The sequence below is a fragment of the Podarcis filfolensis genome (assembly GCF_964270895.1).
Source record: "Podarcis filfolensis genome assembly, chromosome: 1".
NCBI lineage: Eukaryota > Metazoa > Chordata > Lepidosauria > Squamata > Lacertidae > Podarcis > Podarcis filfolensis.
Window position 1 is genome coordinate 5366713 of NC_139604.1, and position 122158 is coordinate 5488870.

General features: G+C 44.8%; 3 protein-coding genes and 1 long non-coding RNA gene across 14 annotated transcripts; 3 read left to right on the top strand and 1 right to left on the bottom strand.

Moving 5' to 3' along the window:
- Positions 1 to 970: 970 nt before the first annotated feature.
- Positions 971 to 11653, top strand: LOC310769324 (uncharacterized protein). 3 transcript variants are annotated; one of them, XM_083628404.1, is made up of 7 exons: positions 971 to 1641; positions 2679 to 2833; positions 3990 to 4165; positions 4873 to 4999; positions 7907 to 9805; positions 11084 to 11192; positions 11382 to 11653. In XM_083628404.1, exons 2-7 carry the CDS (start codon positions 2692 to 2694, stop codon positions 11491 to 11493), a joined length of 2565 nt encoding a protein of 854 aa, XP_083484530.1. In that variant the 5' UTR covers positions 971 to 1641; positions 2679 to 2691; the 3' UTR covers positions 11494 to 11653. The 3 variants fall into 3 exon arrangements, with proteins under 3 accessions (XP_083484530.1, XP_083484531.1, XP_083484532.1); XM_083628405.1 differs by having other exon boundaries at positions 4873 to 4996; XM_083628406.1 differs by lacking the exons at positions 971 to 1641; positions 3990 to 4165 and having other exon boundaries at positions 2705 to 2833.
- Positions 11654 to 11946: 293 nt separating this feature from the next.
- Positions 11947 to 31858, bottom strand: IDH1 (isocitrate dehydrogenase (NADP(+)) 1). The gene is made up of 9 exons (XM_083571146.1): positions 31546 to 31858; positions 25789 to 25916; positions 21133 to 21424; positions 20585 to 20690; positions 18060 to 18237; positions 16847 to 16998; positions 14809 to 14949; positions 13426 to 13588; positions 11947 to 12760 (listed from the first exon to the last, which is right to left on the bottom strand). The coding sequence occupies exons 2-9, from the start codon at positions 25908 to 25910 to the stop codon at positions 12667 to 12669; spliced, it is 1248 nt and encodes a 415-aa protein (XP_083427272.1). The 5' UTR covers positions 25911 to 25916; positions 31546 to 31858; the 3' UTR covers positions 11947 to 12666.
- On the top strand, positions 14862 to 16840 carry LOC310743480. Of its 2 annotated transcripts, none has more exons than XR_014539045.1 (3): positions 14862 to 14999; positions 15375 to 15960; positions 16159 to 16840. It is a non-coding gene; the product is annotated as an uncharacterized lncRNA (long non-coding RNA). The 2 variants fall into 2 exon arrangements; XR_014539046.1 differs by having other exon boundaries at positions 15375 to 15957; positions 16147 to 16840.
- Positions 31859 to 34934: 3076 nt separating the features above from the next.
- PIKFYVE (phosphoinositide kinase, FYVE-type zinc finger containing) lies at positions 34935 to 115793 on the top strand. Of its 8 annotated transcripts, XM_083625836.1 has the most exons (45): positions 35039 to 35173; positions 35584 to 35744; positions 40463 to 40639; positions 41375 to 41556; positions 44096 to 44281; positions 54501 to 54616; positions 55794 to 55965; positions 56846 to 57053; positions 59551 to 59640; positions 61633 to 61768; positions 64726 to 64883; positions 67468 to 67579; positions 67808 to 67855; positions 73294 to 73441; positions 73888 to 74055; positions 76476 to 76538; positions 78490 to 78619; positions 79045 to 79225; positions 80398 to 80472; positions 81060 to 81167; positions 82799 to 82939; positions 83790 to 83916; positions 84804 to 85981; positions 87044 to 87144; positions 88901 to 88972; positions 89816 to 89987; positions 91584 to 91762; positions 92197 to 92310; positions 93471 to 93579; positions 94752 to 94906; positions 95805 to 95895; positions 97812 to 97872; positions 99291 to 99446; positions 99986 to 100106; positions 101111 to 101206; positions 102893 to 102976; positions 103873 to 103964; positions 105197 to 105361; positions 105789 to 105848; positions 107795 to 107971; positions 108883 to 108986; positions 109265 to 109393; positions 111184 to 111445; positions 111902 to 111976; positions 113611 to 115793. In XM_083625836.1, the coding sequence occupies exons 4-45, from the start codon at positions 41385 to 41387 to the stop codon at positions 113724 to 113726; spliced, it is 6408 nt and encodes a 2135-aa protein (XP_083481962.1). In that variant the 5' UTR covers positions 35039 to 35173; positions 35584 to 35744; positions 40463 to 40639; positions 41375 to 41384; the 3' UTR covers positions 113727 to 115793. The 8 variants fall into 8 exon arrangements, with proteins under 8 accessions (XP_083481964.1, XP_083481966.1, XP_083481968.1 ...); XM_083625835.1 differs by lacking the exon at positions 35584 to 35744 and having other exon boundaries at positions 34981 to 35173; XM_083625837.1 differs by lacking the exon at positions 35584 to 35744 and having other exon boundaries at positions 34981 to 35173; positions 105239 to 105361.
- The last annotated feature ends 6365 nt before the right edge of the window (positions 115794 to 122158 follow it).

The window sequence follows — 122158 nt, forward strand, 5'->3', positions numbered from 1 at the left end:
GGCGATCAAAGTCCCGGCAGGGGACATCAGGACCGGGGGCAAGATGGTGGGGTGGGAGCAGGAATGGGAGTCCAAAAGCCAGGAGTCAGAAAGCCAAGAGTCTGAGGGTCAGAGAGCCAGGAGCCAAGAAGCCAAGGGTCCGAGGGTCAGGAAGCAAGGAGTCAAGGGTCTGAGGATCAAAGCAGCAGGGAGTCAAGAAGCCGAGGTTCAAGGATCAGGAAGCGTGTTGCTGTGGCAGAGCTGAAGGGAAATGCTGACCTTATCTCTCTTCCCAGCTCTTGCCACCAGGTGCTGTGAGTTACCAATCGGCCTCACCTGTGAGGCCGCACCTCGCCTTTCCAGAACAAACTTAGGAAGGCCTGTCCTGCAGAGTCCGATTGGCCACAGAGCCTGGCTCCTGCATGCACCCCTGACAACGAAGACCAATTGCGATTTTTGTGCGTGTGAATGCAGGTGCAAAAACTTGTTGAAATATGTGACAGCTGCTACAAACTGACTAAAGCTGCACTCTCTCCATCAAACAGTGGGATTTGATCAAAGGTGCATGGGATTGCGCCTTTAGAACATGAGCTGCTGCAGAAGTCCGCAGTGCTATTCAGAGTAAACGTGGGGCAATTCGCACGGGGGAGCACCCCCCGTTTTCCTGCCAGGGATCTTGGCACACCTTTTGTCGATCTGAACTACTAGGCTGCCCAGCCCTGAAGCCACCTGCATCTCTGCTGGGTTTGGCCCAGTGCTTTTTTTCTGGGGGGATGCAGGGGTATCCCTAAACATTTTGCGAATCTAAGTTTGGTCTCATTGAGGGGCAGTATTTCAACATGAGTAGGAAAATGAGAGGACCCCAAACATTTTTTTTTAGAAAAAAAGCACTGGTTTGCCCCAAGACATTTTGGCACCTGAGGTAAACCACAAAATGGCATTCTGTTGGTCCTCGCCAGGGGCGAGCGAAGAAGATCAGGAACAGGTCTGCTGCCCCTGTGAATGCTGCCGCCTCATCTCGCCTCGCCTCACTGGCAGGCCGGCCCTCATCTCCGGGCAGGAGCTGCGCGGGTTTCCATGGCGACGCGGCCCGCTCACCTCGAGGGAGTTAGGCCTCGCCCTTCCCTCACATGCGGGAGGAGGCAAGCCGGCCTAAGGGCTGCCGGAGGAACAGAGCGGCCGCGGAGAGCGGCTCTTAAGAGCGCACAAACAACAACAACAACAACAACAACACGTTTTTATTTATTTTGTTCCTTTTAAAATTTAGGACAGGAAACGCCTCAGCCCCTCAAGGAATTCTGGGCGCTGTAGTTCGTGGAAGGTGAAGGGGGCGGAGTCAACGCAGCGGCTGACGGAAGGGCCAATCCCGTCGCTCGGAGAGGATCACATGATAAAGTCCAAACCCAAACGCGGTTTTTGCTTATAGCGTTGCGCGCAGAATGTTGCAGAGGAATTAGAAGAAAGGACAGGCGGGAGAAAGAGCGAGGGCGGGCTTTCTTTATCCAGGGCATTAAGGGGCTCGGGAACCCTAGCGCATCTTTGTTGCTGTTGTTGTTTTCTTTCACAATGAAGTTCTAACTACAGTCCCGCTTTTCGGAGGAGGCTTGGAGGATTGAACTGGGTTGCCTGAGGGAGGGGTATTTCATTTTTTGAATGAAAGTGGTAAGTATGTTTTCCTTGTAATTTAATGGTTATGATTCGGGGGCGGGGAGGGATGTATATATCTGCATGTACAACACCGCCACCTTAGCCTTAAGTCCTTTGCTTCCTCAGCCACGTTTCTTTTGCTTAATTCTGTTTAAAAATGCACTTATTATTTATTAAACGTATGGGGTCACCCGGAGACCCCGAAGGGCAGTTCACGACAGAAAAATACAGGATGAGGATACAAAACACATAAAACAGAAACCCCCCTCGCACAAACACATTTCAAAAGCCGAATGCCTGGTCGAAGGGAAACCTGTCACATAAAGATATGTGGTTTGGGAGCTGCACGGTCACGGGAAAAAACAATGCTGTCCAGGGTTGTAAAGAGAATAATTGGGTGCACTCTTCCCACCTTGGATCAAATCTGTGCTTCCAGGTACCGTAAGAAAGCTGCAGAGATAGCGCAGCATAGTGCGCACCCCAGAAATGATCTCTTTCAGCTTCTGCCTTCTGGAAGAAGGTACAGGGTTATAAAGACTAGGACTAGCCGCCTGAGAAACAGTTTCTATCCAAATGCGATTTTGGTTTTTAACGCAGTGTAAGGAGTCTCTATGGGAGTGTATTGTATTTTTAAAACGGGGTATCAGAGTTTTTAGGGGGCTAACCAGGCTGGGATAGCAGGCTTGTTGGTTTTGAATGTCTTATGTAGATTCCCCCCCCCCCCCATTTCGTTGTTCCGCATGGGACAATGACAATAAAGATTATCGTATTGTGTTGTAACTTGTTTCACAGTAAGCATATACACTGGGCTGCACAAGTATTCTGTCTCGGCAGTGGTTTGCAAATGCGTGAACAAATCGCTTGATTTCTCTACACTTCAGTCTGGTCTATGCAATGCAACAATGTAGTAGAGCAGAGGAAGTCCCTTCAGACTCCAAACGGGCCTGGAGTATAAGTCAGTGCAAACATAAAAGCAATATAATGATGGTAGAGTATTTTGCAAATATAAAGGATGATAATGGCAGACTTTTCTTTTTCTGAACAACTGGCAGGATTGCCTGAAAAATGTCACTTCAGGCACTTGAAGAAACATCCATTTCCTTCACAAGTGAAGTCAGGGAACGGATGAAGGAAAAGAAAAATGGTGCATTGAAGACTGCAAAGCTGAATGCTTCTCTTGCATCAAAGATCAAAACAAAAACAATAAGTAAGTGGCAGTATTTAAAAATAATTTGTTATGCTTGAGCTCTGGCGCTTCACTGGAGACCTTGACTATTCTATTGGGGTGAGTTAAAAGACAAGAGTTGCTGACCTTTTACAGCCTAAGTGAATGTGACTAAAGTGGTCATCAAACTCATGCATACATACTGCACTTACACACAGAATCATAGAAATGTAGAGAGTCATCTAGTCCAACCCCCTGCAATGAGGGAATCTCAGCTAAAGCATCCATGGTAGATGGCAATCCAAATCCTGCTGAAAAAACCTCCAACAGGTTGGCGCTCTCTCTCTCTCTCTCTCTCACACACACAGGCACACACTCATCCCTGTCAGCAATTGGCTGAGGCGAGTGGTTTAAATCCATCACATGGCTGGGCTATGGGGCGATTTCCCCATCACAGAGCTGAGCTTACATGCTGAAAAGGTTTAATCTTCAACCGCAAGCACAGCCAATATAGGGCATTATCAGAACAAAAGCCTTTTAGGACCTATTTCCCCCCACCTGTTCCGCACAGCAAAACCACAGATGGTGCAGCTTGAGTTGGTTATACAGATGGAGTGCTGTATATTTGCATGAGTCTGGTTCAGGGAACGCCAGCCTTGATGCTGGTGCATATCCCTGCAATGTGGAGAAACACTAGGTTTCTGTAAATGGAGGGAGGAGGAGAGAAGAAGATAACCCTGGTGTTAGCAGGATTGGGGAAGATTTGACCACTCAAGAAAAATGGCACAGGAAGTGATTTATAAGTATCACCACTGGCCTTTGCTGTGTTTTCAGTCCCAGTGAAGTGGCATTTGACAGTTCTTTGGCATTTTTGTCTTCTTTGAAAAAGATGTATGATTTATGGCTCAGGTCTTATGACTCTAAACAGCAGCATAATCATAGTGATTGAAACTGCATTTGTTCAACCTTGCCAAGCCACTGCTGATTGCCCAGGGAGAGACCAGTAAGAATTTGCTTCATAATATACAGCTGTGGTGGGGTACACAGGTTTCCTATGTTGATTGGAGCTTACCTACCAATTTTGGCTGCCGACTTCTGTTGTTCTTGTCTTGATAAGGCAAAATTTTGGAAAGGTTTGGCCAGTAAAGCTAACAAAACCCACCCGTTTTCCTCTCTCTCCCTCTTTTGAAAAATACAGATAACTCCTCTATAATTAAGTTCTCCCTAAAACAGAACAACAAAGCGTTGGCTTTAGCTCTCAATGGTGCAAAGGGAGCTAGTCAAAGACTAACTGCTGAAAAGATGCTACTGCAAAAAGAAGTGGAGTCGTGTCACTTTGAAAATGCTTCACTGCGCCAAAAGCTCTTCTCTGTGGTACAGTATTTGCAGCCATGTTATTTGTCTCTGTGGTAACTGGAACCTTTTCTTCAATGGTGCTTAAACCAGGGGTGAAACTAGGCTTTATTTTACCCGGGTCAAAGACCCAGTTTGGCGTTCGCGCACACATGGACACCCACCCATTAGCGTTTTAGAAGGGTGTAACGAGGAATTGGGTGTCTTGAGTCACAGAAGGCTGGATTAGGGAACCTTGGTCAAGGGGATACACACATTGACATGGCATATCCTACAAATGCTTGATAAAGTCCATGAGAACCAAAGTCATAAGAAACAAGAGAGGCAACTGTAGAGAAACAAATTTTGTTAAATTTTGGAAGCTCTTGTTACTAATTTATGGATTAAGATTCATGGATTAATTAATAGATTATACATACTTTACAACACAGAGATAAAATCATATTTAAAACTATAAAGGAACCCATGGGGAAATTATTAGGAATGTTGTTTATGTTAATTTGTATACTGCCCCTCTTCCAAAGATCTCAGGGCAGTTCACAGCATTAAAATTCAAAATGAAAACACAGAATGCATAATGAAAACAAGAACATTATTCTAACTGCTTCTTTGAAAATACTGTAAAGAGTCTTTAACCTAAGCTTTCCAATGCTTATTAGGCCTGGTTTGCTTGTTTTTTATTTAAACTCGATAGGTTTTAAAATGTTAACCTTTTTGTTTGTATGCAGAACAAATCTATTCACGAACTGCACCAATATATGAACAGCCACTTGCAAATAGCAATCAAGCTGAGCAGACCTCAGGATGAAGAGGATGGCACTGCATTGGCACCTGATCGGGACACGCCTTTTGGTGGTATAATAGAGCTTTTATCATATAATAACTTCTACTTTGGCTGTATGCGGCAGATATCTGGCAGGCAACCCCAATAACCTTCAAACATCTCTTGAAAACCTTTTTATATGCTGACAAATCTATTTGTTGATTTTCTTTTTAGGTGAGCCACTCATTCTTGTGATGATTCTACATTGTTGTACGATTTTTATTTTGTGCACCTCCTTGATATATTATGTGAGTGGGCGGTATATAAATATTTCCATAAATGAAACATAGCACCCTCTGTATGAGCGAGAGACACATGTTAACTGGAAAGCCATATGCTTGGGACGGCCACATCTGTGGTCTTGGGAGTAAGCCTACTCAGTGGGATTTACTTCTGAATAACCATGTATAAGATCAGGCTGCACATTTTATTCATTGCCTGAGCTTATGTGGTGCTGAGGTTGTCTCTTCTAACTGCAGATGTGGTACAGAATCATTTGAGGACTATTTCCAGTTACTCCTGGCTCAACCTGACACTGGAACTGCCTGTATTCTGTACTTTGCAGTGCAAGATGGGAATCTGCGTCTTACTTATGTATTTATTTACTGTGCTGTTGGGTGTTGACAGTATACCAGTCAGGAACGCACAATTCTGTTCCTTTTCAGTACTGGGCAATAGGTTCAGTGTGCATCATGCTTAATTATTCTCTTACAATCCTGTGAGCATTTGGGGGAAGAAATAAGAGCCAAATCTCTATAACCTTGTCTTTAGGGTTTGTTTAGTCCCAAGTGGTGGTCCTTAAGTTAAAGTCAGTTGTGGGCTGTGGATAAGGAATGGCAAGCAGATTTGGCCAAGACTGTATCGTGGAGGTCTGGATGGAACCCACCTATTGCATCAGACTGTGAGTGTTACACTCAGTGTAGGCAACATTAAAAGGCATACCGTATTTTTCGCTCTATAGGACGCACTTTTTCCCCTTCAAAAATGAAGGGGAAATGTGTGTGCGTCCTATGGAGCGAAGATGCCATAGCCCTGCGACCCTCTCCCGGCTGGAGAGGTGACGCGCGCCTATGGCAGGAGCCTCCATAGCCGCGCGTCACCTCTCCACCCGGGAGAGCGTGCGTGGGGCTAAAGCAGCCCCCCGTGACCCTCTCCCGGCTGGAGAGGTGACGCGCGCCCATGGCAGGAGCCTCCATAGGTGCGCGTCACCTCTCCACCCGGGAGAGCGTGCGCGGGGCTAAAGCAACCCCCCGCGACCCTCTCCCGGCTGGAGAGGTGACGCGCGCCCATGGCAGGAACCTCCATAGGCGCACGTCACCTCTCCACCCGGGAGAGCGCGCGCGGGGCTAAAGAAGCCATAGCCCCGCGACCCTCTCCCAGCTGGAGAAGTGACGCGTGACTATGGCAGCAGCCTCTCCGCTGCGCCTTTCCGCTGCTCCCTGACCTGCTCTTTGGGGCTGGTGGTGGGCTTCCCCCCGCCAGCCCCAAAGCGCAGGTGGAAAGGAACCTGAAGCCTGGAGAGCGAGAGGGGTCGGTGCGCACCAACCCCTCTCGCTCTCCAGGCTTCCAAGGTAGCCGCCTGAACGCACCTTAAACGGCACCTTGTTTTAGAGCGGGAAAACAAGAGGGGGAAAATTCTCCCACTCTCTGCGCAGCGTCTCCTGCCACTTCGCTGAAGGGGCGCTGGGCAGAGAGTGGAATAATTTTTTTCCCTTGTTCTCCCCCCTCTAAAACAAGGTGCGTCCTATTGTCCGGTGCGTCCTATGGTGCGAAAAATACGGTAGCTTTGCCTGTCTTCAGTACCAAATACCATTTTTCCTAAGCAGGCAATTTTTTTTTTTTTTTCTGATGAGGGCTGTGTTCCCATGAGGGAATTACATGTCAGCTGGCAGAAGAGCTGAGTGGGGACAGAGTGGAAAGTAGGCAGGGCTGCTTCCCCCTTTTTCTGCTGCCACCTTCCTTCTTCTCACTCCCCCTTCATGCAATGGGAGCCACAGCTTGTTTTGCCTGAGGTTTGATCAGATTGCTTGCAGTGGGTTTTTAGAGTTAGGTCTAGAATTGTATAAAATAATGCCTTGCTGTTTAATGTGTGCTTTAAAGAACAGCAAAGACTTCGTGCCCAATTTAAGTGCCACTTGATGGTTGCCACCAAAAAGCTTTTGTAATTACAGAATAGGCATAGACGTCAACACACACACACACACAGAAACAATTTTATGCACGCTTATGTGGGTTAGAAAGCTGGCTTGTTGAAGCTAACTAGATTCACCACTAACTGGAGCCAGTGTGGTGTAGTGGTTAGGAGCGATAGACTCGTAATCTGGGGAACCGGGTTCGTGTCTCCACTCCTCCACATGCAGCTGCTGGGTGACCTTGGGCTAGTCACACTTCTCTGAAGTCTCTCAGCCCCACTCACCTCACAGAGTGTTTGTTCTGGGGGAGGAGGGAAAAGGAGAATGTTAGCCGCTTTGAGACACCTTCGGGTAGTGATAAAGCGGGATATCAAATCCAAACTCCTCCTCTTCTAACTACAATTTCCGGTTCAGACAACATGGGACGCCACAATTAACTGAAAATGGAAACAAATTCTTCTGAACTCCTTGGTTGTGCGAGGGAAATGAAAAATGCATGAGTCCAGGAAGTGGCTAGGCTCATTTGCATACTAAACATTGCCATTGTTTAGTATAATGTCTGAATATTAATTGTGGGGCATGGCACACAATGTGAAGGGGGGGAGGGTTGTGGCTTTAAAGCTCTATTTTTGGGCTTCCTGGAAGCATCTGCCTGGTCTCTGTTGGAAGTGAGATGGACCTTTGGTTAGACTGAGAACTACTTTTCTTGTTCTCTTACCGCACAAACTTAATGGAATGTTCATGGATTCTTTTTTTTAAAAAGCAAGTATGTGTTCACCTACTAAATTCAGCTATTTGTCATTGTAGGAAACCTTTTGAGAACACAACAATGTCCCAGGAGCGGCTTGCTGTCCGTCCCGAGTAACAGTTCACCTCTGCAGCACTGTGAGGTGACTACGAGACCACTCAGTGGTAGCGTGTTGTTATCAGGTGGTCACGTGACTCAGAGGAGGAAACGCAGAACAAGCTCATCAGCTGCAACTGGAGGTGATTCTCAAAAGAAGTCCTCAGAGATGCTTCAGTGGACAAAGGGATCGGAGCAGGTTGTTAAAGAGTATTTTGAAGTCGGTCAGGTTGGTGAGCTTTTGGCACCAGACACCAATAATAAAAGCTATGAGACGATCAAAGCCAATGAAACCACAGCTGTAAAAAAAGTGAGTATGGGGAATGTGCACAGGAGCTCTTCTGCTGTCAGGCAGTCGAAAGGACATTTGGTTAATTATAACAGTGGAATAAGGAATACTTTTGTGGTAGTACCATACAAAACCTCTGAATCGAACAGTAGCACGATGACAATTCCGGAGCCTGCATGTCACACTGAAGAGTCAAGTCAAGTCGATTCTCTGGAAGAAAGACCACCACTGAACAGCTGCGGTCAGAAGGAGGCGGATAGTACCCAGCACCGTGAGAAAGGCAGAGGTTGCAGATTGACATATGTAGTGCACCAGACTATTCCAAAGCAGGTAGATGACTGCAACACTTTGACTCAGGAAATTGAAAAAAGAACATTCTTGGAAAAAATGAAGAATTCAGAAAGTCAGTTCCAAAATCCAGATACTATCTCATTAAGCAATAAACTACAAGATAAAAAGAGCCATGCCTGCAATGTGAAACATACTTCCCAGTGTTCTGATAAAACCAGGGATTGCAGAAGGACCTATGTAGTGGACCAGACTTCTCTAAGCAATGTAGATGACTGCAACGCTTTGACTCAGGAAACAAAAAAAAGAACATTCTTGGGAAAAATGAAGAATTCAGAAAGTCAGTTCCAAAATCCAGATACCATCTCATTAAGCAATGTGAAACATACTTCCCAGTGTTCTGATAAAACCAGGACTTGTAGAAGGACCTCTGTGTTAGAGCTAGGTCCTTTAGATTATCAGAACAATTCTGCTCCCCTTGCACATGAAGGAAATGCACCCTTGGAAAACTTAGAGGATCGAGGAATTGTGTTCCGAAGTCCGGAGTTTAGTTTGTTAAGCAACAAGGCACCACTGCATGCTCTTGGTACAAAACAGTTGGTTGGTTTCCAAAAGCAGATTCCTGGTGAAGAAGCAACACTGGATCTGAATGTGAAGCATAAAAAACCCAAGACGACGACCCAGGAAATTTGTTTACAACAGGAGATCAGTGAGATGGAGCTACAGAGCTTCAATGTTGATGTGCAGCCACAAGAAACCAAGGCTAAAGAAGGGCACAAACACAAAACAGTTAAAGCGGGCAAGGATAATGCAGGGAAAGAACACGGGGAAACAGACACGGGTCTGAGTGCTCAAACAGCCAATAAAAGGAAGAGGAAGAATTTGAGTTTCACTTCTCAATCAACAAGTCAAGCAGATGCAACCCCTGTTTTCTCTCTAGGGAATGTGCATTCCGCATTTCGAGGTTCAGGTTCCAGGACTCAGCAAGATTCTTTCTATAAGGATCTTCCTAAGGCTTCGCCTCAGGCTGATTCTGTGGCTGTATGTCCCAAAACTCCCGAGTCTTCTACAGTTGGTCTTTCTAAGAACACCTTACCTTGTTCTTGTAGTTCTGTTCAGTCACGTTATGCACTTCAAGATCAAGTGAGCCCAGAAAGAAACTCGTCTCTGCCCAAAGTCTCAACAGCCTTAAAAAACGATTCAAAGCAAGTGGCTTCTGGCAGATGTGAGAAAAAGACAGCACATGCAATTCCTGAAACCTTGCAAAACACAGCACAAGGAAAAGGTGAGTGATGAAAAGGGGCTGTTGATGTTCAATAGGTGAATTGCTGTGGGGGGGGGGCATGAAGCCCTCCATCTAAATCTCGGCATTTATCTCTTTCTGGGTGCAAATCTGTGCACTCCTATTGGGTTTGCCTGATTTGCGCTAATCTGCAGATCTGGTTTTCTCTCCCAACCAGCCCAGAGCTTTTATTGCTCTGCACCTAAAATGAAAGCTAGACTGCAGTATAGTGGCAGCTCACTGTGAGAAAGCTCAGGAAAGCAAAAGGCCTATGGTCGGATAGAAGTTTGCCCCATACATGTGCTAGACGTTTGCCAATGCAAAAAGTGAAGAAACAGATGGTTTTTTACTTGTTTTCTTCACCGTGATTGGAGGGGGATGGGAGTCCAGCTAAGAAACACAATAGCTGTTTTGTGCTCCCTTACAATATCCATAAATTGCCCAAAGCAAAGAATCAAAGATGCGAGCAAAGGATAGTATGCTGGTTTTATCTCCTGCTTCTTAACCTTGTGTGAATTATTATTAGGTATTAAGGGCATGTCCACAAAGGAACTTCCTTTGCTGCTGTGCTTCTGATTTAGTGGAAGAAGAGAAGTATAGGAAGTAATATTTATGTTAAAGAGGTGCCCTGAAATCCAGAGATGTTTTGCACAAGTTGCATGTGTGCTGCATGTGTGAATCTCTGAATGATACCTTGTCTGGGAAATAAACCTGCACCTTTGGGAACAGGAAAACATTAGTAACCACTTGCTGTTGGAAACCATGTGGAATTTAAACTACTGCTTTTGAAATAAAACCCAATTTGGTAGCCAATTGAATTCTCAATTGACTCTGGATATTCAGAGTTTAGATACGCAGGTGGCGCTGTGGTCTAAACCACTGAGCCTCTTGGGCTTGCCGATCAGAAGGTCAGCGGTTCGAATTCCTGTGACGGGGTGAGCTCCCGTTGCTCTGTCCCTGCTCCTGCCAACCTCGCAGTTTGAAAGCACGTCAAATTGAAAGTAGATAAATAGGTACCGCTCCGGCGGGAAGGTAAAGTATTCCGTTGCACCAGAAGCAGCTTAGTCATGCTGGCCACATGACCTGGAAAAACTGTCTGCAGACAAACGCCGGCTCCCTCGGCCTGTAAAGTGAGATATGCGCCGCAACCCCAGAGTCGTCTGCGACTGAACTTAACGGTCAGGGGTCCTTTACCTTTACTCTGAGTTTATTTATTTTTAATAGGTTTAACAGGGAGTCTCAGTGTAGCTTAAGCAGTGATCAATTCCTGACTCTTCACAGAGCACAAGGTCCTGCAAGATTCAACCAATTCTGTACCTCTGGAATCACCTCCAACACGGCCAAGAAGACGGACAAAAGAAGTTTGCTATGTGCTGCCCAAGATTAACACGTTAGTATTCTGTTTGATGCCGAGTGCCCTTTTATAAGAGAGGGAGTCGAAATACAGATCATGGGAATCCTGTGCTGTCTGTGGCCTGAAACCTTGACTGTCTTGCTGGGGGTGCTGTTTTCCGAAACATAAAAATCAAAAACAGTCTGTGCAACAAATTATATTGCTTCTCTCTCTTCTCTGCTGCAGCAAACTGAGGAGCGGTGACCCATTTACATTTTCTATCTACCCCGGGTCCCCTGTGTACAACACTAAAAGAAAGAGGTTGCCCAGAGGATCTGGAAAGTCCAAGGCAACTTAAAAAGACGAAATCGACCCTGTTGTGAATTCACGGTTTTTAGTAGGAAACAAGTTTGTTACTGTTTAAAAAAACTTTGGGGTCTCCAGTATTCCCCCTTACCTAGTCTATTTTGTTCTGGTATTTGCATTTCAGAAATAAAACATTTCCACCTGACGTTCAATTGGATGTTTGAAAGCCTGTCAAGAACTCCAGGAATGTAGAACGTTTAACATTTTATTGAGTTGTAGATCATCTTATTCCAAACAATATATGACTATTAGCTTGCATGAAAGTGTCGAAAGCTGAGTTCCAGGTAAGACATGATCCCATTTAAATGCTGCTTAGGCCATGCACTAGATCTGCAAGTTACCCAGCTATCCTACACCTGTTCCAAGTGCAAGGATTATTTTGTAAATTGAACTACAGTTTACCAGTTGTCTCCTTACAATTCATAAACAAGATGACACATAGGGATGGATATTAGTAGTTTATTTATGCCAAATATCCCCCATAAAAAGAATAGGAGCCATGGATGGGACAATGTTTAATGAGAATAAAAGAGAATGTTCAAATGGTTGAAAATAGTCTGAGAAACTGCACCATTAACCTATCTGAAAGGAAATAAAATACACCTGGCCTAAACACAGGAGTAAATCATTCCTGCACTTCAACTTGGGTACGATACATAAGAAAAGGACTGCATTTGTTTAAGTCTTTACTCACAACTCTAACATTAGTAGAATCCTCTTACAATCCTGCCAACGTGAGGCTTTACAGTGCACTTCTAACCATGTCTGTTCAGAAGCAAAGCCTACTGAACTCATTGGGGCTTACTCTCAGGCAACAGAGGTTAGGAATGCAGCCTTTGTCCAATTTCACTAGGTTTTTAAATCTTGCAGTGCTTTACATACTCCAGTAAGGGCCCAACAGCTAGCTAGAAAACAAAACCTATTTTATTATTTAAATCATTCACTGTAGAGCTCATCTCCACCCCCAGTAAGGTTTTGGTTGGCAAGAAGGCTAACAGCTTAATTCACAGAGGCAGCATCTAGCCTGCCCTGTGTGCCTTTTTACAAAAAACAAAATCTGACAATGTAGACATATTTTTTCCCCCAAGTGCTATACTACACAACAGTGCGATTCATTCATGTAGCAGGTGACCTTCTTTCCGGAGCGATTCTTGAGGCCTGCTCCTTAAAGTCTTGGCTGGGAAGAGAGCTTTGCCTTTAGGTTTTCAGCAAGTTTATCCATGAAGTCAAATGTGTTCAAGTAGTCAGAGCGCGTCACACTGAGATGAAGAAAGAAAACCGTAAATGTTATAGTAGTATGAGATTTAAAATTGATCTTAAACATTAGCTAGTTTTGCAGGTTTGTGTCAGTCAGGAGCAGCATGGCACAAAGTTTGGCTGTTCTATACACGCACAAGAAATGTTCTGACAATGTTTTATGCCATCTGATTTTTTCTCATTCTTGGGTGGGGTGAATCCTCGATCCACTCCTTTCCACCCCTCAATCTAGTATCTCAAGGCTTCCTTTTCTTTGGTTAAGGAGAAAAAATGTGGGGGGTCATTCCTTTCTCAAAAACCTACATTTATAGGCATGAGAATGTATTTTAGATGCATGTTCCCTAACCTTGGGCCTGTGTGGCAACTTTAGCATGAAATGCAGAATAAGAGCTTTCACAATTTGGCAGAAGAAGGATTAGCTGCTACGACCCTGGCAAAGAATGACTTAAAACACTGCAGTCATATTTTACTGGAAACCCGAGTAGTTCTGCTTTCAGTTCTTGTAATTGCCCGTCTTTGGGATGCAATTCAGGTCTATGCTGCAATGAACACCATACAAGCAGTTTAGGGTTTTTTTTAAATGTACAAATTCTAGCTTTATGTAGTAACAAAATTCCTTTTCAAAAGAAGATAAATCGAGTTTTCCTAATGGGCTGAGTTTACTCACTTGGGTAACCCTTTGATACAAGCAGCCAGATCTTTTGTCATAAAGCCAGCTTCAATGGTCTCTATGCAAACATCCTCCAAGGCAGAAGCAAAGTTCTTAAGGTCTGTGTTGTTATCCAACTTTGCTCTGTGAGCCAGACCTCTAGTCCAGGCAAAGATGGACGCTGAGAAAGGTCAAAAGGAGAGAGAGGGGGGGAAAAGATGAATTGTGCCAATGGTTCCACTTCTGAAATTATGACCATCTCTATTACCACATTACTCCCTCTTGCACCATGAGCACCTAACAATCTAATTTTGTTTTCAACGGGTGGTTGCACTCCTTGGACTGAATTATCCAAACTTCCCCTGTGAAGTGTTTTCCTCTGGAGTCTCTTAGCAAGAGACACACAGCTATAATGCAACCCATCTGCATCTCCCCATATGGGAATCTCGTTGCTCAAAGGGTGTCAAGATTTCCAATTTCTGCTTCACAGTGTTTTCCCATTAAGAGAATGACGACAAAGACATCCAAGTAGTAGAAGTTAAATGCTTTCCTGCCACACATTTCTTCTTGCACCTCTCACCTGGCACACGCGTTTCCTGAGACGCTATGGAACCATTACTGTATTATAAATGCGGAATGACAGACTACGTGAATCCTGGAAACAGTTTGGGTTTCTGCCTTTATTCATTTTGAATTCCACACACAGCAATATTTTCATCTATGCTGTGCAAACTACACCGCACGCACCCCACATGATTATTTTGCTATCTGACATGTCTGCAGAATCCATTCCCTCCTATCTGCTGCTGTTCCACCTGCAGAATGACTCTTAATAGAGGTGTCCGCTAGGGTAAAAGAAGGGGAGGTGATTCTTGCCAGTCCCTTTTTTGAACCTCACCCCCAAAATTTGTCCCAGACTGCTGGGGGTTCTCCACGTCAGCACAGGAAGATGCCTCCACTGGATCAAAAGCCATTCTGCAAGTGAAACAGCAGCACTAGATTTCATGTTGTACACGGGGTAGAATTTCACTAACTTGTCCTGCCCGTGCAAGGATAACTGCTACCACAACAGGATCCTGCCTCCACGCCTTTTCTGAAATCTGCTCTGGAGGCTTGGAGAAATTGATTCAAAACAGATGGGGGGGGGCACAGGTGGGAGGAGAGGGAGGAGGGACTTTCTTTGCACTAGCAGTAATCCTTGCAGTGAAGGGACCCTGAAATGGTGCTGCAGGAGACAGAACCCGCTGTTCCTACAGCCATAATATTCCATACCAGTAGATACAGCTTAGCAAAATAAGCACAAGAACTAAACCAGACTTCTATTCTTGGGAATAAGCTGTGGCAAAACTTGCTTCATGCACATTTTCTAGGTGTAGCCAAGACAGCTGGTGGCAAACTTACCAATCGGGTTAGTAGAGGTTTCTTGACCTTTCTGGTACAAGCGATAATGACGGGTGACTGTGCCGTGAGCAGCTTCAGCTTCAACAGTTTTGCCATCTGGGCATATCAGGACACTAGTCATCATCCCCAAGGAGCCATAACCTGGGCACGAGAATAAACTGAGAACTTCAGTTTTTTGCATGGCGTACCAGGCGGGACGCGGGTGGTGCTGTGGGTAAAACCTCAGCGCCTAGGGCTTGCCGATCGCATGGTCGGCGGTTCGAATCCCAGCGGCGGGGTGAGCTCCCGTCTTTCGGTCCCAGCTCCTGCCCACCTAGCAGTTCGAAAGCACCCTTAAGTGCAAGTAGATAAATAGGTACCGCTTTATAGCGGGAAGGTAAACTGCGTTTCCATGTGCTGCGCTGGTGCTGGATCACCAGAGCAGCTTTGTCACGCTGGCCACGTGACCCCGAAGTGTCTCTGGACAGCGCTGGCCCCCGGCCTCTTAAGTGAGATGGGCGCATAACCCTAGAGTCGGACATGACTGGCCCGTACGGGCAGGGGTACCTTTACCTTTACCTTACCAGGCGGGGCAAATAAATCAACCTGGTATGTCTCAACAGCCTTCATACATACAGAAGGTAATTTTCAATCTAGTAATTTGGAAGAAAATATGCAAGTGGTTTCCAATTCTGTCAGAAATGAAGGACAAATGTGAGGAAATAACAAGACAACAATTAAGGAAAGTGAGTTAAGTATATGCTTAGGTGGACTTGACTTGCATTTGCCTGGAATTCACAAAGTGTTTTCCACTGGTGAAATTGAAGAAGGCAATAAAATTCTGACTACAGGATCATGGTGGCCTAAAGGCATGTGATCAAATGCTATGCAGAAGCCACTGCCCTTAGGAGTCCTGTAAATTGCTGAGCCATGTGGGACAATTGTCAGGGCCAACAGCATCGCGTCTGCCATTAGGCTACATAGTAATTTTATGACAATTCACCTTAAGGCTAATTGCGAACACCCACCACTTGTCTTTCAAGCAAGGCTAGCTCCTTAACAATTAGAATTTGCTGCTAACTCTTCCTCTCAGCCCTATCATCTCCATTCCTTCAGAAAGTTTCCTGCCTCCCAAGCACGTAAGTGTGGCAAGACCAGTTTTGCTTCCCAGTGGTGTAGCGTGGGTTGTCAGCACCCGGGGCAAGGCAAGTAATTTGCGCCCCCTAACCCGTGGATTTGCGCCCCCTAACCCGTGGATTTGCGCCCCCTAACCCATGGATTTGCCCTAACCCCAGATGTTGCGCCCGGTGCGGCCCGCCCCCCCTGCACCCCCCACGCTACGCCACTGTTGCTTCCCAGTACTCAAGAAAGCAGCATACATTTCCCTTGCTGTTACAGGCCACACACAATACCTGGGTAAGAGCAACATAGCCATAAAACGTTATGACTGCTACCAGTGCAAAGAAACCGCAAAACTTGCTTTGAGCCACTGATGAAAGGCAGAGAACATGTCTCCTTTCTGGTGGCCCCTTGCCATTCTCGGAAACCATGTATTGCTGATACAGGAATATTTATCGGAAATAGGTGTTCCTTATATCAACATGATGTACAATAATTTGCAACTCCCTGCTGGCCGATCCATTGTACACATTCATGTTTGATGTAGAAAGGTTTGTTGGAATGAAATATTGTTACATAGCTGAGTGGGTACCATCATCTGTACAAGGGAACAACCTTGTTTTGTATACCACAGGGAATTTAGTTGCTTTCCCCTTCTGAGACAAATCTGGTGCCATGTGAAAGGTTGCACATTTTGCCACCAGGAACTGTAGTCTTTGTAGGTTTTTCAGAAGCATCTAACTGCCCACTGTTGGAGACAAAATGCTGAGCCAGGACGCCCCTTGGCCTGCTCCAACAGGGCTATTCTGATGTCCCAACAATCATTAAGTCATTCCTCACACACACAGCCAACCCACGTCTTGCCAAAGATAAAGAATTTAATCTCAAGCGATCAAAATGGCACCCTGCAGAAGTGCTACAAGAGAGGGGTGGATCATACCTTGGGCAACCGAGTCAGACTGCACATCCCCATCATAGTTCTTGCAGGCCCAGATAAATCCTCCCTCGGATTTTAGCGCTTGGGCCACCATGTCATCAATCAGCCGATGCTCATACCATATCTTTTTGGCCTCAAACTGTGACTTGTACTCCCTGGGAGGAAAAGGAAAGTAGAATCACGGTGAAAATTGCAGGTCCAGTATATAAAACCCATGAGAGAAGGGAAAGCAGCTTACACCTTGCGTAAAGGATTGTGGGAATGTGGTGGGGAAGGGGAGGAAACCTGCCTGAGTTTCCATGCTAATGGAACCTTATGATGTTTCTGGCTTGCTTTACATGAGGGCAGATTTTAGTCAGAATATGAGAAGCTTCATGAAGATAAGGGAAGTCCAATAATGGATCCAAGTACTTAAAAGATGGTGTGGGGAACCTTTGCTCCTCCAGATGAGCTACAAGCTTCCATGATCCTTGGCCACTGGCCATGCTTTCTGGGGCTGATGGGAGTTGGTGGGCTGCCCTTTGCTGGTGGTCTTTACTTAAAGCTGGGGATGCTACCTGAACTTCCTGCAGGGGACTGAACTAAATGGTCAGCAAGGACCCCTGCAACTAGGATTCTGTAGCTCCTCAATCCCTCATCTTCTTCTACAGAGCAATCAGCAGCAAAGTTGCGGACTACCAATTCCTTCTGGTGTGGTCAATGTAGTGGCAAGGAGCCAAGGTCCACAGAACAGAGAGAGAGAGAGAGCTCTGCCCAGGCATCGCTTCCTGTTCACAGTGTAGAAGTGGCAGATCTAGAGTCCTCTGCCTGTGTTTCAGCCTGGAAGAATGAGGTTGTTCTTGGGATCTTGGGCTAGGGTGCAAGGCAGCCAATGAACCTTAGGGGACTGAATTTTATGTCTGGGCCTCCAGTGTCTCTCTTGTCAGATTTTTATTTTCATATGAAATATGAAAATCAGTTCTTCATTTACTCAGGTTCATGGCTTTCCTCCACCTCATGTTTCTGTAGGAGTTAACAGAAAGAGGTTTTGCAAAACGAATGACTAACTGGTTCAGCTTCCAGTGGCATTAAGAAATAAGAGAAAAAATGTGAGATTTTGAGGAAGACCTTTTTGACCAAAGACTCAAAGATCAGCTACCGTGACTAATAAGAAACGATACAGTTCTTTAAACAACGATACACCTGCAAGATGAATATATAACAAAATATTGATTACTTCTCATAGATCTCCTGAAAGATGTCCTTAAAACGCCCATCATATCGCTTCAAAATGGTGTTTTTGGTGCTCATGTACAGAGGCCATGCTTTAGACAGCGCCATCTGGAAAGAACTGTGGGCAAAGTCCGCAATGGACTGGTCAAGGTTGAACATTCCCAGAGCCACACCTCCACAGTCTATACCACAGAAGAGAGAAAGAGGAAAGTAAAAAAAAGGAGTCAGGTAGAACAGAAACATCTGCTTTTGAGCAGCATGGTATTTTTATAGTGCGTACCACTCCTCTCTCTGACACCCCCCCCCAATATTTTTATATACTTTCATTTTAAGAAAACAGCAAACCACTCTGACAACTTTTTAAATGGAGAATATAAAAATATTTTTAATAAATATTATGAATTTTCAACTCGCTTAAGTGGTTTTTTAAAAATCTTTACTCCTTTTTCCCATTAAAATTTAAAAAATTAAAACAGGACTCTAAATCGGTCTTTTCAGAAACTGGGATGCCTTCTGGTGATAATTTCATACCTGAACATTTTAACGCAAGACGACTAAAGTAATGACTGATAATGAAACATTACTCTGTGACACGACAATTGACCTCCTTGGAATGATTCTGCGGGGCTTAGAACACGCATTGATGCGTGCAGTGTAATGCAACAGTAATTAATGGTTAAGGAGGGTTTTGAGCAAGGCTGCCTTAGTTCAAATCTCAGCACTGGATGGCCTTAGGCAAGTCGCTATTCTATTACACCCCAGTCTGACATACAGAAATAAGTATTAAATAAGTGAATAAACAGGGTTATTGTAAGGATTGTTTTGCAATTTCCCAGGCTTTCTTTCTCTCTCTCTCTTTTTTAATGCCTGGAGTACCACTGAGGAGTTGCAAAGTATGAATTTACACTGGGCGGGGACGAAGGACAAAAACCTCAGTGTGTCTGAACGGATTCCACCCAGTCTCCGCTTGTCACAGTCTGCGAGCTGGCACACAGCCTACAACTGTTCATTCATGGCCATGGCTCAATGGAGAGAAAGCGTACAGGGAAAATTCCCAGAACGTTTAAGGACTGTACTGCAGCCACCAATTATTTTTGTACGGCCTGATGCGTGGCACATATGTGCAGTTCAATGCAGCATTCATTACATCATTACATCTCTACATCAATGAACACAACCATATACTAAACATACAGGTCTAGTACACAGCTTAAATGAATGGAGCCTCTCATTTATACAGAAGGCTGGGAAATCAACTGCTTCTCCATGCAAACACAGCCGCCTAGCAACTTTCCCAAGTTCCACTAAAGGAGTTAAGAAGGCAGAAGCAGCATTCCTTTCCCCCTTTAAGAGTAGTAAAGAACCTGATCGTAACTTTGTGGGACATGTGAGCACAAACCTCTCCAGTGCCTTCAGACAGCAATCACCAAACACTCATTTAATGCTTATGGATAGTATGCATTTGCAAAGCACTTTGAGTATTCAGAGTGTTCTGTAGATATTGTCCAAGTGATTTATGGAACCATGATGAGAGGGCGGTAAGTGACTTGGGCCAAGTCTACATTCTGCAGGCTCTCTCCTTTCCTGTGCAGATTCCATTCCTTTCAGCCTCTTCTTAGACTCTTAGGAGTTTCTTGGTTCCAACATGTACATGGAACCAAGATGGAAAGTGCTTTATTGCATCCCTTCCGCAACATTCTTCCAATTCAATCTCTCAAGACTCGTGGGCAATCCAGGCAGCAATTCCCATCCTTCCGCAAACATACATTTCAAGAACTCTGCATCTGCGATTGCTAGAATCAATCCCTCCCCTTGTAGTCCTTTCATCCTACCTACACACATCAAAGCTAGAATTACCCCAAACTACATTATTGCCTTGCGCAGAATGAAGCAAGACATTGAAACACACGTAAATCACAAGTTTTGCAACCACCGACGCCAGTTTCACAACTGTTTGAGCAACACCAAAGCAACTTTGGGTTCCTGGGCTGTGCCCTTGCCTCTGGCAGAAAAGAACAGGCCTGTATGTAACAGGAACAATGGTGACAGGTGACAGAACAACATGTACAGAACAGAAATGCTGTTGTTGTTTTTCATACTTCATGTGCTCCTTGATCTAATATCATGGAAAGACCACAATGAGCAGGGGAATTTGGAAGGGAGACCCTGCCTCACTACTAAGATCGCCAGCCTATAGCTATATAGGGTGTGATTCAACTAAATGTTACTCAGAGTGGACCCACTGTAGTTAATGAACATGACTAGGTTATGTCCATTAACTTCAGTGGGTCTAGCGAGGAACACTTAGTTGACTATCACCATAGTTACTAGTTCCTCTGCATTCTGCTCCCACATTGGCAACTTGGGATGGAGGGCAACTGGGGCTAGGTTTGGTCCATGGTTCCCCAGTTGTGGATCCCTGGTTGAAGGTCTGGCTCAATCCATTATTCAGGCTACAATCCTAACTCTACTTGACATGCCTCCCCAATTCTCCACATTCAAATATCCTTTATATAATCCAACACTTACTTTCAAAGTTATGGACCAAATAAGTTATGGGTTTGCCTCCATCCTTCGGTGTGTAGGTCATCTCTACCTTTCCAGGGCCAGAAACGACAAAGTCTGTGGCTCTGTACTGCAGAAGAAGAAACAAAATGGCCGCTTAGGTAAGGGATGAGCAACATGCAACTGGCCAGTACCCCCTCCTTACCAGAATTATATACCATGTAAGTGTCATGGTATATAAGTGTCATGTAAGTTTCTATTATTCTCCCTTTGCAGGGAAGAAAGAAGGGGAAAATAGTACTTCCTTTAAATGATTTCCAGACCAAGGCAAACAGCCACAGCTGTAGCTTGTAGATTTCAACACAGCTCAATCTATTTTAATCATTAACAAGAATTGCAGTTCAGTTCAAAAATCTGTAAGAGACATGCTTTGTGATGATTCATCGATGGCCCTGCAGCTGCATTTTGCTCTCTCTTGCATGCATTCCCCAACCATACAAAATCTCTGATGTTTGAGAGGGTGCGCTCAACAGTAAAAGCCATAAATGCCAAACGCTGCGTGAAGGACTCACTTGGTCTCCAAAAGCATGACGGCCAATGATGATGGGCTTTACCCAGCCAGATACTAGTCGGGGGATGTTTTTGCAGATAATGGCTTCCCTGAAGACTGTGCCCCCAAGAATGTTTCGGATCGTTCCATTTGGCGATTTCCACATCTGCTTCAGCTTGAATTCCTCTACCCTTTTCTCATCCGGAGTGATAGTAGCGCACTTGATTCCTACGTTGTATTTCTTGATAGCTTCGGCAGCTTCCACGGTGACCTTGTCATCGGTTGCATCGCGGTTCTCTATGCCCAGATCATAGCTGCAAGCAAGTCCCCAAAACACAGTCATTTGTTAAGTGCCTTACAGACCCATCCAAGGCCTTACTAAACATGCGCATCGTAGTTCAGGGTGGAAAACATGCTCAAAAAGAAAAGAGATAGGAAATGGCACAAACCGAGTAAAATGACCATCTTCTGCAGGTGTGGAGAACTGCTGGCCCTCCAGATGTTGCTGAACCACAACTCCCATCATCCCTGCAATTGCTTGCTGAGGCTGATGGGAGTCCCCATGAAAGAAGGAGCTACTTCATATACAAGTGGATAATTTCATGAAGTTAGCACTTGGAGGAATGAGCAAAAGCCGCTCGGACAGCAAAGGTGATGCTCTCCTTCCAATAAAAACAAATGAATGAAAATGCGTCTGGACTCAGATGTGTGGGATTGTACAGCCATGCTATCAGATAGCTATTCTGCTTTGGCAGTGTCAGCACAAGCAAAGCAGTACATCTGGTTAGGCAGGTATCCGGAACAAAAAGCAAAGTGCAAGAGAAGTAGGGGAAAGGTTAACGACTCAACGGTTTAATGTACAACTGGTGGATGCGCTGAAAAGATTTTGCTGTACTTTTCTCCATGGTACTCTTGCCAATAGCTCTGGCATTGTGTGGTGGGGTAGTACATCTGGTGGGGGACACATGGTGCTCCTTCCGGGGTAGTTTGTCCACCTTTGGCCCCCAACCTGCACTCAGTTCTGCACTGTGGCTCCTAGAAGCTGTCAGCATGTGACAGCAGCCACACCCGGGAACGGCTTTGACTGAGGGGAGCTGATGGGTCTCAAGCCCTTAGTGAGTTAGGGACTTGCCCTGCATGCAAAGACTGGCTCCAGAGGGTTGCGCAGACGAGAGCAAGAGTGGGTCCAATGGTCAGGAAGGCAGTTTCCGCACATGCTGTAGAGCAGGCATCCCCAACCTGCGGACCTCCAGATGTTTTGGCCTACAACTCCCATGATCCCCAGCTAACAGGGCCAGTGGTCAGGGATGATGGGAACTGTAGTCCCAAAACATCTGGAGGGCCGAAGGTTGGAGATGCCTGTTGCAGAGGGAAGTGAGGAGCAGATGGGGCTCATCAGCTTAGGAATGTAGCCCATTGAGGAGAAGGAAAACTTTGATCCTAAACCTCTGCTGCCTTTGTGGTGTAGTGGTTAAGAGCGGCAGTCTCATAATCCGGTGAACCGGGTTCATGTCTCCGTTCCTCCACATGCAGCTGCTGGGTGACATTGGGCCAGTCACACTTCTCTGAAGTCTCTCAGCCTCACTCACCTCACAGAGTGTTTGTTGTGAGGGAGGAAGGAAAAGGAGATTGTTAGCCGCTTTGAGACTCCTTAAGGGGAGTGAAAGGCGGGATATCAAATCCAAACTCCTCCTCCTCCTCTTATGAGATCTTTGGGAGAAGAAAAGGTAAACCCTACACAAAACAGGAACGGAGTCCCTAAGACGATTGGAGGGCACTTTGTGTGCCTCCTTCCAGCAGCTCCTGCAGCCAAGCTGGTGCTAAACGTATTGCTCTGCTTTCCTTTGGACCACATCGGAGAGGCTGAGGGGGGGGGGTCTTGTCATCTGGGCAGCCCAGGACCTCCACGCACACTGCCCAAGCTTGTGCCAAAGGGAGGTCACTTGGTGCTGGTAAGGCAGCAGTTTAATTCCAACAACAATGTGTGGAATAGCAGGTTGACTTATTTTCTCAACACTGTAAATGCCCACCGCAGGCCCATGTGGTTTAAAGGCTGAAGAAAGTGGGGATGAGTCATTGTGGCTACAGTTTTGTTGCTAGCAGGTGATGCCCAGGTGATGACAGCGGGGGTGGGGTTCTTCTGAATAGCCATAACATTGGTAGCCAGCAGAGCTCTTCAGAAGCAGAAAAATGGGTGAAAGTGCTGCTGTGGGGTTGGGGTGGATTAGTTCACTGAGCAGATCAAACAGAAACCTGAAGCTGCCTATTGCATTGCTACTCTCCCCAGACTCCACTGTAGAATTCCCATGCCCTTAATAAGCTGCAGGAGAGAGACAGAACACCGACAGGAAAATTGGCTTCCAGGTGGAGAGATCAAAACTAGAAACAGAATTGTTGGAACCCAATACTAAGAATCTGTCAAGAATGTATAACTTGCTGTTGAAATGGAATACACAGGATGAGATGGTTAAATCAGTTATGATTAAATGGGCACAAGACATTGGTCATGACATTATGTTTGCTGACTGGGAACAGTTATGGACTACCGGTATAAAGTTTACGGCATGTAATGCCTTAAGAGAGAACATTATGAAAATGATTTATAGGTGGTACATGACCCCAGTCAAGCTTGCAAAAATCTATCATACGCCCAATAATAAATGTTGGAAATGTAATGAAACTGAAGGTACTTTCTACCACCTTTGGTGGACGTGCCCAAGGATCAAGGCCTTCTGGGAAATGACTTATAATGAAATTAAGAAGGTACTTAAGTGTACCTTTCATAAGAAACCAGAGGCCTTTCTCCTGGGCATGGTGGGCCAATTGGTGACAAGGAAAGATAGGACGTTCTTTATGTATGCTACAACAGCAGCAAGAGTTCTTTTAGCAAAGTATTGGAAGACGCAAGAACTACCCACGCTGGAAGAGTGGCAGACGAAGGTGATAGACTATATGGGACTGGCTGAGATGACTGGCAGAATCCGCGACCAAGGGAAAGAGACGGTGGAAGAAGATTGGAAGAAATTTAAAGTTTATCTTAAGAACTGTTGTAAAATTAATGAGTGCTAAAATGTCATGGGTAATGTAAAACAGAATTGCAGTGATAAATAATTGGGTAAGAGGAAAAAGATTAGAAACTGAATTACAAGTACTGAAATCAGGGGTTGCTGGGAAAGTTTAAAAAAGGGATGCAGAAAAGGGAGGTATGGGGAAGTCGTGGAAACAAGGTTCAAGAAAAAGAGGTTAAGAAATTATACGTGTTTATATGTTTGTTTGTTTATGTGTTGTTAGTTGTATTGTGTTATATTATATGTTGGAAAATCAATAAAAATTTATTAAAAAAAAAAAAAGGAGAGAGACAGAACACCAAAACATGGGTCTTTCTTTAGCACAGAGACGTTCGTGGAAAAGAACTGCAAACCTCTCACCCTGCTGCCACTTGTGGCAGGCTTTTGTGCCAATTGGCACAGGAGCAATGCAAGAAAAGAAAAGAAAAGTACCGTATTGTTTGCTCTATAAGACACACCCAACCATAAGACGCACCTAGTTTTTAGAGGAGGAAAACAAGAAAAACAATATTCTGAATCAAATGTTGTTGAAGAAAGCAATGCAAAGCCTCTTCAGCACAGTGGGATGAACGCCCCCGCTGCCCTGAAGAGGCTTCACGCGGCTATCCCAGAAGCCAGAACAGCAAGAAGGATCACTGCACAGCAAGAAGGATCACTGTACTCTTGCTGTTCTGGCTTCAGCGATAGCTGCGCAGCCTGCATTCGCTCCATAAGATGCATACACATTTCCCCTTACTTTTTAGGAGGGGAAAAGTGCATCTTATAGAGGGGGAAATACGGTAGTGGCAACTCAGTTTGCCTAGTTAATTCACAGAGACACGGGCCCAGCATGAAAACTATTAAACTGGTAGGTGCATGAAAAAATCCTGGGCTGTGTGACCAGAGGACAGAGCAAGGAACACTTGTCAGGTTCCTATTTTCAAGCTTCCCTGGACCCCGAGGTTTTTGTTTTAAAGAGAAGTTTGGCCAACAGAAGCATGTAACCTCTAGTTCTAAGCGAGTTTGCACTGGCCACTTACAAGAACTTACAAGCCAAAATCCCCCACTCTTTTAATACAGTGGCACCTCGGTTTAAGAACAGCCCTGTTTACGAACTATTCAGTTTACAAACTCCACAAAACTGGAAGTAGTGTCCTGGTTTGCAAACTTTACCTCGGTCTAAGAACGGAATCTGAACGGTGGAAGGGCACCGGCGGCGGGAGGCCTCATTAGGGAAAGCGCACCTCAGTTTAAGAACGGTTTCGGTTTAGGAATGGACTTCTGGAACGGATTAAGTTCGTAAACCGAGGTACCACTGTAATAATAATTTTATTATTTATATCCCACCTATCTGGCAAAGGGTACCCATTTGAGAACCAGCATTAAGTGTGAACACACAGTCACGAATTACTTAACAGAATTTGCCTCTATTAGACAATTACTTATAATCAAGGCACACCATTTCAGAGTGGATATTAATCTTGGGGTCAGCAAAAGTAACACAGTCCCCAAGAGAGAAAGAAAATATCAAGCAAGACTCTCCCAAATACAAGAGATAAACAGTCGACAAACACACACGTATAAACTGGAAATTTCCCCACAATACAGAGAACCTGTGGAAATCCAGTTACCTGTGGAGATCTAGATCCACGTAGGGAAAGATCAGCTTTTCCTTAATCAGATCCCAGATCACACGGGTCATTTCGTCTCCTTGCATCTCCACAACAGATCCGCCATTGATTTTTTTAGACATTGTGAGCTAATGGGGAGGGGAAAAACAGAAACACTAAATACAGATTATGGTGACATCCGTTGATCAAATTGATCTGCTAGTTGGCAACAGAGACATTACGAAGGGGATGTTCATGTCTGGAATGATCCCAGATTCAGATTTTGGGGGCAAGAAAGGTAAGTTATGCACACCAATGACATTCATGCTCCATTCTGATTTTTTTTTTATAATTTCTGTAGTTTCTTGGAGCATAGAATGGAGTTTACTTTTCCCTTGGATCTACATAAGCTGCAATAGCTGGACTATCTCTGAGCATTGCTAAGGGATTCTCCTGTGTGTATAAACCACTCCCGAGAATATTGAATCGGACATTTCCACTGTCTGCAACCAAAATAGCACCCATCTTTCCCCCCCTCTTGCATCAAGGGAGAATGGACAGCAGCAATCCAGGAGAAGGCAGAGGAGTATTCAAGGCCAGACTAGTTCAGCCACAACAGGCGGGGGGAAATCTAGACGTTTCCAGACCAGTATAGTTGTTTCCCATTGGCTGCGTTGCTTTGGAATGCCAAGGTTACATGGCTCCTGTCCTCCAGACATTCCTAGAATTGCATGGGATGAAGGCACAGGGAATTTCCTCTGGTAAAGGTACACACTAGACAAGAGCACAAAGTCTGCATATTCTATGGGGTTTCCAGTCCCGTGTCTCCTGGAATTGTGGACGGGCCACGGCAGGTTTTGGCAAGCTTCCTTCGAAGCCATGCCATCTAAGTCACAGTGGCTTGAAACGTCTCGGTTTAAATAATCATATAGTGCCTAAGATTTGCAAGGTGCCTTATATGAGAGCTCACAGATCTTGGCCGCTTTGATGCCTGCGCACGCAGCCTAAGGCTCCAAGATATGCCTTTTAGATAGCAGAAGTTGCCATGTGTGACACGGGAGCACAAACAGGATCTCTTCATGCAAGCGAATGACCCCCGCGAGTTAAGAGGCCTGCTGAAACGAACTGGCCGAATGTGATCTCTTTGCAAAATTGTATGTTGCTTGGGAGACTGCAGTGGCAAAGCACAGATTTTTCTTCTTCTTCCCCTGCACACCTTTGATTGGTAAGAGGAAGTTACTTTTCTGAAAGCGAGAGAGCCAGGCATTCAAGTACGGTAAATATGAGGAAAAATTGCAGCTTCTACTTGGCCCTTGATCCCTGTAAACAAAAGCACTGTTCTAAAACAATCCATGGCTTACTTATAATCCCCACGGGTATTTACTGGTTATGAAAGAGCAATGACTTGGCCATTTTTGCTTTAAAATATTTCCCATTTATCCTATGCTTTTGTTTAATGCAAAAAAATTACCTTTACCTACAAAATTGCCTTGCTCTACATGTGCCCACTCAAACGCTTTGATCGGCGGAATTGGCACCATTACAGGTGTCACATGATACCATTCCGGATTTGTAAGACCTCAGTTGTTTAGTGTGGCAGTGCCTGAACTTTGGAACGCCCTGCCTCTTGAGATCAAGCAGGCACCTTCACTGTACCCTTTCTGGAGCCTGCTAAAAATATTCCTGTTTAGGCCAGCTTACCCAGATGCTTTCGGACGCGGGTGGCACTGTGGGTTAAACCATAGAGCCTATGACTTGCCGATCAGAAGGTTGGCGGTTCGAATCCCCGCAGCGGGGTGAGCTCCCGTTGCTCAGTCCCTGCTCCTGCCAACCTAGCAGTTTGAAAGCACATCAAAGTGCAAGTAGATAAATAGGTACTGCTCCAGCGGGAAGGTAAACGGCGTTTCCGTGCGCTGCTCTGGTTCGCCTGAAGCGGCTTAGTCCTGCTGGCCACATGACCCAGAAGCTGTAAGCCGGCTCCCTCGGCCAATAAAGCGAGATGAGCGCCGCAACCCCAGAGTTGGTCACGACTGGACCTAATGGTCAGGGGTCCCTTTACCTTTACCCAGATGCTTAGAAAGCTGAGGTAATTTTAATCTGTTTAGCATTTTAACTTTAGTATGTCTTATAGTAGGTTTGTAATTTTTTTGTATGATTTTACTGTTTTATGTTTTGTAAACCCCTTGAGGATTTTGTTTTACAATCAAGCAGTGTACAAATTTTATGAAATAAAATATAAATAATATAAAAACAGAGCTTTAGGCTGCACGTTTTTATAAGTTACCATTCACTCAGTGTGCATGCAAGTGTTCTTTATTGTAATTATTATTAATTGAATTTATATACCACCCTATAACCAGAGGTCTCAGGGCAGTTCACAGAATAAAATCAAAATATAAAACTACAAAATAAAAATAAAAACCACAACCCAGTAACACCCCCCCACAACAACCACATTTTAAAAGGGCGTAGGATGTCAATCAAATTAACCAAAGGCCTGGTTAAAAAGGAACGTTTTTTCCTGGTGCCTAACGGTATAAAATGAAGGCACCCTGGAGAAGTTTCCTGCTTGTACGACCAGGATTATTCATTCACAATTACATTTCACAATGTTTCATTGAATTACTTTCATCATCACAGGTGTTGCACACACAGAGTTATGCAACAATTCATTATACAGCACAGCACAGCTAAACCACTGATCACAGTGACCGATTACTGCCGAGTAAACCGCTGCCATTATGGTAGGAAACCGATGGGGCTGGGAACAAATTCGACTCTTACCTTTGTACGGTAGGCTAAATCCTTCACAATCACACGTCCCTCTCTACACTCCATGCGAGTAAGCAAGAAGCATTAACAGAATTTGAGGATATATTCTAGCCAGGCAAAAGCACCCCCAAGGAGGGTGCAAAGCAGGTGTGGCCTGGGAAGAGTCCAAGGGCAGATACATAGGCTTAGAGGGCCACCTTTGCCCCCAGAACCAGAGTTCCCCACCCCTGGTTTAGCATTATGTGCGAGCCAGACCCTTATGGCAAACTTCACCTCTGATAGAAGCGATAGTTAGTGTGGGGCATTGGGAAAAGATCTTAATGTGTGGGGCAGGCTGATACAGGTGGAGACTCCTGCAAGCATGTGACCTCTGCACAAAAAGTGTACTATTATTATTATTATTACCATCATCATCAACACTGTCCATCATCATCATCTATTTATTTACTGCGCTTTTTCAGAAGATCCCACATTACGGAACATCAATGATAAAAACATAATTAAAAAAACATACTGACAAGACAGCCAATAATACTACAATTCTGCCTTGCCAGGAATCCCAGCAACACACCTCCTCAGGCACCATAATTCCAAGCATTTTGCTAGTTTAGGAATAGCATACCTTTCTCCCAGATTGTTCACACACCCTGGAATGTGTGCGTGCGCAGCAATGGAAAAAGGAGGGCTTTAAGGGAAGTATTGACATCAGTACTCATAATTTAAAGGGAGGTCTTTCGGATTGCAGATTAAACATCTGTATGAACATGACCTCAGTAGGTGAGTCTTACTATAAAATAATACTGGGCCCAACTAATACCTGGGTGCAAGGAACACATTTGGAAAGAAGTCTCGAGTTCAGAAATAAACATACTCTATCCAGCACTGAAGGGACGCGGGTGGCGCTGTGGGTTAAACCACAGAGCCTAGGACTTGCTGAACAGAAGGTCGGCGGTTCAAATCCCCGTGACGGGGTGAGCTCCCATTGCTCGGTCCCTGCTCCTGCCAACCTAGCAGTTCGAAAGCACCTCAAAGTGCAAGTAGATAAACAGGTACCGCTCCGGCGGGAAGGTAAACGGTGTTTCCGTGAGCTACTCTGGTTCGCCAGAAGCGGCTTAGTCATGCTGGCCACATGACCCGGAAGCTGTACGCCGGCTCCCTCGGCCAATAAAGCGGGATGAGCACCACAACCCCAGAGTTGGTCACGACTGGACCTAATGGTCAGGGGTCCCTTTACCTTTACCTATCCAGCACAAGAAGGGGACGACAGAGGACGAGGTGGTTGGACAGTGTTCTCAAAGCTATCAACATGAGTTTGACCAAACTGCAGGAGGCAGTGGAATATAGGAGTGCCTGACGTGCTCTGGTCCATGGGGTCACAAAGAGTTGGACACGACTAAACGACTAAACAACAAATCCAGCATAGTGCAAAGATAAGGAACCTGGGGTGTCTCCAGATATTCTTGAACCTCAACACCCATCAGCCACAGTCAGGAAGAGCAATAGCCAGGGATGATGGGAGTTGTAGTCCAACAACATCTGGAGGGCCACAGGTTTATGTCTTGGGATTTGCATTGGGAGGCCCAGCTGGAAATCAGAGGTGGATTTAGGGGAGCATGACTGGCTCAGCTGCACTGGGTGCAGAGCCTTGAGGGTACCGCAACTATGATGTAGACTGGAAAGCAAGAGGCAGGTGCTGAATTTTGGCATTGCACAGGCAGCCACTGAAATTTGAGACCCCAAATCCCTGCTCTGTCATGAAGCTCACTTGGAGTGATTGTCACTGAGTTAACTGGAGGAAAGGCAGGATATAAATATAAATAATGCTTGCAGTCTTACACTGTTTGCCATGTGGCGTTTTCAATTTCTACTTACTTTTTGTTTTTGTTTTACTCACTATAACTGACAGATTACATACGATTATGAAAACTGGAATGAAACATTTAAATTGTAAAAGAATGCATTTGCAGTGCATTGTGCAGCACTGCAAAAATCATACAGCAGAAATGCTATTATTATTTGTACCCCACCCATCTGACTGGGTTGCCCACCCCCGCGGGCAGCTTCCAACATATATAAAAAAAGTAATAAGCAAATCTAATCCCCATTTCAAAACAGTACGCGCCCTACTTTCTGTGCTACACTTCCTTTAAGTGGAAGAGCAGTTTGAAAGTGGAGATTGTGCAAAACTGGCTTAAGATACAGATAAGGTATCGCAGATAAATATAACCGATTATGTAAAAAGAAGAAGAAACAAACATTGCATTGCTAAGCAAAAGGCATTTTCAATTGGAAGAGGCGCCTGGGTGCCTTGGCAAGATCTTAAACACATTATAGTCAAGCAGACTGTTTGGAACACCAACTCTGTCAAGGGCACAGTTCAGACAGAAGGCTGCTGAAATGCTAACATAGAACTAGGATCCTCCGTGTTCAGATTGTGTAATTTAGCTGTCCAATAGATTAGTACCGGGATTTCATTGACTTGATGGGAACACAGGCATGCAATCTAAAGTTGTGCCATTGGGGTCAATTAATCTGGAATAATGAACCACCCACTGGTTCTTCTGCTGCCATACTAACACCATGCAGGGCACCACCCTATGCAGAAAACCTGGACTGAACTGAAAAGAGGTGGGGGAGCCGATCTTTTAGCCATACATCTGCAGGGACAAGACACTGTGTACGTTACTACAGCATGCTATAAAGGAACCGATCCCCAATCGATCAGATGCAAGCCCAGCTTCGTAACAAGGGGGTGTCAACGGCCTTCCCTGTCATTTTGATGTCTCCAATTTGTTTGGCAGTGAAGCGCGGGCAAAGAGATAAAAAAGAAAGATGCGGTGAAGGAAGACGCTACGCATCTATGGGCGTGTGTGGCATTTCTGTCTGTCTAGTTTTAGTTGCAGGGTGGTTTGCAACAGAAAATGAAGACCCACCCCATAGTGCATGCCAATGAAGAGAGAGAGAGAAGACCCGCAGACAAAAGAAGTTGGGATCCAGCAGACTCACCTCTCTCTCGGCTTAGATGCAAGTCACTGAAGTTCTCCGGTGGTCTTGGAGTCGAAGTCAATGCAGATTTCACCGCTGAGCTCTGCGCCGGCGTCCCCTCCGCAACCACTGCTCGCTGCTGCCGTTTCCCAGGGCGCTTGCAAGCTGATGCCCGTGGCTGATTTTAAAAGAAGGGCTGCTGGGGCCACGCCTCCTCCCTCGGCGGCCCTCCGTCGCCTTAGTCCCGCCTGTGCCGCCGCATTCCCCCATTGAGAGGAGAAGGGAGGATCCCGCCTCGCCAATGCGCGCTTCCCACGCAGCTTGCAAGGAAACGCGCCCAGAGAAAGGGAAGGGCGGCCTCGGGGGGCGATCTGCCAATGGGGAGGGCAAGGAAGCAAAAATGCAGAGCAGGGAAGAGGAGGAAGTTGACGATCCCCAAGAACGAGAACCTCTCGCTGCTGGGAATCTGGGAGAAGGAAGGCTTATATATTTTGCAAAATATAACGCATCTCTGAGCGCCCAGGCGCGCAGCGCAACCGCCAATCTGATCCTGGGCACCAGGCTGCGCGGTGGCACTGCGGTCCCCAAGTTGGGAACAATCTGAATGTGAGGATCCTGAGATCTAAGGGGCAGTGCCTAGATATGGGCAGAGAATGGCACCTGGCTGGTAGGAAGGGGGCAAAGGCTTTCAAGGCAATGAAAAACAAGAACGCCCAAGCCCTGACCTGTCACAGCCAGAGATGTTGCTGTTTTCTCCGAAAATCCAAGAAAGCCGAGATATTTCAGGCCACACCTTGAGACAAGCATGGTTACAGTTCCTTGCATGGAAGAATTCATGGCAACTCTAGTATATGAAAATCAAGATTCTTCTCTGATGGTCACACTAAACTGGCGGTTGGAGTGTAAAGGATGTGTGCAAAACTAGCTTTTTATATATTTGAGAAGATTATCATGTACCACTGCTTTTTACCTGTCAAAAACTGAAGGAGGTACTTCTATTTCCTCACAGCTTGGACAATGATTTTATGGGGTAGAGAGCTGAAGGCGAAATAAATGTCTTATCCAAGGCCGTCCACTGACGTTATTTGATGTCTCGGCTCCAAGCCGAACGTGCTGTCACTGGGCAAACAGTCAGTGTCCCACTGTGGGGAGTTGGGTAGGTCAAAAAATTACACAAGTAATTCTGAGAGCTGCATCTGAGCTTGTGGCGTTCAAAATCAGATCAGAATGGCATGTTGCTCAATATGTACATTGACGCACACACGGCTCTTTTCTGCTTTTCTGTCTCAAATTAACAATATTCTTAATTTACATACATTGAGAATGAGGAACCACCCCATTCATGGAAGAAAAGAAACTCTGCACATGCGCAGGGGCACACAATTCAAGTGGTCAGAATACTTGCGAGTATAATGTGGCAACTCTACTTAGGATGTCTCTTATATATTTATGTAGAGAGTTTTTTTTGTTTAAGTGACTGAAATTTGCATCAGCTTGGTTAACTCCCAGTTCTGATCCAGATCTCACTGAAATCTGAGGCATGCCGTTTCTGACTTCAGATGGATGAAATCGTTCCCCACACCCACAGTATAATCCTTCCTGGTTTGGTCAAAGCAAAAAGTCCTAACCTGGCATACGATTATCCTCTCCCCCCCGCCCCCAGCATTGGACATTCTTGTGTGTACGTGTGAGCTTTCTATCCTCCAAATGTTGTTGAAATTTGTCTGTCTCTGGATACAATGAAGGAGTGCCCCTTTAGGGGTGAAGTCAAACTGCTGGAAGGTTGTAGCACCTGCTGGGACTGTAGAGACCGATACAGGAGAGACATGTTTTGTTGCAGCTGGGGCAGATGAAGGCATCTGGCTGTGCTGCTGCAGATGCAACAGGGCGTTTCTTCCCTCTGTGGTCATTCCTCCTCCGGTCACTGCTATGGATGCACCACCTGACACTCTGTCTCCAGGCACTGCGGTCATCGGCAAGGCGTTCCCAGCCTTCACACGTTTGCAGAAATCCTCGTAACGCAGTTGGGTCTGCCAACAGGCCTGGTGCCCCCCCCCCAGTGCACGTCCTTGGGGATCCTGCCATCTTATGTCCCGTGGCCATGACCAAGCGGGTGTAGACATAATAATAATAATAATAATTTATTTATACCCCACCCATCTGGCTGGATTTCCCCAGCCACTCTAGGCGGCTTCCAACAAAACACTAAAATGCAGTAACCGATTAAACATTAAAAGCTTCCCTAAACAGGGCTGCCTTCAGATGTCTTCTGAAAGTTTGGTAGTTATTTTTCTCTTTGACATCTGGTGGGAGGGCGTTCCACAGGGCGGGCGCCACAACCGAGAAGGCCCTCTGCCTGGTTCCCTGTAACTTGGCTTTTCGCAGCGAGGGAACCGCCAGAAGGCCCTCGGCGCTGGACCTCAGTGTCTGGGTAGAACGATGGGGGTGGAGACGCTCCTTCAGATATACTGGACTGAGGCCGTTTAGGGATTTAAAGGTCAGCACCAACACTTTGAATTGTGCTCAGAAACGTACTGGGAGCCAGTGTAGGTCTTTCAAGACCGGTGTAATGTGGTCTCTGTGGTCGCTCCCAGTCATCAGTCTAGCTGCCGCATTCTGGATTAGTTGTAGTTTCCGGGTCACCTTCAAAGGTAGCCCCACATAGAGCGCATTGCAGTAGTCTAAGCAGGAGATAACTAGAGCATGCACCACTCTGGCAAGACAGTCTGCGGGCAGGTAGGGTCTCAGCCTGCGTACCAGATGGAGCTGGTACACAGCTGCCCTGGACACGGATTTAACCTGTGCCTCCATGGACAGCTGTGAGTCCAAAATGACTCCCAGGCTGCGCACCTGGTCCTTCAGGGGCACAGTTAGCCCATTCAGGACCAGGGAGCCCCCCACACCCGCCCGCCCCCTGTCCCCCCAAAACAGTACTTCTGTCTTGTCAGGATCCAGCCTCAGTCTGTTAGTCGCTGAGACAGGAGTGCGAAATGGGATGGGGGAAACCAAGTGTCGAGATCTCTGCTGCGTTGCAAGGGGCTGGACTGGATGACCCACGGGATCCCTTCCCACCCATGACCCCCCCCCCCTGCCACTGAAGAACTCTGTCCCATAGCTGTCAACTTTTCCATTTTCTTGCAAGGAATCCTATTCGGAATAAGGGAATTTCCTTTTTAAAAAGGAAAACGTTGACAGATATGCTCTGCCCATCGAAGCAACTGCACTCGAACCGACGGCCTGGGTGGACGACGACGATCGCGGGGCTCGTTTGCTCGCGCCTGCGCCGCTCGCCGCATTTTGCGTCGATTGCGTTGCCTGCGGCGGCGCCGGCGCCGGCTCCTCCTCCTCCTGGCTCCGTCTCTCGGGGGTCGATTGCGTTGCCTGCGCCGGCGGCAGCTCCTCCTCCTCTTGCCCGTGGCCGGCCCAGGAGCGGAGACCGGAAGTTCATGCCAAGGCGGAAGCGCGTCCAAGTCGAGTCAGGTGCTGCCTTTGCCTCCCGCGTCCCCTCTGTCGCCGTTGTTGTTGTCGTCCCACTGGCGGTGTTGGTGTCGCCTCCCGAGTGGGAAGCGCAGCCTGCTAAGGGAGGAGGCAGGCAGGCGGCAGGGGCTGCCTGGCTGGGAGACAGGGAAGGGGAGAGCGGCAAGGGCAGGTAAGATGCTCGCCGCCGCCAGCCTCATTAAATAGCATTAATGAGTATTAATAGTATTAATATCCTTCATCTTCCCGGCGTCTGGAGGTCTGGAGGGCGTTCCGTTTCTGAGCCAAGGCCAGGCTGCCAGTTTGCCCTCCTGCCTTGCCTGCCTGGAGGCAAGGAAGCAAAGAAACCTCCCTTGTCAACCGTTTTCTAAAGCGGGGTTTGCTCGCTTTTAAAGTATGCAGATGGCTTATTTTGTATGTGTGAATACTTTCTTTTTTTGTTTTTTGGAGGGGGGAACATTTTGATTCTCACAATGTAGCTTTTCTTGGGGGGGGGGGGGATAGGGTTTGATAGAACACCAAACTAAGGCTAAGAAAGGAAACGAATGAACCCAACGGCTTGTTTTTACTTGTTTTATGCAGCCTACATGCGCAACTTGGGTGTGTAGGACGTGGTGTTCGAATCCTGGCACCTCTGCCTGGCTCCTCCGGAGGGGAAAGTTGCAGTGTGTGTGGTAGTGATGTACCTTGCTGCCTCGTGAAAATGAAGAAGGCAGGGGGCTGCCCAACACTCCTGCGTTAAGGTGAACAGGTGCAAAGGAAGAGAGGGCTGTGATAACCTTTGAGTACTGAGTAGTACCGGGAATTTTTGGTTATCATGTGGGATCCTTCCCCCTTGTAATGAGCTGCACCTGGCATTCCCCCTTCTGCACAACTATTAAAGGTGCAGGAACACACTTTTGTCACGCTTTTTATACAGAAAGTGCTGTGCAAATGACTATCTTGTACCTCTGGTAGTATATCATTTATGGGTGGGGAACTGATGCTGAGAGATGACTTGTACAAGATCACCTAGTAGGTTGATGGATGATTGGGAGAGGATCTGAGTCCAGATCCAACACTCATTAACTTAACCACAATGACTACAGCACATTTTGTAGTGCTTTCCATGGCAAGGGGGCACTCGGTTATAAAACTTGGGGTGGCCAGTATGAGAACTCCACCCTTTAAAGCTGAAAGTAGGGCAGCAATTTCAGGAAAACTCTTGCTTTGGTTAAAAAAGAAAGAAAAAGAGGTGTTGCTCCTCATATATTGATATAGGTGTCATGGGTGCCAGCAGAAAATGTCTGGGCAGTAAGAAAAAGAGGTGTTGGTACTTTGTACTATTGAGTACTGCCACAAAAAGAGCCCCAAGGTAGAATAATTGTTGGAACCTGTCTTCAAGAGAGTAGCTGGTCTTAAGATGCAAGCCTGGAATAGTTTGTGTAGAGAAGTGTAAAATATGCATGCCGTTTTTCTCCTTTGAAAAAATATATCCAAGTGACCCACTAGTAGGACAAACTGTAGCAGGAAAGGAGGAAGTGGCTGTTGCTTGAATCAAAACCTGCTACAATCTTTGCTTTGTTGAGCTTGTAAAAAAATATATTCTCATGACTATATTGGACAGCATCAATTGCTTGGATTAACGATGAATGGAATCTTTATTTTTAAGGTTGCTGAGAGTGTGATGAAATATTAATTATCACCCTGTTGTGTTTGTGTGTGAGAGAGGTGGAGAGAATATTACTTTGGTATATGTGTTGGAAATCCCCTTCCATCTGGATCAACAGGATTTATCCAGTGAATGTCTTTAAATTTGCTAGGAATTGTTCTGTGTTACAACTTTATTTTATGGTGTGTGTTTACCTCTGTGTTAAAGCCTAACATGCCAGCAATGATTAGCAACATGCGGGAGTTTATTGGGAGGTACAGTATAGCCTACCCTTCGGTTTCTAGAGACAGATGTCAGCTATCTCAAGTTAAGTATGTTGAATAGCTCTAAACATCTAATAGATATTGATTAATATCTTGAAGTGGTCTTGAATTAAACTAAGAATTAAATTAAAATCCAGACAAAAATGGAATCCCCTTCTCCCCTTGCTTGAGTAGCGCACATACTTTTTCATTCCTAGTAAAGCAGTTACTGCAGTTTAATTGAATGCTTGAAGCTTGCATTTTGAACTATTGACCAGAGCAACCATAAATCTCATTAATCCTTTCAGCTTTGATAAGCTATTGTTGAGGGTAATGAGAGATTAACACTTAACTTTTAACCGGGGTCTCTCTGCAATTTACTTAATTGTCATATAACTTCTTTATGATGACCTGCATTTGCTGAAATTGCCACATCTGCATAACAGCATAACAAAGCACCAGTGGCAGAGATCACAGATAAGAATGCCATTTTCTACTTTCTGAAATAGTCGTAGTTGGCATTCCCCCCCCCCCCCCTAGTCAAATGTCAACCTACACCTTTCTTTTCCTGGAGTTTAAATGTCAACCTATTCTTGTTAAGGCAGATTTCTAAACAGTTGGTTTCTGTGCTGGATGCAGAGGAAAGATGAAGCATTCCATCCCTCCTCTGCCAACTCTCTTGCTTGCCATATGAAGTTACTTGTTACCTATGGCTAACGAGCTAGTTCTTAAATGTAGGACTGAATTAGTGTGTATAGAAAGATGGTCTAGCATTTATTTAATACTCTGGCTTTTGAAGCTTGAGATGTATATTTTTAAGACCAATTTTATTTCTGTGATTGTAAGTTGTTTTAAGCCGTTATTAATATTGTGTTTTAATTGTTGTGTAACCTTCCCTGGTACCTTAAGGGTGAAGGGCAAGTAATTAATAATAATTAATAATTGCAAGGCTTTGTTGAGCTGACTTTTAAGAAGTGGCATTCAAATGATTATTCCCAGTGAGTGGGGTGAGACTGATACCTTCTTAAGGGTGTAACTTCACAATATAAGAAAAATGGAGTTTCTGGCCCCTCCAAGATCTCACTTGTCCTGAAATCATTACATTGTGTAGTTTCCTTCCCATTCCCATGACAGCAGCAGTGATGTGGAGCAGGGCTGAGAGATGTTCAGCATAATGCCGGCCCACGAGTTAAGCTTTTCTATTCATAACCTGTTGTAAAACTTATCGCAAAGCTATGGTTTGGGGCTGCAGCTGTGTGCGTCTTAAGTGGGCAAAACTGACCCCAGTTTTGCATGGATAGCTTTGTTCTGTTTCATTTCCTTAGAGTCTTTTGGGCAGGATAGACTATTCCCATGCTACACTTAAGTACTGGATGCAGGTGGCGCTGTGGTTTAAACCACAGAGCCTAGGGCTTGCCGATCAGAAGGTTGGTGGTTCAAATCCCTGCGACGGGGGTGAGTTCCCGTTGCTCGGTCCCTGCTCCTGCCAACCTAGCAGTTCGAAAGCACATCAAAGTGCAAGTAGATAAATAGGTACCACTCCGGCGGGAAGGTCAACGGCATTTCTGTGCGCTGCTCTGGTTCACTAGAAATGGCTTTGTCATGCTGGCCACATGTCCTGGAAGCTGTCTGTGGACAAATGCCGGCTCCCTCGGCCAATAAAGCGAGATGAGCGCCAGAGTCATCCGTGACTGGAATTAATGGTCAGGGGTCCCTTAACCTTTACCTTCTTACACTTAGCTATGTTTTCCTGACCTATGCTAGCTGGCACTAGCTGTCCTATGCTGCCTCGCTTGATGAAATTGTTCTGGGCCTGCTCTAGAATTATGGTGAAAGGAAGCTATACTGGTGTTTCAGGAAGAGATCACACAGCACAAAACAGTTCTAGAGTTTGCACGAGTTTGGTAGGACTCTGGTTCATCTGCAGTTTACTAATGCAGAAGTCACTTCTGACTAAGTGATCCAGTTTGCCCTGTCATCCTCTATCGGGGAAAACAACCTGCTTATAACAGTAACTATGGAAATTGTGATGTAAAATGTGTTGGTGGTTGCTCCACATTTCGGTTTTTTGTTTTGTTTTGCGGATGGCTGTCTTGTCAGCTAAGCCTGATGGTGAGTTAAGCCATAGCTGTTCACAATATGAATCTGCAATTGTATAGGAATAGTCAGTTGAATAGGAAAACAAATGAGGAATTTCTTGCAGCTGCCCCACCTGTCTTCCCCCAACCTGCACTTGTGTGCTCTTCTATGCACTCACATCTTCTTCCGACCTCCTTGTGCCTGACCCTGCTTCTCCCTGCTTCTCTTTTCCTTCCCCCTTCCCTTTCCTGTGAGTGTCAGCAGGTGACAGAATGCTGTAAGCCTGACAGCTTGGCGGTGAGGGCACTTGAAGGGATGAGGAACTGATCCTGCTCAACTTCCCCAATTCCTGAAGATAGTGGAAGGCAGGGGGAGGAAACTGGGATCAGAGTTCCCTGCTCTGGCAGGCTGAGTGAGGACTTGTGTTCCATCCTCTGTTCCTGAGCACACAAAGGAGCAGCACAACTTCACAGACAACTTGTGTGCTGGGTTTTTCTTGGGGGTGGGGCAGGTGTTAGAAGACCCCTTATCTTTGTCGAAAGAGAGCTTGAAACGTTATCATCTTGTAGCTTGCAGAACTTCCCTTTTATGTGTGTCTGAACTTTAGAGAGATTTTTAAAGGCTCTCTTAAGAGGATTATTTAGATTTTTTTGAGGTACATACGAGCTGCCTTTCAGGGGAAGCCCTCATAGCCCACCTCCCAAATTGCTTATTCAAAAGTTCCAGGAGGAATGTCCACATATCTCTTGGTGCTTCTGGCCACTGCAAAGTATGTGGGTACTTTCAGTTGCTTCAGGAGGCTTTGAAGACCTGCCTGTTTCAGATTGGCCTATTCATACGAGCGGCATTCTTGGCTGAGATGCTTGCTTGGTTTTTAGCTGTTTATTATACTGGATAATTAATTAATTGTTGAGGGATTGCAGTAGTGTTTGTATTATGTATTATCGATAGTATTAGCACTTTTAAAATGCCACGTTGAAAGAGTGGTACCCAGAAAGGTAGCTCATAACTATTTCACCATAAGCAACTAAACTTCTGTAATAAATAATTCTACCATTTGAGGAGTAGTTAAGGAAAAGAACTGACACCATGTCCAAAGTGGAGGGGGGAGACTTTTTTTGAGAGCAAAAGATGTATGTATGTGCATGTGGGGAGCTGAACTCTTCCCAAGTTATGCCTTAACTCCTCACAGTTTCCCCCAGGTGCTTTTTCCTTCAGCTGAGTTTTTGTACCCAAAGGAACTCACATGTGTGAAAAACATTGAAAGAGAGGAGCTAAGGGTGTTTTCTTCTGCATGCCTCCTTTGCTCTAAAACAGCGGTGAGCAGCCTGCATAACTGATAGTGCCTGCCAAGTCTCCCCATTTGGTCCGTGGCACCACCAACCTGTCAGTCCCCTGACACCATACAATGTTGGGCTTGGACCAGGTAAACCAAACAGGAAGACTTGGGAGCACACTCTGACATATGCTCTGTATTCTTCCCTTCTAGCCCCCGGTAGAATTCAGTGCTTTTGGAATTTGGTGCCCTTTTCTGTCTTCTGGGAAGAATCTTCCTTTGCAACTGCGGCTTGAAGTCACGATGGAGCTGTGAAGGAGGAAGGGAAAGAACTGAGAGTGCACTTGCAATGCACTCCTGAGTCTTCATTTGCAAGCCTCAGGTTTAAAGGTGAGTTGCATGGCATCACATGATATCAAGTGATAGACAGGTGTGCAGCCCCACCTATCTGTCAGTGGTGCACAGAGTGAAGGGCAGTTCTGGATCTGGCTGGCCTTCCCCATCACCTCTTCCTATGGCAGTCCCTGTAACAAGAGACTATAGCCTAAGGTAACTCAGATTGATAGAACAATCCTTGCTAACTTAAGCTACAGTTCTCTTCTGTCAGCAACTGGGCACTATGGTCTGAATTAATCAGGATCAGGCCTACTGCCACTGTGTCTAATTTGCGCCCAACTTGAAACACAAATTGGATTCTCTGGACAGTTTTACTATGTTGTTCAAATAATGGACAGACTTCACTTCCTTATTGCTATGAGACAGAGTCTTACTTTTCTTCTGAATCATCTGGTTTTAGTACTTCCTCTAAAGTCATGAATGTGCTTTTTCAAAAGTGAATAATTGTTTAGCTACTCTGTTCCAGTTTCTTCCCTATTTCTGAATTCATTTCTGACCGCATCATATTTGATGCCTGTTCTAAGCTGACTACCTGTTCCTCCTCCTAAACTGGATCTCTTTTGGAATTTATATCCCACCCTTCAGTGTTACCACACCAGGGGACACTTTAAATAATATAAAAGTCATCAGAATAAACTGTGAAAAGCAGAATTCTTAAGAAGCAGGACTGTAACATGCAGTGGCTTATGTTTCATTGGGGCATTACATGTGCACCTTCAATTTTCTTAGGATCCATGAAATGGCCACAGATGACAAAGCATCTCCGACGTTGGACACTCTGAACGACCCGCCCTACTCTCCTGGCAGCCCGTCTCACCTTACGCACTTCAAACCTTTGACTCCTGACCAGGATGAACCGCCATTTAAATCTGCCTATAGTTCTTTCGTGAATCTCTTTCGTTTCAGTAGAGGTAAGTACTAACTTCCTTCCATGGCTGTACATTGATTGATTAATAGTTATGAGTGAAGACTTGCTGCCAAAAGTGGGAACAGCCTACTCAAAGCATGCAAAAACCACATGCCATTGGGCTCATTAACATGTAACACTAAACTAACTGGTTTATTGAAACAAGCCAACTTCAGATTAACCACAGTTCCTGGTTAGCATGTAACACGAAGCTGTGGTTAGATGAAAATTGAGTGAAAGCTTCCAATCTCTTCACAGCAGCACCAGAGGAGGAGGGAGAGCCCATGAGCTCGAGGCTTGTGCACAAAACCCTAGTATTAAGTGCAATGCAGTCATTTTAGTGCAATGTAGCATGGACTGCACATGGTTGTTGTAACCAGCCTGGTGCAGATGCCCATTTTGTGAAATGAGTGTGTTCTAGGATGGATTGATCTTGTGCCCATTGCCCCTGCCCTCTACCTCCAAGCATTCAAGCCAAAGTGGGTGACTTGTTTGCCAAAGTGGATAATCGTATCCAGTGTTTGGCTTGCATGTGCAGGTCTGGGTGCACAAATATAGGTCCCCATGTTACTGAGTGCTGGAACTCTGAGCACGCCCCAAGAGTGTGTTTGCTCTGAGCAATGGCTGTGTCATTGTGGTAGACCAACAAGAGCCCCTATGGTGGCAGATGACATTGATCCCAGGCACGAGGTTGTAATTGCCTAGTTGATCTCCAGTCCCAGTGCCATATCTAATACAAACAATGCCTGTAACTGTGTCGTTAATCATCCATTGTGAGTTAATGGGTACCAGTCAGTCAGCATATCTTTCCTTGAGTCGAACAAGTGTCTGTTCTACTATATTTATGAAGAGGCTCACATGCGTCCTCTTTCAGGAGAGAAATGAGCATGTCACTAAAGTAAGATCTGACAGTCAGGGGTGCCCCTGTGACTTGCTTTAAGTTCTCAGGCAGAAGACATAACTCTTATGACTATGGCTGATCTAGGAAAACTCATCAACTGTGTCTTCTGTTTAAAAAACAACACTCATGTGTAGCCTGGACCTTTGTGAAAAGGCCTTTTCAGATTCAAGTTGAGGTTCACTCATTAAGTATTCTATAATCTAGTGTATGTTGCACCCATTAATTTGTTCAGCTTTGGGGGATTTTCACCCAAAGGTACTCCACACTGCCTTTTCTTGCCTCCTCAGACGTCGGACCCCCCAGTGGTTGACTGTGGAGCTGGAGTCTCTGTTTAACTTTAGCTAGAGCTTCTCCTTGTCACCTCTTTCCTCATTCCCCTGATTTCTGAACCGTGTTGGTTATTTTGCTCAGCCAGTGCTGTTCTAAAGAGAAAAGTTTTTCTATTTTTAGACTGACATAAGGAGGTTCAGTGGAACCCAAATTAAGATTAAAAGTGGAGTAACTTGAAGAAGTAGGTGAAGTAGCTCATCCTTTTTGAGAGTATTGGTGCATGAAAAGAATCATGGTTTGGGAAGGCAGCGGATGAACATCTCCTTTGGTTAAGAGACCTGGTCTCGCCTGACAACGCAAAGGAATGCTCACTGTCGTAATTTTTTGTTTAATAAAGTGAGTCACATGTTGTGCTTTTTCCTCCAAGTATGACCAGCCCCAGTCAACAGTAAGCTTCCAGGTTGTGATGCTAATTCTTGTAGGCATGAGAAACAAGTGGCCAAAGAAGGAGGGCCTCCCAGACCAAAGGAACTGGGAGGTACTGAAGCCAAGAACTAGTTCCTCATTGCTTCGTAACTTGTGGGTTGCGATCCCCCAACACCTGAATTTCTAGCTATAAGCTGCCTAGAATGCCATTGGCCTGGAACTTCCTGCTGGAAGGTCTGATGTGTCTTTGCACCCTCTGGAAGTTTAGCTCTGAAACTGGGGCTTGGTACTAGCAGTTATGAGAGGCAGGGTGCAGATCTACTGCTCTTGCTAGATGCAGTTTGTAGTTCCATGATTCCTTTCCCCTGTTACTTAAAGTGATGGACGGTGGTAATTGTTGGGAGCAGAGTGAGGGGACTGTTTCCTTGGAACTGTCTTTGAAGAACCATAAATAATGTTTGGTCCTGATTTCCTTCTCTCTTTTGCTAATAAGAGTTGTAGGTGAGCGCTGGCAGCCTAAGCACTGTTTGTGCTGGCAATAGATAACAGGCTGCTGGCCTATGATAAGTTTTTAAAGAGGTAAGCCCAGTGGGACTTATTTCGGGAGGTGGGGAATGCAGAAGATTGGGCTGCCAAAGAGTTCTTTCCTTAGATCTAAGTCTTTCACTATGACTCAGTGTGGGAACTGTGGTTCTAGAGAGATTTATGAGAAATCTGGTAAACACTGGTATACTAGAGAAGAGGCTGTAAAATAACAACATTTCTGCTTTGCGTATATTTTGTACACACACCTATTTACTAGGTGGGACGATCTTTCCCAAGTTCATAAGTCATGGCTTATGTGTGAACAAATGCTAGTGTCTGATTTATTTGAGAATAATATAAAAAGGTAGTTTTCCAGTTCACATATCTCAACATTGATTAGACTAACACTTCCTCTTTCTAGACGATGGTCGTCTTGCTTCCTCCGTGGAGAGAGCAGAGACAGGACAGGGTGATCAACAGACGCTGAATGCAAGTTGGTCAAGTCCACAACATACTTTGAGGTCGCAGTCCCTAAGGTCGTCACCTGTACCTTACAAAAAAACCCAGCCCTCTGGGGAGTTGCAGAGAAGATCTTCAGCATCTTTAGGTAAGAGATCAGAGTTTGAAAAGAGGTGGTCTGTGCTTTATAGGGCTTTGAAATTTTCCAAGCCTCATTCAGCTCAAGAGATGCGTCCAAGGAATCTTCTAACACTGTTCTTGCTTTAAAAAACTACACACTTCTAGATTTGGCAATGTCAAAACTCAGTTTTTCTGTGTGTGTGTTTGGGTTGTTGTTGTTGTTTTAATTCATCTAAGCAAGAAGGAAAACCTGCATGTGTTTCCTGCAGCTTTATTTTGTTAACCCACATGGGATTTCTAATGTATACATTTATGGAATTTCTAATGCCATCCTTTTTGTTGGGAATGTGGAAAACAGGAGGGAAGTACGTATGTGAGAGCAGTTGGATGAATGTCTGTCCATGGTGACTTGCTTACCTTTGTGCCCACTGATAAGTTCTACTTTCCAGACCTCCTTTCCATTCTTGGTGTAAAGCCAGAAGAACACATGAAGATTTGCATTTTTCCACCTTATTATGTTTCGAAGCCATGAAAACATGGTTTTTAAAAAAGATAACTTCCAATGATCTGCAGAGTGGGGGATGGTGCAATTTGAGTCTGGGGCCATGAACCCTTAAAAGTGTTAGCGTGGTCCTGAAGCCCTGATGTGGGCAGTCAGATTCCCCATTCCTTGTTGCTGCCTCCAGTAGATGTGAACAAAACCCTGGTGTACAAGATTCAGCTGGCATTGCAAGGTCGCATAACAGGGCTGTGACCTAAGTAGATTAGATTTCAACTGTGCCCAAGTCTAAAAGTCCAAACAGTTATTTGAAGTGAAATGCCCTCTGTTCTGTTAGGAATCCGGATTTCCACCATGGGCTTCATTTTCAGGGAGAGACTTGAGAGCTGAGCCAAAACTACATGTTACACTGAGAGGTTTGTGATTAACACTCTGACTTCTGTTGAATCAGATGGTCCCACAGGAGTAGGGTAGTGCGTGGGACTGCTCATTTGTTTGGGGCGATAGCATGGGGCCATTTAACCCTGGCCTTATGCCATTTCCTGTTATAGAATGCCCCCCCCCATAAGTTGCTCTTTGCTCTGGAAAGAGGGATACAAGCACCTCTCCCTTCCTGCAAAGCAAATATCCCCTGGGAAAGCATTTACATTGGGGGAAATGGTCAGTGTGGGACAGGGTTAAATCCTGCTTTCCTGATCCTAGTAGCAATGGGAAGCCGGCTAAACTCAGTACAAAAAATATCAGGCAATTAGTTTTTGTTTAACTTAGCCACAGAAAGCTGGAGTTGTTAGCTTTTCCAGCATTTCAGATAATCAGGCCTAGACTTATAACTAACTGCTGAAAATTATTGAAGAGCAGAATCAGGGTGTGCTTCTCTTGTGACAGATGGCCTCCAGGGGGCACTCATGTCAATTGGATGCGCTGGTTTCTTTTCCTTGTCTCCGATAGCGTTTACAGAGATCAACATTGGCCTGTCTTGGATAAAAAGTGCTTAACCCCAGTAGGAAATAATGAAGAAGATCATTCTGCATACATAGACCAGGTTTCTCTGATTCCAGAACAGAGAAAGCAATAAGGGGGAAGTGATTTTAAGCCTTCTGAGACTTCGCTTTAATACAAGATGCATTTGCATAGGCTACAGCTACTTTGGCAGACTTCAGATGTACAAGTGCAAGGAGCAAGGAGCACAAGAAGCACTTAACACTATTGCACTCGATCCTTATTCTCAAAGGGGCAGCAAGGGCCAAGATTCTGGGGGCACTCCTGCATCCATCTATGTTGCTAGAGGGCCAGGTGACACCATTGGCTAGGAGTGCCTTTTGCCAGCTTTGGTTGGCAAGACAGCTGCGACTGTTTATGGATCAGGAAATCCAGACTACTGTTCTCTATTTGCTGGCACCCTCCAGAATGGATTGCAATGCTGTCCTTGCGGCTGACCTGGAAGGTGCTGCTAGTAGAAAATGCAGCATCTCAACTGCTCCCTGGGGCAGACTGTCACTGTCATAGTAGGTCACCGCTGAGAAAATTGCACCGGCTGCCAGTTAGCCTCTAGATAACATTCATGTTGCACATATTGGTGTACAAAGTCCCATACAATTGGAAACCAGAGAATACGTAACGGATAGGGCACAGATAGTGGTGGAGTTTTCTAGAAATCTTTCTGTCCAGCTTATGCATGCAGTTTCCCCCTCTTAATTACTGTCTCAATCCTTAATCTCTATGAGATGGAAGTTGTCCCCTTGTCCCCCTGTTTCACTAAAAGCGTGAGCGATTGCTATGTTACCATTCACATAAATTATACACATGTACACTCCAGGATTTCTAAAGTAAATAGCACATGAACAGATAATATTCAATAGTGCATATAACTGTATAAAAAACAAATGCATTAATATAAAACTGCACTGCGAGAATAGCACAGCATGCGGCTTGACTCTCTTATATCTATAATATGGAGTGGGTGTATTTTGCATATAATTTTCATATAATTAGTTGGGCTTTTAAAACCCCCCGATGACACACAGATGGCTTAGACACAAGCAGGCACTCGATACAGGGGAAGTCTAGTGCAAGCAAAGCTCAGTCAGGTTTGGACAGTCGAGTTCTGTGTATAAATCTGGTTAAAATGGATTCCTCCCCCTCAGCCGTAGGTTTCCCAGCCCTATTAGTGTCGTGCCGATATTTTTGCTTGCTTTTAAAAAATCCATCCATGTGAGGGATCAGCGAAAGTAAAATAATATGTGACCTTTGGGGGCAGAATTGTGTGTGGATGGTCATGAGATGTTTTGCCTGTTGTTCTTCCTCTAAAATCATTGACCTTAAATAACCTCTTCACTTTTTTAATAAAACACTCTCTGGAAACCTTCAGTGCTGGTCTTCTTGGGAAAACCCCTGGAGATGATCTTGCAAACAAGCATTCCAAGAAGCTGGGAATAGGAGAAGCTGGCTCAGAAGCTGATCCAAATTTGCTGTGATACTATAATATATGCACCAATCAACCACCTTGTAGTGATTTTAAGGTCAGAGCAGCAAGCAAGCTTTTCTCTCCCGTACACATGAACAAGAAAGTTGAAGTGTGTGTATGTGTTGTGGAGGGACCTCTTTTGCCAGTAGCAAATACATTGGTGAAATTCAGGGACAGGGAGACGAGGATTTGGCACCCTACAATCTGAAATAAGTCTGTCTTTTGCTGCATTTGAAGCACCAGTGTTGTTAATACTTCAGGTAGGTTTCCCCTGATCTGTCTCTGAACAGCTCTTGAGAACTCTCCTCAAGTTCTCCAGGAGGATTTGGGTGTGCAAAATAAATGAGAAGTTCCACAGAGTGGGAGCCAGATGGGTCTGTGCTATAGCATAAAGGCAGTTTTGTGAAAGCTATGCAGAGCTCAGTACATGGGGGGAGATCTGCTTCCAGGCTCTGCCATTTCAGACTGCAGATGGAGGCTCACAGGACTGGATGCTCCTCCATGCAAAAAGTATTCATTGGTCACTGAAAACTGACATGTTGTGGCAGCAGGAGGCTAGCGCTCTCTGGCCAGGATGCAGCTTGCAATTTCTTTGCTCATCTGTGGTTTGCTTCGCTTGATGCTGGTTGGTTTGTCTCTCCCCACCCCCTTCTCTGTGAATACTTGGACTGCTACCCAAATGCCTGTGTGGCACTTGAAGGCTGGCACGGCCACCTCATGTCACCAGTTCTCATGCTATTGGCTGGCCGCAGACACGGGGCGGGGGAACATCAGTGATCTCCTCCTCTGAACTCTTCATCTGTTCTCAGCAAGCCCAAGCCAAGCACAGTCCTAAAGCTTCCCTCCTCCTCCTCCATATTTCTAGATGTGGTGGGTAGAGACTTGCTGGTTTTGTTTCTTAACCCCTTGATCCCAATCTTCCTGAACCAAAGAATCTCTCTCTGCAAGACTCTACCTGCAATTTCATGGTGTGTTTTTTCCTAGTATCCCCCAAAGGCGAAGGGAGTTGTGAAAGCTGTCTGTTAGATTCTCAAATCTCTGAGACAAATCCCCCCCTTGCCTGTCTTCAGCTCTCACTGCCTCCCACCCTAAATGGATTTTGTTGTCTCTTCCTATCAGTTCACCCAGCAAATCCATATTACTCTTACTGTATTTCTGCTTCCAGGCAGAATCCCTAACCTGGTTATCATCACCCAGCTCCCTAGCTGTAAGAGGTGTAAAATGCACTCCTTTCCGCAGATATGTTTGCACCTACAAGCCGTAGTGCCTCCAGTGCATTTGGGCCCAATTGAGGTCAGCATTCAGCTTCCTGAGAATTCATCCCGGACGCCATTCCTTGCATACCCTTCCCTCGCCAGCTGTACCCACCCATCCAATAAAGGCACAAGTTTTAGCTAATTACAGAATTTTACTGGTTAGCCCAGAGAACAACAGGAGAAGCTATAACAGGGCTTGGAAACAGTAATTCTGGCTTGTGCTGATGGGAGTTGTAGTGTGAAAATATTTGGAATGCACTAGGGATGGCTAGGGACGCGGGTGGTGCTGTGGGTAAAACCTCAGTGCCTAGGACTTGCTGATCGCATGGTCGGCGGTTCGAATCCCCGCGGCGGGGTGAGCTCCCGTCGTTCGGTCCCAGCTCCTGCTCACCTAGCAGTTCGAAAGCACCCTTAAGTGCAAGTAGATAAATAGGTACCGCTTTATAGCGGGAAGGTAAACTACGTTTCCGTGTGCTACGCTGGTGCTGGATCGCCAGAGCAGCTTCGTCACGCTGGCCACGTGACCCGGAAGTGTCTTCGGACGGCGCCGGCTCACGGCCTCTTGAGCAAGATGAGCACGCAACCCCAGAGTCGGACACGACTGGTCCGTATGTGCAGGAGTACCTTTACCTTTACCTTTTAGGGATGGCTATCTTTGATGTGCAGAAACAGGCTGTGGTCCAAACTCTGGGAAACGTGGGGGTGATTGTCCCCAAGGAATTGGCCTGAAGTTCTTCTGATGGCCTGTGCCTGCCTGACAAAGGTTGGCTGCTTCAGAACAAGCTTTAGGAAAAGCTACAGAAATGCTGTTTACCTGCAGCAGGCAGGTAGCCAGCCTAGGCAGATAGGGGTTTCCCTCCCAGGTGGATGTCCTCATGTACCAACAGGTGAATAGGTTGCAACATGCCACAATCACATCAGCACCAGGGTCTTCCTGAACATTTAGCAGAAAGGCTAGGGACATGTAGACATCATGGCCTGGCTTCAGGAGTAAGATTAAGTTCATTTTTCGTACGCCCAAAAGTTGTACGTGAGCTACAGCTGTAGATGATATGCCCAGGTGGGATTTGAAATGTTCAAAGTGGGAGTTATGAGTCCTCTGCTACTTAATACTAAAGCTTTTTGTATGGTTGGGTAGGGAGGTGGGGCAGGCGGCACCGCAGAACGGTCCCTTTCATGCATATGCTTGATTTTAGCAGATTTGTAAGAGATTGCAACAAGGCTTGAGGCTTGGCGCCTCTGCACTGTTGGTTTTGGGCACAGTGCGCATTCCTTCATGCTCTATGAGTTCATAATGAAAAATTGCGTAAGTGCAACAGTGTATTCAGCTGGTCTCCCCACCCCCCAGCTTCCATTCTCTTCAACGCCAAGTATAATTGCAGAGTTAGCATTTTAAATATTAACAGGATTACTACACATGCACTAGTATTCTGTGTAAAAGGAAAATCAGAATGGGGAAGCTACAGAAATTTGATACTGCTACTTAAGCGTTATCAAGGATGGCCAAGTGATTTTAATTAAATTAGACAAAATGGTAGGAGTTCTAGTTCCTCATAATTCATTTAATGATTAGCAGATTTTTATCTGTATAGTGTGTGTGTGTGTGTGTGTGTGTGAGAGAGAGAGAGAGAGAGACCTTCTATTTTTTCTTATTTATTTCATAAAAAATTAAACATCACTTAATTGTGTGTTTTTTTTAAAAAATCTGTTTCTTAAAGTGCCTCTGCAATCACGTTTGTTGTTGTTGTTTGTTTAGTTGTTTGGTCGTGTCTGACTCTTCATGACCCCATGGACCAGAGCACGCCAGCCACTCCTGTCTTCCACTGCCTCCCGCAGTTTGGTCAGACTCATGTTTGTAGCTTCGAGAACACTATCCAACCATCTCGTCCTCTGTCATCCCCTTCTCCTTGTGCCCTCAATCTTTCCCAACATCAGGGTCTTTTCCAGGGAGTCTTCTCTTCTCATCAGGTGGCCAAAGTATTGGAGTCTCAGCTTCAGGATCTGTCCTTCCAGTGAGCACTCAGGGCTGATTTCCTTAAGAATGGAGAGGTTTGATCTTCTTGCAGTCCATGGGACTCTCAAGAGTCTCCTCCAGCACCATCATGTTTGTAGGCTTGCTTATTATAGTTCAGCATTTTTATATATGTTTTTGGGGTACTCTGTATACAGAGGATGCAAGCAAGAAGGAAAGGGACAAAAATCTGGAGCATGTGGCCTCCCTCAGCATGGTGGCCTCCTGGTGTTTTGGACTCCCAACCTGTAAATGTAGTAAATAATCAGGGGTGAGGAGAATTGAAGGGCAACAGGTTGTGGAAAGCTGATTAAAGCATGTCTAAAAGATGAGGCAAAGACCTTGAGCTGCTATATCATGTCTGTAAAGGACAACTCCATTTGTACAATCTTTTGTGTGTATGTGTTAAAGAGCCACTGCTACATGTGTGTACCAAAACGCACACTTGCGTTTTCTACATATGGAAAAACCTTAATGCATAACAGTTGCACTGCCTACTTCCATATACACAAACTCACAGATTAGCATATTAAGTGGGCAATCTCTTGCAGGTTCCCACACCATATTAGGTTAGGCAGGTGGATGACAGACCTAGAGGACCACACTGCTGGTGGCATAACACCCCAGTCGTGAAACGCTCTCTACAGAGATGTTCACCTGGCATGTACCATTAAAAAGGTAAAGGTAAAGGACCCCTGACAGTTAAGTCCAGTCGCAGACCACTCTGGGGTTGCGGCGCTCATCTCGCTTTACAGGCCGAGGGAGCTGGCGTTTGTCCGCAGACAGTTTTCCTGGGTCATGTGGCCAGCATGACTAAGCTGCTTCTTCCAGGGCAGCGCACAGAAATGCCGTTTACCTTCCCACCGGAGCGGTACCTGTTTATCTACTTGCACTGGCGTGCTTTCAAACTGCTAGGTTGGCAGGAGCAGGAACCGAGCAATAGGAGCTCACCCCCTTGTGGGGATTCGAACCACCAACCTTCTGATCAGCAAGTCCTAGGCTCTGTGGTTTAACCCACAGCGCCACCCATGCCCTGGCATGTACCATAGTGCCAGGCAAAGACCAAGTGCTTTAGATATAATACTGCTCCCTGCTTAATGCTGCTATTGTGACATTGGTGGTCTTTTAACTATATTTTGATGACATTCATATTGCACTTGTTCTCAGCCAGTTTTGCAGATCACCCTGGGAATAAAAAATGGCCTGTGTAGGTAGGCAAGGTATATACTAAGTAAACAGACATAGTGGCTTAGGGCCCTCATATTTACAGGACCGCCTCTTCTGGTATGCCCCGCAGAGGATCTTAAGGTCCATGAATAACCATAGTTTAGAGGTCCTGGGCCCTAAGGAAGTCAGACTATCCACCACCACGGCCAGGGTCTTTTCAGTGATGGCTCTGACCTGGTGGAATGCTCTGAGACTGCCATGAGACTAGGGCCCTTCAGGATTTAACTTCCTTCCATTGGGCCTGTAAGACAGAGCTATTCTGCCTGGCCTTTAATTTGAATTCAGTGTGATCTTTTATTTCCCTTCTCTTCCGCCCTCCCCTTTTATGAAGAATACCCACTCTGAGACCCCACAGCTAATTCTCCCATGGCCTCCTTGCTGGCCCAAGTAGGACTAATTCAGCCAGCTAGCCCTGGTGACTATCTAATGCTTATTAGATGGATTTTCCCCCAATTGATTTCTGAACTTTGAATTTTATTGCTATTCATGTTTTTATACTGTATTTTATGCTGCTTCTATAATTAAGTGTTTTAAATTTGTTGTTAGCCGCCCCGAGCCCGGTTTTCTGAACCGGGAAGGGTTGGGGTATAATTAAAAAACTACTACTACTACTACTACTACTACTACTACTACTATTATGCATGTGGGGAGTTGCTTGAAGTGGACCTAAGATGATGTTAGGCATCATTCGTCACGAAACAGGAAAAGGGTGCAGATAACTTTAAGGATGTTTTCTATGAGTTCTGGCTAATTAGGCACAGCTGGTGATGTGTATAAAGATAGAAGAAGTTGCAGTTTGCAACTGCCTGGAGAAAGAGAACACCCACATGCTTTGTGTTTGTTGTTTGTATAGCTGTAATAAAACTCTTGTTCGAGTATTTTACACCAGTCTCGTGGTTCTGTCGTCTGCCGCCAGGGAAAATTCACCTCCAATAGATGATAAATGGTTCCTCATTTGAAATCTGGGGTCAACACTTTGATCTACCATGAATGCATCTGAAAACTGAAATGTGCTTAGACTTTCCCCAACACTTGTGGTTGGAAGCCGTGGCACAGGAATTTTAGTGCCTAGTAGAAATGGTCAAGGTCAATTGCAGAACATCTCATCTCCATCCCATACCACAACCCCTTGCCTCAAATTTCCTTAGGAAATGAATTGTGTTGCCAGGTAGTTAGATACTTGCTAGAAAATGACCTGTAGCCGCAAAGTGTTTCAGAGGTCCTGCTCTTACAAAGGCAAACTGTTTCCTTGTCCCTCCGAAACTGGGAGGTTGGCTGTTGCACAGCAACAGTTAACTTGCTTGCTTCTGGTCTGAGCTGCCAGCATTCCTGCTGACATCAGTGATATATAAAGCAGTACGTACAAAAGGAGCCATGTTTGTTTCTCTTCATCCAGGGAGCGCCAATTAAAATGCATGTCCAATGGAGAGTAATGCACTTGGTGAGAAACTTGATGTTATTGTTATTATTATTTTAAAAAGGTTTTACAAAGCACCTGTTTAAAAAGGAATGCCATGAAAGGAGCACAGTTAGCAAATCTGGGGCGCATACTGTGTTTCCAAGCGTGTTAGAATGGGAAACTTTGTATAGTGATATTAAGAAACTTTGCTAAAGTGTACATACCCTTTTATTCTATAGTTAGCAAATGTTGCTTTGCAATGGATTGCAGCTTTCTAAAGTGTGGCTTTGTCTTCAGATCGTATAAACCTATCGCCTTTTAAAGTGTGGATGAGTAGTTTTAGTGCGTTTTATCCACAAATGTTGACCTGTTGGGTTTCGTATGAATGAAATTGTTGTATGTGAAGCTACTTTTGAGTTCAGTAAACGTAGAAAAGGGGTATGTAAAATACGCCCGACTTACTAAAACGAATGCAAGTTGGTACTTTGGTCATGTAACTGTTCGCAGCTCCTGATGAACACTTCTAACAGTGAATTCCTGTGTTTTTTATGGATTACCATGCAGCTGAAGCAGAGGGTTGTAGTGAACTGCTGAAAAATTATCCAGTAAATTTGTTAAGATGTGTGCTTTATAAATCTGTTTTTGAACAAATTTCCAAATGTTGATAAAAACACAATACGGTCAAAACTCCTATTACTGTATTCCGTTTGTGGTGTATGCTATTATACTGTAAGGAGGACTTTTTGCTAAATACCTCAATATGAATGTTGCAGTAACAGTTCCAGTGAAAGCGACAAAAGGAAGCTTATTCATATACATAGATTTGGTTTTTAATTCCTCAAGGTGTGTATGTTGAGGAATGTAATACAGGCAAGTTTTTAATGTGCTTCTTTCATGTTACTTATCCTGACACTCAAAATAAACCGAGAAGCGCTACCTATTTTTCTGAACTTCTTAAAAAAACAACCTGCTGATCTCATGGAAACCAGCCATACTGGTAACAGAATAATGGTTCATGGTTGAATCTGAGGGCTGTTTTCCTAACTTATGCTTTCTTGGAGTTAATTTTTTGTTAAAATCAGTCAGGCTTTCTTCAGAGTAAGTGGGTTCAAATTCTGTACTATTAGAACTTCCATGTTGGAAACATGTTTTGATGGATGCCAAATTTTATACCTTTCTGATCATTGCAAAATGCCTGTTTCTCATGCAAGGAAGCAACTCGGCTCTGAAAAAGCTCCTCCAATTGGTCAGTATTTACTGTAAAAAGTTTGCATCAGTGTCTGTTTAAGAGAGTTGAAGTTATATCTTCTGCATTCTAAAGAGATGTCCATTGATAGGCAACACAAAGAAAATATCTATCTCAAATGGTAACTAATGTCTCTTGTCCTCAGACAATCGAAGAAAAGAACCTCCCCTTGGTGGTCATGATCCTCGAACGGCTGTTCAGCTTCGAAGCCTCAGTACTGTTCTAAAACGTCTAAAAGAAATCATGGAAGGAAAAAGCCAGGTAATGCTTGAGGAGGAGGGAGAGGTGTTAATGTGATGGAGCTGCTATGAAACACATGTAGTGTTTAGTGTTTACGAAAGACTGTCTTGTTCTTCGAGTCAATACAGAGATCGAAACAGCAGTACCCGCTGCTGCAAGAAGTTCCCACAAGCCCTTAAGGCAAGATTAAGCCTCACTAATTTTGGCAGCTTCCGGATGAAACTAATTGCTTGCATAGATGAAAATGAGCTTTCAGCCTAATGAGACGTGCTTCTTACAAAATGGTAGATTAAAACAAGGTTGAGAAACTCTTTTGGCCTAGTGGTCCACATATTTATCTTTCCACCAACTTGGACAGGTGGGCGATGCCACTCACCTGTCCGTCACCTGACGTCAGTTGACCGGTGGGTGTTCTTGCTCACCTGTCAGAGTCAACCCTTGGGGGTGGGGGAAGGGGTCTGCTTTGCCAGTGTATCCTGCACTGGAAATGCTCTGGTGAACCACCACCCAGCAGGAGTAAACTCTCTGTTCATCAGCTGATGAATGGAGGTCTTAGTCTTGCTCTCTGCTTCACCAGCCGATTGAACCCTCCCCCCCCATCAGCCGATGTCACCAAGTGATGCCAGCTGATTGACTGGTGGGCATGGTTAGGGGGTAAATGGCCTCACATGCCAAATTGAAGCCCCTGGGCATCCTCACCCCTGGCTTACAGGCAAAGCTTACCTTCCTGGGATGGTAGGAATCCTTTACTGGATCAAATTGTATAGTTTTTATAATAACACCTGGAAAATTATTTTGGCTTGAGTAAACCATCCCTGCATATTAAAGAAGAAGGCTGCCCTTTAAAGGTTTGGTTGAATGGAGGGAGGAGCCCTCTGCTTAATGCCTTTAACGTTACATATTTCTGCTAGGATGCTCTGGAGGAATTGCCTGAGTGTGATCAGAACTTGTTGAATGGCTGGGCCATTGTCTACTGGGCTTAAACTTTTACTTGGTAATCTAGAGACTGTGCTATCGGGCAATGTGTCTAAGAAGGACTTGCGCTGGGAAATCTAATTAGCCAGTTACTGAGGAAATGTAATCTCATCACAGCCTTGTGACTTCCCATGGTATTGTTTTAGCTTCGGAGATAGAAATATCCTACATAAATCTGTTGCCTTGTGTTGTGACCAGGCTAAATACTTAATTCCCTCCCCAGGACAGTGATCTGAAGCAATACTGGATGCCGGACAGCCAGTGCAAGGAGTGCTATGACTGCAGTGAGAAATTTACCACCTTTCGCCGCAGGCACCACTGCCGGCTGTGCGGGCAGATTTTCTGCAGCCGCTGCTGCAACCAGGAAATCCCTGGGAAATTCATGGGTTACACAGGTAAGGCATGAAGCGTTCAAAGTCTCAGCCTTTTTAGGGGAGGGGAGAAAGTTGCCTTTGTTTAAGGGCTGAGCATGGAGTCTTTCCAAATGGGAAGTGTGCTATGATGGGCTCCTTCATCGCTTCATTCACAGTTACATGCAAAGTTAAAGGAAGGACACTTTTAGTTGTGTTAGCAGGTCTTTCCCTGCTTTATATCTACCTCTGAAAGAATTTGCTCCCTTGCATTCATAAATGTACATTATGCAGTTATTTGGTGGGGATGCAGTTGACTTCACAGCATGAGCGATGGCACCTTGAGGAGTGCATAAGGCGAGGGAAGACTTCCTCATACACGCATTAATGTGCCCTTCCTTTGTGCTCTGCCTTCCCTTTCTAGTATTGTTATCACCCCACTTCCTGGCAGGCCGAACTTGACAGGTGGGTGGGGCGTGATGTCACGATGGTGTCAGGTGATGCTGTGCTTTGAAGTCCCAGTGGTTGGGACTTCAAAGGGCAATTTTGCTTGAAAGCTCTTTTGCTGTTTGTAAAAGGCTTTCAGACAGCACCCCCCCTTTCTGTTAGAGCCTTTGAGGCTGAAACGGGAGTGAGGAGGCAATGTCTGAAGCACTTCGCCAAAGAAACTGTTTTTCTTCCTTCCCAATCTCCTGATGGGGAGGCGGGGGCAGGGAGTCCTTTTTGGAAGCAGTGGCTGCTTGCGGAAGAAGCCTCACGTACAGTGAATGCTTCCAGAAGGAGGGAACTCCTTTCAACTCACAGCTTCTCACATCGTAGAAAAGCCTGGCAAGAAAAACAAACTCAGGAAGTAGACTTTCTTTCGGATCCTTAGTTTCCCTGCTGTAGAGGGCAAGGCTGTTCAATCTTTCTTGTTTTTCGACAGGTGACCTCCGAGCTTGCACTTACTGCCGTAAGATAGCCTTAAGCTACGCTCACTCCACAGAGAGTAACTCCATTGGGGAAGACTTGAATGCTCTGTCTGACTCTGCCAACTGTGTGTCAGTACTGGATCCTGGGGAACCGCGGACTCCGGTTGGCAGCAGAAAAGCCAGCCGCAACATATTCCTCGAAGAAGACCTTACCTGGCAAAGGTATCAATATATCTGGTTTGGCGGGGAATCCACTTAGTTTTAAGTGTTTGGAATATCTTTTGTCCATCCAGCCACACAATTTGTCTGCGATATTCTGCTTGAATGCAGTGGTCCAATCACACTGGCTGTTGCTATGGTATTGTGTTGATTTTGCACATCAGGTTTTGATAAGCCATGGCTTCTGTCAATAGCGGAATGGCTTAACTGACTTTGCCATATTGTCATCTTTGCCCCTTCCTCTGCAGTTAGGTTGTTAAAGCCTTCTATTGTGTCTGTCTCTCCCAGCAGATGCAGTCTCTCTCTACACCCAAAGGCTTAAACATTAATTGTGGCGTAAGCTTCCTTGAATGAGAGTCTACTTCATCAAATGCCTGCAAAACCAGACACCACAATAAACCCGTTACAGTGGTACTTCGGGATGCGAACGGGATCCGTTCTGGAGCCCCGTTTGCGTCCTGAACGCAACATAAGCCCACGGTGGCGCGTTTGCGTGTGCCACGCTTTGCTGCTTCCGCACATGCGTGTGGCGTCATTTTGAGCGTCTGTGCATGCGGCGAAACCTGGAAGTAACGCGCTCCGTTACTTCTGGGTTGTTGCGGAGTGCAACTCGAACACAGACCCAAGTAGAAGGAAGTCCCCCCCCCCCACCGCCAATTCTTCTCCCTGGGTATGTGGGGCAAGGAAGGAAATGTCATTCTCGCCACAGGCTTGCTGGCTCAGTTGTTTCTTAAAGCAGCTTATGGCGTTGTGTGTTTGGCTTCCACATGCATAGCTCAGTTGGCAGAGCATGATTTCAGGGTTATGGGTTTGAGCCCAGTTGGGCAAAAATATTCCTGTAACGCAGGGGTTGGATGAGATGACTCCCGTGGTCTCTTCCAACTCTACAGTTCTATGGTTCCTCATCCCATGTGAGCAAGGGGGTGGGGAGAACTGTTGCAAAGGAGACTTTTGGGTCAGACCTTCTGCTCCTGCATTGTTCCAGTGGCCTGGATCTGCCACGATGGAAATAAGCACAATATGGTGGTTTCATTGGCACAGGAGAGAGTTTCTGGCCCCTTCAAGGTTCTATCAGTTATCAGTTTTTATGTAACAGTAAGGTGTATTTACTGTTTTATGTAAACAGTAAGGTGTATTTATGTATATGTAAGCTGCTTGGGGATCTTTCAATAAGGCTGATGGATGTTGATGAAAAAAGTTGCACGATTGGACATGCTTTGAGCACCCGAACTTTCCTAGCTTGAATCTGAAAGGAAGAGAGGCATATTTTGTAAATCTCAAAGTGAATTTAGACTGCTCTTCTCGGTCCGAGTCCTTTTAGCAATCCCGCAGCTTTATTGAGGCTGGAATTCTGTAAAAGAGTTCAGCTGAGACATGGGTTTGTGGCTTGTGGATCAGGTTACAATATGTTAACATTAGCTGCTGCAACTAAGAGAATCCTCCAGCAACATCTGTAGGCAAACACTGAAGTTCCTCATTAGTGATAAGCTGGAGTAAAACATCTGACCTGTGGTGTGAGGGATAAATCCTGCCTTGTTTCTTTTTCACTTTCTAAATTTGAATACAGCACCCTCTGCTGTCTGTGAGTTGAAAACAATTATTTTCAGTAGTGTCGAAACATTGAGAGATTGGCGTATGCATTCCCCAGCCAGCATACTCCTGGAACTGAACTCTCAGTATAGATGAATGTCTCTGAGTATGTACAGACTGCTTTTCCTTAGCAGCATTGGCCACTGTAAACAACTTCTGTTCTCCTGGAGGGCATTTTGATGTAGGTGGCACTTCCTTCCCCATCCCTGGCCAAAAGAAACTCGGCTTGCAGAAATAATTGAGAGCAATTCTGGGTGGTCAACAAAACAGATTTAATATTTCACAGCCCTGGATTACTGGGATATGTAACCTGCCCTATTCTTTTCAGACTCAAATTTATAAAAAGACTTTAAAACCTCATATTCCCGACTGCAAAATTCTAATGATATTATGATGTGGAGTGGGGAACAGTGATGTATAGAGAAGATTCTTGTTATAGTCGTACCTTGGAAGTCAAATTGAATCTGTTCCGGAAGTCCGTTCGACTTGCGAAACGTTCAACTTCCAAAGCATGGCTTCTGATTGGCTGCAGGAAGCTCCTGCAGCCAACCAGAAGCCACAGAAGCCCTGTCGGATGTTTCGATCTGGGGTTTTGATCTTTCAGGAGCTGGAACGTTCAATTCCCAAGGCATTCAGGAGCCGAGGTACGACTGTGCTTTTAAATGGCTTTGTTTTTAGTTACAAAAGTTCCGCCTCCCCCACAGCATTTGAGAACTTGTTGCTTGCTATAGCTTTTAAGGAAGCACTTTAAAACATTTCTCCTTTGGAAGAACAATTGTAAAGAATATAAATCTGCTGCTTTTTAAGTCCTGGGAGAACTCACTGAGTTGTAGCGTAATAATGATGGCTTGCTTTAATTGCAGTAATTTGATGCTAATTGCTGCTTAAAAACAGTGTCATTTACTTGCAGCTTGATTCACCCAGACTCTTCATCCTCCACTTTATCGACACGTCTTGGCTCTGTTCAGGAGGAAGCAGGGAAGTCTCCTGCTCGGAATAGGTGAGCCACCCGCTCTAATGCTTGTGTGTGTGTATGAAGCGGCACCTGTGGAAATGGCACACTGCGGATCCCGTGTAAAGTTTATTTCTGCAGACGAAGTCTTAAAATGACATTGACTTTCCGTCGAAAGATGATCGTGTCCTTTGGTTATGGAGCGACATTACGACGATATTTGCTTGACACCACTGTGTTGTCCTCGATAGATGGCAAGAGATCTGCAAACACAGCGTGAAGTCTATAGTTCAGGTGTCATGCTGAGTGAAATGACATCAGAGATGTTGGACAAGTGGAATAACTTCCCAAATGCTGGACCTTTCTCTGGGTGGTTAGGGGATTTAGTGGGCTGTCCCAAAAGGTTGATTGTGACGCATTTTTGTGGACCAAGGGTGTTCTTGCTGGTCCAAACCTTAGCCTTGCTAGTGACCCAGTATTTGGGGTGGGTGCGCAATTGTATGTGTTGCTGTCACCTTTCTCACAAATCTTGATCTCTGGCCATATACGTCATATGTCCTCAGGATTTTGGGGAGGTTAACTTCCAGGGCTCGTTTCTTCTCTCCAGTAGATGTACAGATTACCGTATTTTTTGCTCCATAAGACGCACTTTTTTCTTCCTAAAAAGTAAGGGGAAATGTCTGTGCGTCTTATGGAGTGAATGTTTGGTCCCTGGAGCTGAATTGCCCAAGGGCAAAAAGCAGATCATGTGGTTTTTTTTTGAAACAGGGAAGTGGGTGTTGAAACAAAGCTGCTGATCGTTTGTGGGGAGAGAGATAAGGGACGCTAGAGATAAAGGAGGCTGCCTGGGAGGGGGGAGGTAAAGACAGCAAACTTGCAAAGGGGGGAAACAGGAAGACTAAAGCAATAAGGAGAGAAATTAGAAGAAAAGGAGGAGCAAAAAACTGCTCCAGCTAAGGAAAAGACACTAAGGCAAACAAGAGGGAAGGGAGTGTTGAAAGGAAACAGCTGATCGGTGGGATCAGAAGAGAGAGAAGGGAGGCTAGCAGAGGATGCCTGGGAGGGGGGGAGGTAAAAGCCCATGGATCCTCAGGATTTTTACATTGGGTCACCCCAAATTCACCATCAGATCACATAGCATGTCCATGACTACAGCCTGCAGCAAAAAAATCACTCACCCTCTGTTGCGTGGGGCCGCAATGGCACAAAAATGTGGTTACAAAGCATGGATCCACATGGTTCCTCAGGATTTTTGCATTGGTTCACCCCAACTTCTCCATCAGATCACATGTCTGTGGCCACAGCATGAACCACAAAAATGATACATCCACTGTTTCGTTCAGAATATTTTTTTTCTAGTTTTCCTCCTCTAAAAACTAGGTGTGTCTTATTATGGTCAGGTGCGTCTTGTGGAGTGAAAAATACGGTACCTTAGATACTTAGGTCAGCTGGAAGATCAGTGTCTCTCAAACTCCTTTACTCTTGAAATAGTCAAGGCCTGGTGTTTTACTTTCCATTGCCAGACTTACGGCAAGGAAGCAGTCTTGCCAGAGGCATTTATAAGAGGTGCCTTCACGCAGAATCAGGGGGTTGTAGAGTTGGAAGGGACCCTGAGGGTCATCTAGTCTGGGGCTCCAATTTGCTCCCAAAGTCTTCCCGGCGAAGGTTGCCCTAAAATGGAAGTTGGTCCTCATAATTATTATTAAGTAGACTGATCTTAATTTTCCCCATATTAGAGTTAATGGACAGGGGAGGGGATTAGTATATCAAGGAGGCTCCTCCGTACTATTTGCAGAAGGGGGAAGAGTTTCACTTGGGACAAATCAGCTTAATAGTTTTGCATTGAGATCCCAAAAGCTTACTTCCAGTTGCTGATTTTCAAAATGCTACATTGACTTTGAGAGAGAGAAAGAGAGATGGGCATTACTTGGGAGGTTCCTTACCTTAACTCATGTTGTAAAATCTTGGACCTGCTCTGTTAAACTTTAATTTTAAAGAGCTGGAGTGAGCTTAAAGGCATTGTTTTCTTTCTCCTGCCAGATCAGCCAGCGTTACTAACCTGTCCTTGGATCGCTCTGGATCGCCCATGGTCCCTTCCTACGAGACATCTGTCAGTCCACAAGCTAACCGCACATACGCCAAGGAGGCCAACGAGGACGAGCGCAAAATTCTCCTGGTACAAGCCAAGCAGTTTTTTTTAAAAAATCTTTCATTCTTTTTGCAGAAATCTGTAGTGTCTTGCTGCTTTGGGGATCCCTGTTTCTTAGGTGCAGTCGCCTTGTGCTGTTCTCTGGTTGCAGTTTATGAACTGTTGTAATGCAACCCACCTTCATGGGCTATCCCATTTTATCTTCATTATAATCCTATATGTATGTTTGAAAAGGTACTTTTATACCACTACCTAGTTTTTGAAGAGATGTAAGAGTTTTCAGCTTCAGCATGGAAAGATTAGCAACTTCATATACCGTATTTTTCGCCCTATAGGACGCACTTTTTCCCCTCCAAAAATGAAGGGGAAATCTGGGTGCGTCCTATGGGGCGAATGCAGGCTTTCGCTGAAGCTTGGAGAGCGAAAGGGGTCGGTGTGCACCGACCCCTCTCACTCTCCAGGCTTCAGGAAGACATCCGCAGCCTAGGCAGCCCTGTGTGAGTTCCCGCAGGGCTGTCTAGGCTGCGGATAGTAGCCTGCTTCCCGGAGTGCCGGGTGCGCTGAAAGCAGAGCGCCCGGCGCTTCGGGAACACATCCACAGCCTAGGCAGCCCTGCGGGAGGTTCCGCAGGGATGTCTAGGCTGCGGATAGCATCCTGCTTCCCGGAGCGTCGGGCGCCCTGAAAGCAGAGTGCCCGGCGCTTCGGGAACACATCCGCAGCCTAGGCAGCCCTGCGGGAGGTCCTGCAGGGATGTCTAGGCTGCAGATAGCAGCCTGCTTCCCGGAGCGCCGGGCGCGCTGAAAGCAGAGCGCCCGGCGCTTCGGGAACGCATCCGCAGCCTAGGCAGCCCTGCGGGAGGTCCTGCAGGGATGTCTAGGCTGCGGATAGCAGCCTGCTTCCCGGAGCGTCAGGTGCTATGCTTTCAGGGCGCCCGGCGCTTCAGGAACACATCCGCAGCCTAGGCAGCCCTGCGGGAGTTCCCGGCAGGGCTCCCCATGCTGCGGACAGCAGCCTGCCACCCGGCGTGCGGGGCACCCTGAAGCAGAGCGCCCCTCGCGCCGGACAGACATCCGCAGCGTGGGGAGCCCTGCAGGAGTTCCCGGCAGGGCTCCCCACGCTGCGGATAGCAGCCTGCCGCCTGGCGGGTGGGGCGCCCTGAAGCAGACTGCCCCTCGCGCCGGGCAGACATTGGCCAGCCCCACAAGCTCAGGGGACAGCAGGGAGGCGCAGCGCCGCCATCCCGCTGTTCCTCGACCTGGTTCGGTTTCTCCGACCTGCTTTTTGGGGGGGAAATAAAGGAAAAATGTTTTTCCTTTATTTCCCCCCCCAAAAACTAGGTGCGTCCTATGGGACGCAGCGTCCTATGGGACGAAAAATACGGTATATATTTTAAAAACCTTTAAACCCATGTGTCGTTAGGTCTGAGAATGCAACTGTGGTGGTTGTTTGAACCAGCTTTGCAAGAGAAAATGCTAGCACTTTATTTCGTTTGTCTGTGTGTGTGTGTGCTTCCATGCCATTTTCTGACTTTCTATGCCGTGTAAGACTATTTACATATTTAATTTAATGCATTTATATCCCACCTTTTTCTCCCAAGGAGCTAAAGGTGGTGTACATGGTGAGGCTGAGAGGCTGTGATTGGCTCAAGGTCACCCAATGAGCTTTGTGGCCGAGTGGGGATTTGAACCCTGGCCTCCCAGGTCTCTAACCACTACACCACACTATCTTTTTCTAGGATACTGTTGCTTCACTATCGTAGGATTAATTTATATGCAAGCATGCATATTGCACTTAAGTAAGAGCTCCTCTCCCATATGACTTTCAGCTAAATATCTCAACTACTTCTGTTGAAAAGTATTTTGAGATGATGTCACAGACAGGCAGGTGCTTGCTTGATGTTGCCACCCTGGACTCCTTTGGAAGGAAGGGTGGAACAGAAATTGAATAATAGTAATAATTTGTATATAATTTTTGAATGAGTGTGCATGTCTGAATTATCCCTAATTACGATTTGTAATACACTGTGGGATTCACTGCGTCTTCAAAGGCCTGCCTGATGTAAGGGAGACACAAGCAATTTCTAGTTAGCTGTTCTAAGTGTGAAGAGCACAAAATGTTCAGCAGAGCTTTGTTTATTGCTCTACCTGAAGACAGAATCAACAGACGGACACACATGTCTGCTGGTGAAGAAGGGAAGTTTGACATTTTAATCTTTCTCCCCCTTCCGCAAGCGCTTGCAGTCAGAATAAAAAAAAGATAACAATAAGATACGGGCCAAGTTTTCTCCTGATGCAGATATGTACTCATGTACGATGTCTATACCGTATTTTTCGCTCTATAGGACGCCCCCGACCATAGGACGCACCTTGTTTTAGAGGGGGAGAACAAGAAAAAAAAATTCTCCCCGTCTCTGCTCAGCGCCCCTTCAGTGAAGCGGCAGGAGAAACAGAGCCCCTTCCATTTCTCCTCCCGCTTGGCTGAAGGGGCGCTGCACAGCACTCCCTCTCTGCTGAAGCCAGGAGAGTCTTCAGCAAAAGGAACCCGAAGCCTTCGGAGCGCAGCGCGAGTTCCCGCTGCACTCCAAAGGCTTCAGGCGGCTGTCCCGTAAGCCTGGAGAGCGAGAGGGGTCGGTGCGAAAGCAACGTGTAGCTTCCGGAGCGCGGAGAGAGTGCTCCCTCTGCGCTTCAGAGGCTTCGCGTTGCTATTGCTGAAGCCAAGGAGCCTGCATTCGCTCCATAGGACGCACACACATTTCCTCTTAATTTTTGGAGGGGAAAAAGTGCGTCCTATAGAGCGAAAAATACGGTACATAGCCCTGCCTTTTTACGAATGTGTATAACAGAACGCTGCCTTCGGTGCATCGCGGGGTGGGGACGGTGCAAATCACTTGCAACAGATGTAAACATCACTTCCCAAGACGGCAGGAACACTTAAGCCCACCAAACAGATGCTATCTAAAAGTGTCATCACTCTTGCCTCGCAGGACTCAGTCCAGCTAAAGGACCTGTGGAAGAAAATATGCCATCACAACAGTGGCATGGAGTTCCAGGATCATCGCTATTGGCTGCGAACGCATCCCAACTGTATCGTGGGGAAGGAGCTGGTCAACTGGCTCATGAGGAACGGCCATGTCACCACCAGGTACTGGGCAGCCCTGAGTTCATGACTGTATCAGTACTTCATGGCTCAGGGGATTACTGGGTTATTATGAACTAGTTATATCCATGAAGGGAATGTGTTCTCTGTATTTATTTTTTTAGATTGCAACCAAATTATGAAATGCGAACGGTATTATAAAGCATAAACCCTCAACCCACCCGTCCCCATCCCATTTCTAATCCAAGGTAATTCTGCTGGGTAGAAAATGCTACTCTGTTTTCGTAAGGTAGTTGTTTTGGGGCTTGTTCTAAATAGGTGGTTCTCCTTCTGTGAATGTAATATAACCGCCATTCCTCAAATTATTATTTTGCTTTTTCTGCTGAGTCCCAATATGTTTTAAACAATTATTCCTAATTATTATAACCCCTTGTAGTCTGCATTCAATTAAAATGTGTGCGGTCCTCAGCTTACTTTTCTTCCTTCCTTCCTTCCATCTGTCCATTTCGCTATGATCTAAGTATGCTGCAGTTGAAAAAATAATCAGCTTTTAAAAGAAGAATCTTGTCCTGATAGGGAATGCACCAGGTGAACCTCAGGGTCCCTTCCACCTCCACAATTCTGTGATTTAAAAATATTCCAATATTGCTAATGTGTCATAGCCTGCACGTTCATATTTGTGTTAATATTGCACTGCTTCCAAACAGCAGAACACACAGAGTGTTCTAAAGTGAAAATATGTTCCTCTCCAATGAAAATCCTTCCAACGTTGACCGTTTATGAAGCATGCTATGTGGACCATTTTTATTTTATTTTAAAACATGTACCGTATTTTTCGCTCCGTAAGACGCACCTAGTTTTTAGGGGAGGAAAACAAGAAAAAAAAATATTCTGAACGAAACAGTGGATGTATGATTATTGTGGTTCATGCTGTGGCTACAGACATGTGATTTGATGGTGAGTTTGGGGTAGCCCAATGCAAAAATCCTGAGAATCCATGTGGATCTGTGCTTTGTAACCACTTTTTTGCACCATTGCAGCCCCACGCAACAGTGGGTGTGTGATTTTTTTGGTGCAGGCTGTAGCCATGGACATGCTATGTGATCTGATGGTGAATTTGGGGTGACCCAGTGTAAAAATCCTGAGGATCCATGGGCTTTTACCTCCCCCCTCCCAGGCAGCCTCCTTTATTGCATCCCTTATCTCCCGATCCCATCGATCAGCTGCTTCCTTTCAACACTCCCTTCCCTCTTGTTTGCCTTAGTGTTTTTTCCTTAGCTGGAGCAGTTTTTTACTCCTCCTTTTCTTCTAATTTCTCTCCTCATTGATTTAGTCTTCCTGTCTCCTCTCCTTGCAAGTTTGCTGTCTTTACCTCCCCTCTCCCAGGCAGCCTCCTTTATTGCTAGCATCCCTTATCTCGCTTGCGATCGCTTGCGATCAGCAGCTTTGTTACAACACCCCCTTCCCTCTTTCAGAAAAAAGAACCATGATCTGCTTTTTGCCCCTGGGCAATTTGGCTCCAGGGACCACTTATTCACTCCATAAGATGCACAGACATTTCCCTGTACTTTTTAGGAAGAAAAAAGTGCGTCTTATGGAGCAAAAAATACGGTATATGCTATTTATCTGGGAAAACCCATCCAAAACAATTTGCTTTCATCAGTCCCAGATAGGAGTTGCTATCCTAACCATTTGGAGAGAACCAGATTATGGAAGCCTGGCTGGGGGCTTCTCCATGCCTCCACTTGCCCTGTCATTTCCCCATGGGGAAACCCGGTTGTTTGCACTGAACTGGGAGAAACGGCCACTGGGTTTCCCATGGATTTCTGTTTGTTCTGATTTAGGGCCCAGGAGACGCCTGTCCCAGGAAAGGTGTCGCGGCAAAGGCAAAACCACTTGAACCAGGGCCTAGAAAGTGCGGGTCAAGTGGGAAACTGCTTGGAGCTATGCTTTTTAGATTTGCTAACTTACTTGGCCAAACCTTTATTAGGAATTGCAAATCAAGCTGATGGACAATGCTGAGATGGCAAAACTGACTGGAAAACTCAGAAACCAAGAGGATAAAACTTTACAAAAGAATGGGAGAAATTTATAAGCTACTTAGGAGACCACTGTAAGCAGATGGAAACAAGAACAGGATTTTCATTCGGTTGTAGCGTAAAAATCACTATGGATAATATGGTTTGATATAAGAATTGGAGTATGGATGAATATGCAGTTGTAGATGTTTGAAATGAGACCCCATGGAGGGGATGAGGGGAAGTCCTGAGATTTGGAAAATCTCTTTATATAGATATGTATGTTTGTTTTACTTTTTGTTTATCTGTATTTTGTATTTGTAAAATCAATAAAAATGAATTCAAAAAAAGAAAAATATTAGGCATTGCAATAAATGCCTAATAAAATGAATTGCCTCATAAAACATCCACGTATAAAATTTTAAAATATATACAAATAAACAACCATGTAAAATAGTAACAACAAGGATTTTCATTGGAATTTTTTCCCGCTAAATAGTGTCTTTTACAAACAATAAAGACTGCAACTCCATATTTGTGAAGCTTTCACTTTGGGCTTATAAATGTTTTTGGTAACTCACTTGCGATTCAAAACCTATCTTTTTTTCCAGAGCTCAAGCTATTGCAATTGGTCAGGCTCTGGTAGACGGGCGATGGCTGGACTGTGTCAGCCACCACGATCAGATTTTCAGAGATGAGTATGCGCTCTACAGACCACTGCAGGTATGGATTTTGTGTGTGTGGTGATTTCACATGTGACTTGGGCTGCTGAACGAATTGCTTTATGCTGTGTAGTGGTTTTTGACTTTTTGTTCACCCAGATATAAAGAAAATCCTAATGGGCCGTGACAATTTCCCCAAGGCTGTGTATTCAGGCCGTGCGTTTGCTTGTTTGAAAAGGTGTGCAAAAGCAACTCTGATAGGTCACTAATGTAAACTAATTCACTTAAGGTCAAGAAATGTAGCAAGAAGGCTGCGAAACCTTCCGTGAAAAGAAAGGTAGGCATCTTCCAGGTAACTGGAGAAGAGAAGTTGGTGGATCGGGAGGAAGTGGGATGAAGGGGAAGTTTTTGACAAAAGAAGTGACTTTTGGAAACGAGACGTATCAAGCACAGATCGGTTTAGGCTGTCTCAGAAAAAGGGGTTTTGTATTAGATTGTTTGCCCCTCAAAAGCTTTCTCATTAAGGGCTTTGCGACAGCCTTAAAGACACCCGTAATGCAAATTCAAGGAAGAGGCTGAGCAATTTAGGTATTTGCTAATGGCCCAAATGTTTTGACAGTAGCGGCTTCTTCACTATGGGGGTGAGGTGTAGAGGTTACGGCAAAGACCCTGGTAGCTTTCTGACAAAGTAGCATAATTTATGAATGTACCAAAAAGTGAGGCATGATAGTAATTGGGCAGGTACTCAATGAGAATCATTGTTTACATCGAGGAACTTCTGGCTTGCTCTGACACATGGTGCCAGTACTCCGGGCTAGTGGGGCATCTGGAAGGGAACCATAAATCAAAATGAATCATTGCTTGGTGGGCAGCCCCCCTCCCCCTATGTCCTGAAGAAGATAATACAACACAATCAATGGCCGGGGGGTGGGGGGAGAGAATTCACCCACTATTGGATTTTTCCGCAATCTTTTTTTAAAAAATGAAAGGCCTGTAATGCAATGCTGTTGTGGGGGAATATATCCTGATTCGTTTAGCTGCCACTTTCTCAAGTTGCACTCCAATGCCACAGCCAAGACTTTCATTTGGCTGGATGTAAGTGCTGCTTGATGGGACACAGGTGGCGTTGTGGGTTAAACCACAAAGCCTAGGACTTGCCAATCAGGAGGTTGGTGGTTCGAATCCCTGCAACGGAATGAGCTCCCTTTACTCGGTCCCTGCTCCTGTCAACCTAGCAGTTCGAAAGCACCTCAAAGTGCAAGTAGATAAATAGGTACCACTCCGGTGGGAAGGTAAACGGCATTTCTGTGTGCTGCTCTGGTTCGCCAGAAGCGGCTTAGTCATGCCGGCTCCCTCGGCCAGTAAAGCAAGATGAGTGCTGCAACCCCAGAGTCGGCGACGATTGGACCTAATGGTCAGGGGTCCCTTTACCTTTACCTTTAAGTGCTGCTTGAAGACTGGAGTTGAGGCATTTCTGGTGCTTTAGTCGTCCCTGGTTCACACTGCTGTTGTGAGATTGGACAGGGGTGATGTGGGACTATGTGGAGTGACATGGGATCTGCCTTGGGTCTAGGGCAGGCATTCCCAAACTTGGCCCTCCAGATCTTTTGGGACTACAACCCCCATCATCCCTAGCTAACAGGACCAGTGGTCAGGGATGATGGGGGCCTGAGTTTGGGGGTGCCTGGTCTAGGATGTTCATATACTGCAGTACTCAGTGAGGCATGGTGGAAGATGCTGTCTTTGCTTTCCCAGAGCACCTGACTGCTTCTTTTTCTAATCTCTGTAGCAGCAGCTTGAGGACAAGAGCCAGTTCACATGTAATGCCTTAGTAAGCCAGATCACGGCTTAATGTGAGCAAGCAAACACTCCAGGACTGCTGGAGTGAAGATTGCGGCCACTGGGCCTCTTCCCTGGTTGTCCCGCTCCCAGGGCTGCTATCCAGGGCTGAACCATGGTTTGGCTTGCATTACATCTGAACCTAGGCTCATGGTTTGTCTTGCTCCAGATAAACCACAAACAGCAAACCAAGAACAAACCTTGGTTACAGATTCTGTTTTTTCTGGAGCAAGACAGTCCACAGACCTTGGCTGGATGTGATGCTAAGCCAAAGAGTGGCTCAGCCCTGGGAGAAGCTCCATTTGCTCATTCATGCCAACCCATGTTTTCTCTTAGTGTGGTATGTAAACCTGTTTATAGTATGCCAGCTGATCTGCCTTTATTTTTGCCTTAGTTGCAGGTGTAGAATCAAATCAGTTTGACTCAGGGTGAAATCTGGTGACCAGTGGTTGTGCAAGTGCCAAAAAAAGGCCACTGTCATTTATATATTAGAAATGAAAGTGCTGGAATGAAAATGAACTTTTTTTAGAGGGGGTGGGGAAAATAAGGGACCCCTTTTATTGTAATGCTGTGAAAACCTTAGTAAACTATAGATAAAAAAAGACCTGTGTGATAGTGGCTTAACTCTTATCTAAAAGAGAAGGTGTTTAGCTTCTTTGGTTGCCAGAGAGCTCCTTTGGGTGCAAATGTGTGAATAATTCTGGGCGGAATCTTGGAAGCTTGAATGGTTGCTGAATAAGGGGTCATATGTCAATGGATAAGCCTTTACAGCTCCTTGTTGCACTCTGTGTGTACCAGAAATTGACTGAAGCTACAATCCTGTATACATGCCCATCAAACAAAGTAGTCCTTGTTTCCAAACAACTATGCAAAATGGAGAGAAATTATGTAAAACTTGCTTAATTTGCATCACCAGCGAATGCAAATACGAAGCGAATTCTGCCTTTGTTTGTTGCAGACTTGAACTTACCTTGGTGCAGTTTTTTTTTTTTAAAAGAAATCCTTAGTGCAGAGTTCCTATAGCCCTACTTATTTATGGCATTGTTAAGAGAGCTTATGCTTGACAGACCCACCTGGGAAGGAATAAAGCCATTTGAATCATTTAAAGTGTTTCAGGAGCGCTGAACCTGAATTATATACACACATAATTTGAGTCTTTTCGTTCTGCCTTCGCGTTGAAACATGGTTCAAGTGCAATTCCTGGAAGTTCTAGACCTCACTTTAGAACTGCATTTGTAGAGTTAATCTGTGGAAAGGTCAGAGCTGGCATTGTAGATGGAACAGATTGATGTCACTTTTTGTTTGGTCAGCTAGAGAATTGCTCAAGTAGTAAATGCGTATCTTTCCTCCATGGGCAGAGAGTACTAACCTTGGGGCAAAGGCTGCATTTCAGCACAACACCTTGGCTGTGTTCCCAGGATTTGAGGAGCTGCTAGCTACTGTTTAGGTACAGAAGGGAGCCTGCCCTGCTGGTTTCCTGTGAAGTTTCTTATGAATAATATGGGTGTGAACGGAATGAGAAATCGCCAGTGGGGCTCTAAAGCCTGTAGAAAAATGTGTATGTTTGGGGCAGGTGGGAAATGCGGCCAACTGAATTATTGGTTTTTTACTTAAGGGATTTTGTTACAGAGTGTAGCTGTTGTAGTTGGAAACCCTGACATGCTTTCCTGGTGCCCCACGTAGAAGTATCTAAAGGGGCTGCATATAGTTTTCAAGATTACGGGATGATTTGGATGCCATATTTAGTGCCTTCTAGCATGAACATGGTTGTTTATACACCTAAATATATATGGCTTTCATGCACATTTCAATAGCCTGAATGATTTATTAGGTGGATACAGAGATTTGCTCTCCATTCAGATAGACAGGACAGAATTTCCAGTACTGGAAAATAGACAAGATGAGACAAATTTATCCAATGCAGAAATACTTTCTTTGCTTTAGTCTTCTGATGGGCCACAGTGTTCTACAACAAACAGTTATCCATCTCTGTTTTTGGAGAAAAATAGATGAGAAGCCATTCCTATGGAAGACAACCCTAGTATAACTAGGTTTCTTCAAGTGATTTGAAACGTGTTTTTTCTCCTGAGCTGCCAGAATTATCTACTTAAAGTCTTGCAATTTCAATGGCTACATAGCTCTTTAGTTTACTTTTACTGTCCAAAATATTAACAGTTCCTTATTTATCACTAGTCTATGACTAGCTTTTTTTTTTTCATATTCGACACTGAATTGTCATTGTTCTTTTTTTCTTTCAATTTTATTGTTTATTTTGCAACACATACACACATACTCATAAAACTAAACATAAAAGTAATAATATACAATAAAACAAGAAATACAAAATACAAATACAAATAAAACATAATAATGTACTTACACTTACACAATCTTACACAGATCCAATAGTCAACACTCTCTCTCTCTATATATATATTTCAATTCTTTTCTTCCAGTTGACTTCCTTCATCCTCAACACAGTTCTCTTTTTATTTTTGGTAGACTGCCTTCTTCTTAGTTCATTATTACCCCATTTTCTTTCTGTTTTTTAACTTTTATACCATAATTTATTTTGCAGAAGTTAATTGAAACAAGTCCAAGTATTAATTTGAGGGCACTGCTTTTTAAGGTATTCTCTACAGTTTCCCAATTCTTTTTGAATTTTTTGTTTGGGTTGACCCCAATGGCTTCTGTCAATCTAGCCAATTCAATATAATAAAAAAAAATTATCTTGCCACTCTTTTTTTGTTGGTATTGTTTCTTTTTTCCAATTTTTGGCAATTAGTGTTCTCGCAGCCCCTGTAGCATAAAGGAATATTTTATTGTTATCTCTGGCTATATCTGTGTCTAATATCCCCAATAAAAATGAATTGTCATTGTTCATGGTTTCCTGATTATTATATGTATAGATTCCAATTATCTGATATTTTGTCAACGTATTTGTGCTACATATTTATACGAAATTCATGTGACTTAAATATATATCTATGCACACTTAAGTTTTACAGACTTTTAGATTTATCCCTTCAGAGTAAGCTTACATCTACCTCTGCCCCCCCCTCACAATCCCGTGCAGTTCCTGCTCTTTATCGTATTTCTAGAACTCTTTATTTTTCCTTTTGCAACATTAACATGCGCAAACACAATCAAATATAGAGAAAATGGAATTGCCGCTTGCAGAAAAATGGAACCTGTGGCTCTCCAGATGTTGCTAGACTTCTCTAACTCCCATCACTGTGTCCCCAGGTAAATTTCAAGTGGTGAAAAAGCCCCACTTAATGGCCATTGGTACCATCAAAGGCCTGCTACTATAAGTTCACTGAAGACAATATCATTTGTCTCCATACTGATATTGATGCTAATAGAGTCTCTGGTGAGATGTCCAGTTCTGCGCGTAAGACCTGAGGATGTGAACAAGGTGCATTTGACTGTCCATTGTATTATTGGCCCATCCTGGGGGCTCACCAGGTGGGTCCAGGGGGTGGTTAATGCATATTTGCATGAGCAGGTTGTCCTGATTGCCTTGTGGGGGGGGACCCTTTCTACTTGTGTATTGTTTTTATGATGGATATTATAGCTGTAAACTGCTCAGAATCCATTTTTGCATGTGAGTGGAATATAAATTCAGCAGCAGCAGCCCTGGCCGTTGATCCTGGTGGCTGATGGAAGTTGAGAGTCCAGCAACATCTGAAGAGCCACAAATTCCCCACTTTTGTGCTTTGCGGTCAGTTAACATTATTTCGAAAGTTACACTTACCTTCCCCGCTTGATTGTTCACATTTATCTTGGCTCACCTGGTATAACCTAATCCAGTACCTTCCAAAGCAAATAGTAAGAAGAAAGTTTTGTATTAATTTGTATATTCTAATGAAGGAATTGTACTTAATCCAAGGATGCTGGCAAACAGAGTGAGAGAAATGTGTGTTTCTCCCACAGAGCACAGAATTTTCTGAAACTCCTTCTCCAGACAGTGATTCGGTCAACTCGGTGGAGGGCCATTCTGAGCCATCGTGGTTCAAAGACATCAAGTTTGACGACAGCGACACAGAGCAGATTGCAGAAGACGGAGATGATAACTTGACCAGTGAGTGTTTGTGTCTGTTTTCTGAGGATATCTGTCTTAATAGCAAGTAAAAGCTCTGCCTTGCTGCTGCCTGCTGCTGTTGTAGAAATAAACGCTTTTATCTATTTCTTTTACGGAGATACAGTATCTTCTGTGTGTTTGGCTAGATTTCCACACACACCCAGATTCCAAATTGGCATAAGGTCTGCAGCTGTTTGGGCATCTTGGTCCTAACAGCAGCCCTGCTTTAAAAAAAAGGAGCAACTGGCCTCAAAACACCATCCAAATCATGAGAAACGCCAATAGGCAAGTGGATGAAATTACTGTCTCTCTCTCTCTCTCTCTCTCCAACATTGCACACAGTTTAATTGAGATCATTTCTCTCCTTTCCTTGATCCCCCGTGAATACCTATTATTTGAACCCCCCTTCTCCTTCCTGTATCTCCCCCTCTCCTCAAACCTAAAAGATTCTGCCAGTCCTAGCAAGCGCACCTCAGTCAGCAGCTTCCATTCTGCCATGGACAGCGACTCAGCTGCTTCCATCAGCCTGAACGTGGAGCTGGACAACGTGAACTTCCATATCAAGAAGCATTCCAAGTACCCCCACGTGCCCCCTCACCCTGCCGACCAAAAAGGTATGCGGTAGTTGCCACTCGGAGTCACACGTGATGAAAAACAGGGCCTAGGCAGCCTTGTGCCCAAACACCAGCTCCTCCTGTCGCCCCACTGGTCTTATTTTCTACTCCTCCTTCCTCTCGCATTAGGCCACTCTGCTCTTGAACCACTGTAGACAACGCATTTTCACATAGCTTTTTTGACAGGCCATCTTTTGGCCACAGAGAGCAAGGATGTTTTGAAGGACACCTTCTGTTTCTCAGTCATTTGTGCTGGATGCAAATGTAAGGCAGGCCTGGTCCCAGGGCTGGTTTGGTTTTTTTGCCGGAACTCAGTTCCGGCACCTCTCAGATGCCATTATAAGAGAACAAGGGAGGCGTTCATGGTGAGGTCTGGCACGTCTTTTTCTAGAAAAATAGAATTGGCTGGTACCATCTAGAGCTCAGTCTAGTTGGAAGACCAGAATTCTGCTGTATTCAAGTACTGGTGTTCAATGTGGCAGGCTTGGGTTCAGGCCGACTTCGCCTCAGACCATTGTCTGTCTTCATAGACAAGATTTTAGGTCAGTTTGATCTACACCTTTTAAATGGTAGAGAAATTACAATCTTGTATCATGTTCAAGCTTCTGGGCTGCTTTATATAGCAGTTTTACATGTAGCAATATTGATATCCCTTCAGCTTTTTTGTTAAAATAAAAGTCTGAAAATAAGGCCTCTTAGTAAAAATTATAATAAATCTTTGATTCTTTTCCCCTGCCCCAAGCACTAAAACTCTGCTAGTGGTATTGATCTTAAGATGACCTTTTCATCTTCCTCGTTTCTTTGTCATCAGTTCGTGACAAAACCACAGTGGAACCTCTGGGGCTTTGCTTCTGTAAAATAATATGTATAAGAGGAGGTAAATTTGCCTGTGCCCACTCTTGCTCACAGGTAAAGAGGGAAGTTAACAAGAGTAACTTTGAGATACTGTAATTCAGCATGTGGCCAAACTCCTCCATGCCTAATAACATTATGCAATAAACACCTGCTTACTAAAATTCTTTATTAGTTGCTGTGTGGTGAAACTAATTTCATAAAATAGCTTTAGTAATAGAAGTTCTTTTTTCTGGTTTGTGAATTAACATACTGTAACCCCCCCCCCCCCATATTATTGCATGCTTGTCATATATATTGAATGCACCCGGAAAGTTCTGTGTTCATCAGGAAAACAAACTGTAAAAATCTGTAGTATTTATGCATTATGCAAAACATCTAGGAAATTCAGTTCTAAGTTCATTGTTAACGTTTGCATAGCTGCTGTTTCAGATTATGTGGGAAAACAACAAATCCACAAGGTAACTGAGACTATTTAATTTAATCCTGGTGTAGATCAGGAGTATCTTTGCAAGATGAACAGAAGCTTATAGTAAACCTCCCCAGCAAGACCAGAACAATGCTAAAATGGTACAGGGCACCTGGAAGCAACGTTTTACCGCAAGACAGTGATAAATTAGCCTGTGGCATCCCTTACTGTGATTTCTTTTTTTGTCTCTCAACTTGCACAAGGAATCAGAAATGTGTGCAAAATGTTGAGTGAAAGCTTACCCAGATGCTTTGTCATTGGCGATTGCCATTTTTCTTCCTGTAGCAAGAACTGTAGATATTTTAGGAAAACACAAAACACAGATAAAAGTTCCTCTTGAAAGTGCTACAGGAGATTGCAATAGGTTTGATCCAGAACCTGCTTTCTTGACTCCTGCTGTGGTGCTGGCAGACTTGACCAAAAGTATAGGAGGAATAAGACCAGAGGATGAGGAACCTCAATGGTCTAACTTCTCCATTCCTTCTAAGCTGGTCTGAAGGTGAATGGATGAGATAGGCAGTGACCATGAAAATATAATTAATACGGGCGTGCATATGAAATTATTGTGGCTGGGAAGAATTAATATTATGCGCCTGGCTTCTTTACTATACAGCTTTTGGGCAGTGCTGAAGACACACCTGTTTATCCTGGCCTTTGATGACTGACATGTGTGCTTTCAGGGCCTACGCTATTCTTGCCACTGTTCTTTGTATGGTTTTAATTCTGAATTTTACATTGTAGTAACCCACCCTAGGACCTGTTGGTGAGGGGTGGATAATAATAATAGTGATAGCATCTGTATCCTTGCTTGGCCTCCACGTCAAAAGACCATGAAGCCGTGGAACATGTGTAAATTGGCAAATGGGCTCTTCCATGTCAATCTGGTTCCAGAACTGCTTTAATGCCTTGTTTGACACGTCATCAAAACAAGGAAAGAAAACGAAGATTCCCTTCACTTGAACATTTTGGAGTTGTTACTACAACAGTGACTAAAAATACAGCATGAGTCATGCCTCTCTTTCTCTTGTGGAGTGGGCGTGTAAGCCATATGATTATAGCCCTGTGTTCCTGCCATCTTCCTACTTCTTTCTCCTTTCAGAGTACCTGATTGCCGACAACGGAGGGCAGCAGATGATCTCAATAAGCGACGCTTTTATCAAAGGTGAGTTGAATGCCGGAAGAATGTTCCCCCTTCGACATGGGTTTGGATGTTGGGTGAACATCTCTCTCTCTCTCTCTCTCTCTCTCTCTCTCTCTCTCTCTCTCTCTCTCTCCTTTTGCTGAAGGGTTTTGAACACGTCAAATATTCTTGCCCCAAAGCTTGATGAAATCTGTACAAGTCTCTGCTTGTGTCTGTGAATATGATGAAACAGGACGCTTCTGGGGGTTGGGGTCTGTTTTTCCAGTTCGAGTGATCGTTCTGTTTTAAGCTTCTCTCTCTAAACACAGAAAAGAAGCTACCTAACACTCGCTTGAACTGATGGCTTGCGCTTGAGATACATTCCTCCCCCTTGTGTCATCCAACTTACGTCAATATCTATTTCCGGGTTTCGTCAGATGCTAGCCAAGCAGAGAAGCAAGTGCCGTAGGCTTTTAAGAAACTTGCTTGACTGCAGCTTAAAAAGTTGTCCTGCAGAATAGTTTTAACTAGAAGAATGTCTTAAAGAAAGACTCTTCTGTATATACGGTTATACTTTTTATATCCTCTCCTTAATACACAAACATACCGCAACCAATGTTTTAAAACGTGTGTATTATTAGCTGCAGTGGGTAGTATATTTTCGACAGCTACTTTTTTAAATATAAAGATGATTTCCTACCACAGTAGCCCCTTTTGAAATTAATCTGGATTCAGAGATCATTGTTGTAAGCTCTTTGTTTGTATTGCATGGTGCTTCTGGACTGTTCTGCTAAAATAAAAGGAAATCTTCCTCTTTGCAGTATTCTCTTCCCCCTCTTTTCTCTAGCTGCTAGACATAGGACTGTTTTCAGACATCACCAAAGTGGAAAATGTGTGTTGTGAAGAATCATCTGGAAGCCATTGTGACATTCCTGTGACATCCTTTTTCATTTTTATGAACTGTATCCTCCTCCAAGAAGGATTTATCCACATTCTTGTAGCAACCCTTTAAATCAGGCACCCCCAAACTCGGCCCTCCAGATGTTTTGAAACTACAACTCCCATCATCCCTAGCTAACAGGACCAGTGGTCAGAGATGATGGGAATTGTAGTCCCAAAACATCTGGAGGGCCGAGTTTGGGGATGCCTGCTTTAAATGGTATGATTTAGCATTATGGGAATCAGCCTAGGCAAGCATTGGGCACATGTATTCTTGGCTCCTCCTTGTGCAAGTGAAAGGGATGGAAAGCTTCAATTTTAGAACTAATTACCGTTCCAGCCATATTTAGCTTGCTCTGACAATAGTCAACTGAAATAAAACAGGCTATTAAGCCATGGTCTGATACCCTGTGATTTTCTAACTCACCAATTAGAATAAGACTTACAGTTCTCTCTTTTTTAAAAAAAAATGCTTTATTGAAGTTAAATCGATTAAAAAAACACATATAGTCATACCTCGGGATGAATACGCTTCGGGTTAGGCATTTTCGGGTTGCGCTCCGTGGTGACCCGGAAGTAACGGAGCGTGTTACTTCCGGGTTTTGCTGTGTGCGCATGTGCAGACCATCAAAATGACGTCACGCACATGCGCAGAAGTGCCGAAACGTGGCCTGTGCATGCGCAGACGCGTGGACACGGCTTACGTTCGCTTCGGGATTCGAACGGGGCCCCAGAACGGGTGCTGTTTGCATCCCGAGGTACCACTGTACTGTAGTCGTGGTACCTCTGGTTGCAGATGGGATATGTTCCAGAGGTCCGGCTGGATTCCGAGGTTTCTGCAACTGGAGAGACCGCTTCTGCACATGCATGCACGGCAGTAGAGTGCTTCTGCACATGCGCACACAGCAAAACCCCGTAAATATACTTCCAGGTTTGCCGCTTACGTATTCTGAAGTTTACGTAACCGGAAGGATACGTAAGCAGAGGTACGACTGTATATGGATTAAAGTGTAATCTTACCACTTCCCTCCCACCCACCACTTGTGTTTTTTAGAGTCGCTGTTCAATCGGAGAGTTGAAGAAAAATCCAAAGAGCTGTTTTTCACACCCTTGGGCTGGCACAACAGCAGCCTGGACCTTCTGAGGGAGGAGAATGGGGAAAAACAAGCCATGGAGAGGCTGCTGTAAGTTGGGTTCCCTTCCCTTGCCTGCGAAGACGGGCTCTGGCGGATTGAGCAAATGAGACAAACAGTCAAGAAAGCAGGGAGGGACGTGAGAGGCAGGTGGGGCTCCTCAGCCTGGGAAGGTAGTCTGTCTAGGAGAAGGAAAACTCCCACCTTAAACCTCTGCTGCCTTGCGGGATATCTTCTGGAGAAGGAAAGGCTAAACCCTACACAAATCCAGAATGGAGCCCCTAAATTTGTGAATCTGCCCTCCTCTTTGCTTTGGGAGCCTGGAGTGATTATTTTGGGGATTTACAGGGGCTTGCTGTAGCTACTTCACAGGCATAGTTCACTGTCAGGCAAACAGGTCTATATGGCTCCAGAGGATATTCCCTCCCTCTGCCATCTCCTGAACTTTAACCATGTTTTCAAATCTCTCTCTGCAGCTCAGCTAATCACAACCACATGATGGCGCTGCTGCAGCAGTTGCTCTACAACGAGTCCTTGTCTCTCTCCTGGAGGGATATGATCGTGCCCGTGGTCTGCCAGGTGGTTCAGACGGTCCGACCCGACGTCAAGAACAGGGACGATGACATGGACATCCGTCAGTTTGTCCATATCAAAAAAGTGAGTTCAAGTGGGGGAAACGGGGGATCAGCGAGAAGGGAGGTGGCTGCTCAAGGCTTGTGCTGGCTTTCAGAATGATGGCACCTCCATATCCCAAAACTAGCCCATGCCTGCCAGAGAACTTGCCACCCTCCAAGCCAGTCGCTTGATAAACCTCCTTCTTGGTGTCTGCCAAGTGATTTTAATCTGTTTTAGTATTTTAACTTTCATATGGTTGTACGAGCGCAGGGCTATGTCAGCAACTTGCTGGCTTAGTGGGTAAATGTTTGGGAGGCAACTCGCCAGTCATTCACACCTGAACTAACCCTTGATCATTTTTGAAAACTCTAGCATTCAGCTCCCATTGCTTCTGTTTAACAATATTGTAAGTGGCAATTATTTGCAGCTTATTTCCAGCTCCCACCAAGTGTCCCATGTTTAATTACATTGACTGGTATTCAATCATCTCTTAGTTCTGACCTTGTTTTGAATTTAGATTTTCCCACCCCCTTTTCCTTTACCATTTCCTAGGCATGATCTTGAACTAAAACAGGTCACTATGCTGAACATTTACTTAGCATGAACATTTTTAGACTATCCATAATAAAGATAAATAATAAAATAAGATTTGATTAGTCCAGGAATAAAAGTAGTATGTAGCTAAAATTCATGTCCATAAAAGGCAACCTACTTTTGTAATAGAAAGGCGTTTTTTTTTAATGGTCAGGACCTGTCATCAGTTTGACATTTTTTGGTACTCCTGTGCTTAACAGCAGGGGAGAGCTGTTTTTAAATATGTGTTTGCATGATTACACTTCATGCAACATTTCAAATTCCAGTGGCCTCCTTAGCTAGATGTTCCTGGTTGACAATATATTGCAGTTGTGAGTGCTGGGGAAATGTCATATTCCTTAAAAAGTAGTACTTTCCTGGAATAAATAATTTTAATTGTGTGCTACAAATGAACCTAATTTACGTATTTTGTTCTCACGATAAACTGGATGCCTGAATTACCCATTTGAGCCTCATGCAAGAAATAATGGAAGCTACATTTATCTGGGCTATTTCTAGTTAGCTTATTGATGTTAGGAGGGAAAAGAAAATACTTTTTTTTTAAAAAGACTCCTGCTTTTTAACACAAACTGGGAAAATTAGGAGATCCATGGATAATAAAATTCTTACTGTTTTGACAGATTCCAGGTGGAAAAAAATTTGACTCGGTTGTGGTGAATGGCTTTGTTTGCACCAAGAACATAGCACATAAAAAGGTATGGTGCAGCTATGTCAGTTTATATAATATGGTAGCATGGAGGACTTGGAACGTCTAATGTTTGATATAGTACCTAGTCGACTAGTTTTGTAACAGTTTTTGCTCTTAATCTTCCCTACCCCACTTACTGTTACTACGAAGTTGTTTGTTTGTTTATGCCCTGCCCTTTTCCCTGACAGGGACTGAAGGCAGCTTACAGATAAAATAAGAACAGCCAAAAACATAGAAAATAGGTTGTTGGCTTAATGTGGGTTCAGATTCAGACAGGATTAAGGAAAGCAGAATCCCTCACAAGGATTAACTGATGTCATAAGGTCCCAAGAGGGTCTCCCACTTGGCTGATTGTGGCTCATTTGAGCAAAAACGTATTGGGTTTGAATTCACATTCTAACTAGCAGACTGGCCCGTATCCTGATTTTTTTGGGGTCCCCTCCACATTTTGCCTTGGCAGCCTAGCAATGCTGCCTTTTCGCTCTGCCACTGAGTTGTTGACTCTTCCTATTGCACTTTCTAAGGGAAGGTATCGCTCTATCTTTCAACACGAAATAGTGAAGGGATACATTTAACAACCTTTTCTCTTTCTAGATGAACTCCTGTATCAAAAACCCCAAAATTCTTATGCTGAAGTGCTCCATCGAATATCTCTACCGAGAGGAAACAAAGTTTACCTGCATAGATCCCATTGTCCTTCAGGTTGGGATAGTTTGCTTTTTTTATCCTCTTTTACCATCCTATCACAGTCTAATGAGTTGGCTTATTCGTGACTGCAATTGGCTAGTTCTGAATAATTGCAGGGAATATGTGGTTTGCCATAGTCTCCGTGCTTCAAGTCAGCAAAGCACGGAGACTATGGCAAACCACATATTCCCTGAAATTATTCAGAACTAGCCAATTGCAGCTGATTTGAAAACGGACTGGTGTTTTGCTCAGTTCATTATGATATTCTTTTAATAGTCTTCTATGAAAGAGGGACGCCAGGTAGCACTCTGGTCTGAACCACTGAGCCTCTTGGGCTTGCTGATTGGAAGGTCAGCGGTTCGAATCCCCACGACGGGGTGAGCTCCCGTTGCTCTGTCCCAGCTCCTGCCAACCTAGCAGTTTGAAAGCACATCAAAGTTCAAGTAGATAAATAGGTACTGCTGTGGCGGGAAGGGAAATGGCGTTTCCGTGCGCTCTGGCCTCCGTCACGGTGTCTCATTGTGCCAGAAGCGGTTTAGTCATGCTGGCCACATGACCCAGAAAACTGTCTGTGGGTAAACACCAGCTTCTTCGTCCTGAAAGCGAGATGAGCGCTGCAACCCCATAGTGGCCTTTGACTGGACTTAACTGTCCAGGGGTCTTTTACCTTTTTTTTACACATTACATTGTGAAAGCTTACCTAGCAAATGAGAGAGGTTTTTAACGATACCAGTATGCAAGAGCCATATGAGGATCTTGGTATGCACACATATGACACAGTCCTGTACTTGTTTACTGAGAATTTAAAAAGTAATTTTAATCTGTTTTAGTATTTTAACTTTCATATATTTTAAGGCATGGTTGTGGATTTTTATTGATGTCATTATTGTATCTTTTTGTAAACGGCTTTGAAGTCCTTTACAATTAAGTGGTGTGTGAATTTTATATACTGGGGCTTGCTATCTTGTAAGTATGCTTAAGATCGCAGCCTTGCTATTTCTTCCCCAGCTCCAATGGTAAATCATCCAAACACCAGCTTTGCTGGGAAAACAATGCTGGTCTAGCGCAGACCTGAGCTGCTCTTGATACAGCTTGAAGCCAGAATTTGAAGTTGGGTTTTTCAATTCTAGGTAAAACTAGCATTGACATAAGAGCATGTCATAATATTGTGTCATGGTTAACTCCAGAAACAGGGCAGGGGGTGAAGAGTACGCAGACCATCTCCAAGGATATTGGAACCATACATCTGCTCTCAGCAACTCTGGCTATGGAAAACATTTAATCTGGGAATATTGTAACCAAGGTGTTTTAGTGCTTCTTAAAAAAATATTTTTTTCAAAAAAATTAAGAACACCAGTGGCAACACCATTCTGCATACCAAAGTACTAATTTCAGAACTGCTGAAATTCATGAGCATTGTGTCTCCCTGTTTTATTAGTCAGTCAGTAATCCAATTCCTTAAGTGCTCTGTTTTAGTGCATAAAACCTGAATTAGGTTAGTGTTTACTTGAACCGTCAGTTTAGTTTTAAGGGGGGGAAACTACTCTTGAGTAAGCATGTTTTAAGTTTGCAGCCTTAGACATGCTTTTAGTCCTCATGTAGGGCCTGGCATCTGATGATTGCAATTCTTGCTTCTGCCATGATAGGAAAGGGAGTTCCTGAAGAACTATGTTCAGAGGATAGTGGATGTCAGGCCGACTCTGGTCCTGGTTGAAAAAACTGTGTCCCGTATTGCCCAAGACATGCTGCTGGAACATGGCATCACTTTGGTCATTAACGTTAAGCCGGTAAGTGCTAGAATTCTAAATGAAATCATGGTTCAGCAACAGGTTTTCCCTCCTTTTTTTTTTTGGGTGATGTACACAATACCTTTTCTCCCCCGTTTTGTTTTCTACATGGGTACTATTTCCTGTTTCTTCTCCTTTTCTTGCGTCTTATTCTGTGCACTTCTGATGTTCTACTTTTTATTTTTCAACAAATAATGTAAAATTTAAAAAGCCTTGGGAGTATTTCCACATCAGTATAATTTAACAAATGCTGATAGTGGTACTTTGCCCTGAATAGGATCAAATGCCATGAGGTAGATCTGCTGAGGGGCAAGGGTTCTCTGTCACCTGTTGTCTACAGAGTGTGTCGTGAAATTTGGTCTCTCAAATATTCCTTTTTTGTCTTAATGGTTTGTAGATTTCATGGTTTCATAAGGTGTGGATTGTTTTTTGTCAGAGATCAGACCTCCAAAGGAAGACTTAAACAAAAGATTGGGGTATAGTTTATGGACTACACAGCATTCCCTTGCCATTCCTTCAGTTAACCAGTATCTTCCCTGATTGTCACCTCTCTCATTCTCCAGTCCTTGTCACAACATCACAAATGCTGTAAAAAAGCACAGCAGATTAATTTTCAGAAAATGTAGAAATGATCTAATTATGCACGTGGGTGCTGTGGCCTGTGGGCAAATCTCGGATTCTTAATTTATGTAAAACCATTTAGATTTCGTTGATAACTTGCTTTTGGTTGCAGTCTTATGCCATAGCCTATTCTCTCTCTCTCTCTCTCTCTCTCTCTCTCTCTTTCTCTCTCTCTCTCCTGGATTAAGTTAAGTAAATGCATAGCATTTTTTTTATCAATGTTTTGCAGCACGTCTTAGACAGAGTAAGCCGGATGACTCAAGGAGATGTGCTAATGTCAATGGATCAGTTGCTGACCAAACCACACCTGGGAACCTGCCACAAATTTTACATCCAAGTGTTTCAGTTGCCTAATGGTGAGTGATCCAAGTCCTAACCTTGTTTGTCTGGAAACAGGGCTGGCTGTGCCTCCTTTTTAACAGAGTTGGGCTTTTTTGAAATGCAGCGTCATGATTAATGTGATAACAAAGTAAATTCTATAGAGCTGGCACCACTAATAATAATAATACGTAGCATTTATGTAGTGCTTTTGAGTGTCCAAAGTGTTTTGGATTTTGTAATTCTTACCCTAACCCTTTGGTAGGTCTGCTGAGAGAGTGGCTTTCCCTCAGGCCATGTCGTGAGTTCACAGCAGGGGCAAGGTTTAAAATCATGGGTTTCTTGTATTTTATTATTTTATTTTTCACTTGGTTTAATAATTTTATGTTAGTTTTTTTTCAGTTGTCACCAAACTCCTGCTTTTCTAAAGGTTTTGATCAAGGCAGATTTCTAGCACTTCCTTCCTTTCTCACTAAAACGATTCTTCCCTCATCTCTTAAGGGAATATTCCTTTACATCCATGATCTCCTGGCTTTTTAATGGGTTTTTATTGTATGGCTTTATGCAGAGGTGTTGTAAACGATGCAGATTTTTTTAAATGACTAGAATATATTTAATGAATATAAATATTTTAATAAAGGAATGAATGAAACCTTTGCTTGTTTTGCATTTGGCTCGAAGTGCATGAACAATTTTAATGAACAGCTTAAATGCATTACTACTTTATGGAAGTGGCTGCAGGGATCCGTATGGTTTGACACATGACTGCAAGCAATAGGGAATGTGGGGGAAGGCCAGCCTGAAAAAGATCTAAAGCCATTTGTAACTCTGGGATATATATACCAGCTGACCACTTAAAGAGCCCGCCCAGTTTTAACCAAAAGAGAGAAACGAGCACAACTTTTATCTTCCTCTTTTTTTCCAGAGCAAACGAAAACGCTGATGTTTTTCGAAGGCTGCCCCCAGCACCTGGGCTGCACCATCAAGCTGCGTGGCGCGGGGGATTACGAGCTGGCTCGAGTGAAGGAGATCCTTATTTTCATGATCTGTGTGGCTTATCATTCCCAGCTGGAGATCTCCTTCCTTATGGATGAGTTTGCGATGCCTCCAGTGCTGGCCAGACATGGCTCCTTCCACTGTCTGCCTGAAGGGCAGGAGGAAGAAAACGGACAGCAAGATACTTTGAACAGAGAAAGCAGCACAGCAGGAAAAGATGCAGACGGGGCCCCCGACAAGCTGCCCGCTATCTCAGAATTGGTGTCCTCAGATGAGATGGGCTCCCTGGAACAAAGGACTTTGACAGAAGAGGAGGGCCAGGAGATGGGCGATCTACAAGCATTTGCCCCCCAGAAACAACATTTGCACTTCTTAATGAATTCTGCATATAGAGCCCCTTTTGTAACGCCTGTGTTGGTGCCAGAGACATTGTTACCCCTGGAGCTGACTGACCAACACTTGGGGATTTTGGACAGTGAGCCTCTGGAGAGTCTGAGGCACATGGACGACTTCCAGGAGCCCAAAAGTCAGATCAGGGAATTTCGGGACCCTCTGCAGGATGACACTGGATTGTATGTTACAGAGGAAGTGACGTCTTCAGAAGACCGGCTCAAAACCTTCTCTTTGGCTTTTAAGCAAGAGCTGAAGGACATTATCCTCTGCGCCTCCCCGGTGATCAAGTTCCGCGAGCCCTTTCTGCTGACGGAGAAAGGCATGCGCTGCCCCACCAGGGAGTATTTCTTGGAGCAGGTCTATGTGTCTCCTCGGCTCAGCAAGGAGTACAAGGAGATGGACAGCAGAAGGAAGAAGCAGCTGTTAAGGGACCTGTCTGGCTTGCAAGGCATGAATGGAAGCGTCCCGGCCAAGCCTGTCCAGATATTACCTTCCCACCAGCTTGTCAGCACCCGAATCGCTGAGCATCTGAACAGCAGCCACAGCCTGGCCAGAATGTTGGCCGACTTCCGGGCCAGAGGAGGAAGGATTGTGCAAAAGGACTCGGACCCATTTGCTCAGTCTTCTAAAGAGGCGTCCGGCATGAAATTTGGACTCAGGAGTGATGACGACGACAGAGGGTTCATTCAGAACGAATCCTTATGGTCTCATAAAGTGAGCACTTACAATACACTGTCTAGGGTTTTAGAGGGATGGCCTGCCCCCTTCATCACAAATCTTAAAAGAAAGCAGAGTTTGATTTTAGACAGAGATGCTCAAACTCCAGCTGCATTTCTTAAACGTCTTGAAACTGCCATGCACAGAATTTTCACACACAACTCTGTGCGTGTGTAAGGATCTGTGGATGAAGACCCTGTTTCCACACCAGATTCATCCCACAATATCTCCAGGCAGGGCTGGGAAAGATTCCTTGTCTGAAACCCTGGAAAACTGTTTCCGGTCAGTGCAGATAAGGAGATTCAGTGGTCTGACTTGATAGAAGGCATCTTCCTATGTTCCTAACGGCTATAAAAATAAATAGAAAAGCAGGGAAGCTGAGGGTGGGGCAGATTATTCATGTGCAAGTGAAAAATACATTTCCAAAGTGATAATTTCCAAAATTATCAAAGTGATAATTTCCAAAATCTCTTACCTGCTTTCATAAAACCTGTCAGTAGAATATATAACCTTGGGCAATTGTACAAATTAAGGTACAATGTCCCCCCCCCCAAAAAAAATCTGGTTTGAATTGCATTGGAGTTAAGGCCGTTTGTTACTTCCTGAACGATACTATTGCATGAGTGGAAGTGGTGCGTTCAGTGTTAGAAACTCCCACTGTTCTAGGCGCATTTTGCGACAGGGAATTTCATTAGCGCGAACAGTTTCTGAGCTCTGGGCTCAGCACTGCGCCTAAGATTTCAGTTTAAAACTGCAGAGTGGAAGGAAAGGAGGACCCTTTTCTGCCTCCCCACTTCCAGCTACTCTCTCAAGACTGAGGAGACCCTTTTTCAGAATATCAGGGGGGTGGGCAGGGGAAGGACTAGACCATGTGAAAAATGAACGTAATATTTTAGCTGCAGTTCATTCATTTTCAGCTTTGTATTCTTATAAAAAAGAGCGCCTAGACATTCCGTTGTTGTACCCATAACCTCGGTTCAAGGTGCCACTTAGCTCCAAGCTTTCATATCTCAGTTTCTAAGGTGTGTTAATTATTTCTCCTGGGATGTGTCTTGCCAGGTGGACTGTCTTAGCCCTGCAAACCATCAGAGGCTCTGCGTCTTGTTCAGCAGCTCTTCAGCCCAATCCAGCAATGCTCCAAGTGCCTGCGTTAGCCCATGGTGCGACACTGGTTTGCTTTTGCTTTCCCTCTCACCTAATTTAAATGTTTCCTAACTATCAGTTAGTTTTCCCCGTTCTGTGTAAAGTCGAGGTGGGAGCTGTGCAGTGGGTAACTGGAGGGGCGGGGGGGGCTGTAAGGGAGCACAGACCGGTATTTTTTATTGGATTAGGGGACTTGCACAAAGACCTGGAAGACCTCCAACTCTCCTCCATTTCCTCCCAGAGCACTCTCAGTTAGGGAGGATGTCGAAGGACAGGCAGTGAGGAAGATCACCCCATCGCCCTGTGTAGGGAATTTGAGCCACTCCTTCCACCCCCATTTCCCAGCCTGGGAAGTAAAACATGCATTCCTCACTTACTGCTTTAAGAGTATAGTCAGGAGGCAGATGTGTGGCACCCTTTAAAAAAATCTGCCCAAGACCTAAAACTCCCTAAAGGCTCAAATGCAAAGCAAAAGTGTACAGGCAACCCTTTCAATGTTAATTGGAGAAATAATTGGTTTTCTAAAATTAAGCCATTTCTAAGATTTGGGCATACTTTTGTATTACCCAGGGACGCGGGTGGCGCTGTGGTTTAAACCACTGTGCTGCTTGGACTTGCCGATTGGAAGGTTGGCAGTTTGAATCCCCGTGACAGGGTGAGCTCCCGTTGCTCGGTCCCAGCTCCTGCCAACCTAGCAGTTCGAAAGCACCTCAAGGTGCAAGTAGATAAATAGGTACCACTCCGGCGGGAAGGTAAACAGCGTTTCCATGCACTGCTCTGGTTCGCCAGAAGCGGCTTAGTCATGCTGGCCACATAACCCGGAAAAACAGTCTGCGGACAAATGTCGGCTCCCTCGGCCAGTAAAGCGAGATGAGCGCCGCAACCCCAGAGTCATTCGTGACTGGACTTAACTGTCAGGGGTTCCTTTACCTTTACCTGTACCTTGTATCACCCAGATCAGTAGTCTTCCCTGGCCTCCCATCCTGGACTCCCCTTTAATTCAAGCATGCAGTAGGGAACTACTATCTTAATTTTTCACCATATATTTTTTTGGTGGCATTGTTGACCAGGTAGCGACCAGGCAGTGGGTCCTGACCAGGGGCAACCTGAGGCAACACCTCTTGGGGTCCGCCACCTAAGACCTTAGTCCTGAAAGCCAGTGAAAACACAATTGCATGTTTTTGTGCTTTGGCTGCTTGCAGCTTGTGCTACCTTTGAGTCCGCTTGCTGCTGCTGCAAGACATCACCCTCTGCTGGTGGAAGTTCAATATTGCATCTTCCATTGCAGCTGGAACATCCAGTATAGCTATTTCCCAATGCAGTGCATTTATTACCTGTGCCTTTCACATTTAGGTAGAGTGTTCTTTCCAAATGCTGCATCCTCCATGCTTTCTTCCTCATTGTAAGGAAGCATGGGATAGCCACATTGCTTCCACACCATGCTGTAATTTAGACCAGTGTTCTTCAACCTTACAGCTCATGTATCATGATATTATCCCCAGATAATGGCCGTGGATGATGGATGTAGGGAAATGGCTCAGCAGCTTTGCAGGTGCTACATTGTGACATATTTTAAAGCTGATAATTAATGGGGAGTAAGTTCAAGCTGTGTCTGTGATTGATCCCCCCATGGCTTTTATGGAGCCTGTGCCTGTCTCTGGAACCACACTTTGGTCAGGAAAAGTACAGGCCTCCCTGAGCGTTATAGGAATGTATTCGACAACCATTCTCAAACCACCCAAAGAATCATTGTTCTGCTCTCGGTCACTTTAGGATGGTGGTTATGGAGTTCTATGGAAAGAATGACCTCACTCTGGGTGTGTTTCTAGAAAGGTATTGCTTCAGGTAAGAAATTTCAACTTTCTTAGATTTCATTTATTTCATAAAATTTATACACTGCTTGAGTGTATATAAAAACCCCCTCAAAGTGGTCTTTCTTAAGTACCATCTGTTCTTGAATATAAACACTTGAACCATAGTGGTTGAACAGAGGAGAAAGTTGAGGTGTTCTTCAATGCTTGGAGAAGGATGGAGGCAGTAAGCAAGAAGAAGGCTGCCATTATGTGGAGAAGACTTGAGCAGGCCTCCTGAGGCAAGGTTTTCTCACGCTGTACAGACACAGCCAATGTGCCACTGTAAGGAAGTGCATAGATCGTCTTCATAATGCAAAGAGGCACAGCATAAAATAAAAGAAGGAAGCAGCAGACCCTTCAGAGCTCTCTGGTGACCCTCCAGATGTTTTGGACTCCCAGCTTCCACCAGGCGCTGCCAGCATGGCCGGTGGTTTATTTTTATTTATTTAGCAAAGCATAGATATGCCACTTAAATCAGGAAAAAGTATCTCTGAGCAGTCAAGAATGATAAGAATCAATCAAACACAGATAAAATCAGCAAAGCTGAAGGAAACCCCAGAAATTAAAGTAGGCTTGCTAAAAGAAAGCTTTCAGCTGGTGTCCAAAACAATATAGCTAGGATGCCAGCTTTACGTCAATAAGCAGGGAGTTCACAAAGCACAGCTGCTGCCACACTCAAAGATCTGACTCCTCACAAATGCAGGCGGAGCCATTTGTGGCCCTTGCAAAACTGCAAGTTCCCCAGTGTCGAAGCAGTTGAGCGTTGTAGTCCAGCAACTCCTAGTTGCCAAGTGAAAGATGTTTGCTTCACATTTTTGCCCTTTGTTCTTCCCAGGCCTTCCTACCAGTGCCCAAGCATGTTCTGTGATACCCCAATGGTGCACCACATCCGTCGCTTTGTCCATGGGCAAGGCTGCGTCCAGATCATACTGAAGGAACTGGACTCCCCAGTGCCGGGCTATCAGCACACGATTCTAACCTACTCCTGGTGTAGGATGTGCAAGCAGGTAATGAGAGATCTCCGTTCTGCGGTGGTGGTTTTGTTTTGTTTGGGTGAGTCGGTTATCACAAGCTTTTGTATCACGAAGTGGACTTTGAGTGTGGATGCTTGCTTAGCAAAGGTGCAGGCAGGGGCCAGAAACATGGAGGTGGGGGGGGGGGTCCAAGCTGAACACACAAAAATTACAGAAAGGCCACCTTTCTTCTGAGTTCCTGCCTTTAATTCAAAGTAATCTGTGAAGGGCAAGGTTGCATGTCCTTAATTAAGATGTCTTTAAGCCTTGAATTCAAGGCAAATTTAAGCCTTGTACCTTTCATTTGCTTGTCAAAAACTTTGTTTAATCATACCAAATACCGTTTGTATTGTTTTGCTATCAAGATAATAGCGACTGCCTACAGGACTCTGTTATGAAGAGACCGCCCCCCTCAGGAAAACCCCCAATTTATCCCTGTCCCCTAGCTTAGTGTTCAGATTTGCACAGTTCTAACCAGGGTTTGAGGTGGGTCTGCAAATCCAGGCTTTTAAGAGGGAACCTGGTAATGTTGCGCAGTGGGATACTAAACCAATATGAAGCAGAATTCATGCCTGTGGGGCAAGGAGATGCTGCTTTTGGAACTGGCTTTGCAGCCCATGAGACATAGATTGGACTTCTTGACAGACCTTTGTTGTGGGAGCAGGGGAAGAAGACCCTCAAAGATGGAATTTAAAAGCTGATAATTCATGAACTGCTGGGGCAGCATTCTTATCCACTCGTGATGTGTGAAGATCACCCTTCTTAAAAAGAGCTGCTTTCTAAGCAGAGTAATGGTAAAGGTAAAGGACCCCTGGATGGTTAAGGCCAGTCAAAGGCGACTACAGGGTTGTGGTGCTCATCTCGCTTCAGGCCGAGGGAGCCAGTGTTTTTCCACAGACAGCTTTTCCGGGTCATGTGGCCAGCATGACTAAACTGCTTCTGGCTATTAGCATTTGTTAGAGAGACTTTGCATTTCCACGTGAAATCATTTCTGTTACACCGTATAAAAATACTGCATTTGAACTTAAAATTAAGTTAGTAGGCCTGAATATGATACTTTGCATTTATGCTACACTTTTTACATTCTCTAATCTTCTGCTGTACTTCATAGTTCTTAAAGTCGTGTGGGCCAAGGAACAATATACCCATAATACAGTTGGGTGACTGAGCTGAGCGATAGCAGCTTGCCTAAGCCCCGTCGTATATGTTTATGCTCAGAAGTGAGATTTCCTAGCAGAAGCATAATAAATTGATGTGAACAGACTGCACCAGCAGTGCTTTCATGCTGTGAGAGAGTGTGCCACAATATGGACTATTTGTGCTTTTTGAGAGTTGTGTTTTTCTGCAGCCAGACTTCCAAGTCAGCAGTTTCATTTGCTACCTCTGTCCCAGTGACACTGTTATCTCGAGGTGTGGCCTTGTTGTTTTGCTGACTCCTTCCTGTATGAATCAAAGCTATGCACGGGCGTGTTGTAGATTCTAAGTCACACCCAAGAACTGCTGAAGCTCATGTTAAGTCATAGATGTGGCTTGGATGGATTTTTCTGCGTGTCGCCAAAGTGCTCAGATAAAACCACTAACTCTTTCCAGGTAACACCAGTAGTTCCGCTTTCCAATGACTCCTGGTCCATGTCCTTTGCCAAATACCTTGAGCTGCGCTTTTACGGGCACCAATACACCCGAAGGGCCAACGCGGAGCCCTGTGGCCACTCCATACATCACGACTACCACCAGTACTTCTCTTACAATCAGATGGTGGCCTCTTTCAGGTAAGAAGGCTTTCCTTCCAAAGGTTTATTACCTCCCTCTGCAAATTCAGGAGATAAGTGGCCTGATTTGATTTTATTTACTTTTTATTTTAAGAAATACATATTCGTATAAACCTCTGCAATCAAAAATACAATAAATATATGGAGTAACATGTTATTCTTGTTTATTTGTCCTGAATAAAATATTAGCACCCAACAACTCAACGTATCCCAGGCTCTCTATTTTCCCATATTTGAGCAGGAGGCATGACCACCGTTAACAGGAACTGGCGTTTTCCAGTCCTCCTCAAACCATCGTTTCTGATTCTGTCTTACGGGCAATTCACAAGTCAGTTTGTTAAAATTTAGGGGTCCTGAATTTCAGACACCATACAAAGCGACGCCTGTGTTAACAATGTGGCCCAGTTTGAAGATGTGTTATGTTCTCTTCCTAGTTATTCTCCTATACGGTTGCTAGAAGTGTGCGTTCCGAATCCCAAGATCTACATAAAACGTCAGGTTCCGCATAAGGTTGCCATGCTTCAAGACCTGAAGGATTTTTCTCAAAAGTAAGTATCTGCACCTGTTCTCTCCCCTTCCTCCTCCAGGTTAGTGTATGTCTAACCTGATAATGGCATTTCCATTACGGCTCTTTAACTGCATTGGATTGGTGGTGTTCTCATGTTGCAATAAATGATAGTTCATGGTTTGCCATGAGACGCCACCTGCTTTCCTCTTTCCCTTAGAGCAGGTTGGAGCAACAAACCGCGGTCCTTTGCTTAGCATATTGCCTGAACCAGGGATTGCAGTTTGTTTTGCTCCAAATGAAACGCAGTGGTTTGTTCCTGATGTGGCAGTTGTGATTTGTGTTCCAGGATGTTCTGAGCTGTTCAGGGATATTCGTGTGGGCACAGCTAGGTCATATAATGCTGACCCTATACAGATTTGGGGTTTGATTATGAAAAGTAATTACAATGTGTTGACATATTGCAGTCGGTAGAACTTCACATCCCCCTTAAGTTCCTTCTTCCAGCCACTTCCTCAGCAAAGAGGCAGTGAGATGGACTGACTTGGTGGGGAGATGCGATAAGCGATAAGAATGGTGCTTGGCCCTTCCCCTAGTTCAAGATCCACATTTGCATCTCAGAAGTTTACCTCTTTGTTGTGATAGTTGTAAAATCTAAACTTTGAGAGCCTTCTACCCCAGTGCAAGAATGTTTACATCTGATAGGTGGAGCCTTTACTTTGACATGCCTTATCGTTCCTTTAGACAACAGCTATGATGTATTCAGGGCTGTGTATACACTATATTTTAAAAAGCTGAAATTTTGCACAAAATCCAAGTTCTGATTACATTTGTGTAATGCAAAGGAAATCAAGCATTTTGTTTTGTTTTATCATTTTGCATAGTTCTGCAAAAAAGCTTTGCAGGGTAGTGAAGCATCTCACTTCAAAAAAACCAAAGCCATGAGCTGCACAGATGTGCTATCATGTGTGCTTTACCATGTAATTACATTTCTGTGAGGATACCTGTGCTTTTGTGCTATCTCAAAGTATCGTATATGCCATGTGTGAAGGTGCCTAGAGTAGCTCAGGCTCAACAGGTGTATAATTACATCCCATAGTATTCAAGATTAAATTCTCAATGGGGACATGGAGGAGTGGGTGTATTGTGGCAAAACCTGAAAGGTGTGCATTTCCGTTCCAAACTTTGGCCTCATTGTTTTAGGGTGTCTCAGGTATATATTGCCGTCGATGAGCGCCTCACCTCTCTGAAAACAGATACTTTTAGCAAAACAAGAGAGGAGAAGATGGAGGATCTTTTTGCCCAAAAGGAGGTAACTTATTTTTGATGTATTCTGTGGAGAAAAGCACGCTAATTATATGCAATGTTACAGGTTTGCTAAACGTAGCAGGCTTCCGATTCTTGCATCACAGCCAGCAGATCCAAGGTGCAGTTTACATGAAGCCGAAGAGAATAGCGTGTGGAGGACAGCAGTTCTACACTCTCAGACAGCCTTCCTCAACCTTGGGTCCCCCAGATGTGGTTGGACTACAACTCCCATCATCCCTGGCCGTTAGTCCTGCTAGCTAGGGATGATGGGAGTTGTAGTTTAATAACTTCTGGGGTTGCTGAGAGCACTTTGGGCATTGTTCTTGAGTTCTCTCTCAATAAAGAGTAGTGGGAAATGATATATAATTAATTGAAAAAGATGTTTAAAATAACATCTGTAAAAAACCCCAGAAGATTTCCTTTTGGGAATTATAGGGACAGAACTATCCAAACTATAGAAATTTATTCATGTATGCCACTACGGCAGCAAGAATGTTATTTGCCCAAAAATGGAAAGAAGAAGTAGTCCCGATGAAAGAATGGATGAAGAATGGATACAGAAACTTATGGAACATGCAGAAATGGCAAAACTTACAGGAAAAATTAGAAATTAAGATAGCAAACTTTTTTATAAAAGAATGGAAATGGTTTATTGAATATTTACAAATAAATTGTAAACAGATAGGAACCCTGGCAGGATTATTGTAATAACCTGCAGTTTTATAAGCGTATACATTTAAAGTAGATGAATGAATGATTAAGTTAAATTAATTTGGAGTATGCAGAAAATATAAAAAATAAATTTAAGGAACCGCAGAAAGAGGGGAAAGGAAGTTGAGTTTCGAAATGTTAAAATGATTGTAAAATTATTGAAATGTATAAAATTGAAAATAATGAATAATTTTTTTTTTTTTTAAAGAGTAGTGGTAGGGGCAGAGTTATAGCTGAAGTACTTGGTTACGATAACGGTAAATCTTTCCCTGCTGTTTTTTTTTTTTTTAAAAAAAGATGGGTTTTGCCTACTCGGTATTAGTCCTCAGCAGAAATAAGCATCCCTTTCTTGGAAGTTTGATCTGTGTTTGATAGCTTGCTAGGAAGAGACATTGCAGACAGGTCATGGGTAGGTCTTTGCCCGAGAAGAGCCATTGCAATGTTTGTATCCCTGTCCTTGAATAGATGGAGGAAGTTGAGTTTCGCAACTGGATAGAGAAAATCCAAGCTAGGATGCTTTCTTCGTCCCTTGACACTCCCCAGCAGCTGCAATCAGTTTCTGAATCTCTAATAGCCAAAAAACAGAGCCTCTGTGAGATGCTGCAAGCTTGGAATAACAGGTGAGTGAGTGGCAGCTATTAAATTTCTGGTGCTCCTGCGATCACCAGCCACGACACAGCCCCCTGCAGTTTCCCCCCTCCATTGGATGGCCCTGGCTGGTGCGTAATTTCAGTACTGTGGGATAGATAGACTTTCTCTACAAAGTAGGGTTTTTTTTCCCTTTCAATTTGTCAGTCGCAGGCGTTGAAAAGTACTGGATTTCTTTGCAAAAACTGTCTTTCAAGTAGACCCTAGTGTGAATTTGAGAGGGATGGCATCACTGTAAACATACAGACATCTTGCTCACAGATAAGCTACACAACCACTGAAATATATGTTTGAATCAAAACATTTTTAATGTTTACCCTGTTGTAAACATTAAGGTAGTGTGGGGCTACTTTTGAAGGTGACCCAGAAACTGCAATTAATCCAGAATGTGGCAGCTAGACTGCTGACTGGGGGTGGCCACCAAGACCATATAACACCAGTCCTGAAAGACCTACATTGGCTCCCAGTAGCACAATTCAAGGTCTTGGTGCTGACCTTTAAAGCCCTCAATGGCCTCAGCCCAGTATACCTGAAGGAGCATCTCACCCCCATTGTTCAACCCAAACACTGAGGTCCAGTGCCCAGGGCCTTCAGGCAGTTCCCTCACTGCGAGAAGTGAGGTTACGGGGAAGCAGGCTGAGGGCCTTCTCAGTAGTGGCGCCCATCCTGTGGAATGCCCGCCCATCAGATGTCAAGGAAATAAACCACTATCTGACTTTTAGAAGACATCTGAAGGTAGCCCTGTTTAGGGAAGTTTTTAATGTTTGATCTTTTATCATATTTTTAATATTCTGTTGAAAGCTGCCCAGAGTGGCTGGGGAAACCCAGCCAGATGGGTGTGGTATAAATAATAAATTATTATTATTGTAGGTTACAAGATCTCTTCCAGCAAGAGAAAGGGCGGAAACGCCCCTCAGTGCCGCCTAGCCCTGGGAGACTGAGGCAAGGTGAAGACAGCAAGGTGAGTTTCTGTTCTTCATAGTAATGAATTTGAAACTGGAATTCTTATTAGGCCAGGGGTGGGAAACATTTTCCAGCTCCAGGGCCTCCATCCCTTTCATGAGTAACCTTAGAGAGGCCACCTGGCAGAGGTGCATAAAGCAAGGGGCAAACAGTGGAGAGAGGAACAGGTGCCATTCTCACCTGTGTACAGTAGGAGGCATTCCAGCTATGGAAAAGTCACAGGTTTCTACAAACATACACCCACACATCTCTCCATCTGTCCAGGCCAAGCAAGAGGCGTTTGCGTAGTTGAAGGACACGCTCCAGCCAGGCAGAAGCACCTGGAGAGAGCCCAGAGCAGGCTAAGGAGAGGGTGTGGCCTGAGGAGAGTCTCAAGGGTTGCATTTGGCCACCTGGGTTCAGGCTCCCCACTCATGTTCTAGGCCTGCTGAGGCACAGCTCCATACAGGAGCTGTATTTCTTGGGGGAGACCGGTTTGCGTACGCAGAATGAACAAGTGTTGCTTGTGTCCCTCCCGAGCCTCTGGAGGGGACATGTGACACGGGCTGAGCTTTTCCAGCACAGCTCCTAAAACACTGCACATGCTAGAAGTTACTGTATTTTTCGCTCAATAAGACACGCAATAAGGGGAAATGTCTATGCATCTTATGGAGCGAATGCACTGGGCGGCAGAGGGATCCCTCGGCTACCGCTGCAGTCGTGAGCTGAGGATGCCTCCGCAGCCGGAGCCATGGCTCCCGTCTGTCGCTCTTGCTCTGCTGGCTTCTCAGTGTAGTGGGATGAGGGACGGAAGGGGCTCTGCGTAAGAGCTCCCTTACGTCCCTCCTCCCGCTTCGCTGGGAAGCCAGCAGAACAAGAGCGTGAGCTGTGCAGCGCGTCTGGCTTCTCAGCGAAGCGGGGAGGAAGGACAGAAGGGGCTCCTTGTGAGGGCTCCCTTCCGTCCCTCCTCCTGCTTCACTGGGAAGCCAGAAGAGCAAGAGGCGCTGTGCTGCTCTGCTGACAGTAGAGAAAGAGCGAGAGCTACACAGCGGCTCTTGCTGTCCTGGCTTCCCAGCAAAGTGGGAGGAGGGACGGACGGGAGCAAGCAAAGCGAGAGCCGCTTACATGTCTTCTCTCCCGGTTTGCGCAGCTCTCACTTTGCTTGCCCATCCCTCCTCCCGCCTCGCTGTAAAGCAAGCAAAGCCCCTGTCCCGGTGTCTCCTCCTCCTCTTTTACAGCAAGGCAAGAGGAGGGATGGGCAAGCAAAGTGAGAGCTGCGCAAAGCGGGAGAGAAGACATGTAAGTGGCTCTCGCTTTGCTCACTTTAAAGCAAGAAAAGCGAGAGCCGCTTACATGTTCTGCACAGACTTTTTTTTCTTGCTTTCCCCCTCTAAAAACTAGGTGTGCCTTATTGTCAGGAGCATCTTATGGAGCGAAAAATACGGTAGTTGCGTTCCCACCATGCAGGTGCTGATGAGCTGACTTGCTGGGTGATACAAGTAAACGGGCTGACAGATTGCATGACAGCCTGAAACTCCAGGGATTATTTCATCTTCTGTTTTATGGCTCAGTGCTGAGCATGATTCCTGTTGGAGGCGAGTCCCACAGAGTGAGTCCAATGAGAGGAACTCAGTTACAGGTTTCCCCATGGCCTCTGATTGAACCCTGTGACAGCAGGATGCTGGAGTTGACTGATCTTTTGTCTGATCTAGCAGGGCTTTCCTTGTGTTTTTATGTTCTTGCTTGCTTCCGAATAAGTGTGCCTAGGTGTGCAGCCCTGAAGCCCACTGCAGTTTTCACAGTAAAATGAACAGAGTAACTTTTTTTGGTTAGGTAACTTTTGGGTAGCAATATCAGTGTAAGTTTTGGTATCCGTATTGCCTCCAATGAGTCCAAGGGAGAACAGGCAAATGCAGATTACTTTTTATTCCACAGATCAGCTCAATGGATGCCTCTCCTCGCAATGTTTCTCCAGCACTACAAAATGGCGAGAAAGGTATGTTTGCCTTCTCTAAGAAACTTCAGCCTTTCATCTACTTGTTAGGCTGCCTCTGAATGCCCCTCAGTAAGCTTGCATCCTGGAAGCTGTACGCCGGCTCCCTCGGCCAGTAAAGTGAGATGAGCGCCGCAACCCCAGAGTCGTCCGCGACAGGACCTAACGGTCAGGGGTCCCTTTACCTTACTTTATTAATAAAGGCTAATATTCCTTGGGTTAGATGAGGAAGAGAAAATGTCTCGTGTGGAAATGGAAATGTCCTTTTGCACAGTACCCTTATGCTTACTTAAATCCGCTTTTTGGAATGCTTAGCGTCCCCATAATATCACACTGATTTGTTTCCATTGCAGTACGCTGTCACTCCTTTCATATTCTCACAAAGCAAGTAAAAAATTCCTGAAAATGCCAGCCAAGAATAAAGTCAGACTTCTCCTGTGAGTGTCTGGCTGGTGCAGAGATTTCACTGGTCAAGAGTTCAAAGGGCTAATTAATATCTGCGTGTCACTGCCATGCAGTGCTTGTTGATTTAATGACAGACTCCCCTCCCTTGCCCCATAATTTGAACACTGCCTAGAACTGAGTAATAGGTTCATTCAGTGTCTCTGTTAAGCTATGCCCACACAACTTGTGACCCACTTAGACCACTGCAGTCCCGGGTTGGCAGGAAAATTGGGGGGAGGGGGGCTGCTGAATACCTGGCAGGCTGCCGTTTGTGGCTATAGTGAGCTGCAATCATCTTGGCCTCAAGTTGTGCAGGCCTGGCAGTGAGCTGAAGAAAATGCCCATTTTACTCTCAGTGCAACGTCACTGAGATCTCTGTTTTAAAAATAATTCAGTCCCCAGATCTTAGATTGCAAGGTTGTTTCAGTGTAATTGGACTGTTCTGTCATGCGTGGTCAGGAGTAAATAAGCTGGCATCAGAAGACCCAAGCCTAAATCTCAGCTCATTTTCTTTTAGTTTCCGCATCTTGGTTCTCTCAGGCTGAGAAAACTTTCTTACTGATATCCCTATGATCTTATTTCTCTCTCCTGACCCTGGCTGTTACCTTTTGTTTATTTTTTTAAAGTCCTCTTTATTTAAAGTCTGTTTTCTCTTCAGATCATATAAATCTTTTGCCTTTTACTGCAACATTCATTTTTCTACAAGTTTAGCTATTTGGAATTTTAAGGGTAGAAAGATAGATAGATAATAGGAAGAATTGGCTGGTTCCTCTTGCAGATAAAGGGCAATGCAAGTGATAAAAATGGGAGGGATGCTTATTTGTGTGTCCATTTTCCTTTTTCCAACCTATGCTAAATAGTTCACAAGAGGCAAATAGGGACTGCCTTCAGAAATATGCTGCTTGTAAGTTGGCTCAGCTTTTAAGTAATTAACTGGGTGTATGGTTCTCCCCCCTCCCCCCGCCCCCATTTTGCAGAGGACCGTTTCTTGACAACCTTGTCGAGCCAAAGCTCCACAAGCTCTTCCCTTCTTCAGCTCCCTACCCCTCCAGAAGTCGTGTCGGACCAGCTGACAGGAGGAACCTCTTTTGCCAACGCACAGTCAGAAGCAGACATCGCTAGCGGCTCGGAAGGTACCAACCTCAGGAGTGCCTTTGTTCTGCTTCCCCGTCCCCTCCTGCCGGCTGAACCACGTAACCAAAAATGCATTTATTCAATGAATTATCTTCATGGGAGGCTTGGCATTTCTTCCTTTAGGATATGCCCTTTCTACGAGTACTATGTGAGCAAAAATTGGGTGTTGAGGAGGGAGTTGCATTTCAGCATCACTGAGAGTTTGCCATTTTCAGCATTCAGGTTTTGTAGGCTTATGCCTTCTTTTTTCAGAACTGCAGTTTTTTAGACATGTACATTTTGTTCACGTTGACCCAAGCACAAGACTATCAAAAGCCCCGAGACTGATTTTTGGCACCGTGAGCTATATTAAAATCATAGTGATCTCTTTGCAGTCGTCTTGCTAGAAGCAGTGGCTTTACTGGATAATAATTTAATAGCTGAACCAATCAATACAATAGAGATAACAGGTGACTTCTGAACATCCCCAGAATAAGCAAATCTTGGAACTCTGGTGTTTTAACAATATTGAGAGACGTATGGTTTATTATTCTTCCAGATGTATTTGATGGGCATTTGCTGGGGTCCACAGACAGCCAGGTGAAAGAAAAGTCCACCATGAAAGCTATCCTAGCTAATTTGTTACCTGGAAATAGCTACAGTCCCATCCCATCCCCTTTGTAAGTACAATCAACACTACTTAGGAGCAAGTGCACCATGTATTTTTCCAGGTAGCCGAATTTTGCTGTCTTGACTGTGTTGCATGTGGCTGCTTATCTTTATACATTTGATTGTGGGGTGTGTGAAATGATGTTCATAAACATTCCTATGGAATAATAGAGGTACCCAACTGAATGCTCTTAGGCCAAGCTTAGCGCAGGGATGGCTGCCTAGTGGCCCCTATTAACAGCCACTAAAAGGTCTTCTATTATAAAGGTCTCCTTTATTACACACACACACACACACCACACTTTCATACAAAAATGTCACGAGGTGGAAAGCAACCTAAAAATACACCAGGTTGGCAAAGGATCTCAGGTTTGAAAGGCCTTTAGTAAAATCCGATGGTCCTTCTAGCTAGTTTAAGAAGGGTTGAAAAGCTGCACTGCTTGCAAATTTTCTGCAGCCTTCCTCTGCAAAACACAGCACACTCTTCTGGGTCAGTTGCAAAGGTAGTTAACAACACCCACGAAACACAATCAGCATAAAAACAGTACAGTGGTACCTCTGGACGCGAACGGGATCCGTTCCGGAGCCCCATTCGCATCCTGAAGCGAACGTAAGACGTGTCTGTGCGTGCACGGATCGTGTTTTGCCACTTCTGCGCATTCACGTGACGTCATTTTGAGCGTCTGTGTGAGCAGCGAAACCCAGAAGTAACGCACTCTGTTACCTCCGGGTCACCGCGGAGCGCAACCCGAAAATATTTAAGCTGTTGCATATTCATCCCAAGGTATGACTGTAACCAAAACACACATCCATCTGTAACGTGAATAGAAATATATATATGTAGCAAACCATTACAGTTTGACAATTCAGCTCTACTCCAGTTATGTTGCTACAGCCTGAACAAAGAAGAGTTTATTTATCGGCTATCTTTTTGGCTGGCAGATCTGTTAATGTAGATTGCTTGTTCTTGTACGTATAATATAGTATAGCTTAATCTGTTGTGCTCTCAATGCAGTGAGCCTGACAAACACTACTTAATGTATGAGCACGAACGTGTCCCTATTGCTGTCTGTGAGAAGGAACCAAGCTCCATCATAGCCTTTGCTCTCAGGTATGTTGGTTTGTTGTGTTTTGGTGTACAGCGTCTTATTCTTCTTACCTCCACGTTTGGGAAATGAAGCGCTTCCTCCTCTCTATCCTTTCACGTGCAATGATGAATATTGCTAAGATCCATAATATTTTAGAGACTTGTAGTAGTATATTAGGTACATTAGCAGGTGAGGCTAATGGAACTCTTTCCTTTGACGTTTAACCAAGCCTGAGCATTTCCATAAACACCCAGTGACCTTTTGATGGCTGGCTTTATGTCAAGTGACTTTAGCATGCTTTGAAGAGTGGGCTTTCTGATGTTCATTTGACAGGTGTGCATGTGTAAAAAAGCTTGAACGTTTTTTGATGAGGCAGGCTAAAAGTAAAACCAGTAACACTTTTACCCCACAGAGCCTAGGGCTTGCCGATCAGAAGGTCGGCAGTTCGAAGCCCCGTGATGGGGTGAGCTCCCGTTGCTCGGTCCCTGCTCCTGCCAACCTAGCAGTTCAAAAGAGCATTAAGTGCAAGTAGATAAATAGGTACCGCTCTGGTGGGAAGGTAAACGGCGTTTCCATGTGCTGCTCTGGTTCGCCAGAAGCGGCTTAGTCCTGCTGGCCACATGACCCAGAAGCTGTACGCCGGCGCCCTCGGCCAATAAAGCGAGATGAGTGCTGCAACCCCAGAGTCGTCTGCGACTGGACCTAACAGTCAGGTGTCCCTTTATCTTTACCTTTTATATGCAGTTAGGGCCTCCAGAGACACAGCACTAGCAGAAGCTCTTAATTATGTCTTAATTACCGTATTTTTCCTCCCATAGGGCGCACTGGCCCATAGGACGCACCTAGTTTTTTGGGGGGGAAATAAAGGAAATTTTTTTCCCTTTATTTCCCCCCCAAAACCAGGTCGGGGAATCCAAACCAGGTCGGGGAACAGCAAGATGGCGGCTCTGCGCCTCCCCGCTGTCCCCCGAGCTTGTGGGCTGCAGGCTGCTGCCCGCAAGCCTTGCGAGTCCACGGGAATTCCCGCCGGGCTTGCAAGGCTTACGGACACCTGCGCGAAGCACGGGGCGCTTTCCGGAGGGCGCCCCGTGATTTGGGCTGCAGGCTGCTGCCCGCAAACCTTGCGAGCTCGCAGGAACTCCCGCCGGGCTTGCAAGGCTTGCGGATAGCTTCCTGAAGCCTGGAGAGCGAGAGGGGTCGGTGCGCACCGACCCCTCTCGCCCTCCAGGCTTCAGCGAAAGCCTGCATTCGCCCCATAAGACGCACACACATTTCCCCTTCATTTTTGGAGGGGAAAAAGTGCGTCCTATAGGGCGAAAAATACGGTAAGCAGTTAAAAATACTGTTTGCTTCTTTCCTTCCTCCGTAGGCTTTTGCCTCCCTAGTATCTGGGTCCTTATCACTTCAGGTTGAATGAGGCTCACATGGTTGAATGTTCTTACGTACCTTCTCCCCCACCCCTAATAAACTCCCCCCCATTGAAAACTAGCATGCCAAGAAACAGTCTCATTAAACCTTCTCTCTGACATGCCCATTTTTTATATGGAGGCTCTGCAATGAACCCTCACCTGCAATCTGAAATGACACAGCCCAGACACAAGTGTGCTTCTAGCTCAGGAGGCAAACCTAAGTCCTCTTGTCTTTGCTTGCCACACTTTGAGCTGCGTTGGACAGTTGGTATAACACACCATTTTTGCTTTACTCTTCAGCTGTAAGGAATACAGAAATGCCTTAGATGAATTGTCCAAAGTGTCTCTGAAGAGCAATCCTGAAGAGGGACTCCAAACTAACAGGTGAGACAGTCTGCTATCTATCCACTTGCAGCGCAGTGAAGTCGTGCAGAAATCCCCTGACACCGTTCAGATTGACTAGAAACTTCACTTTTTGTTCAGTGTTTTATGGTCAGCAGGCAGTGTGCTGAGCTTCATCGTGACCAGGTTTTCTTCACAGCCACATTTTTCTATAATAATAATAATTTATTATTTATACCCTGCCCATCTGGCTGGGTTTCCCCAGCCACTCTGGGCAGCTCCCAACAGAATATTAAAAACACAGCAACATACCAAACATTAAAAGCTTCCCTAAACAGGGCTGCCTTCAGATGTCTTCTAAAAGTCAGATAGTTGTTTATTTCCTTGACATCTGGTGGGAGGGTGTTCCACAGGCAGATGCCACTACCGAGAAAGCCCTCTGCCTGGTTTTCTGTAACCTCACTTCTTGCAGGGAGGTAACCGCTGGAGCTCAGTGTCCGGGCTGAATGATGGGGGTGGAGACGCTCCTTCAGGTATACTGGGCCGAGGCCATTTAGGGCTTTGAATGTCAGCACCAAGACCTTGAATTGTGCTTGGAAACGTACTGGCAGCCAATGTAGGTCTTTCAGGACAGGTGTTATATGGTCTTGGTGGTCACCCCCAGTCAGCAGTCTAGCTGCCACATTCTGGATTAGTTGTAGTTTCCAGGTCACCTTCAAAGGTGTAGAGTGCATTGCAGTAGTCCAAGCGGGAGATAAACTACATCTAATTCAGAAGGGCCCTTTTGCTCTGAAGGAACTTTTGCCATGACCTTGGAGACTCGAAGCTGCAGGTGAAGACTGTTCCTTCTTACAAGCGATGACAATGTGGTTGTATTTACATCAGCTGTATTTTAAAAACATAGTGACCCGAAATGCTTTTTTTCTTGCCCCCTCTAGTCTGGCTGAAAGCAGAGCCAAGAACAGCAGTCCAGTTCGACTACCTGAGATGAATATGGGGCAGTCAAGCCAAACAACTGAGGCAGAGCAGCGTAAGAATTTAAAGAGTTTGTGGTGTCGTGTTTTTAATTTGGAGGTGCAAAACAGTGTAGTTTCAGGACTTGATGGTTTAGCAAAGAAAACCGAATATTGAAAATCAAATCTCAGCATATGCTAGCTGAGGCATGCCTAACCTTTTATCATTATTCTGTACCAACCTTGCAGTCTTTATAAATCGTAATATTGACGTGAAAAATCCACCTGTTGCTAGCTGTGTCCAAGTAATTTTTCTTGCAGATACCGCTGTGGTGTGGGTCTTCCGCATTGTGATGATGAATGTGTTCAGCAGCCGTTAAAAGAAAAATAGTTGCTGACTTAGAATTCCAATTCTTTGAAAGAATAGAAGATCCTGAAAGCCTTTTAAGACAGAGGGAGGTTTTTTGGTGGGGGGAGTGCTGCTTTAAGAAGCTAGGAAATTTCCTGTTCACTGCAGAGTGGATTCTTAGCTTAATGACATGGTGGATTTTTCAACTCCTTTGCCATACAGCTGCTTCTGGGGTACCTGCTTTCTCCCAACACGGCCTCACCTCAAAAGATATTGGATGGATTAGGGCAGAAGACTCCAACAAGTCTAGTGAGGGTCATAGTGACTCACTGGTTTTATGGCAGTCATTTCCTTCATATTCTGTCTACTCCAGAGCTAGTTTCTGTGGGTGGCTTTGAGCAAGGGCTGCCACATGTCACCGGTCATATAGATTAACTGGTGAAAAATCTTTCAAAGAGATGCTGGTGAGTGATTGTCGATAGGCTTTTAAAAATGGTTTTTAAATACAAGTTCTACTTAACTTGAACCACGGGTAGCAGGTGACCCCTTCGAACAATCTTCTTGCCATCATGAAATTTCCCCTAGCATGCAGCCCAAATCTACCCACCTGTTACTTAGTTTGGCTAGATCTAGTCCAGTCTTTTAGGTATTTGGACTGATATTTGCAATGTGTTTTTCAAACCTGCATTGTAAAAAAGCCACTTCCTTGGCTTACTGAGCTACAGATGAGTATGTCTCATCTCATGTCTCTGGTGGGTAACAACACACACACACTTTTCCTAAGGTCCACAATGCCTTTAAGAGCAAAACACTTCCCCCAACAATTCTGCAAAGAGCCTTTTGCAACAACCTAGATATGCTGGGAGTCTTGGGTGGGCTTAGGGCGGCCTCATTTGGCCTTGTGACGGAATGAATGAGGAGTGGGCTGCACCAAATGTTTTGTCCTTACTTTGGTTATAGCAAAGAAGCCATATGGAGTTCTGTCCTTCTTCCGTGGTACAGGAGGGAAGAGCCCCGACCTCTCTTCTCAGAAAAAGGAGACCTTGCGGGGAGCAGACAGTGCCTACTATCAGGTTGGGCAGACAGGCAAAGAAGGGGGAGAGAACCAAAGTGCGGAGGCGCAAGGTACAAGGTTTTAAGTCTTCTTCCCATTTGCACTTCCTTAAACGGATCCTTCATCTTCTGCAAATGACATTATAGTTCCCTTTTCTCGAGATGGGGAGGGAACCAACTTTAAAAGTAAAACAAAATACAAGGTTGACACCCCTGAACCCTGAAATGTGCTGAATCTCTTGAATAATTTGTTTAATTAATTAACGGTGAATGACAGGGTATGTTGTAGCGACAATCCCACTGACTTTCATTCCTTGATACCTTTTCACATTCCCCCCCCCCCCATTTTGACTTTTGCTGCATCTAGCAACAGTATTCAGTTTTAGGTTTGGGAAATGGTCAGTGTGTCTTTTTGCTGGAGAAAAATAGGGCCTCTGTTGACCTGCAAGAACAACTGAAAGGTTGCATCCCTGGTCCCATTTTCTGTTTGCTCTTTTAGATGAAGCAGATGGAGGAGATGCACAAAAGAAACAGCTGGGAAATCCACATGTTGAACTCCGTAAGTAGGAATCTGTTTTGGAGCCAGAATTGAGAGCGGGGAGCGCAGAAGCAGATTCGTTGTCTCCTCTGACAAGTCCCTTGTTGATCAGAATTACAGATTTACCCTCTAATCTTTAATGTATTTCATGGAACCGAGTTCCACAAATATCTGAAAGGGGGCAGGGGTGTTTCTAAGTACATTACGACCACATTCACACCATGCATTTAAAGCACTGTGGTACCACTTTAAATAGTCATGGCTTCCTGCAAAGAATCCTGGGGAATGTAGTTTGTTAAGGGTGCTAAGCAGGGCTGGCCCAATACATTTTGGCACCTGAGGCTGACCTTGGAATGGCACACATACCCCAGCCAGGGAAGAAGGGGTGAGTGAAGATCTACACCAAGAGCAAGGGTGAGAGGAGGTCAGCAGTGCCTCCTGTTGCCCAAAAGGCCGCTGTATCTGCTGCCCCTGTTGTCTGAGGCAGTTGCCTCACCTTGCCCCATGAGTGAGCCCGTCCTGGGGCTGAGACTGCTGTTGCCCTCTTAGAGCTACGGTTCCGAATGCGGTTTAACAATGAATCCCTCTATGCAGGAAACACTGGGAATTGTAGCTCTGTGAGCAGAGTAGAAATCTAACAACAACTGACAGCAGCCTTAGCAAGCTACAGCTCCCAGAATTCTTTAGGGGGAAGCCATGACTGTTTAAAATGGCATCATAAAGGTAAAGGTAAAGGTACCCCTGCCCATACGGGCCAGTCGTGTCCGACTCTAGGGTTGTGCACCCATCTCACTTAAGAGGCCGGGAGCCAGCGCCGTCCGCAGACACTTCCGGGTCACGTGGCCAGCGTGACGAAGCTGCTCTGGCGAGCCAGCACCAGCGCAGCACACGGAAACGCCATTTACCTTCCCGCTATAAAGCAGTACCTATTTATCTACTTGCACTTAGGGTGCTTTCGAACTGCTAGGTGGGCAGGAGCTGGGACTGAGAGACGGGAGCTCACCCCGCCGCGGGGATTCAAACCGCCGACCATACGATCGGCAAGTCCTAGGCACTGAGGTTTTACCCACAGCGCCACCTGCGTCCCAAAAATGGCATCATAGTGCTTTAAATTTATGGTGTGGATGTGGCCTGCTTGGATAAGAAGTTGATTATTTTTGCCACTTGCAAACTAAGCATAGCTCTGTAAGACATCCCTTTCTTATGCACCAGTGCTGTTTATTCCTGGTGGCTTCTCAGAATCAGAAGACCGAGGTGTATTGTAAACTAGCAACAGACTTTGCTCAGGACTTGCCATCACATTCTTGAGTCAGCCAGAACTGCTCACTATCCAGGTGAAAGATGTGTCTTGTCAGCTTGGCTTTCCATATGGCAGCTGATAAGATGATTCTGTGACCCGAGAAGTCTAAGCTTTTATTGGCTTTTAAGATGTACACATCTCACTGCCTTGGGCTATCTGAATAGAGATCTGCAAAGATTTGTACTGGTGCATTTAGATATTTTTGCTGCCTTATCACGAAGGCTCAGAGCAAGCTTTTACACTTAGATATTTGTGTTGCATGTCGTGCCAAATAATTGGATAAACTCCAACCACGACAATGGAGCCTCAATGAAATGCTTTTGCTGCAGTCTCTACAGTTCTACAGTTGTGATGCTCCTGAAAATGTGTTGCAGCATGTCATTGTCATATAAACTATCTAGACCTGAAGACTGTGCTAGAATGTAGTGACTGAACCAAAGATCCATCTGCACAAGTGGCGGATTCTGGTCCAGAGGGACACAAGGACATCCAGCAGAGGGTTCCTGTGGGGTTCAGACGTGTAGGAGAATCTGCCACCAACTGGAGTAGGCAAGGTTAGGGTGGAGGAATGTAAGGATTTTGAAAAGAGAAGACCTTAAATATGGGTGAGCATCTCTTCTAGGAAATGGATCTTCCATGGCCTCTCTGCCTCCGTGTTTTTCCACAGAATTCTCTGATGCCAATGCCAAGTTCTACTGCCGGATTTACTACGCGGGAGAGTTCCATAAAATGCGTGAAGTGATACTTGGGAGCAGCGAAGAAGATTTTATCCGTTCCCTCTCTCATTCTCTGCCCTGGCAGGCACGGGGAGGCAAATCTGGAGCTGCTTTTTATGTGACTGAAGGTAAGTGACTGGCCTCTAGCTTGTCCCTTTGCATAAGCGCTTACTCTTGTCTTTTATTCCACGGGGATGAATCGTGCAAGGTGTAATGAGGTTGAGGGAACGTTCTTTCATATGTGGTGGACCTGTAAAAGGGTAAAATAATATTGGGAAATAATTGATAATGAATTGAAAAAAATGTTTAAAAGCACTTTAAAAAAACACACACACCACCAGAGTCCTTTCTGTTGGGGATAATTCAGATGGAAATTCCCAGATGTCAAAAAATGTTATTTATTTATGCCGCTGCTGTGATCTGTGTTTTGTTAGCCCAAAAATGGAAAATGAGTGAGGTTCCAACCAAAAAAGATTGGCAACTTAAACTGATGGAATAAGAGCAGCTTGCAGACCTAACCCATAGAATAAGAGAACAAGAAAAACATATGTTTAAAGAAGATTGGAAAATGTTTATTTTAATATAAGGAGGGATATTGTGTATTTTGTATTTTGAAAACGTGGGCAGCATTAAGATAATTCAACAGTGTAAATAAGTTTTGATGGATGTAATAATGGAATACTGAATGGTCTAGTTTATATAAAATATGCAGGGATTTGTGTTATGCTAAATGGACCACAGAAGGAGAAGGGAAGTGACTGATATTTTAAGGTTGTTTAAGTGAATATTTTAAATTGTAAAACAGAAAATTTAATTAAAATTATGTTTTTTTAAAAAAGAATTGTGCAAGGTCAGTACATTCTGAGCCAGCTCTCTGCTAACATCCTAACTACCTAAAACTGAAACTTGGTTTCAGAACTATAGTTTTCACATGGAACTGGGCTTTAGACGGTGATTTGTGAAAGGGCCAGACAAATTTGCATAGTGATATTTGTTTGTTTTAAAAGTACATCATGCATCAATGCACATTCTCCCCTAGATGACCGATTTATCTTGAAGCAGATGCCTCGCCTTGAAGTCCAGTCCTTTCTAGACTTCGCCCCGCACTATTTCATGTACATCACTAACGCAGTTCAGCAAAAGGTAAGAGGCACGAAGTGTTCTCCCTTGGCTTTAATCTTGATACTTGCTGCCTGGCTTTGGATGTTGTTAGACTACAACTCCCATCATTCCCAACTGTTTGCCATGGCTGTCGGAGATCATGGAGGACAAATCTAGAGAAACTGGCCACATTCACTTCCTGCAGATCCTTCCTTGCCCACATCCCTACCCCATGCTGTACGCATTTAGGTGCGTTTCATTTGTGAGCTGAAACGGGAGCAACTTTTCACTCGGCGAATCAACTGTCTCCTCTATCACAGAAGCCAACGGCTTTGGCCAAGATTCTTGGGGTTTACCGGATTGGTTATAAGAACTCTCAGAACAACACGGAGAAGAAGCTTGACCTGTTGGTCATGGAAAACCTCTTCTATGGCAGAAAGATGGCTCAGGTGAGAAAAGGCTCACTGGCAAAGTGGCAAGCTTGCCCCTGCGTTGGAAACTCTTGCATTAGGAGAGGCAGCAAAGCTGCTAGCAGCAGTTGGTTACACATGGAGCTGCTCTGCACTTGCCTGCATTATTTGCATTGGACTTTGTCCGTCTTCTTCCTCCAAAGGTTTTGCACCAGTCACTTGGCTTTAGGGGGCCAGCCATGCCTCCTCTGTGCCATGTGAAAACATTGTGACCTCCAACATGCACATGTGCGTACATGAAATAAGTCCTTGTTTCATGAAAGCAGACACAGCTTCATAGTCCCAGGGGAAAATATATCTCTCCCTGCCCCTCGCAAGCAGTTTTCTGTCCTTAATCTGAAAGCTACTTCTGACCCTGAGGACAGCAAAACAATACATATCAGTTGCTAGTAGTAGCTAGGATTCTGCATTTCCTTCCAAATGGCTGTTCTGATTTCCTTAAACTTCAGTATGTGGCAGCCAGCATATTCCTTCTCTCTAAACACATACATACATTATATATTTTTTATGAAATTAAAATAGCAGTGGCTTGAATTTCTGAAGGGAGGAGAGGAATCTCCCTGCTCTTCTGTCAGGTGCTTTCTGTCAGCAGAGGGGATAGCAGCCACCCAAAATACTTAGTGGATGCCAGGCTTGGAATTACCATGAGAAATGGTTATATTTCTCTGCTCTTTTTTCGTTTTGTGGCTGAAAGACCAGAGGCTGCTGGTGTTACTTTTTAAGTCCCATGTTCATGCATCTGCAGCTGTGCAGAGGTTTGACCATGGTGTGCAGCCGCTGGGATTCTAAAGAGGTTTAACTTCACCCCCAAAGGCACACTCCATTGACACTCGAGGCAAATTGATGCCACCAGGACACTGCCCACTCTAACTTCACCCACTCTGATACTGAGGGAAAGCAGTTTGAGGTGCTAATTTAGAGACTTGTGATAATACTGATGATAGCAGTAGACCTACTAATAGATATTAATTTTTAAAATGAATTTCCCAATAAAATAGTTAAGTGTAACAAACCTTTCTATTTCCCCCCCTGATTAAGGTAGTGAGGAGTTGGGGGACTTCCCTTATTAAGTTAACCAACTGCTGTTGCCCTAGGACTGCTGCCATTCTGAGGCAGTGTTATAAACTGAGACATGAAAGCTAAATGGCACCTTAAATCTAGGTTATGGGTGCAACAACGGAATGTCTAGGTGCATTTTTTTAATAATAAGAACACAAAGCTGAAAATGTGAACTGCAGCTAAAATATTATGTTCAATTTTAGCATGGTCTTCCCCTTCCCTGGCGCACCCCCCCTAATATTCTGAAGAGGGTCTCTTCTCCAGTCTTCAGAGAGTAACTGGAAGTGGGGAGGCAGAAAAGGGTCCTCCTTTCCTTCCACTCCACAGTTTTAATCTGAAATCTTAGGCGCAGTACTGCGCCCAGAGCTCAGAAACGGCTTGCGCTGATGAAATCTCCTGTCACAGAATGCGCCTAGAACAATGGGAGTTTCAGACATTATTCTGAAGAAAGTCATTTCAAACCCCCCTGTCACAGTTTACTGTGAACACAGAGATTACTGCCTGCTTTGCTCCTTCCTTGCAGCCAAGATTTGTTCTTGCTTACTAAGTCTGGTTTGGAGCGAGACAAGACGCTTTTCCTGTTGAGACCCACCCCTGAGCCAAGTACCATGGTTTGATGCTCCTACTCACAGTGGGGGAGGAGCAAAACAGGAGGCACCTTGCAGAATAAACCATGGTTTACCGTAACCTGCTGTCTCTTCTGCTGCCAGGTTTTTGACCTGAAAGGCTCCTTACGGAACAGGAATGTGAAGACGGACACAGGGAAAGAGAGCTGCGATGTTGTTCTGCTGGATGAAAACCTCTTGAAGCTTGTGCGGGACAACCCCTTGTACATCCGTTCTCACTCCAAGGCCGTACTCAAGGCTTCCATCCACAGTGATTCCCATTTCCTTTCCAGCCATCTCATCATCGATTATTCTCTTCTTGTGGGCCGGGATGATACCTCCGACGAACTTGTGGTTGGGATTATTGGTACGCAACCTTTCGACCCCAAAAACCCGTGGGGTGGCTGCCCATGCGAGAAGAGCTTCCCATCATTTAGGTACCACGCGGAGTCCGCTTGGGGCTGCCTGGACGTGGCAGCCACTCCACACAGAAGACTCAGATCCCATGCACACCACACGATTAAACCGCACCACTTCCTCGAAAGAATCCTGGGATCTGTGGTCACGGTGCTGGGAACTGTAGCGTAGTGCTGTGAGGGGTAAACTGCGTTCCTGGGATTCCCAGGAATACGCCACATTCCCTTGGTGCATCAAGGCAATGAGCTTGAAAACGATATGGGTGAATAGCATTGCAGAAGGTGCGGGGAGATGGTGCCATATAGACAGAAGGAACTGTGAAAGGGTAAAGACTGTTAATGGTACCGATTCTGTGGAGCATCAAAACCTCTGTAGCTCACCCATGCTCCTTATCTTTTTGTTACAGATTACATTCGCACATTTACTTGGGACAAAAAGCTTGAGATGGTGGTTAAGTCAACAGGCATTTTAGGAGGACAAGGTGAGTCTTAATTCTTAGCTATCAATACATACACTGTGCTTTGTTCCCCTTCGCCTCTTATTCCAGTTCTCCTGTAAGTATAAATATGCAACCATATATATATATTATATATATAAAGGTAAAGGTACCCCTGCCCGTACGGGCCAGTCGTGTCCGACTCTAGGGTTGTGCGCTCATCTCACTTAAGAGGCCGGGAGCCAGCGCTGTCCGAAGACACTTCCGGGTCACGTGGCCAGCGTGACGAAGCTGCTCTGGCGAGCCAGCACCAGCGCAGGACACGGAAACGCCGTTTACCTTCCCGCTATAAAGCGGTACCTATTTATCTACTTGCACTTTGACGTGCTTTCGAACTGCTAGGTGGGCAGGAGCTGGGACTGAAAGACGGGAGCTCACCCCGCCGCGGGGATTCGAACCGCTGACCAGACGATCGGCAAGTCCTAGGCACTGAGGTTTTACCCACAGCGCCACCCGCGTCCATATATATATATATATATATATATATATATATATATATATATAGTGCCAAATGCTGGATAACCCTTTTAAGTAATACATTCTTCAGGGTAACATTTAAGGGCCTGAATTTATTTTTATTTTTCCATTAAGAATAAAGATTCCTAGTTCTTCCACTAGTACCGGTTTTGGTGTTCAAAACCACTTTGGTGTAGTTGTTTTGAAATCAGGGGTCCATGTCATTTCACCAGATTACTAAGGAGGGGGGGCAAGAGGCCCAGACCCATTACTCTTAGTCCTTTCTCTCTCTCTCTCTCTCTCTCTCTCTCTCTCTCTCTCTCTCTCTCTCCCCCCCCCCAAAAAAAAGGGAGAAAAAAGATGTGGGTTCCAGAGAGGTCATGTGAATGAAATAGAAGGGAAGTTGGAATATGGGAGTTGAGGGTTCGATTAAGGATCCCCTACCTCCCCCTCCACAAATAATTTGAACGCTCATCCAGGTCTGTTACTTCAAATGTTGACTTGGGAGCATTAATCAAAACAGTTTGGAGGATACCGTAGATCCCCTTTCCTGGTGGGGTTGGGGTGGAGGAATAAATTTGCTTATTAGAATTCTTTCCTTGGCTGGTCCTAAATACTTCCTTGGAAGTCCCGTCCCGTCAATGTGACGACATAACCTTTGAGCAGAAGCACAGTGCTTCGACATGTCACGCTGCTAAAAATGGTTGGATGCTTAGCTCTGTTTGATAGAGATGGCAATTATGTAAAGCGCAGAAGATATTTCTTAGGCATGGCTGTTGCCTGCAGCCTAAGAATATATATTCTCTAAATGGGGTGGAGAGTGGAGAAGGTATAATCCTCTGGGATTTTTGCCCTGCTGACGTGGATTTTACAGTCCTCGTAACACAAGGTCTTGCGTTTTGCAGGCCTCTTGTCAAAGAGAATCTAAAGACTGGGCAGTACTGAACATTTTGCACTAGCGCAATACGATTTCCCCTCTCTCCATCCCCTCATCAGCTCCTGAGGGAAAACCCAGAACAGATTTAGGTGGGGGGGGAGGGGGAGGGGGAAGAATATTCTGCAATTCTCCACTGGGATGCAACCCGTAACTTGTGACGTATACGACAGATTAGTTATTCCTAAAGTTAATTTCTAAGACAATTTTTTTCTCTGCCATAAATTAGGTAAGATGCCAACGGTCGTATCTCCAGAACTGTACCGGACGAGGTTTTGTGAAGCAATGGACAAGTATTTTTTGATGGTGCCAGATCACTGGACAGGGCTGGGCCTGAACTGCTAAGGTAAGGCACCTCCTCAGGGGATGGAATGGGACGCTGCCTTCTGATTAATTAGTAAAGAACTCGAGCGAAGGCTGTCCTTCCACACATCCAGCCCCCAACTCAGTGTCTTCAATAGCAGCTAAAAGATCTTCAGCCACTGCCTGCAGAAACTGGCGTATCAAAAGAAGCAAGTCTGCACTTTAGGTGCTGGAATGTTAACGGAAGAGGCCGGAGGAGAGTCTTCAGAATCTCAGCGGGACTCTATCTTTGGAAAGACACAGGCGATCCCATCAAATAGATCGGCCAGGATGAGCCTTCCGCAGATTACAGTAAATCCCACTGGAGTTCCTGATGATGTCTTACACAGAAGGCTCTTGCAACACAGAATAAAGTGTCTTAATAGGAAATAACAGTGGGCACATTGGCCCCAAATCAGACTGTTGCAGCTTGTTGCAGTGAGGATATTACAGTCTCTTTTTAAAGCATCACAATCATGAGGAGCTCTGTACCTCTCTTACGAATGCCGCTGCTGTCATGAGGGTTGATTTTCTGTTAAGCGTTATTATTGCGTGTTCTCTCTGTTATGCACTGATGTTGTTTTGCAGGTTTCCATGAGCAGTATTAGAGGATTTTACCAGCATTCCACTCCCATCATCTGAAACCTTGCTTTTCTTTTAATGGTGTCAAACTTCCCAGCAGTCAAATATTTTACTGAAGGGCAACTTCAGTAATGGCAGCTTGGATTTTAGTGTACAGCGGTAAATAGATCTGCCCTCTTTTCAGATGAAATACACTAGCAATACAAATTTTCTCCAGAGGAAGGTCCTTGACTAGCTACTGCATTTGTGTATTGAAAAGACCTTCTCCCCATCCACGAGTTGCACTTTGTTGTTTTTCATTAGTACTCCCCCTCCCCCCTTTAAATGGCTGCCTTAAAGAATCAAGTCTGCAGTGTCCTTCTCCCTGGTTTTGTTTTGTTTTTCATTTCAGCACCATTTTGTAGAACATAATGGGTCTCTCTACTGAACACACACAGGTTGTGTAAACAGACCTGGCTGATTAAACAATCATTCCTTTGACACTAGGTGCTCTGAACAAACAGCTGAACTTAGATGGTGTGAGTCAGCCGTAGGTATGTGGAGATTGGGGTGTTTTTGCTACCTGAGAATAAGCACTTATGATTGGTTTTTTGTAAATAGGAAACATTTACTTTATTTTTTACATAATAACGGCCAGTAAAACTAAGGGTGTGTTGTAGTTAAGGAGGCACGGCTGACATTGTCCCCGAACCTTAATAGTTGTCTGGAATATTGGTTTGAGCACAGATTGTATGCAATGGCTGAGATTAGTTTACCTTTATAGTCCCTCTTCTCCCTGCAGCAGGATTCCCCAAACCAAGGATGGAGAGGATTTTGGCCCTCCAGATATTGTTCCCCTATGACCCCATCCGCTCCAGCTGGCATGGCCAGTGCTCAGCCACATTGGGAGTTGTTGTCCCAGCATCCTCTGGGTTTCCCAACCCTTTGGCTACAAACCATTATGAGTGTAAAGTCTGTGGCCATAATAAGCAGCACTGCTGCGTTACCTCCCTGTAAAAGCCTCCCACTCAATATATGTGTCCCTCTGTATCATGTAAAGTTGGCAGAGTTCTCTGTTGAAAGCCAAGCCATCTTAAAAGCACATCCATTAAGCCAGGCAGGCGTATAGGGTGAGAACATTGACCTCTGTACATCAGTTAGGAGTTTAGTTCTGGCTTAGGTTGACAATGAAAGCACAGCGCTGTCATATCTGGGGTGTACGCTGGCCTGTTACAGCCTTCTGCTAACTGGTCTGCCCCAGATGTTCTGCACTACCAACACCCATCAGAACCCAGCCGGCATGGCCAATTGTAGTCCAGCACTTTGGAGGGCATCAGGTTGGGGAATTGTGGGGTTTTCTTTTCCCCCCAGTGTACACTTTGGAGAAATGGTCCAACTCTTAATTTGATTTCCAGCCATTGTATTATTTTGTTTTGTTCAAGTCTGCAGTTGAAAGACCTTACATATGAAACCTGATAACCAGTTTCAATAAATGAGTATTGTAGCTGAGCTTCGGCCGCTTTTACATTCCCTATTTCTCTGCTGACCTTCAGCTTTGAGTGCTTTGAAAACATTCCTTAATTAAGAAAGATGCTGTCATGCATCCGAGTTTCTAGTTTAATTAGCGGTATTAACACCAAGCCGGAATAAATGTTAAAGTCGGGATTGACTTGCTGCTTGAGTTTTCAAGAACAAAGTGGCCTTCCCGGGAGCAGGGAGCTGCTTCCAAAATAGTTTTGGTAACTGGCAGGTTTATATGCTATAACTATATTTATTATGGGGTATGTCTCACATGGGCTGGGCTGCGTGTTGCAGGACAGTTTATTTCATTCATATTTTGATCCTGTTCGTATGAGAAGCTCAGGATGGCTGTGGTGTGCTTTTGCTCTCAGAGCTGGGCTGGTAGAAAACTATTTGAACTGTTGGAGGGCTGCAAGTTGAGTTGAGTTGGAAAGGCCTGGCTTTGTCATTTCCCACCCTCTGCATGCTCCATTTCATGTAGAGAAGGTTCTACTTCATATGCGAATAGAGCAGAAATGTGGACAAATGATGTCTTGTTCCAGCCTAAGAAGCAGACCGAGTCAGGTGTGCATTGCTATTAGCTTAGTGGTTGTGCTGAAGAATCAAATGGCAAGTCCTTTGAGGGCAGGAAGAGGAAGGCAAGCTTCCTTTGATTGCAAAGGCAGGGATAGCATGCGAGAGGCACTTGTCTCTAATCACATTGACTTAACCAATGAAAAGCATTTTCACCAGCTCTTCTTGTGTCTAAAAATGTGTTCCAGTTACAACCAGGGCAGCTTGCTCTGTGAGAAGAGCAGGGTTCCTAGAGCATTTCCATGGTCTTATCCTGACAAGTAACATACTGCTGGTTGTTCGGATGCTGCCTTCGGTTAGAGCATTTGTGGGCAAGACTTGGGAGCGTTCAATGGATTTGTTAAAATGCATAGTGTGAGAGAGATTGATTCAGAGGCCTGGTCTGCACACACAACAGAAAGTGATGGTGGAATCCTGAAATAGTATCACCTCAGACTGAAGATGAGCTGGTGGCGGTCTAACTTCGCAGTGTGTCCATGTTAAAAAAGCAAAACCCTGTAGGGAGAAAACATAACACGCCAAGGCAAGAGGTCCAGCTCATCTCTTCTTCCCAGTGTACTTTTGTTTGTTTTTTAGCATACAACAATGAAAACGTGATCCCTGACCTATAGCATTGTTCACTCTGTTGTATGCATAAGCAGACACTTGCACACAGAGTCTGTAATGAATATCTCTCTAGGCGAAGGTTGGTCACGAGCACAATCATTCCTGGCTGAGGATGGACAAACAGCTGAAACTTGACGGCCTCTTTTTGTAACTTTCGTTCAGATGTGGTGGGCTGGGGTTTTGCATCATCATAGGAACATACTAAAAACAAAGCAGCTGAGTTTGGCTAGGTTAGCTTGGCTTTTCTTTTCTAAATTGGCCTTCCCATTTCAAGTTCTCCAGTACTGACCATCTGCATTTCCTATATGTAGAGTGTTGTTAAATATTTCCTGTTACGCATTTAACTTCTATTGCTGCAAGGAGATTTTGAAGGACAGCCTTCCTGTCCCAACAGGAACAGGCCTGAAACGTTTAGTGCCAAGCACCTGAAACTTGATGGGTTATTATGAAATTCCTGGCCTGTTTTTTGGGGGGTAAAAATCAGGTGCTAGCACAGCAGTATTTTCTAGAAGCATTTATGTTGTACAGTGTTCAAGTTTTGGACAGTGCAATAGGTTCCTTTTAATCTTGCCATGTGGATCCCACATATGACTCCGTAAGAGTAAATAACTGTCTACAACTTACTGAGCAGACGTGTTCTGTTAACTGTTGTTTTGTTGGGGGAAATAAGAATGGGCCATTTGATTTTGTTTGAGTTTTTTTGGCCTTTTTATGTTATTGTCTGTATAGTTCAGTCTGTAAATGGCAGGCCATGCTTCTCTGGAATGTGCAAAAAATGGCATTGTACTGTGTATGAACAGTTGGGGCCAGGGGGAATGTTTCATTTGTGTTAAGATGCCACAAAATGGGGAAGGAGTAGAATCAATCCCTTTAAATACCGCACACTAGCTGTAAACTATATTGAAAGCACTTATTTAATGTATCATAATGTATATATTTGTACCCTACGTTAGTTATGGGTGTATTTTTATGATATTGTCATGCTAAACTAATTATGTTGGCTCTTTCATTTACTAAATTGTACATAGGCAGGAAATAAAGAGTACCTACTGTACCTTGCTGCTTTTATTTCATTACTGTCTCAGTGTGACAATATGCTTCGGACAGATGGGGTTTGGCTTAACTCCTGGGGTGCAAGAACCTGAGTTGCTTGTACAGTCGTACCTCCGCTTACATATCCCTCTGGATACATAAACTTCAGGATGCGAAGTATTTTTCCAGGTTTCACCGCGCGTGCATGTGAAGAAGCGGTCCTCCAGTTGCGAATTCCTCGGGATACGGCTGGACCTCTGGAATGGATCCTCTTCACAACCGCAGGTGCCACTGTAATAACCAGAACGTGATATTCATTTTTAAAAATGTACACTTGTAGTTTGTGTGGGCGCTGACAGAGATTGTACAGACATATTAAAATATGAGTCAGTTACTTCTGAGAAAAGTATTTACAGAATGCTTTAAAACATCAAAATGTATTTCCGTTTGACAGCCTCTATGAAGCAGACAATGATGGCAGCTGTAATAAAAACACATGTCAAAATCTTTCTAAGAATCTAGCCTTAAGTGCTTTCCTGACACAAAGTTAATTTTAACTAATGAAATGATGCATTGAGCCAACCTTCTCCAGTCTGGTGGGAATTTTATTCCAAAACATCTGGAGAGGGCACCAGGTTGGTGAATCCTATGTTAGGCACTAGTATACAGATGTCAAATCTATTTTTCTCTAGTATCTATGACAAAAGCAAAGGACACTTGAATTTCACAATCTGTTGCCACCAGCGCTGCCATTTCACGCTCTTTTTCTGGCAACCCTTTGTCCCTATTTTTCTCTGAAGTCTCTGTGTCCACTTTAATTCCACTTCCCATTTCATGCTTCTCTGGTCCACTTTCAAAATTCACCATTTCATCTGTCTGAGCTCTTTTATTTGCTCATCAAACTTTTGCTGAAGGATGCCCACAGTCGATGGAACGTCCCAACGATGTGTTTGCCATACCACACGCTCTTGATCCTACTAACAATTCACTCTCTGCCTTAAGATGGACTCCGGTGAACAAAGCAAGGGATGTTTGAAGAACTCCATTGCAGATGTGTGGAAAGGCACTACGTCACCCATTATTTTTAATACTGTTTTCTTTCATTTCTTTGTTTAAATGTGTAAACATATTTTGGAAATGTCTACATGCAGATTTGATACTTGGAGCCATTCCCATGTCTGCAAACTAGCATATTGAATATATAAGCAGATTCTTTCTAATTTACTTTTCTTTGGTGTGCACTAAAAACCCTAACCATTACAGTGGACGTTTGGGTTGCAAATGTGGCAAACCCAGAAGTGCTCTGAGCGCCTCACGCATGCACAGAACAAGCGCCTCCGGTTATGAAGATTTCAGGATACGGTTGGGCATCGGGAACGGATCCCGTTCGTAACTGGAGATACCACTGTATATTACAAAATCTCAACTTTTCCATTCTGCCCTTAACGTATCTTAAGTCTTGGTGACTGTAATGAAAAATCATATTTTGTGTATGTGTGTGTATAAACAAAACTCCCACTGGCTTTTTGTTCCCAATGTTGATATCATATATATATATATATATATATATATATATATATATATATATATATATATTCAGGGGGACGCGGGTGGCGCTGTGGGTAAAACCTCAGCGCCTAGGGCTTGCCGATCGCATGGTCGGCGGTTCGAATCCCCGCGGTGGGGTGAGCTCCCGTCTTTCGGTCCCAGCTCCTGCCCACCTAGCAGTTCGAAAGCACCCCTAAGTGCAAGTAGATAAATAGGGACCGCTTTATAGCGGGAAGGTAAACAGCGTTTCCGTGTGCTGCGCTGGTGCTGGCTCGCCAGAGCAGCTTCGTCACGCTGGCCACGTGACCCGGAAGTGTCTTCGGACAGCGCTGGCCCCCGGACTCTTAAGTGAGATGGGCGCGCAACCCTAGAGTTGGACACGACTGGCCCGTATGGGCAGGGGTACCTTTACCTTTATCTATATATATTCAACATTGGGAACAAAAAGCCAGTGGGAGTTAGGTTTATTTTTTTTTTTATAATAGATTTTTATTGGTTTTACAACATATATTAAAACACAATACAACTAACAATTAACGACACATAAACAAACAAACATGTAAACACATATAATTTCTTAACCTCTCTTTCTTGAACCTTGTTTCAACGACTTCCCCATACCTCCCTTTTCTGCATCCCTGTTTTAAACTTTTCCAGCAACCCCTAATTTCAGTACTTGTAATTCAGTTTCTAATCTTTTTCCTCTTACCCAATTATTTATCACTGCAATTCTGTTTTACATTACCCATGACATTTTAGCACTCATTGATTTTACAACAGTTCTTAAGATAAACTTTAAATTTCTTCCAATCTTCTTCCACCGTCTCTTTCCCTTGGTCACGGATTCTGCCAGTCATCTCAGCCAGTCCCATATAGTCAATCACTTTCGTCTGCCACTCTTCCAGCGTGGGTAGTTCTTGTGTCTAGTGGGAGTTAGGTTTACAGACAACTGCTCTAGGGTTCCTAAATGTGGATTTTGAAACAATTGTGGGGAACCTTTGACTCTCCAGATGTTGCTGAACTACAACTCCTAGCAAGCCCCCAAAAGTATGGTCAATGGCCAGGGATGATGGGAGTTGCAGCTCAGCAACATCCGGTGGGCCCCATGCCTGTTTTAAAAGAATTATATGGACCTTGGTGCAGGGACAGAATTGAACCTCAGCATCTCTTTTCGGCCTCAGGCCATAGGATGTAAAGTCCACTGCCAAGATCTGTCCAAAAGGACCCCCATTTCGACTACAGACCCAAATACATTGTGGCAGTTTTGGGCACACTTGTACTCTAATTCGCTTCCTCTTCATAGCTGCCTCTGAGCTCTTTTCCCAATGTCAAGCAGCAGCACAAACGGACCTAGAGTTTTCCATTTTACCTTGAATATGCTTGAGGGTGACCTTTGTTTTCACTTGAATTAGGAAGGTTTGCAGTAGCAGAATGTGCAGATATATGTATTCTAAAGCCTCTGATATCGCTTGATCTCAAATACCATTTTCACTCCAAAGTCAAAATCAGAGGCTAGGAAACTTTGCATGCCGCCCCTCTGGAAATTCATGTCACAGACACCTTTGAAGTTTGCAGAGACTTTTGCATTAAACATTCATCTTTTGCATTAATAAGGAGTCAACCTTCTGTTGGAATGTATGCCACTAATTAGTTGACTCTATGATGATCTTTCCATAGTAAGAGGTTGGCTTGCTGTTGAAGGAGGGATATAATTTTACCTTGAGGTAGGAGAAGATTAAGACCCTTGCAGGATCTGGTGAAAGGCTTATCTAGTCTGGCATTCTTGTTTCCCACTGTGGTCCAAAAGGTGCCTCTAGGAAAGTGGGGGCTAGGTAATATCACTCTCCCTGCTTGTACTTCCTGGCAGCAGGTTTTCAGAGGCCCGTGGTCTCTCTTTGTGATAACCATCATGCCTGGAAGCCATTGAGAGTCTTGTTCTCCATGGATTTGTCTAATCTCCTTTTGATATGGCAGCCATCACCACATTTTTGTGGTCACAAATTTCAGCTTAACTGTGTTGTGTAGAGATGTACTGCACTTCCTGTCCTGGATCTCCCAAAAATTCATCTTTATTGGATGACTCCAGGGGATATTAGGAGGGAGGGAGAAAAACTTATCAGCTCTCCTTTTTCCAGACCATACATAATTTAAGACTTTATGATGCCCTTCCCTGCTTTTTCCCCAAACTAAGAAGTTTTCTCTCTTTTTGAAATATTTTTATTTTATTTTACAAACAAAAAGTTATAACAATACCAAATATATAACCTTATATTGAGATTTCTCTGAATCTCCCAACTTCCCGCCCTCCCCTCCATGGGTCCAATTGTCAACATCTTCATCTGCATATTATTTCACAATCCATGTATTGTATCTCTTCATATTAACCACAGTGTTGGTTACGTTGCAAGTGTTATTAAAATCCTGCTTGCAGTGGTCTCCTGGGTCAATTATAATTTTTTTCCATTCTTTCTTAAAGTTTTTCTCATCTTGGTTTCCTGAGTTTTGCCATTTCGGCATACTCCCAACAGCTTAATTTGCCATTCCTCTCTGATAGGGACTTTGTCTTCTTTCCATCTTTGAGCTAATAACATCCA

Excerpts from the sequence above, each read along its gene's own strand:
- LOC310769324 (XM_083628404.1), top strand. The coding sequence starts at position 2,692 with ATGTCACTTCAGGCACTTGAAGAAACATCCATTTCCTTCACAAGTGAA. Across the intron at positions 4,166-4,872 it reads GCCAAAAGCTCTTCTCTGTG|AACAAATCTATTCACGAACT; the intron begins GTACAGTATTTG and ends GTTTGTATGCAG. Across the intron at positions 5,000-7,906 it reads TCGGGACACGCCTTTTGGTG|GAAACCTTTTGAGAACACAA; the intron begins GTATAATAGAGC and ends TTGTCATTGTAG.
- IDH1 (XM_083571146.1), bottom strand. The coding sequence starts at position 25,910 with ATGTCTAAAAAAATCAATGGCGGATCTGTTGTGGAGATGCAAGGAGAC. Across the intron at positions 18,238-20,584 it reads TTTGGTCCATAACTTTGAAA|ACTGTGGAGGTGTGGCTCTG; the intron begins GTAAGTGTTGGA and ends TCTGTGGTATAG. Across the intron at positions 12,761-13,425 it reads TGTATCAAAGGGTTACCCAA|TGTGACGCGCTCTGACTACT; the intron begins GTGAGTAAACTC and ends TCTTCATCTCAG.
- PIKFYVE (XM_083625835.1), top strand. The coding sequence starts at position 41,385 with ATGGCCACAGATGACAAAGCATCTCCGACGTTGGACACTCTGAACGAC. Across the intron at positions 88,973-89,815 it reads CTAGAAAGGTATTGCTTCAG|GCCTTCCTACCAGTGCCCAA; the intron begins GTAAGAAATTTC and ends TGTTCTTCCCAG. Across the intron at positions 111,977-113,610 it reads AGGCATTTTAGGAGGACAAG|GTAAGATGCCAACGGTCGTA; the intron begins GTGAGTCTTAAT and ends GCCATAAATTAG.